Source organism: Mixophyes fleayi, chromosome 1, assembly GCF_038048845.1.
Source record: "Mixophyes fleayi isolate aMixFle1 chromosome 1, aMixFle1.hap1, whole genome shotgun sequence".
In the NCBI taxonomy this organism is placed as follows: domain Eukaryota; kingdom Metazoa; phylum Chordata; class Amphibia; order Anura; family Limnodynastidae; genus Mixophyes; species Mixophyes fleayi.
The window spans coordinates 264,272,146-264,383,590 of NC_134402.1; the positions used below are offsets into that span (position 1 = coordinate 264,272,146).

Consider the following 111,445-nt stretch of genomic DNA (forward strand, 5'->3'; position numbering starts at 1 on the left):
CGCGGCCGCATCTTCTTCCTTGCGCATGCGCACTCCGTGACTTAGTGTTTCCGTTTCAGGAACGTTCTCGCGAGCACAGCGGGATGGAAGTTCCGTTTCTTAGTGCAATAGTTGGTGTCTGTACCACGCGTTTCGCCAACAAACGGCTTCGTCAGTGGTTGATGCACTCAGATTGAAGAGTCATCCTATTTATATGGGTTCCTTTCTTCCTAAATGATCCGTGATAGGTCATTTCCAATAAAGAGGCTGATGTTATGATGGTCATTGGATGTATTTGTGTTCACACATTTAACAGTAGTACCATCATGAAATAAAGACAATTAAAGATGTATACATAAATAAACATTCATATTCATGTTTCTTAGATATTGTATAATGCACAACCTTACTTGGTTTATGTATTAGGATGTTCTCAACGTGCATGTTAGTTTCACCTCTTAATTTGATGCTGGAATTTTTCAAGATAATTTGACCGTGGTTTAGAGAAGGAATTATATCCCTATATCCTATTTTGGATTGGGACCGCTGATCTTAACATGACCAGACTTCTCTTTTCCTTCGGTAAATTATTTTCCACATTTTTATATATTCACAGATGTGTGGATATTTAGTAATAGTTCTAATTAGTGGATCAACCACAAAGGGGTCATTTTTGTTTTATAGACCTCTAATTTATTCATTTCATCTTTCATTTCCTCAGGGATGTTTTCTGATGTTAAGGTGTGATTCAAGGATTACGTAGATGGTGTCCTAAGACGCCCCACAGGTAGAGTTTTGCAGTGTTCTAAAGAAATTTTGACAGTTCAAAATCTATATTGAGACCATGTGGAACTAATGTTTTAACAGTATAGATCCATTTGGTTTCTTCTCTGGAGAGGCGCTCAATATAATCCCCACCTCTCCATGGTGGTTGTACCTTACATATTCCCATGAAATTCAGAAGTGAGGGGTCTTTGTTGGGATATTTGCGAAAGTGGTCCGAGACACTGTGTGCCTCGAACCCTTTTTTGATATTTCTGAGATGTTCTGAGATGCGTGTATGTAAATTCCTGGTGGTCCTTCCAATATATTGTTTCCTACATGGGCACTCTAGCAGGTAGATAACCCCCTTACTGTCACAGGTGAGCTTGCTCATTACCCTATGGGTTTCTCCTGTGGATTTGGATATGAAGGTTTTGATGGATTTCGTATCCCTTTTTGTACTTGTTTTGCAGGCATGACATCTGTTACAATGGAAAAAAACATTCTCGTTCTCTCCCAACCAGGTATTTCCTTTAGTTTGTGTTTTTGGTTGTGTGCCAAACAACCCCTTTTTGGAGGACCTACTAATGTGGCACAGATTCATTGACGACGTCATATGCATCTGGAAGGGCACTAGAGAAAAACTAGAATCCTTTGTTGAATATATCAACACCAATGACCTTAACATCAGATTTACATCTAACATTAGTGCAGAGAATATTGAGTTTCTAGATCTCCACATCTATATAGAAAATGAAGGAATTCAAACCAAAACCTTCCTGAAGGATGTAGATTGTACAATCTACAAGCAATCACCATAAGAACTGGCTAAGAAACATTCCGAAGGGCCAGTTTATACGCATAAGGCGAAATTGCTCAACACTAGAGCAGTATGACGTACAAGCTTCAACTCTAGCGAAAAGATTCCTTGAGAGACAGTATGACCCTAACCTTGTGGAGCAGGCACGCCAGGAAGTGAGGGACATCAACAGACATACCCTGCTGGTAAAGAGAGAGAAACATCCCCAATCAGCAGGCATTAAATTACCATTTATAACAAAATTCAGTGAGGATTCACGAAAAATGGAATGAATCATTAGGAAACACTGGAATGTACTACGAGGGGATGAAGAACTCAGAAAGATACTCCCTGTCTAACCAAATTTTATTTACAAAAAAGCAGATAACCTAAAACAGAGACAAGTGAAAAGTGGCACACAACCAAAAACACAAACTAAAGGAAATACCTGGTTGGGAGAGAACGAGAATGTTTTTTTCCATTGTAACAGATGTCATGCCTGCAAAACTAGCACAAAAAGGGATACGAAATCCATCAAAACCTTCATATCCAAATCCACAGGAGAAACCCATAGGGTAATGAGCAAGCTCACCTGTGACAGTAAGGGGGTTATCTACCTGCTAGAGTGCCCATGTAGGAAACAATATATTGGAAGGACCACCAGGAATTTACATACACGCATCTCAGAACATCTCAGAAATATAAAAAAAGGGTTCGAGGCACACAGTGTCTCGGACCACTTTCGCAAATATCCCAACAAAGACCCCTCACTTCTGAATTTCATGGGAATATGTAAGGTACAACCACCATGGAGAGGTGGGGATTATATTGAGCGCCTCTCCAGAGAAGAAACCAAATGGATCTATACTGTTAAAACATTAGTTCCACATGGTCTCAATATAGATTTTGAACTGTCAAAATTTCTTTAGAACACTGCAAAACTCTACCTGTGGGGCGTCTTAGGACACCATCTACGTAATCCTTGAATCACACCTTAACATCAGAAAACATCCCTGAGGAAATGAAAGATGAAATGAATAAATTAGAGGTCTATAAAACAAAAATGACCCCTTTGTGGTTGATCCACTAATTAGAACCATTACTAAATATCCACACATCTGTGAATATATAAAAATGTGGAAAATAATTTACCGAAGGAAAAGAGAAGTCTGGTCATGTTAAGATCAGCGGTCCCAATCCAAAATAGGATATAGGGATATAATTCCTTTTTCTAAACCACGGTCAAATTATCTTGAAAAATTCCAGCATCAAATTAAGAGGTGAAACTAACATGCACGTTGAGAACATCCTAATACATAAACCAAGTAAGGTTGTGCATTATACAATATCTTAGAAACATGAATACGAATGTTTATTTATGTATACATCTTTAATTGTCTTTATTTCATGATGGTACTACTGTTAAATGTGTGAACACAAATACATCCAATGACCATCATAACATCAGCCTCTTTATTGGAAATGACCTATCACGGATCATTTAGGAAGAAAGGAACCCATATAAATAGGATGACTCTTCAATCTGAGTGCATCTACCCCTGACGAAGCCGTTTGTCGGCGAAACGCGTAGGAAATGGACACCAACTATTGCACTAACAAACAGAACTTCCATCCCGCTGTGCCCGCGAGAACGTTCCTGAAACGGAAACACTAAGTCGCGGAGTGCGCATGCGCAAGGAAGAAGACGCGGCCGCGTCCATCTCCCTGGACCGAAGAGTCACCCAATCGAAGGAGAAAACACTGAGGGTCGGCACCTTAGGAAAATCAACTACAGGGTAAGCGATCCCTCGGATATATTACCGAGTAACCAGTGTGTCTCCATAACGATAGACTGATAGCAGAAACCCTCAGTGCTGGATATAGTGCTGAAATATGAAGTGACCATTTACTAGAGATAATCTCTTAGTCATATCAGCAAGGAAACGGCATTTTGGGACATCTTACACACAGTTTGGCACGGATCAGCAATTGTTTGTAGAAACATGCAAGAGTACAAAAGGCGCTGCTCTAGAGTAGGTTTACAATGCTGCACAGAGTGATAAGGGGTGTCCCACCCCTACATACAGAGATAAAATTACAAATACACTAGCGCAAAGTACAACCTATATATAAAGAAAACAGATATGAAATGTAGAGGTGATAATTTAGGTTTATAGCAAGGTATTATATATAACAAAAAATATAAAAATATATAAAATCTAAAACACACGAAAACCAGTGCACTGGTGTACAATATAGCAGTATAACAAAACAGAGGTAAAAATTATTATATTCAAATAGGTTGACTTACTTAACAGCTGCAACCGTAGTGTAACATACAGTCCGGAATTGCCAGAGTGAATGTCGATAGACAGTATGAAAATATGTATGGCCTTAATATACAAATGCTGATTTAAAATGCACAACTTGTTATTCTTATTTGCGAGAGTCACTAGTTAAATCGTAGTGAGGAGTTCCAGAGAAGTGTCTGTATAACTCTGATGATAACGTATATAGTCCTTTAAAGAGGATCATACGTCAGCACATAATATTCTCAATTACTTATGCTCCACAGATGGGAAGGAGAGAACGTAATCTCACTTACCCGCACAGTTTGCCAGTACTATATATGCATCCGGTAATAATTTCCGTCTGGCTAGAAATTGTCCGATATATGCAGTTCTGTAACTGGACTTCTCAGAGAGATGTTTGCAAACTTTGTTAGTGATACATTAAAAGGTTCTCTTCCCAATACCTTGCTGATGTCCAATAACGAATATCGTTTAGCTGGTAATTGTCATAGGAGTTTTTCTCACTGGTCTTTTCAGCCGGCAGGTGGATATCACGCTCATTAGAGTGTTTGCGCGTGCATAAATGCTGTCTTGTTGTTATAGATGTTATAGATGTTCCAAACGAGCTCGTTGGTATTGATACAATGTAAGTCAAATAAAATAGAATGAAGGCATTGCCTTGAGAAAGCCCGCATGACGGGTGAAACGCGTTGGAAATAAACCTTCATTCTATTTTATTTGACTTACATTGTATCAATACCAACGAGCTCGTTTGGAACATCTATAACATCTCTTTATATATAGTTTGTAGAAACAACTTGCAAGCTATCTGGCTTGGATGCTGTACACGCAAAACCATTGACTGTATCAAGAGTGACCTATATAATAATATACTTACCTGCTCATCGCAGGATTGAATACATATGGATATATGTGTCATAATGCTTTTGGTCTTCTATTTGTGAAACGGGACTTTGTATATCAGGACACCTGTTCAATTATCTTGATATTTGACCAACATATACTTGTGGTATAATTACAAGCAGTTCTGCTTTGAACTTCACACACATATACTACGGACTGCACCAAAAGTCTTGTAAACGGATTATGCTCAATTGCCTGTCCCTGAGGACTTGATGTATATGTATGTATGTGAAATGATTATTTGATTTTATATATCAGTGCACTGATTCATACATGTTGTAATATATACAATGTATTGAAATAATACTCTGTGTTTTATTATACACCATCTTGGCGCCTTTGGATATCCCCGTTGTTTCAATCTTGTATCATGGAGGGATGAAGCCCACCCGTCTTTTTCATAATCCTATAGGCAGCCTACCAATATATTTACACAGGGAGCGCGGAACCCACCATCTTTGTTTTCAATACATCATCGATGTATCTTCTCCATAGCACCAAGTTTGCACCGAGGTCCCTGTTCCCCCATATGTAATCCTCTTCCCATTTGGACATAAAGAGGTTGGCGTAACTCGGCGCAAACTTGGTGCCCATGGCGGTGCCTCTGTGCTGGAGGTAGAAGTTATTGTCAAACCATGTGTAGTTATGTGTAAGGATGAAATTTATACCTTTGAGGATGAAATCGATCTGTTCCTGAGCTAATGATCCTTCATTTTGAAGGAAGTATTTTATACTGTTGATACCTGTCTGGTGTTCTATGATCGTGTAAAGGGAGGTCACGTCAGTGGACGCTAACCACATATCTTGGGACCATATGACATCTTGTAGTGCTTGTATGGCTGCTGTGATGTCTCTGAGAAATGATTTTTGTTTTGTGACGTAATCTTGGAGGAAATGGTCAAGGTACTGGGATAGATTGGATGTTAATGAATCTATCCCAGATATGATGGGTCTGCCAGGTGGGTTGATGGGGTCTTTGTGTAGTTTGGGTATAGTAAAACACGGGAATAATAGGGTAATGTTTATTTAGGAAATCGTATTCTTTGGCGCTCAGAATACCGGTCTCTTTCCCGAGTTTGAGTAGATTTAGGAGTTCTAACTGGAACATGGGTGTGGGGTCTGATTTGAGTTTGTTATACGCGTTGGTGTCGTCCAAAATGGATTGGGCTTGGCGTAAATAGTCCTGTTTGTTGAGTATGACTAGACCTCCACCTTTGTCGGCTGGTTTTATGACAATGTGGGTGTTAGACTTGAGATCATTAAGGGCCAGGGATTCAGGTTTGGTAAGGTTAAATATGTTCCTGGTGGATTTGGTATCCATAGTCTCAAGTTCGTCTGTGACTAGTTTCTCAAATGTGTCTATATGACTGGATTTTGACTGTAGAGTATAAAAAGTGGATTTGGGTCTGAGGGAAGTGTGTGTGAACTTGGAGTCTTGTGGTGGACTCTGTACTTGATTTTGTGCAAAGTATTTTTTAAGGCAGATTTTTCTAGTGAGTTGTTGGATGTCGAGGTATGTCTCAAATTTGTTAAGTTGGCGAGTGGGTGCTTCCTAGCGCCACAAGGTAATTGCATTACCTCCTCATTTATGGTATTAAATCACTCACAGGCGCACCATCACCACAGATTACGTTATCCAGCTGCACTCTACCTACCATTCAGACTCTCATTCTTGAAACCTATTTCTGTTATTGTTTATCTCTCCTGAATTATTGTGTATCCACATATCATTGTATTGTTTATTGTATTGTTTTTTTTCCCATGCTCATTCATATCTTAACAGCACCTTATCACAGTGCTATATACCTCCACTGTCTGCACAAGACATACTTCATTCACTCACCCTCAGGCTCTTATACACCCCATTACTGATATCAGTATTTGAGCACTTAATGGATAATGCAATATCCTCCATTGCATTTCAGTCTATTCAAGGGGATGCAGACAGAGATTGCATAACAAAGGTTTGCCATTCGCAGTCCTATTGAGCTTTCTGTGGCATCTAGTTTCCTGTAGTTTACTGGATGACATGTTTAAGAGCCTGTAAACATAGATTTGACCTTTCCATGAAAACCCTTAACCGTTCTGGTCAAAAATAATGGGGTTCCTTTAATTCATTAAAAGGAAAACACATCACTTTCTTAGAGTTTGGGGATAAACCCTACGTTATCTTGTCAACATAATACTGTCAAGAAAGTAATTTGTGCCACTCAATTCTAACCTGATGACATCAAGTTTGTGACAAGGGGGAGAGGGAAATCAAGTATTGGGACCTTTTTTATTAAAACTACATTCATGTTTCAGCACCAGTGCACACATATGATTATAGACTGTCCAAATTGATCCAGGATTTCTTTCACAAGTCCAAGCATGAAATGAGGCAATGTATCATAAAGTAATAACACTACTATGGCCATCAAAGAGTGCGTTTTTTCGACGAGGAGAGGACATACCGAGTCAGTGAACAGAGCAGCATATGAAGGCTCAGTCAACTACCCTGTGGAATTCCATAGCTCACCTCCCAGGTTTGCATACACTATGACATCAGCATGTGGTGTCACAAAGGTGAGTTAGGTTACCCTGGGACCTTACTTCATTAAGATTACTTACTTGATGCCTTGGCCAGGTCACCTAATGAACTTATTATGGTCTAGTGGAGACACATATTTGTTTCAATGCTTACCCATAACTACTGCTTAGTCAGAAACCAGATTATTGGTTATGCTTTATAGTAGTGTGCATTATCAACAACGAATCTTATTACTGAGATTATATTTCAATTGGTCATTAAAAACAGTAGGAAGAACACCAATTTGCAGTCTTTAGTAACATATCTTACATTTCTTCAGTTGGGGGTAACCCCAGGTAGCGCAGTGATATTTTAAACCAATGATAGCATTCATTCTACAGTTTACTTGTTATTTACAGAGCACTGCCAATATACAGCACATTTAAGAAAGGGCAGTATCCATGAAAGTATTACCACAGGCTGGAAGGGCAATTTACTGATGCAGTTTTAAGAAAGAAAAGAGAGAAAATATGACAGTATCTAATGTGCATTAAAGCATTTTCAACAGCAAATTCATTAAGCCCCTTTACACAATTGTAATAACAAGGACTAAGTAATTTCAGCAAACTATAGAGAAAATGAAGAACAGAATGTACATTTTTAGAGCACATTTCTCCACACTTTGAGTTAAGTTCATATTTACAGATTTTTCCTTATCAAACTGTTAGCACAGTGTTACGAGCCGCGGCGGTGCCCAGCAGCCTTCTTGGAAAACACATCCTGGAATTCACTATACGCAGAGGGCAGTTGATCCGGGCGCGACTGCAGGAGCCGCAGAGACATGGTCAAACAGCTTTGAGAACAGTGAGTACTCCAACGAGTAATTTCTCCTAGATTCCAGTCGATCACAGGATTATGGAGGTGAAGCCATGGATGTCCGAGAATTAGCGGAACAGAAGGGCAATCAATGAGGAGAAGAGATAAGGTTTCAGAGTGAAGAGACCCAACTGTAAGATGTAGGGGCGGAGTCGTGAAGGATATCCTGCCACCCGGTAAAAGACCCCCGTCCAGACCGCAGACAGTAATAGCGGAATCCATTTTGATGAATGGAATTCCAATGGACTTGGCAAAACTTGTATCCAAAAAATTGCCTGCGGCACCGCTATCAATAAAGGCTGAGGTATCAGAAGAGTGTGATCCATAGAAAAGATTAGCGGGAACTATTAATGCGCTTTTGGAAGAAATGAACTGCAGACCTAGATGAATCTCTTCCACCTTCTCTAGGCCTGATCTTTTCCCGACTTGTTGGGGCAAGATCGCAGGAGATGACCTTTAGTTCCACAATATAGGCAGAGGCCTGAGGTGCGTCTCCTAGATCTCTCTTCCTGAGAGAGGCGATAGGCGCCTAACTGCATCGGTTCCGCAGCTTCCATGTTAGGAGGAGGCGCAGAAAGGAACGTACTGGGAATGTATGTTTCCCTCTCGGTTCTTCTTTCCTTGAGGCGTCTGTCAGTCAATTTTGATTGTAAGCTGCATGAGTCCCTCCAGGGAAGTAGGTGACGGATACTGTACCAGGGAATCCTTTATTTGTTCCGATAACCACAAACGGAATTGGCTGCGTAAAGCTGGGTCATTCCACTCGCTATCAGTGGACCAGCGCCGGAATTCAGAAGAGTATTCCTCTGCAGAACATCGGTCTTGTTTTAGGGATCTGAGGTGACCCTCAGCAGACGCTACCCGATTCGGGTTATCATACAGAAGGCCTAGGGCTTCAAAAAAGGATTCCACGGACCTCAGAGAAGAACTGTCAGAAGGCAAGCTGAAGGCCCAGGACTGTGGGTCCCCTTGAAGCAAGGAAATCATGATACCCACTCTTTGCTGTTCAGAGCCGGAGAAACGGGGTCGGAGACGGAAGAACAATTTACAGCTCTCCTTTAAGTTACGGAAGAGATTCCTGTCCCCAGAAAATCAATCCGGCAAATTCAGCTTGGGTTCCATAGCAGGAACTGATGGGTCTAGCTGGGCTTGGGCGGCTCTGGTGGCCTCTTCCTGAGCAGACAGGCGTTGAACTAGGTTCTGGACCACTTGTGAGACGGACTGGATCTGACCTGCCAGAATTTGGGCTGGAGAAAGGTTTGCTCCGTTATCTTCCGTTGAAGCGAATTCTCCAAAGATTTGGGCCGGTTATAATGTCAGGAACCCCTCCAACCAATACAACACCACCCGGAGTCTACTCTGATAGTCAGGTGTTCGCTGGAGCCCCTAGTGGTGGGGACAGACTTGGCTGCAGACTACAGAGGGTCGTGTGGCGTGTATCAGCTGTGGGGAACCCAGGAGCAGAGGATAATGGCAGGCAGCAGTTCCAAAGGAGGGGCCGAGGTCAGGGGTCACTTGCTAGGAAGAATAATCAGGAAACAAGCCAAGGATCGAGGTCACGGGCAAATCAGCAGAAACGGTGGTACAAGCCAGAAGGTCAATGGCACAGGCAAACAGGCAAATCCAGAAAACAGGCATGGGTCATACACGGCAGAATTCAATCCAAAAGTTAACACCAAAGTACAGCAGCAGGCAGCAACACAGGAACTGGAAGCTATAACCGGCAGGGAGGCTAAGCCCTCCCTGCCTTAAATACTGAAACAGACCAATGAGAGCCCAGTACTCTAATTGCCCACAGGCTGTTCCTTGATGGAATTAATCAGCCTGCAGACTTGCCCCGCTGTTGCGCAGGTGCCCGGCTGCCCTGTAATGCCGGGACGCGGCGCTGGATAGAAGAGCGTCTGGCCGTTGCTATGGCAGCGGCCGGCGAGCCCCCGGAAGTGACGTCCCGGTCGTCATAGCGACGGCCGGGACGGAGGTAGGAGAGTCGCAGCGACTGGGCACCGCCGCGGCTCGTAACACACAGTCACCTACATGAAAAGTTCTTTAGAGTCACTAAAGGTCATTTTCCAAAGTGCAAAAATGAGCCCCCATATTACATTACTATATACACAAAGGCATCTATTTATCCTCATCTTACATAAGTGCAAAATCAGTCTGCTCCCACGTATATCCTACAGAGTATAGTGTGTGTCTTGCTGGAGCAGCACAGGGTGGAAGCAGTAAATATGTCACTTCCATGTCTTTAACGGTAGGCTCCCACTGTAGGACCCTTCACTTCACTTTTATTTTTATCTCCTAAATTATTTCTCTTTAAAGCCTCATTGATGTACTAAATGATTCGTGACAGTGAGAGGACATTGGGACTGTCTTTATGACGTGTCACTTTGCATGTTTGAATATTTTTGTTATAGTAATATTGCATTAAATGTGCCTAAATGGTTAAAACGTCATCCTAGTGAAAGTATAATATGATTCACATTTACCGCCACCTCCTGAGTATCTGTGAAAAAAAATAGGCCTTTTTTGGTAAAAAGGAGGCCAGTCACAAACCAGGAACAAACATGTAAGTATACCTCTCCATTCCCTTAATCTCGTTTAGAGATCTAGGGGTACATTTATCAAGCTGCGGGTTTGATAAAGTAGGGATGTTGCCTATAGCAACCAATCCGATTCTAGTGATTTATTTAGTATATTCTATAAAATGACAGGTAGAATCAGATTGGTTGCTATTTTGAACCCACAGCTTCTTAAATTTACCTCCTTGTCCTTCAAAATTAATTCTTGTTTTCCATGTGCCAGAAATACTCAAACCCTCCCTAAAATGCAAAAATATTACACCGATGCCACCACCCTGACCTGCAGATCCTTGAGGTTCATGGGGGCATTTGCACCAAAAATTAGCACATGATTTCACAAACCTGCATTTTTACACATTCAAAAATTACCCCTTATGGCATATGTATACCGTCTGACCATAACCTGACTATCCAACTTAATTACCAACCACTGTTAGGCTTGTTTGATAAACTCACAAAATCCTGGATTAACTTTGAGGTTTCCTGGGTGGGGAGAGTAGCAGCCGTAAAGATGATGCTCCTTCCAAAGATACTATACCTATTCCGTTGTATTCCTTATGTGGTGCCTATGTCTTTGCTTAAAAATTACCCCTTATGATCCATAATCACTGTGTGCCCCTAAAAGAGCACCATTACATCTCAACACAAACATTCATAATACGCAATGCCATATAAAAACATAATCCATTAATAACAGTTTGAGGCACTGATTAAAGTCCATTTATGACATACAACATATACACTAATAACTTTGCACACAATGTACTTTTAAAAACAGTTATTATTCATATGCCATAAAGCAGCCACTATTCTTTCTTTGTACTTTGAAAGCTTTTTAATGACTTTAAGTTCTTGAATGCACAAGTATGTTTGTCCATCAGGCTGAAAACACTATATCCCACAATGCTCCAGCCAGTCAGCTAACACACACACACACACACTTCATTTTATGTTGAGTATTATACACTTTTAAATCTACTTTTGATGGTTCGACACATGTGTTCGAACCAACGTTGAGTAGTTATTTGTGTATCCAATGTGTATGATCAATGCATTTTTAAATGTGGGATCCCACGTCACTTGTCTTCACAAGCAAAAATGTCAACTCTCAATTTTTATCTGGTCCATCTCATAAAAAAAATGTAAGGACCTAAGTTTATTATAACATATAGGGGTAAATGTATCAAGCTGAGAGTTTTCCGGTGGGTTTGAAAAGTGGAGATGTTGCCTATAGCAACCAATCAGATTCTAGCTGTCATTTTGTAGAATGTACTAAATAAATTATAGCTAGAATCTGATTGGTTTTTCAAACCCGCTTAAAAACTTTCAGCTTGATACATTTACCCCATAGTGTTATTTCACCAAGGATAAGATGGTATTGGGGTTTCCTTTTATTTAAAGTGTCAAATATTTTTATTTTTTATTTTGAAACTTGCCTTATTTGCATCTTATTTGTACCTGCATAGGAGGGCAAGAGAATGAATTAAGATTTCATAAATGGTACTATGTTCCTCCACCTCCAGCCTTGAAGTACTGTCTGAGCAATCTCTAACCTTGTCAGCTCACTGAAATATCTCATCCCACAAAACAAAATCTTGTTTTTGTGGCTCTTGCATATAGTAAGGCACACTTTGTGCCTGTGTAATAGTAGTGAGGAAAGCCACTGATCCACTAATCATCTTGTGCAAAATGTACCCGCTCTGCTTCCCGCTGTGCACATCAATAAACAGCTCCATAAAAATGGGAAAAAATATACATCATTTTGTGACATCACAACAGCACCTGCAGGACACATGCATTGCACTTCCAGTTTGTAAATGACCCTTACAGAGTTGTATTTAAAAATCCTCAATGAATCACTTTTCAATATGTTGCTTAAAAGAATCATTGCTAATACAAATGTAATTTCCATATAAAGCAGGAGCCTAAATATAGCTATTATCATGTTATTTCCATAAATCTTTAGTTGACTCTGTATGGTTAAATCCAGCCTTTTTTCTTCATCAGTATCAGTTTTCCTATGTTTAACCAGACTGTTATTGTTTAAGTGCATGTCTTAAATTTTGTTTTAGAGGACTTCTAAGCCATAAATATAGGCTGTATCAATAATAATTATAACGAAACGTAATTATTGAAAATATCAAAAATAATCAACACATATTTATTATGTCTATATTGATGTTGCTACAACAGATTGTTCTTGTATATGTTGTTCTTTTATGTACATAATAGGCTTTCAATGGTTGCCCCAACCACCATACCAACGATGAAGGAAATTACCAGCAGTGTGCCTATAAAACTTTTCGGTCCTGATATTACTGCAGATGTAAACGATAGGTTAGCTGGTGTTAGAAACATGGCTCATGCAATCAGACACTGCCTCACCTGCAGCACTTTCACATGGTGGCCTCCATCTCACCCACACCTCTAGACCTGAAGGCAGACAAGGAGGTGGGGTTGGACTACTTCTCTCCCCACAGTGCACATACACAGTTCTACCAAATGTCCCATCACTCACGTTCACATCTTTTGAAGTACATGCTATTCGCATTTTTAATCCATTCTCCCTACGTGTTGCGGTGATCTATCGTCCCCCTGGAGCACACCAACAATTTATTGAGGATTTCTCTGCATGGCTCCCTCACTTCTTATCTTCAGACATCCCCACCATCATCATGGGTGACTTCAACATCCCCATTGATAACCCACCTTCCAAAGCTGCTTCCAAACTACTCTCTCTAACATCCTCACTTGACCTCTCCCAGTGGATTGAATCATCTACTCATAAGGATGGCCACTGCCTTGATCTTGTTTTCTCTAGAGTATGCTCAGTTTCTAACTTTATTAATACACCCTTCCCCCTCTCGGATCATCACCTTATCAGCTACACTCTCACCCCCACTGCTCTAACCTCTCTACTGTCTAACTCAACCAAGCCTCCTCATACTCGTAGAAATCTGAATTCTATTAATCTTCAACAATTTTCCACCTCTCTCCAACACCTTCTCTCCCCTATCTCTACATTCTCATCCCCTGAGATGGCAGTACCTCATTTTCACCTAACCTTAGCAACGGCCCTTGATCAAGTGGCTCCAGCGACACTTCATACTACACGTCGACTTCGATGTCAACCGTGGCACACCAAAGCAACACGAAATCTTCAAAAACTGTCCCGTAAAGCAGAACGTCACTGGCGTAAATCTCGAAGCTCTAATGACTTCTTCACATATACTTCTGTCTACCACTCCTATCGAAATGCTCTGGACACTGCAAAACAAACATACTTTCAATCTCTTATCTATGCTCAGGCTTCTAACCCCAAACGCCTTTTCAATACATTTAATCATCTTCTCAATCCTCCCACCCCGAACCCTCCATCTACTATCAGTGCTCAGGATCTTGCTACCTACTTCAAGGACAAGATTGATAAGATCAGACTAGAAATGGTATCCTCTTCCTCAACAAGCCATCAGCTCATTTCCTTCCCACTACCCTCTGACACCCTTTCTTCATTTGACCCCACAAATGAAGAGGAAATTTCTACGCTCTTCTTATCTTCCTACTCTACCTCCTGTCCTCTTGATCCTATTCCCTCGCAAATTGGTAGATCCCTGTCTTCTGTGCTCATTTCACCTCTAACTCAAATCTGTAATCTCTCACTCTCTACTGGCATCTTTCCATCACTATACAAGCATGCAGTGATTACTCCTATTCTAAAAAAACAAAACTCCGACCCAAACTCTCTCTCAAATTACCGTCCCATCTCTCAGCTCCCTTGCCCCTCCAAGCTTCTAGAGAGACTTGCCTACACTCGCCTCACACGCTTTCTTTCCGCAAACAACCTGTTGGATCCTCTTCAGTCAGGCTTTCGTTCTCAACACTCCACAGAGACTGCGCTGACCAAGGTTGTTAATGATCTGATCACTGCTAAGACTGAACGCCATTACTCTCTCCTAATTCTCCTTGATCTCTCGGCTGCATTTGACACAGTTGACCACTCTCTTCTCATACAAACGCTGCAATCCCTAGGTCTTCAAGACACAGTTCTATCCTGGTTCTCATCTTACCTCTCTAATCGCTCTTTCACTGTTAATTTCTCTGGAGCCACATCTGCTCCGCTTCCCCTATCAGTTGGGGTACCACAAGGCTCGGTGCTAGGTCCTCTGCTGTTCTCTATCTATACCGCTTCTCTTGGAAATCTAATAAGTTCCTTTGGCTTTCAGTATCATCTCTATGCGGATGATACCCAAATCTATCTATCCTCTCCTGATATCTCGACATCTGTGTTGTCCCGTGTAACTGACTGTCTTTCTGCCATTTCATCTTGGATGTCCTCTCGTCAACTCAAACTTAATCTTTCTAAAACAGAGTTAATAATATTCCCACCCGCCAACAAGAGCATACCTGACATTTCTATCTCTGTTGATAACATGACCATAAATCCCACCCCACAAGCTCGCTGCCTAGGTGTAATCCTTGATTCACGCCTATCCTTTGTTCCCCACATTGACTCTATATCTAAATCATGTTACATACATCTAAAGAACATTTCCAGAATCCGCACATATCTCACACAAGACACTGCTAAAACCTTAATTCATGCACTAATCATCTCCCGCATTGACTATTGCAATTCCCTCCTTACTGGTCTTCCCAAAAACAGACTCAAACCCCTAAAATCTATTTTGCATGCTTCGGCAAGACTGATTTTCCTTGCAAATAGCTATTCCTCTGTTGAATCACTCTGTATGTCTCTACACTGGCTGCCTGTCTTCTACCGAATCCAATATAAAATACTTTTACTAACCTACAAGGCCATCAACAAAGCTGCACCAACATACATCTCCTCTCTTGTCTCAAAATATCTCCCAACTCGGCAACTCCGTTCTGCAAAAGATCTGCGTCTCTCATCCACCCTCATTACATCCTCCCATTCCCGGTTACAGGACTTTTTTCGGGCTGCACCCACTCTATGGAACTCTCTCCCTCGCACAATAAGACTCTCCTCTGTTCTACAAACTTTCAAGCGTTCTCTGAAAACCTACCTATTCAGACAAGCGTATAATATTCCTCAACCACCATCTTAACCTCACTACCTTTAGCCTGTTACACAATTTCACACAAGACAACTACCCCCGGACCAACATTATTGTGTGACAGGATCATTTAGCTTATGAGTCACCCTACCTTTGCAGTCTGGCTGGGCCAAGATGCAAAATGTATACTTAACCTCATGTGTCAATCTCCCATTGTCCCATAGATTGTAAGCTTGCGAGCAGGGCCTTCTCACCTCTTTGTCTGTTTTACCCAGTTTGTTTATTAGTTTATAACGTTTGTCCCCAATTGTAAAGCGCTACGGAATATGTTGGCGCTATATAAATAAATGATGATGATGATGATGAAACTTACTGAAAACCCCTCTCCAAATCCTGTTTTATGTTCAAGATAAAAAAAAGCAGTGAAGGAAGAATGGCTTCTCTATCCTATGTTATCTATCTCTATATAGATAATGTTATCTATCATATATATCTCTGTAGGATTTTCTTTCAGCACCATTTATTGGCTGTGAAGAGGTTCTAAGAAAGTCCCCTGAATGGTGATACACCAATTATGAGAATAACCAGAGAAATCATGTTAGGAGTAGATTATGTCAGCTTGTGTAATTATTACATGGAGAACAGGCAGGAGAAGTAGCACATATGAGGCAAGCACTACCTGTAAACTTGCAATTATAGGTTTAGATAAATGTTTTGGGGCTGAAATATATTTCCGAGTCCTTAGACAAGAGGGCAGAGGTTATGCAATGAGAAACTTACTGTTTCTTCACAGCGGGTTTATCATACTATATATATGTAATAGCCCTGAATAATTAAACACAAACACCTTGACATAATGTGCCAGGTATCCGAAAAAACAAATTGTGTTTTTTTAAACGCCTTTTGCATCCTATGAACATTCTTACACATTTTGCTTACAGATATTCCTCGGGTCCTTTGAAAAACATTTGAAAGCTAGCGCATTTCATCCTAATAAGACTCCAGTGGTTGAGTAGATTATCCTGTCCCTGCTAGCATTGGTCTCCCACTGGAACTTCCATTTCATCTCAGAGGACTGGATGGATGACCAATGGATTATCAGACAATTTATTGGTGCCAAGAAACACTTATACCTCCAAGATGTTTTTGCAAGAAACGTTTTTTCTTGCAAAAAAAAAACGTTTTTTCCCAAGAAACGATAACCTGTGCCCAAGTTGACCACTGCAGCATTATACTCTCGAATAGCAGCCTTAGAACCTGCTACAACTAAAGATCATTCAAATTGTGTTATTTCTGTATCTTGTGCAGCTGAAACTAGTGCAGTGGTTCATACCTTCAGACCTCAAGCCCCCTCCTGACTCCCAGCAGTCCTAGTTTTAGGGATATCCATGCTTGATCACATATGGTTGAATCACTTGGGAGGTTTACTGGCAGCATCCATTTGCATTGAAACAGAAACAAAATTTGTCATCAAAAGTAGATGTAGAGGCATCTTCAACCTCAGCAATTTCAATGGTTGTTGGGAAACACTGAACTAAAGAATTGTGTAATGCATCAGTATGGTTCTCCCTTAATAACTTTGCCATGATTAGATGTGGAATTAGCAGTCTAGTCATCTAAATCTAGTCAATACAAGAAAGATTATACCACTGCTCAGAATGCTTAGGACAAATAAATACAGACAAAAAAAATACTGTAAATAATGACAAATTATGAAGCAAACAGTCAAAAAACTGTGAAACTATAATATAATAAAATAGTAATGTAGTAAAAAAAAAAGAATATATGCCAAGTGTAAAATATTAAACAACCAAAACAGTGAAAAGCAGTAGACAAATAGATGTTAATAACGGAAATAAAAAAAATATCCAGAGACAGCAGAAGTACAGAATATCAGCACTCCAGGGGGTAAATTGATGAAGCTGCAGGTTTGAATAAGTAGAGATGTTGCCTATAGCAACCAATCTGATTCTAATTATCATTTATTTAGTACATTCTACAAAATGACAGCTAGAATCTAATTGGCTGCTATAGGCAACATCTCCACTTTTTCAAACCTGCAGCTTCATAAATTTACCCCCAAGTGTGCTTGTGGTAATAAAATGTCCCAGATGGTAACGAACCAATTATTTTAGAGACCGTATCCTGCGTGAACAATGCCTTTGTGTAACTTTGACGTCTGGCTTTAAGTTTTTAATCACATGCGATCCACCCCCAGTGTCATGAAATAGAGAGCAAGTAAAGTGTTTCCTATTCTGACTGATAATGGTGGGTGTGAGTTTGGTTAATATGCGAGCCCCCACTAACCATCTTTGCTTTCCTGCTAGCAAGTAGTTGTCACTTTTCTGGAGAAAGACTGTGTATTAGGCACTCAATGTTTTTTTGATATTTTTTTCCCTTATCTATGACCCTATATGTTTTTTTCAATAAAACTTCACCCCAATGGGTTTTGCATCAAACAAATGACTGTTCAGTGGGTCTTAAATAGGGAGAGGGAGATGATGGGTAAAGAACTGGAACACACACACTGCAACTGTAAATGTTTTAATTGCCTTTGTTGAAATCTGTTCTCCCAATTCACTTCACTACAGCCTGGTTGGATCGCCTGTGATTAGAGATTTCAAGCCAGGCGGAAAATACAGAGGGATTGTTCACAAAAGACACCTCAAGACAACAACCTCTAAAGCCATGGATTCTTCACCATATGGGACATTTATATTACCATAAGCACACCTGTAGTGTTGTTACTCTGCCCTCTATCATCTATGGAAAATCTCTTTCATTTCTGTTATTTACATCTATTTGCCTAATTCTTTTCAGTTTTATTTTAATCTGAATTGTTTTATATTTTACATTTAATATATACTCTGTTTACTCCATTTCTATTTCATATACTTTATTCTGTTACCATTCATAGTATTTTTACACTTTAATTGCACAAATTTTATTCTTGACCATTCCATTATGATGTCTACGCAATCGCTATTTCTATATTAATATATCTGCCATTTCTTAGTGTTATTTGTATGTATTTATGCAACTAATACCTCTATTCACTGTGTTGTATTACTACTAAGACATATCTCCTGAGTTCCCAAAAATTACAGGAAAAGATAAAATGTCCCTCATACTTTCCATAATTTTCATATCCTGGACTGTAGTCATGCCAATGGGCAGGAATTTACCCACATTTTCTCCAGCTTGAACCAGCTAATGTACTGCTGGGAGGAAGCATTTTGTGGGAATACTGCTGGTGATTTCCTGTCTGTGTACATGGATTACAGGGTTAACCTGCTCCCATGTCTACAGAACATGGAGAAAATGCAATATCATTGGAATAAGTGACAACAAATGCAAATTAGCCTGATGCAAATTGTGAGAAACTATGTACCATAGGACCCCATTTACTGTTTTCATGATAAGGATTTCCACTATCTTTTACTGGATCACAATAATGTTTTTCTGGTACAACCATTTTTACAGGAATGTAAAATGACTTTTATATGTCAAAATAATTACAGTACTTATTTATTTTTTAAATAACCAGCTTATGTGAGGATTGAGAATTTAACAGTTAAGGATGAAAAACTGATTTTAATCATTAGTCAAACCAAGAAGTCCTATTTATACTATCATTTCCTTTTTGCAAATCAGAATTAACAACAAAAGCATAACCACACTGATATATTGCTCTCATCATCTCAGCAGCGTTGACACACTGGATGATCTTAGAACCACTCTGTTCTGAAGGATTACCTGACTCAACAAAACAAATAAAATGCATTGTTTTAATCAGATGAAAGTGGACCTGTTATTCCCATAAAAAAAACACATTGGTGTCTAGGCGTTGGAAAAAGATTTAAAAACAATACATTGTATCAAAGTACATAGAATCAAATTAGAAAATGTTCATTCATGTGGACAGGAGCAGGTTAGTATTCCATTTAGTTGACTTTCAAATAAAAAAAACCTCAACTATTCCTATTCTTAGAGTAGACCCATGGCATATACTTTATTTAGGCTTTCTTACAGGAATTGCACAGAGCACTGCTACATTACACATAAAACTTACTTGGGAGGATATTTATTAATACTGATGGACTGAAGTGTTGTTAGACTAGGCATAAATGTCCCTTTAACATATGAAGATTGTACACAAGTGTCCCTGCTAGCAGCTGGCAGGTTGTGTGTAGTATATATGCTGCTCAGAGAACTGCCAGACCCAGGGCCTGATTAGCCAACAGGCTGACTAGGCTGCAGCCTGGGGCGCTGGGTCTGGGGGGGGCGCAGCGCTGGTAAAAGTAAAAGAAAATTTCCTTTTTTTGTGATCACACTAAGCAGACAGATCGCGCTCGCACTGCTAGAAGGAAGGAGCATCGGAGCGTCGCACGGGACAGAAGAGGACCAGTCCGGCAATCTTCAAGGTAAGTTAAAGTCAAAAGCAGGCTGCAGGGGCATCATTATTATTGTCCATGGGGGGGATTAATGACTCAGGAAGGGGGGACAGGCTGCAGGGCATCATTATTATTGTCTATGTGGGGGGGGAATAGGTTGCAGGGGCTTCATTATTACTGTCTATGTGTGGGGGGAATCATGACTCAGGGAGGGGGAATAGGTTGCAGGGGCATCATTATTATTGTCAATGTGGGGGGGAAATCATGACTCAGGGATGGGGGAATAGGCTGCAGGGGCATAATTATTATTGTCTATGTGAGGGGGGGGAATCATGACTCAGTGAGGGGGAATAGGTTGCGGGGGCATCATTATTATTTTATGTCTATGAGGGGGGGAGATCATAACTCATGTTGGGGTGGAAAATAGACTACAGGGGCAACAATATTATTAATTGTCTAGGAGGTGGGGATCATGACTCGGGTGGGGGGGGGATAGGCTGCAGGGGGCATCAAAATTATTAATTGGCTAAGGGGATTAATTATCTGACTGTCAGGGATTGGTAGATATCAGTAGGGGAGGGCGGCAACAGATGTGTTAGCCTGGGGCGACTGGAACCCTTAATCAGGCCCTGGCCAGACCAGTAAAACAACCACATGTGCTGTACTTCAGACAGTTACCATTAATAATAATGCAAGCAAAATGGTGATCAAAAAGCCATGCATATTAACATCCACATGTCAGGCACAATCTATGCTGACAGGTACGCTTTGGAAAACAAGTGACTAATAATAATAACATATGTATGCATTTTCTATTTTTGGGTAAAAATGTGGGTATTTGCATATCTTTACCTATAAGTCCTTAGGATGGGCTTTAAATCTGTTTTATATAGTTCTATCTGTTCCACATGTGAATGCTTTCTTAACTTAGGACTCATTAACAATGGTGTCAAGGGCGACTGTGAAGAAAATCGGTGTTTCCCATAGCAAACAATCAGATATTTGATTTCAGAAACTGAACTAAAAAAAAATGAGTTAGATTCTGCTGTCATTTGATGTATTCCCTCATTTTATATAATAATAATGGTCAAAGAAACATGCTCCAGAATTAACTGGACCAAAGGATTATCATAACCAAAAGGTAAATAAAAACCACATGCACATTTCTATTCTCCCCAAAAAGTTTTTGCTGGGATGGAACAAAATGCTGTTTATTATGTGGTTTTCAAACACAAACTGCATTATATATTAGCCTGTAGTTAGCAGCCAATGTGTGGTGGTTTTACAAGATGCAAAACTCATGCAGTTTCTCAATCCGCTTGTTTACAAACAATCATGCAAAAACTATTTGCTCCTGATTTAACCCTTAGTGATATGATATCTTTAAGATATGTTTTTTAGGAGATTTATCTTTGTGGGTCCCAAAAACCTGGCGTAAGCTTGCTTGCTGATGAGAACTGTCTGTTTTCTGGATGCTACATTTACAGTTGATATATCACACATTTTATGCGGCCGATCTTGCCATTGATCACCACCTCTGACCGTCGCATCACTGATGGTTTTTCCATGGTTTATCCTGATAGTGCCTCTAGGAGAGGTTCCTCTTTTCTCTGTTGCTCCTGTAGGATCTCCCCAAAAAGTTCTCTACTAAAATGTAGAGTAATGGCAGTTTTGGGACCATGAAAGCTGCTACAGCCACCGCCTGTCCCTTGACCACAATTGGCAGCACGGTGCTGTTTCGTTTTTAGTGGTCCCATGTGTGCAGAGAATACGAACTTTGGGCAGTCGCTTAGTCACAGACTTGGGCAACACAATGCTGGAGGCCAGGGTAAGCTTACTTCCAGAGTTATCTAAAGCATGTACTACTGTCCTACCTACCATCCATTACAGTCACCCAGGACAAATTAGGTTTTTCTGCAGCTGGATTCATAGCACAGTAGCAAGGATAAACTGGGCCAGCCCATGTTGTATATTAGGCCTGTATGTGACACACATTTCATCGTTCAAAGCACACCAGGGCACTTTTTTTTACGTGCTGAATCCATCTCTGTAGAGGCGTTTGAGCAATCTACACCCTCTTTTGAATGTGGTGTGAACTTGGTCAGGAACACTAGTGGCTTGGTCTTGTACTGCATTTCTCAACAACCATGGCCAATTCATCAAACATATGTGGGTCGCTTTGCACAATCCATCTCTGAAGTGCTCCGTCAAACCTTCAGTAAAAACTAGAAGCACAACGATTTGTGGCGGCGAATTATTTTCAGGTTGGAGCCATTTTTTAAGGAGTTTAGTTAAACCACCTAACTGTGGCCTAAATGGTTTCTCTCAAACTGTCAGTCATGAAATTGTTGAGCTCTATCAACTGCTGTAGCTCCAATCCAATCTCTTGCTTTAAAAGTATCCATAGTCCAGTATATCTATTACATCTAAATCCATGTAATCTTGTTGGGATTAAATGCATAAGCATGCTGAATTTCAGCCTTTCTTTTGGCCAGTTTGCAGACTATGAGATACACCTTGACATGTAGGCTATCAGGTACAACATCTGCCAGCGTGGGCTGTACAGCCTTGTCCTGCTGTGCCTGTATTAAAAGATTAAGCTGTGGGTTCGGACCTGTTGACGGGCGGAGAGGCCACAGGACCCTTTGGAAGAGGCAGAGTTGTGTACCAGTCCGGAGGTCCCAAGTTGATACAGCCGCCTGAGGAGGCCAGAAGAAGCAGGTTAGTGTGGGAAGGCCACTACCCGCGTCCAACTCCATCTGCCCACCCAGCCCACCTCCATCAAGAGCTGAGAGGAGACCATTTAGTCAGCAAAATTGCTCCCTGGATTTGAGAGCGATAGACGCAGGGGTTATTCTGGTGCCTTAAAATAGCTCACACGGCCAGGCCTGCTGCCCTCCCCTGCAAGGGTTGCCTTAGGCTGTTGACTCATACGTTCCACCCTCTACCTATTATTGGGCCCTGTACCGGGATTCCTGGGGTGCTCAATGACCCTATAGTCCCCTGAATGCTGACGGGGGGGGGGGGGGGAGGAAGCCTCTTCTACACTATTTTTCAACTCCAGATTCATGTAACCCCTCCTCCCTACGTGGGTCCGCGCATTGTAATTTACTCTACTAATCCGTCTGGACATACCGCTACTTCTGTTTAGTCCTTGGTGCTGCACCGCAATGCCTAAGGGAGGCAAGAAACCTCATCCTAAAGGACTTCCTCAATATTTCTCAAAGCAATCGACTTCAACACCGCATCGGGGAAGGACGGACTCCCCTCACACTTCTGCTGACTCTGAGTCGGACGAGGATGACACATACCTGATAACCAGGCGGGACTTTTTAATGCTAATCAAAGAAATTAAAGAGCTTAAATCTTCCGTCCATTCAGAGGTCCAAACTGCCCTTCACTCACTACGCGCGGAGGTGGCTTCAATTGGTGCTCGTACTGACCAAGTTGAAAAAAGACTGGAAATGGTGGTGACCTCTCAGACAGGAATGGAGGAGGATATTGTACGCCTTCGAAGTGATCTGACATCTGTACAGGAACACCAGGAAGATATGGATAATCGGGCTAGGCGGAATAATCTACGTTTGAAGGGCATCCCAGAAATGGTCGAATCTGCCCACCTGGACCAATACCTGAAGAAGCTCTTCTCCCAGTTAGCCCCCGAGGACCACTTGCTACTGGATAGAGCCCATAGAGCCCTAAAGCCCAGATCGTCCGATCAGAACCAGCCTAGAGATGTTATCCTACGGCTCCATTTCTACACGGCCAAGGAGATGGTCTTGCGAGGGGCCAGGAAGCTAAATACCCTAATATACGAAGGTCACAACATTCAGATTTTCCAGGACTTGTCACCAACCACCCTGGCCAGGCGACGGGAGTTCACCCCGGTAACGCAAGTTCTACGGGATCATAATGTGCGATATCGGTGGGGGTTCCCCTTCCGCCTCTTCCTTTGGCATCAGGAACGTCAGATTTCTGCCCGCACACTTCCGGAGGCTCAGGCTCTTCTCCAACGGCTGGGTCTTGGTCCCGGCCCATCCGCAGGCACTTCTCAATCTCCTACTTCGGGTAGTCAGGATACGACTCCGCGACCTCAAAGAGCACCACGAGGTGAATGGTCCACAGTCCAGAAGTCTTCCACTCCTCGCAAGACTTTGTAAATTAACTCTCTGGCTGTTTCCTAAGGATGGGAAATTTCTCACTCAGGGATGGTGCATCGGGATTTGGGTTTAATGAGAGTCGCATCTGCCTGTTTATTGTCTACCCTAGCAGGTGGCATTCCAAGGAACTGGGCTTACATGGAGACTTGTCCTTTGCTGTGACGTTTATATGCTGCCTAGTTTCTAATGTCATTTTGGCAGGCTCTAGGTCGGCCGGCTCTGTTTGCCCTCTTTGTTTCTGCTCTTTCTGTTTGCAGGTTCGTCCTCACGCCCGACGCCTTTTCAGTTCCACAGTGGACTGCCCGCATGGACCTCCCTCGGAAGGCTGTATATCCTCTTGGATCATTAACAGGCCTGTCTGTGTGTCTTTATGATTCTATGACTTGCATATGTTACTACCCGTCTGCTATCATTGTACCTTTTAACTAGACAACATACCATAGTTATTGTATATGTTTTTGTCTTCTGTTTCCTCTCTCTTTGTTTCTCCTCTTTTGGGACTCCTTTTCATGTTTACAATGGTACTTACTTGCATATGTTACATTCTGCCAGAAAATGTGCCATAGTTATCGTATATGTTTCTGTCTGTTGTATCCCTGTTCCTTGTTTTCCCTCTTTTGGGATCCCTTTCTATGTTTACAAGGGTACTTAATTGCTTATGTTATAATCCATCTGCTATCATTGAACCCTCTAGCTAGACAATGTACCATAGCTGTTGTATATGTTTAAAACAGTTGCCCCTTTGTTTAGGAGGTGCCCTAACCCACCATCCCCTTCCCGCTCCCTTCACATGCGGACCTACTGGGAGGTGTGTCCCCACCTCCCCCCTCCCCCTGTCAGCGATCTACCTGTCGCCCTCTTGGCTGGTAACCCCTAGCTATACCCCCCATAGAGCTTGCTTGCTCTCAGCTGGTCCCCGGGTACCTAGAGTACCGTTCCATTTTTCCCACCAGCACCCTGGACGAGTGTTCCGCACCACACTCGCCTTCCTACCCCTGTCCTCCCCACACTTCTACAATGTACCCCTGTCCTGGTCGTCCCCGGTATCTACTCCTCTAGCAAGTCAGATGTCCTACTTCCTATACATATTTTCTCTTCCTGACTCCTCTCCCCTGACTTTCTCATGACCCTTCGCTTGATATCTTTTAATGTCAAAGGCCTCAATTCCCCTCAAAAAAGGGGCAAACTCCATGCTTCGCTACAGGCCCTTAAAGGTGATCTAGTATTCTTACAGGAGACCCATTTCATTAAACACCTACACCCGGAACTTAAGTCTAAAAGATTCCCCCTCACCTATCATGCTTGTGACACTACTAAGAAGAGATGCGGGGTGGCAATCCTTTTCTCCCGTAGTCTTGCTTTCGATCTTACAGATACGTATAGAGACAAAAAAGGTAGATATCTTATTATAGTGGGTAAACTGAATAATCTCCCCTGCACATTAGTGAATATTTACGCCCCGAACCAAGACCAGCACAAATTTTTTAAACACCTAGGAACTATACTCTCTCAGGTCCGTAGAGGAGAATTGATAGTAGGTGGAGATTTCAATACGGTTCTTACCCCCCATCTGGACAGATCTGCCCCTTCAACGGTTCTTTCCGACAGGAGGGATGGGAGGAACTCCAGGGCTTTGCAGGATTTTATGAAGCTCCATAATCTGTACGATACATGGAGAATCTCTGACCCTCTGGCTCGAGATTATTCCTTTTATTCCCCAGTCCATAATACCTATTCTCGAATCAATATGGTCCTGCTCAGCCACGATCTGACCCTTAAACTCACTAACTCTAATATTCACTCAATTACATGGTCTGACCATGCCCCAGTTTCGGCAGATCTCTCCTCCGCAGCTACTCGCCCCACTACCTTTTCTTGGCGAATCAACGAATCCCTCCTTCATAACCAGAATACGGTAGCTCATCTTAAATCTCTAATATCAGAATATTTTGAAACAAATGAGTCACCAGATATCTCACCCTCTACTCTCTGGAATGCCCATAAGGCGGTCATCAGAGGCCATCTAATAGCCTTGGCCGCAAATGCCAAAAAAGTAAGATTAGCTGAAACTGTGCGCCTCTCCACGTCCCTCCAGCAGTTGGAGGAACAACATAAATCCAACCCTGATCCGGCCGTACTTGAACAGATTCTCTCTGTGAGGGGTGAGCTCAACCTGCTCCTTTCCCACCGAGTGGCCAACAAGCTGAAATGGCTGAATCAACGCTTTTATGAAAAGGGTGATAAGACGGATAAGCTCCTGGCCACTCGGCTGCGGACTAAAATTTCTGCCCACAATCTTATGGCTATTAGAGATTCATCAGGGGTCCTGGTTTATGATCACAAATTAATCCGCTCGGAATTTCAGAAATACTATCTGAAACTGTATAATCTTCCCCAACCACCCAACGTTTTGGCCCAACGGAATCAGGCGGAGCATATAGACAAATTCCTGGAGAACGCCCGACTCCCAAGGCTTACTCCTCAGGCCGCGGATAGTCTTAGTGAACCCGTTACCTTGGAGGAGGTAGGGCAGGTTATTAAGGCTCAGAAAGCGGGTAAGGCTCCTGGCCCGGATGGGTTTTCGGCAGCTTACTATAAAAAGTTTGCGGCTCTTCTGGCCCCTCGCCGCTCTACTCTTTTTAATTCTATCTTGAAGGGCAATTCTTGGCCCAAGGAATCTCTGGAGGCTCTGATAACTCTGATCCACAAGGAGGGTAAAGATGTCCATAATTGTGCTAGCTACCGTCCAATATCTCTGCTTAACAACGACCTGAAACTATATGCCAAGATCCTGGCCAATCGCTTAAACACTGTGCTCCATGGGCTAGTTCACTATGATCAGGTGGGGTTTGTTCCCGGTAGACAGGCCAGGGACAACACGAGGAGAACTATTGACCTTATTCACATACTCAACACCAGGAAAACTCCCTCCATCATTTTATCTTTAGATGCGGAAAAGGTCTTCGACAGGATCTCCTGGCAGTTCATGACTCATACTCTTAAGCACTTTGGCCTCTCCGGGGATTTCCTGTCGGGGGTCCAGGCCTTATAATCCCATCCCTCTGCTAAGGTCATGGTTAATGGCTCTCCTTCCGACCCAGTCCCAATCAGTAACGGTACCCGCCAGGGATGCCCACTCTCCCCTTTAATTTTCGCCTTGGTCATTGAACCTTTGGCGGTTACCATCCGAGCCTCCCCAGACATTAGAGGGGTCGAGACGGGGTCTTTGGAGAGTAAGCTCTCTTTGTTTGCTGACTATATACTCCTCACTCTCCGGCAGCCAAGAACATCTTTGCCCAACCTGTTCTGCCTCCTCTCGAGATACGGCGGCCTGTACGGGTATAAAATTAACATAACAAAATCTGAGGCCCTATTTCTTAATATGCCTTCACAGGATTGCTGTGATCTCACCTCCCATTTTCACTTCAGATGGCAGAAGAAAAAATTTAAATATCTGGGGGTCTATATCACCACCTCATACGAATCTCTGTACCAGGAGAATTATCCAGCTCTTTTCCGAAAACTCAAGTCAGATATTTTCTCCTGGCGGACCCTAATCATTTTGTGGCTGGGCAGGATCATCGCGGTTAAAATGACTATCCTTCCTCAACTTCTTTACCTTTTTCAGACATTGCCGGTGAGAATACCCCTAGCTGAATTATACTCCATGCAACAACACCTTTCTAAATTTGTGTGGCGGGGCAGGTCTCCCAGGCTCCGCCTGGCAGTGCTCAAAAAACCCAGAGGCTGTGGAGGCAGAGGCTTTCCGGATCTCAATGCTTATTATTGGGCAGCCCAGCTTAGCTCAATTGTCTCATTTGCTCCTCCCGCATCTCACTCATGGGCAGATTTGGAGGCTGCCTATCTCTCCATACCTGGTATATCTGGCCATTGGGGAATTCCGCCCGGTATTCGGAAGGCTCTAACTAAACGTTTCCCAACTCTGGAATTTGCTGCCCGGATCTGGGAGACCTGCAAGAGCCATCTCTCTATCTTTCCTAATCCTCTGCATATTATACCCCTTTGGCATAATCCCTCCTTCCCCCCGGGTATGTCCCAATCTTTTTCCCGGTTGTGGACCAGGGCGGGATTTCGATTTGCAGGAAGCCTCCTTGAACGAGGAAGGCTTATACCCTATGATGTTCTTTGCTCTAGAGTTCCTAACTTTCATCCGCCTTTCTACCAATACTTGCAGGTTCGGCATTTCCTCCCGTCACTCCTGTCGGACAGTACGCCCCATCTCTCCTCCCAATTTGAATCTCTTTGCCTCTCTTCCCCCCTGCGAAGAGGTATGATCTCCTCCCTGTATAGTCTTCTACTAGAGAAACTGGTGACGGCCGGGAATATACATGAGAGGGAGTGGGAGAGGGATCTGGGCCCGCCCCCGGGGGAGGACTGCTGGGAAACCATTAGACTGAATGTGGCCTCTAGTTCCATCTCCACACTTATCAAGGAAAACGCATATAAAGTATATTATAGGTGGTATCTTACACCTGATAGGCTGGCAAAGATGTATCAGTCGGCTTCTCCCGACTGCTGGAGAGATTGTGGTCACTGAGGCACTCTCGTACACATTTGGTGGTCCTGCCCTGTCATCTCCTCCTTCTGGGATAGGGTTGCGAGACTTCTCTCCTCCCTTCTTCAATGCCCTATTAGGAAGGACCCGTGGTCATTCTTACTTTGTTATCCTATAAAAGACCTTGATACCCACTCAGCGAAACTAGCTTCACACGTGTTGGCGGCCGCCAAATGCCTGATAGCTAAATCTTGGAAGCAGGTGGAGCCTCCTCGCATCTCTTCTTTAAGATCATATATATGGTTTATAGCCAACATGGAAAGGATCACCTCCTTACTACGGGACAAAGAGGACAAATTCCACCAGGTTTGGGCCCCCTGGCTCTATGCTTAGTCTTGCAGTCTCTATCCCTCTGATTAATCTCCCTCTTGCACAACCCCACATTAATTTGAGCCTATCACTTTTCTAAAAAGGCCACCTCACAGTCCAGGTAGCGCTCTCTCTCGAGAGAGAAAGCACGCTTCTCTTAGTTTACTTCATCCGACGACCTTGTACTTTTCCCCCTTCCCTCTCTAAAGCCCACTGCCTTACCTTCCCCTTCCTTACCCATTACTAACTTGTTATATTGCAATACATATCTCTGTTATGAAGGTGACATTGCTGGATACATGTATCTCGAATGTTTTGCTCAAGCTTCTTGTTTTCTGCTTATGTCACGTATGTTCTTGTTTTTCTTTTTGATTTGCAATAAAATTTTGAGTTAAAAAAAAGATTAAGCTGTGCTTGCAACAGTTGAGTAATTTCCCTCTGAGCAATAGCCACTTGCAACACTTATTCTTGCTGTGTAGCAGCAACTTGCAACAAGCCCTTGTAACATTTGCTCCCGTTTGGCTGGATGGTTTCCCTAAATATTGATTAAACCACTTGTGACACTGGCACCTTCAAGCTGAAGCTCACAAAGTAATTCCAATGTATTAACCACCGGCTTTGTCAGTAAGGGCACACAACTTTCTCAAAAACAAACAATTTTCCCTTGGTGATCCCTAGCACTAATATAATATAGGTCTACTGTCTAGATCGCCCTGCCCACAGGAAACACAAGCCTTTTAAAATCTAAGCTCCTCCCCAGCTCTTGCCTGATTGACAGTGTCAGTGGGTTTAAGACATGGGTTTGACACCTGAGACTTGCCCTAAATAAAGGTGATTAGAATAGGTGCTTTGCTTGGCCTATTCGCAAGGCTTTATTATAGCCACACCCTGGGGCTTGGCAGCTGCAAGAAAAGACTCTGCTACACAAATGTGGTAAGTCACTTACTTTGCCACAATATATATACAGGAGAGTAATGAAAGGTTGGCAACCCACCATCAGTTTGCAAAAATGGTCAAAAGACCATTGGAAGTCTGAATTTATGGGTTATTTTTTATGAAAAATTCTAGTTCCATTTCACCTCTGCCACAAAGTCATAAAGTTACTTACTACACAGAGATAAATAGTGAGATTTAACTTACTGCATACATAGTTAGACTTTATTAATCCATTGGTGTAAATTGTATTGACAGTACTGATGGCCTTTTAAGAAAGAGATCATATATATTTAATTAGCAATGAAGATTGAAAAGTTGCACAAGATTTGTATGCACATAAGTAGGCGTTTGCCTAATCATGCTATCACTTTTGACATAAATTGTAGACCATACCTTAAGAGTATGCTAGATCATTTTTACATAAATCTGTGCAATATCATGTGATGTCAACAACAAGCACATTATTGTATGGACCTTGGAGTAGCTGTATAAAAAACAAACAAACAAAAAAACATGTGCTCAGTACTAGGTCTAAAAAAGTAAGTAGGGAAGACACATCAATATTTCTGGAAATGCACAAGGTGCCACACATCCTTAAATAGCCCTAAAATACAAAGAGGTGTTGCACATGTCTGCAAATGACATTCATATATTACCTACACATAAATAGGCTACCTCCTCCAGGTCTAGCTGATGCAGTGCATAATATAAAAGGGAAAATAAATCATCACTAGAACTACTACATTGGGGTTTATATAACAAAGTAATGAATATTTTGGTACTATATGACAACAACATGTGTCACAGTAATCATTAATACCTCTATTTAAGCCACTAACAATGAGGAGCATTGCAATTATTTATATTGGGTTTAGAATTATTTACACCTATGATGTGGGTCTCACTAGTAAGGTCTGCCATAGCTTAAAGCTTAAAATTTGCTCTCTAAGGCAGAGATACACATGTTGTTGGGAAAAATATACAGTGAGGAAGCCAATCAATATATTTACTAGCTGTGGCTAAATGTATAGAAAATTTTTACCTTGTAAACAGCGTGCAATTCATTAAGCTCATGAGTATCTGCCATTGTTAAGAGCTGTGGCGTTTGTACAAACTAATAACTTATGGCCCTCTCAGCAATTTTTTAGATCATCTGGCAAGACGTGGCTGTACATAGTGATGTGTGTCTGAGAACTGTTGGAAATACTGAGAACCCATGACTGAAATAATTGACTAAAATACTTATTTGAATATTGATTTAGTTAATTTTACATCAAAATGAGTCCATGTACTATCTCCATTAAATTAACACGCAGAGTATCAAAAAGAAGAAATAAGAGATGAAAAGGGAGGGATAAGTACAAAAAATATGTATTATGTACATATTTATGGCCCATGTTTTCTTTAAAATAAGCTTATGGATTAGTTTACTTCATTGCTCCCCTATAAGGAATACCTTGTGAGATCTTCCTTACTGACTGGATCAATGCTCATTCAGGCGATCTGCAGCCAACACTGGACTGCTATCAAGTCAAGGAATAATAGGAATCATGACTTATTAGGGAGAGTGTTCTCAGAATGTGGGAAACCCCTGTTAAAAAGGGGAACCTAATGTATGCCATAAATAGCCAACATACTGTTAATAGTTATAATTAACATGTATGGTACCCTTTGCTTATTACCATATAGATACCACATATATCTCTATGTCTCAGAGTGAAGGCAGCTGGATGCTAGTTTTCTTTGTTTTGCTTTTCTGCTTGGTTAACCTGTCTTGTGTGTATTAAAGACAAACCTTTGAAATCTTTAAAACATTTTTTGTTTTTTTTAAGCACTTTAGACCTAATTACACAATTGCACTAATATAGTTAAATTTCACACTTACTTCAGCACACATTGGTCCTCTGAGGGATTAACCTGTCAAACCATTTCAGCGTGTACTTTACCACTCTTAGTCTATGTTAATTATAGACATTTGCTTCTTTTTATCAGCAAGTACAATATTTCAGGTGAGATGAGCTAAAGACTTGACCCGATGTCATTACCATGAGGTCTTGCAAACAATATATAGCAGAAGCATCAGTCTGTGGTCTGAGCATATTTACAACAAATTAAAAGGGACACAGTCCTTTTGAAAACCACATTTGCTCTACAGAACACTATGTCCCACCCAATAAGTACAGAGGTGGTGGTGTGTATAATTTAAAAATCAAGTCATTTAATATACCTAGGATAAGTTGCACGGGTTGCATCCATGGTTACAAAAACAACCTACAAGTATGGCATATTGTTCGTTTTCTGCTTGCCTAGCCTCTATTTACTCAGTCTCTTGTTAACTCACTTGCAACAGACACTTAACATCAAATCTGAGCAGCATGGTCAGGCACCAAGGACACTGCAAGCTTCAGAGCAGCAGGGGGCGAAAAACCCAAATGATCAGTTTGCTCCTACTTTTGGTGAACAGCACCGTAATGTTACTAAATAAAAAATAACTAGCAATCCTCTCAGACCAGGGCAAACTTTCCATCCTATCATTTCAAAGTGTCATATTATTGGGCAACGCTGGTTAAGCTGCTAGATGAACCGCTCATCCCGTTTTCAGTCTTCTGAAGTGTTTTGACGGCACTTGGAACCTGTAATCCTGTGTGCAACGTGATCCCGCCACACCATACCTGTAAGCAAAAAGTTACATACAAGTAAAGTTTACTTTTATGGTTTTATTTTTACAATAAATGTTCCTGAGTTCTATGTAGCTTTTCTGCCTGTTATAGTAGCATATTACTTTTCAATGTGCTACAAAACAATTGGTAACTGTACTACGAAAAGCCATTTGTTGTGTTATCTGTATCCTAAGCATTCAGAATTTGACTCCTACCTACAGGCATTTAATTACATATATTTCATAGTGTCTTCAATGTTGTACAACACACGTGAATTAATTTGAAACCCACTGTTTCTAATGTTAGCACACCAAACCGGATTTTGGTGTGTTGTATTTTGATTGCAGTTTTAAGAGAACTTTTTTTACTCCACTCAATGACCTCCTGAATGGAAGTTGTTTTATATGCTGTTTCATTTGCTTTTTTTTTTTTTTTTTTTTAAAATACAAATAAAATGCAATTGAGACCTAGCTGACATGCAATGCTCTTAAAGTGATAGCTTTCATTACTACTGGGACAAAATGCAAATCAATAACAACTCAACATGGAGACCAAGACACTGAAATACAATGAATTTAATTTAGTAAACGCTACCCTCTTGCCTATGTTGTGAACGCAGGGGCCAAATGTACCAATATGTGAATCCAAACACATTGACAATCTGATGTACTGATTTATCATCTTCACTATGCCTAATGGAACTGCATCAAGACCATAATATAATCTGTCTTCATAAAGTGAACCAATCACTAGCGCTGGTAAAATAGATTTTGATGTATCGGTAAACCCAACTATTCCAGATAACAGATCCTGTATATGTATTTCTAAATTCCAAACTCATTTAGGTAGACAGAAAGGTAGAATAGATTAGCCATTTTCACTATAGAGAATTACATGCATTAATAAATTATTTAGTTAGTCCTAAATAATCTTTAATAAATCCCTCAATGGAACACAACAAGCAGTAACAAGAACAGAAAAAATAAGTAATATCATTGCTTATATAAGTATTTCAAGGGTGTTAGAACATTAGCATTATTTTCCCTCGTAAACAAAGTGTGTCATGGTGCTTGGTGTGAAAATAATGACAGTCTTTTTACTAACCATAAATCCAGGGACTACTGGCTGTGTAAACTTTGTTTTAAAGCTATAGAGTAACTGCTTTGTGTCCGCATTGTAAAATGAAAGCTGACCTGCAAAAACAAAGCAAAGCATAATTTTAACAGAATAACTGCTACAAACTTTAAAGGACACAAATCTAATTTAATGAAGATAACAGAGGTAAAACTATACAGCTTTATGAATTACATGATAGACAATATAAAAAGACTGCCTATGTTTAGATTTATGGTAGTATTTATTTTATAATAGTATCCTTACACTAGTCCTGCCTCTAAAGTATTCAGTAAAATAATATGAAAAGAATTCCAATAAAGGCACACTCTATATTATCTAATAAAATTAGAAACGACATAATTTATACTGTATCAGCTTTATAATTAATATAAGTAAATTATAATTTATATTATAAGTTTGTTTTGTAAAATGCTATGTTCTACATATCAGCCAGCAAAACAATCATTACAGAAAATTCTCATTTACTATGCAATGATCAATATAAAAAGGAATAAAATAAAATTGCTCAGTAATAAAGTAATAGTCCAGAACTAACTGTTTCTGCTATTAAGAGTTCTATGTATAATATCGTAAGTAACAATTATGGCTGAAGTATGGAGTATATGCTGTACTTTTCGGCTCACGTATCATGTAAACAACCACTTATGATTGTCACATGCACATTAAACAAATAAGAAAGCGTAGTATATAAATACACCATAGTACTAAATAACAGGGTTTACCTTGCAGCCCGATAAGGCAAACAGCTTAAACATAAAAGTCAGCAACTAAAAGTGCTGGTTTGTTATGAGCCGAAAGAGGCTATCGGCCTGCTACTAACCTTACGTATGTCTATACTATGTAAAACAGTGTAAAACAGCTGCAATACACATGAAGGCAAAAAAAAATCAGCAGTTTCTTCATGACCTTTTTATTTGCTTTCTACTAAGTGCACAGTGCTTTATGTATTTAGTATAAAATGAGTTTCTATGTAACCCTGTATGCTGGGTAGACAGCATTTTATACAGCACGTTCTAAATGTGCTAAGCTTTCTTCCAGGCCAGCTTCCTTGATACCTCACATTAAGAGAGCTTTAATGTATTCAGAAATCTGGCCCTGGGAGGGAAAATAATCAATGTTGACAAATCACCTTGAAAGCTGAATTGAGCTAGAACCTAACAGGATCTATCCAGGATGAAAGAGATACAGACAAACTCGCTTTTTTGAAATGGAATCACGAATTGTCACATATAAATAAAATTTAATGTTGTACAATCATAAACATATGTACAAATACCTACTAATGCTAACATATAACATGCTAAGGTGAAAGAAAATAAGCATAAACTACATCACTGTGCACTGTGACATAGTAAAAATATAATAAAACAAAAATATGTTAAAAGACGTGGCTCATGACTGCTAATAAAAAACCACAGCGCTACTAAATGAGATGATATGACAGCTGTCTTCCGTGTAGCCAATACTGTGGTCAAAGTATGGAATTGTAAAAAAACAGCTTAATGAGCAGATTCCCCCCAAAAAATAATTCCGATAATTGCCACAATCGTCAATCCACTAATGATAATGAATCACTTCTCGATGTATAAAAATCATTCAATGTCAATGTGTAGCTCTATATAGGGCATAAATAATCAGGAGCATTGTGCTCAAACTTGCTGGTTAATATCTGTTCCAAATGGATTTAAAGTCCACTCTGTATCCCAATGTGTAAGAAAAAGCCCAAAAACATGAGTAATAGATATTGATTACTCACTATCTGTAGCTGAAGTTGATATACCGCTCTAGCTGAAGCGGTATATCAACTATAGAGCTACACATTGACATTGAATGATTATTTTTTACAATTCCATACTTTGACCACAGTATTGGCTACACGGAAGACAGCTGTCATATCATCTCATTTAGTAGCGCTGTGGTTTTTTATTAGCAGTCATGAGCCACGTCTTTTAACATATTTTTGTTTTATTATATTGTTACTATGTCACAGTGCACGGTGCTGTAGTTTATGCTCATCTTCTTTCCCCTTAGCATGTTATATGTTAGCATTAGTAGGTATTTGTACATATGTTTATGATTGTACAACATTCAATTTTATTTATATGTGACAATTCGTGATTCCATTTCATTTCAAAATGTTATATATTTAGATAGACAGGCCACTAACGCTGCAGACGTTCTCTCTGGTTTATTGTTGTTTGTTGGTGGGTGCAGCCACCTCAGTTTTTGCAGCAGCTTGTTTTGGTCCTATATTACCTATATTTTGATATATTTTTTTCTATTTAGCATCCACAATTATAAGTATTATACTGGTTGATTTATTATATTGTTGCCAGATCAGGGGTAATTTTTTGGTTACATAGCCAAAACATGATTAAACTGATAATAGCACAAAACAGTTACAGATAGAGCTTGTTTGCTTTAGAGAAATGAAAGCTTGTCTATACCAAACAAGCTCCATCTATACGATAAGCAACCAATACCAAGTACGTATTGTACATGATTCAGGCCTGCTCTAACAAACAGTCCAATAAATAAACGTTTACCTCCATCGAAGTCACAGTATATGCCTATTCTATATGGTACTGGTACTTCCAGGGCTTTGGCCTTGTTGTTATGCTTTGCAGCAAATGATGCCTGTAGCCAGTTGTTCACATGTAAGCACCAGCTTGTGTTTGTCTTTCCTAGTTGGTCAAACTTCCCAATTGTTCTATATGAGACGCCCACGCTGTAGGATTTGCAGTCCTTCTGGGCTTTAACCTCCCAGTAATGCTGTCCACTTTCAATTGCTGTCTCACCTGTTTGAATAACAGTTTCATAAACAATAGCAGATAGTTTTATAATTACAGTGCTTATTTTCATACTACAGTGTACAAAAGAAATATATTATTTAAGCTACCTCTGTCCTGCATGATATCTATAATATAACAACCCCTGTTTTTAGGTAGCCCCCACCTCCCTGTATGAGAGTTAAGTGGGAGATCCTTCCCTGCTATGCCAAACATGTCCTGCCAATATCCAGCAGTGCCTGTTGTTTTATACCCAGGAGACAGTGCTGGAGGACTCAAATTGAAAACACCCGAGGACTCCAGCTGTGGTGAAACATTCAAACCTAGTAAGGGAGGAGTGCAGTGACTGTGACTGATTACGTGCCACAACCATTTAGTCATATACCACACTCATTACACACATTATCAGAAAAAGGTTGGAGGTCCCCGTCCAACTGATATACAGGGGCCCCCAACACTCCTCAACTTTGAAACGAACCTCAAGCAGGATAATAAAAAAAAGTGTTATAGAGGAATGAATAGCTTGCTGTACATCAAAACTAAATTTAACTTTACAGAAGGTGAAAAATAAACAACAGGCCTTACCCAACACTGTATAAGATTCCCCTGTGAAACGGTCTCTGCTGCCCCTCCCCATAGATGGCCTAGAAGTGACAGATGTTCTTTTCGGCGATGGGGTTGCACTTCTATAAGACGGATACAAAATGTTAGCATAGTGACTATGTAAAAGATAGAAGTATTTGCAATGAACATGTGATCATGTTAAAGGTAATTACTCATCCACAGAAGAAAAATCTAAGGTTGAGTCTTATTAAACTGTGGTTCAGGATGCAATAAAAATACTAAATAGCTCTACTGAAATGCATGGATCCGCATTTATATTGTATGCATGACTTTGTATTTCTCATGCATTCTCAAAACTAGGATTCGGTCCTTACTTCAGAATTATTTTCTCCTCTTGTCCACTGGCTAAATTGGTGCATTGGTAATGATATAGGAACCATACATAATTCTTGTATATTAGGAAATTAACATTTAAGAGTAATAAAGACAAGATTCTCCCTTCTTCTAGCTTTTTCTATATTTTGTTCCTCAATTAACTCAGTTTGTCCAAACGCAGTGATCAAAGTGGTCACAAAACAACAACATAATCAATAAGAATTAATTAATAAGTTTCCTCAAAAGTGATAAGAACATGTGTTTCAACTAATGTACTACAAGAGAAAAGGATTTAATGAGAAGTATAAAATTCAGATTATTTATTCTGTCATTCAGTGACACAGGGACCAAGGAGAGCTCAATAACGGTCAGAAACTAGAAACTGATGACGTGTGCAAACCAACTCTAACACACTCAAGTTACATGTTTAAATAATTTGGTGTTTTTTATTGTGAATGTTGAACCGTGAATGATGAACTTGGAACACAGTATGATTTAAATAAAAAATGAAAATACTTTTCATTACTTTAATTCAAAATATTATTGAAAGAGTGTTTTAGAACATTTTTAATGCAAACAGCAAAGCTTGAACGCGTACAACAAACCGCAAATACAAGCTAAAATTTTCGAACCCATGGTTCGAATCAGGGTCTATTGACAACTGTATAATATTCAGATAATCACAATCATATTCAGGGCATTCAAACTGGATACATTTTAGTATTTTATTATTACTTATGAGGGAAATGAAAACATTTTAATAAGGGAGGAGTGTGTGCCAAATAAGATAGCAGGCTTTATTTGTGGGGGCATCATGATTTGTGCAAGACATGCGTCTTTGAATTCCAGCTTGAAAAGAGCAATGAATGCACATCAAGGACCTCATTTAGAGTCGGACGCAAAGTCCGTTTTAGGCGCAAAAAAAAAATCATGCATGTGCAGAAAGCACCAAATCCGCCTTCATCTTGGACACTTGCGCCTAAAACAGACTTTGCGTCCGACTCTAAATGAGGTCCTAAGTGTACAGACGAAATGGTAGTTAGCTCTAAATGGCAATTCAGCTGTATATTAGTGAACGCCTAAAATATGCACACAGTTACACAATGGCACAAAAATTGGGGCTCTTTGTGAATGATACAAGTATGGTTCCCACAATAAAGTGTCAATCAATCCCAAAACTAAAGTTAGACATAAATACATATGTAGGCTTAATGTTAACATTAAGCCTACATGTGTTACTTCTGAAGGGGCATAGGGGGAAATAGCTGAGCTCTGAGAAAAAAAGGCAGGAGAAATCTAGCATCTCACTTTCAATTGACAGAAATAGGTCACCTGGACATGAAGGCACATTTCCATTGCCTAAACAGCATAAAACACCTCACTGTGGGTGGGTAAAATAGCTACCATATCTGAATATATTGAAGTAAAAATGCTGCTCTTCTATATAAATGTTATAGTTCCTGACACTCTGCACTACATTGTGAAGATTTTTGGTGCAGAAGTGAAATGCATATGTCAAAATAAATTAAATTAAAATGAACATTTCCTATTTTTCTGTCAAATACTGATTATTCATTATTAATTATGTATTATTTAGCTCACCATGGCAGTAAGGGGACATCGGGCTGTCTTTATTTCAAGTGTCACAATTTTACTGATACTGAGACATATACATACACAAACCCTTCTTAATAATATAAGGCAGTCAGAGTTAATCAGCATTGGATCACAATGATGTATGCAATCACTTCGTAGGGACGTTTTGTGAAAAATGAACACACAATACACATTGTGATTCCAATAGGAACAGTTAAAAAAAAAAAAATACTGCCCCAAATGTTGCCCTTCATGGAAGAATTGTACAGGGCCACGAAGGGTCTAAGAAATCTGCATTGGTTAATATAAAAATATAAAAAAGACTGACTGCTGTTAGTTTTGCATGATTAAATAGTGTTAGTTAGTACCTTTCTGGAGTATACTTAAACAGCTATGATTCTAGCCAGAAACAAATACTGGTATTAGACTATAGCACTCTTGGTCTAAGTACCTTTACCTCATTACTAAACTGAATGTTTTTTTTTTTTCAATTTTATTTAATTTTAGATAGTACTTTTAGTTGTAGTTGTACAGTCAAATTAATAAAAAAAAAAAAAAGGGTCAATACTCTTTACAGCCACTGTAATTATCTTTTTATAAAGGAAGATGACTACTTTATCCTGTAGTAGTGAAATACTTTTGCAGCTACTGCCCAGACTCCGTGACACGTCTGCAAACATCAGGAGCATTCAAATAGCAAGAACAGGCAAGTTGCAAAGAAAGCCATTCAGCAAACAGCAGAAACTCAGGCAACAGCTTTCAAACTCCAAAGGTAGACTAGAACATAAAGATTAGGCAGAATTTACTTACCAAAATAAAGTGTTGCATATGAAAGCATGAAAAAGAAATAAAAATACAAGCCAAACTAAGAACACAAACTTTTTTAAGAAATTCATCTGAATTTTTTTTCAATACAGTCTGAGAGCCCTCTTCGGGGGAGTTCCACCTTCCTATACAAGAAGATGAAGACAAAATCTCTGGGGGCTTCCCTAATGCAGATAAACTGTCATTTATGGACAAGATGTTCCCATCATTTTAGTTACAGTTTACCACTGTAAAAAAAACAAAATTGGATAACTTTACATTTTATATTATAAAGCTTAACCCCTTAATCTTACAATATTTGCCCATAAATGACATATGCATACACAGAAAGAAAAAAATAAATATAAATATATTTCCAACAAACAATATCCAGCAGCCTCTCGGTGATAAAAGAAAGCGTATTTGTGTGTCTTGTTTTTTTAATTAGCAAAGTAAGGAGCATGAATTTGCAAGGCTTATGTACTTATAAAATAAAAGCTACAAGTAAGCTCCATGCATGCTTAAATTGCTATCCTGATGACTAGCTTTAATGAAAGTAAATCATTTTAGACTGTTCGTTTGGTCGCATGACTCTGAGATAACAAGTATTTTTTTTTTAACACATTACATGCAGATAGGGTTTAGGCACATATGCTCATCTCAGACCTTCTTGAATCATTTTTCAGCCAGGTCTTTATAAATGTCTTGGTGCTTTATACTCAATGACAATACCAATAAGGCAACAGGTCTGTGGTCTAAATAGTCTGTTAGACTTTCTTGCAGGCTAATGTAACATAAAGAAAGGACACGGATATTGCTGTTCTGAGACTATAGTGTCCTTCTACTGAAGTCACAATCACTATCTTTTAACGGTAGATACAGGTGAATGCTTTCTGTGATCTAAGGAAAGGCTGGCTAGATTGTTTGCATGAAGTTAGTGTTAGAAGTAGTTGTATGCTAGAGATTCCAGGCAAGTCAGAGGTCCTAGTGCTACTCATAACTACATTATCTTCACCTGGGACTGTTCTTCAATGTAACATGGCCACTGTCAGACAACAGAAATAAGCAAATCGGTGAGTTATTTGGAATGCAGTACACAAGATCATATTTCATGATATTAGGGGATGTCAGTTTGTAACGCAGTTCTCCAAGCAAGTTGAGCTATGATTGCAAACACTGTAAATGTTTTTACTGACTGTTTTATAAAAATTGCCAATTTTTTTCCTAACATGTTATGTATGTATATAGTAAATCATTACCTCGGTGGGTCATCAACTGTTGGCCGATACCTACTAGCAAGCACTGACAATTTCAGGAGCAACATATTTCTCAAGCAAGTAAAACAGCCTACTGACTGCAGGTACTATTGTACATATAGGACCTCATGTAGAGTCGGAAGCAAAGTCCGTTTTAGGCGCATCCAGCAAAAAAACACTACCACGCATGTGCAGATAGCACCAAATCCGCCTGCATCTTGGACGCAATTAACACTTGCGACTCACTACGAGAGAACGGGAGGAACGCGGAATTGTGAAGGAGTGACCATGTAAATACATCCTAGTCGCAGGGAGGCGCAGACGCAACACACGTCAAAACAGGGCTAAAGCTGTGCGGCAGGAATTAGGTGGCACAAGCGTTAGCTAGGTGCAGTGACTGCTGGCAGCTCGATAGGGTATTATGAGTGGGACGCGACAGGGGTTGCCTGCCACTCGTATTACCCTACCAAGCTGCGGCACACTCCCACTCTTACACTTCTAAAACGAACTTTGCGTCCGACTCTAAATGAGGTCCATAGTGTACAAATATAAATTCACCAGGAATATTGTTGCGTAGAGTGAAATGTACTGTTTCACCTTTCCTTCAATGAAATTTTAATCAGAAAATAATTCAAACCTTTCACATCACATCCCAAGTTACCGACATGATCAAAATAAAATATGCTTTTTTTATGTCGTTGTTTGATTCAGTAGCTAGTCTGCTGCACTGCACACTTCATTTACCAGACTTTAATTGGCTTGGACATCCCTAAAAGCTGTATCCTCAAGGCATTAATCGGGTTGGTGCAAAGATCACATAAATTATTTTCACCCCTGATGCTTCACAATAAATAAACTTTGTGAATTAAAATCATAAATCCAGTAATAAGAATAGATCAATCTGCATTTAAATGTTTGCATGTATTGTAAACAAATATTGTGGGCCTCATTTAGAGTTAAAAGTAAAAGAGCTTCTCGAACATAGATGGGAAAATGTGCCTGCAAACTTTCGGTTTATGGGGGGAATTCACTTGGCAGAGTTACTGTAAAAAATAACGTGACCGCTGGTGGTCTCCCTTTTACAATGTGTCCAGCGTGTTCTGGAGCTAGTTGCCTATATTTCAGAAGGACCCCATGCCTGTGACCCCCCTGCTTTATCAATTATTAGCCTAAGCTTTAGTACTGGTGCTGGTTATTCATTTTAGAGGAGCAGGATGGACAGCATTTTTTTTTTTTTTTTTTTTTTAAGTATTTCTTTAATATTTTAAAATCCGTAAAGATATATGCTGATGCTTTAATCATCAGTGTGTATCTTTACAACAACCCTCAGGGCAGGCAAACGATCCTAAGAGGTTTATCTGCAGACGTGTCCAAGTCTAAGTAGGACGTATCTACAGAGGGCGCGCTGCACTATGCCCATCCCTGATCTGCCTCTCTAGGGGCATGGGGCTCCGAGTAACTTTCAATATATATTATTGTGCATGTATAATGCAGCAAAACACTTTCTGCTGTGAAAAAGGACTTACCTCCCAATCTAAATCAGACCCTGTATGTGTAATGTGAAAGCTTTAGCGTAAGTAAGTGCGAGTATAACAAGCCATTTTTAAACAACATTTTTAGGAACCAGAATACTTAAAATTTCATTCTTGTTGGTGACATATTGCCATCAATGGTCTCATTGATTATGGTGGTATATGGACATTGAGAAACAAACTGACATATTCCCATTAATCAGAATGTACAGTAGTAGAATAATGTGAAACACAGCAAATATGTTAACAAATCCACGCTTACCTGCCTTTATTCTCTTTTCCTTTCACCTTACTTTCTTGACTTTTACCAGCCATTGGATCCCATTCTACATAAGAGTCTTCCACTTTCAGGTTAAGATGGGAAGATGTGTTGTCAAGGCCAAAGTTTAGTCCTGCAGCACAACAAAGAACAAGTTGGACGTTTTGTATGAACTTTGTCTCATAAACTTGTGCATCTGACCCCATATTATATTTACATCAGTTTGACAGGCGTCTTGCATCACTACTCTGGTCTGTTGGTGGGCCATGTCCCTTCCACTATCTAAATCTCAGAGTGTGTGTCTTCCTGTATGCCTCTATTCACCTCCTCATATCCTTACACACACGCCATTCTCAGTTACATAATTAAACAATGAACACAGGCACAGACTGGGCCACTTGGGTACAGGGAATATTGCTGGTGAGCCTCACTGCCTGTCAGACCCACACCCTCTACACTGTTGAAGGCAGGGAAGCAGGACAGATGGAGAGGACACCTTGAAAAAAATACTATTTTTATTCTTCTGACCCAGCATCCCAAATCCGCTTCTATCTGTCCTGCATAGCACCAGTTCTCATTGTCCCTGTGGGGGTCCATCCTCGCAGTCGCTGTGGGACCCGGCCATTCGTCAGTGAGGTCAGCCTGAAAGTGAATCAGATTGAATGAGTTTGAAGATGGCCTGATAGGGACTTCATTGCACATGCACAGGATCTGCACATGCTCAGAAGCCCCTGTTCTGCCCTACAGAGTGTGGGGCCAGGAAGGGTGGTGTAGCATCACTGGGCCCTCCTCTAAAGGTTGCTATGGGGCTTGGTGATGCCATGTTCTACCCCTGTATACAAACCAGCTGCGGTAGAACTGCACGTCCCAGCATGCCATCTCAATGGGTATATGGTATGCCGGGACGTGTGAGGCAAAGGTTGTCATGGCAGGAATATTTTTTCAAGATTTTATTTTTTGTACTGATTTCTGTATAATGGATATACAATGATACCTCTTTCATACTGCTGTCAATGAGACCCAGGTCTCACCATTCACACTGAAGGCTACCCGGGTCGGACCCGGGAATAACCCTCCAAAAGACCCAGGTCTAATTCACGGGTTAAACTGGACCCATTCACACTGAGCCTCGACCCGGGTCGTCTGGTCTTGCCCTAGCAATAACCCAGGTTTTTGAAGCAGTGTGAACGGGGTAAAAACATGTGGTGAAAACATGCATCCAGAGTCCACAGTAATTTGGTATCCAGTATTCAGAAATCTGTAAATAAAAATAAATACAAAAAATCATATTCTTTAAACAATTTTTTCTAATTCTAAATGTAACCCCACTCCCTAATCCCAGTTGTTAAGTACTAGTCCTACACTACAGAAATCAATGTTCATCCAGAGCTGTTCATCTAGTGTTGTTGGCTAGATACAGTGCTACTGTATGTACTGAGCATATGGTGGACTGTCATTATGGCCTGGGCCCAATATTTTGTTTGTTATATATTGTGGGCATAGCTCAAACCTCCCAACTATCCCTATTTTGGCGGGACTTTCAGACTTGCGTCCACAAAATGTGAGGGGGGAGGGGCTTAATGGGAAAGTGGGTGGGTTTTGACCATTATGGCTATGTGGGCAGAGTTGGGAGGGGCGGGGTTTATTTTATCCTGCTTCCTGGGATTCTGAATGATGGGAGCTATGACTGCTGGTGTCAAGGAGGAACGCTGGTATATATATGCTATACTTTTTTATACTGGGGGGCAATAAAACCATCATAAACCTATTCCATATCTTATTAATGTAAATTAATCAGTGTGCTTCTCTTTTGTTGCATTATGCATTATCAAGGTCCATCTATTTATTATCATGTATTATTATTTATATAGCACCAATCATATTACGCAGGGCTATACAGATAATATGTAACCATTCACAAGAATCCATTCCTTATTGTAGCTTACAATCTAAATTCCCTACCACACACACATAGACTAGAGTCTGCGTCAGAAGCCAATTAACCTACCAGTATGTTTTTGGACTGTGGGGGTAAACTGAAGGAACCCACGCGCACACACAGGGAGAATATACAAACTCCTCACAGACATTGCCCTGATGGGAATCAAACTCACGACCCCAGCAATGCTAACCACTGCCTCTGTGCTGCCCAACTATGAGTTGTACCCTGGCCCCCTTTTGTCTAAAACCAGTACTAGAAGAACTAGAAGAAAAAGGTGGTCTGAACCTAGTCAGCCACATCTCAAAGTAACATGTTTAAATGTATTGTACATTTTACATGCTGTAAAAAACTGTAAAAAGTAAAGGACCACTAAACCTCACAAAGGGACTACCTGAAGCAGCTGATCACAACTTTATTTCACCTATCTTCAGTTTTGGTTAACTATTTGCGTTTCAGGTTTTGTGATTTAATGGCAAAAATAGAGAGAGGAGAAATAAAAGGTCTCTTCTCTCAGGGCTCACGCAGTTCCCTGGTACTAATGTGATGCGACTATGTGGCGTGAATGCTTGAGAACAAGTTAACGTGTTTTTACACATTACAATTCCCTCAGTATTACAGCATCATTACAGAACTTTAGAAATAATTCCTCAGGGTAAATCAGTTTCTACTGGAAAAGCTCTATAAATTCACCAGGTCACCAAAGGGCTTGTGCACTGCTTTCTACTAATGTTAATAGAATTGAGACTACAAACACAGCCAAATAAACACAAATGGCCAAAATATACATCTTCTGCTATGAATATACTGTAAAACTTATCATATTCTTCTTATTATTAAGTTATATAGGTGCCAATCAAATGGACTGGAAAGAGTATTAATGTACCTCAAGATTGAAAAAGACAACACATTCCTTCTATGTACAGTATGAATCTATAACAATAGGTTTATAATACACGGCCAATGTTATATATATATATATATATATATATACACATATACATACACACATATACACATACACATATATACATGTACACACACACACACACACACACACACACACGTGTATGTATATGTACCACCGCATACTGAGACCACCCCCTCAAGACATAACAATTTGGCCCTTGGCAAAGTCGACCATATACATCCGCTTACACATTTATCTTGCTTCCAACACATCAACTTCAAGGACTGACTGTATACTTGCTGATTAATATATCCACCCCCCACCTTGACAGGTGCTGTAACAAGATAATCAAAGATATATATGTGTGTGTACTATATATATATTATATATACTGTAAATACTATCTGTATAGAAAGTTCAAGTTCTGATGTCATCTTGTCATTGTTTTCTAGGATAACTTGTGTAATACAATGATTATTGCCCCCTACCATAAATAATTTCAGAGATTAGAAATCACGAAGGATTTATATGATCTGTAAAAAAAAAAAAGCCTTGTGCATTTGTATGTTAACTGAACTTCCTGGTGACTTAAAATCCATATAATTAACAGTATTCCTTACATTACACAAGTTATCCTAGTGAACCACGAATTACTGTCAATAGAACTCTGCATTATCTCATATATTAAAAAAGGATTTCATTGGCGTTTGTTAGATTAATAGATATTTAGATCAATGTAGTTTCACACATCATACAAAAAATATATCAAATCAATATAATAATTAGGAGTTAAAATATGTAAGTAGTAATCCATTATTTTGCCAATACATGATGTAAATGTTGCTGAAATGTATATGCAGATTATATGAATAATTAGCCACCCACCGCTATAGTGAGGATTCTTATGTACTAAGCAACCCCCAATTGCCAATAATTTATTATAATCATTTATTTTTTCATTCTATTCATGAAATATCCTTCATTTTGAAAATAAATTAGAGTTAATATAATTGACAAATACTATTTAAAAAATAAAAAAATAGGATCTATACATGGATACATGGTTTACCGTATTGTGCATGAATGGGTACCCGCTCATATTAAGAAATTCATGTTCACTCTACAAAGGTTATTTGTTCAATATTTGCAGATTTGATGCTATGATTCAAATACAAACGTAAAAAAAATAAAATGATCACCTGACTAATATCAGTTTTGGACCTCAGCCTAATTCATTTAAAGTACTCTCATATGACCTTGTTCTTGGCATTAAATTGTTCCAAAAAAGCAAGTGGTCGTTACAATCATTACCACAGCCCATGCTAATATCCCAGGCTTAAAACAAAATCTCACATTCCATGAGAAATGCTCTACTCCTCCCAGATCAAGGCAGGTCTGCACACTTCATAAATACATGTATGCTCATTCAGTAAATCGTGTCATCATGATGCGCATCCTTGTACAAACAGACATAATGCCCGCAATTTCTGATTCATGACATTACATGATCTCACACCTTTTTGAATAGCTAATGTACATCTGTGATAATGGTAATAGCCTCATAATGTGTGTAGCAAATAGAAAACTTTCAAAAACCTGGGACTACCCATTACCACCAAGCAGCCTGCATTTTAATGGTTTTATCAGTGGCCTATATTAAAATGTTAGTAATATCTAAATAAATCTACACTAATACCTGTATGTTGTATTCATTTAGAGCTACTGCTTATCTGAACTGTAATAGGAATGTAATTGTCATAGCAACATGTACATGGCTGGAATAATATAACGCAACCAATGTTGTAAGAGTAATGCTTAATAGTAATGTTTTTTTATACTGCCCAATACAGATTTCAATTTGAATGTTAATACGTTATCTTAATACCACTATATGTCATTTCAGGTCACTGACAACATCATGTGAAAAAAGTTGTTTCACAATTGTATATTTTAAATGATTAGCACGTCTACATCTATTAACACTACCGGGCGATGAAGCTGTAAATGGCTTGCACAGACTGGAGAAGAATGGAATGAGCAACACGATCACAAGGAATGAGGTTAATGTGTTGTGAAACCTGCAAATAGATGTATGTTGCTTAGGTAATGTTTATAAGGGTCTAACACTTTATTTTTCTATTATTGTTCAGTAAAATACATGTATAGTACTTTTTCTGCACAGGAATATATATTTATAAGCATATTTGTATTTCTTAGCATGCGTGACAACTGAATAGGTCAGATCAAAACAAAAAGTTACAAATAATTATAATAATTACAAAAAAGTCTGATATTGTAAAAAGATAAAAGCGTACTAATTTGCCAATGTGAAAGACATAGCAATGTCACTGTAGTGTTTGAATTTGTTTGTTTCATTATAATTTGGTTCTGCTTTAAAAGGTTTAAGTTATAGCCATGAAAAAAAACGAATTGCTTGAATGAGTAAATAGGATAATGTAAGTTAGTTCTATGAAACAGAGAGCCCCAATTAATGAGTAGTTTTAGTATGATGTTGTATTACATTTGCTAAGTTAAGATTGTACAATATATTACCTTTGGTTTCCAATGTGACTGGATCTGAGTATTCCCCTGCCACAGCTTTGTTGCATGCTCGTACTCTAAAGTTCATATACTTGGAGTCGAACTTCAAACCTGCAAGAAAATATAACAGTACTAAGTGAATAATGTTCTGGGATTTGACAGAAGCACTCTCTCGGTCTTGTAGTTCTCAAACACTGGGGGGTATATTTACTAAACTGTGGGTTTGATAAAGTAGAGATGTTGCCTATAGCAACCAATCAGATTATAGCTGTCATTTGTAGAATGCACTAAATAAATGAAAGCTAGAATATGATTGGTTGCTATAGGCAACATCTCCACTTTTTCAAACCCACAGTTTAGTAAATCTAGCCCTGAGAGTCACCACATACATAACTGCACACTGTGACATTATAAGAATAAATTCAGTATCACAAGATTAATTATCTTGCCTATTATTGTTCAAGGATGCCATGTACATATATATATATGTGTGTTGTGTCAAACAACACCTAATAGTTGTGTGTGCGTGTGTGTATATATATATATATATATATATACATACATATACACACACACACACACACACACACACACACACACGTTAACCCGTGCATGATACTCATGCATTCTAGTCAAATCAAGCTACTTAAGGTATTAAAAAGGTTTGCATTTGGGCCATAGCCCAGGCCTCAACCACCAACCACTCCCCACTGTCACCCCCGGCAACCACCAACCACTCCCAACTGTCACTTCTCCTTCAAGAAATATATATATTTTTTTAAAATCTTTTAACAATTAACAAATTAAATTAACAAATTAAAAACATCTTAGTATACCAAATTTCAGCCCTTTCTGAATTTTTTCCCCCACACACACTAAGAATTTAGTAGGTCAGTGTATAACTCCGCCCAGCAGGTGGCGCTGCAGCTTGGTTTTATTTTTTCCACACACACACACAGACAGACTAACACACGCCACTAGCCATTTATATTATAGATATATATACACACACACACACACACACACACACACGTTGACTATTGTCACTCCTTTTGGATTTAACAATCACCTTATTCTGAGTTGCTTCTTACAGATAGATGACTCTACATTTCCTCTCTTTGAAATATGTATGCTTTTTTGCTGTTATGTATACTGTTATTATTTAATTTCTTTTGTTATTTATTTTCAGGTCTATATAACTTTGCTTTTTCTATTATCTTGGCAGAAGCATGATACTGTAGTCTTCAGTTGCCGACATTCCCTGTGTCAGATCATATGATCAAATTACATTCGGACAAGAAGATTCTTGTATAATTATGTTTCTCAGTATACACTTTGTTGAGAAAGGTCTCCGTCTAAAATATCTGTTTCTAGTGTATTATGTACTTTACATGTGCCAGAAGTGTTTGTTGTTCTATTGTATAGAACTGGGAAATCAGCTCACTCCTGTTCCAAGCCATCAGTAAAACATATTATTTCTCTTGGAATATGATATTTCTATTTTAAGTTGCATCTTTTGATTACTTATTTGCTAGCGCAATGTGCAAAAACTTTCTGTTATCAATAGCGACCAGATAGACATTTTTCTTTCATTTTCTAAACTGTACTAGCAATGACAGAGTCTGATGGGTTGATCTGGGTTATAGAACATGTAGTAACACTGCCTCATTTATTAAATAAACCCTGTTTGTTTTGTAAAAGTCTGCCATGCAATGTTACTGAGGTAGGACAGAGGGCAATGGATCAATTTTGTAGCTACAGAGAAGGTCTATAACTTGGAGAAGGCAGGGTCATATTCAAGTGCTATTGTTACTGCACATTCCACAGAACATAGTCACTGTATAGGGTTTCTCTGGACCAACCAAAAGCTATTATTGCATATTAGTAACCTTTGTACCTTTGGATAAATTGCCCTCTGTCCAACGTGACTTATATTCAGTACGTAGCTGTTGACCTCAAAGAATAATTACGTTACAATGTTGACCCCAAAGACTAAATATGTTACACTTACCAGTGAGTGTGTATTCTGTTCCTTTTATTTGATCAACCACTTCCCAGCACCTCTCATCCTTAAGTCTTGGAAGTCCGTCGTAATTTGTTTTCCTATGCTCCAGAACATAATGGTCGATTTTGTTATCATCTTCAGGCATTCGCCAAGCCACTGTCACACAATTATCAGCCACTATACAGTCTGCTGGGTCAATCTCTGGTGCTTTGGGCACTGAAGGAATAAACAAATAAAATAGATATAAAGATCCCACTATGCAAAATGTTCTATTCTATTGTATTTCCTTAGTATATTAGAATGTAAATCATTTTTACCTAAAGACCATGCCTTCTTATACTTCATCATAAATCAGTGCATTACATTTCTTTGTAGCCAATCATAGCCAAACTGTTTTAAACTAAAAGGTTCCTCTCTGTTAATGAATTACATCCAAAATTTAAAATATGGTATTAGGTGAAGTTTACTAAATTAAGATTAAATCTGGTGTTTTACTCTCCAGTTACGTGGTGTTCACACAATTCCCTATTTTACTAAAGCCCACAATGTTCTCCAAACTGCTCTCCTATATACTATTATTGCACTCATGTTTCAAATAGGCAAAGCAGAAGCTGTTCCCGGTACCTGGAGAAAGCATCACTCGGAAGTACACAGGGGAAGTTTATTGACTACAGCTCTGTGTAAATTAATCTGGAGAGTAGTAGTAGAGCAAATGAAAGTAGAGTGGGGACCTTTGGAGGCTCCAACGACTTGGTGGAGCTGGTAAATGATGCACTAATAATTAGATACCAGATTTAATATTAAGATACCGGTAGTAATAATAATAGGTCATTAATTTCGAATGGAGTTCTTCTTTAAGGAATATGCTGAGCTGTGATGGTAAGTCTAGTGCCTTCCAACTTTCATCAAGAACAGAGAAGGACAAAGAGACATAGCCAATATAATGTTGCAGCACTATCATAGACAATCCTGCAGAACATGAACTGTGAGATCATCAAAACAACAACATAATCAATTATTTAGGTTGCTGGTAGTCAAGTGTGCTTTAATCAATGTTTGGAAAATATCTATGCCGGCAAATGTCAGCACAATCAACTTCACAAAATTCAAAATATAAAGGCTTCAAACTCACTGGGTTACTTTGTTATAGATCTATAGGATAACCAACTAGCCGATGACACACCTTAGCAATATGTATCCAAGGCAGTGCACAGTTATCTTTTCACAGATAGACAAGTGACTTTTAAAACAACTTGGGATAGCTTAAGCTAGGTACACACTACAAGAAATTTCTAATGATTAGCGATTTACCAAGGACAGACAAAAAAAAATGTCCCGATCAGCATGCCGATTCATGTGTACGCACTATACACAATTTACCAACAGGGGGTAAATGTATGTACCTCCGGATTCTTCAACTCCGGCGAGTTCAGCGTCTTCAGCGCTTAAATTTAAAGCGGCGCTGCATTGTAAAGGTCGGCGCAGAATGTGCGGAGATGAAGGACGGCGCAGAGTGTGCGGAGATGAAGGACGGCGCAGAGTGTGCGGAGATGAAGGACGGCGCAGAGTGTGCGGAGATGAAGGACGGCGCAGAGTGTGTGGATATGAAGGTGGGCACAGTTGAGTTAGCTGTAAATTATTCTTTGACAATGCCACTTTCTTTACCAGTGAGCCATTTAGAGCAGGTGCATTTACAACCCATTACTCAAATATTTTGTGATACATTTAGCCTGCTGTTGTTAAATACAAATGTGTCCTAACACTAGGGTCGAGCAGTGCAGAAGAACACTTGCCCGATGGACTTTTGAATATTTTGGGCTGGCATCCGGTCAGCCTAGTTGATGAGGTCACGAGCCGCCTACACATGTCCTATGCAGTCACATGATTCACTGACACAGCATTTATCCTACAGAAATCTTGTAGCCTACGGAAGTTCTGTATGATTAATATTGTGACCGATACAGATGCATAGGACGTGACATCTCTATCTGGCTGGCTGGATGCCTACCCAGTGTGCCTAAAGTACACAAAAAATTCACTGAGAGTCAGTGGGAATCTCCCATAAGTACTTGTAAATTTTATGGATGCTAATGTAGCTCATCAGCACCAACCCGCTTCTTCCACTTGAACCACTGCTTTCAAATCTTCTGCTTGAGCAAATCTTGACTTGAGCCAGACATTGTTATAAATCAATAAAAGCACAGTGATTCTAAACCAGTGTGTTAGATGGGGGGGCTGGCTGGCAAATTTTGTCCCGGGGCAATCACACAACACTGGCTCATGAACATTCTCCACCCTCATTATTTAATATCTCAATAGCAAAGAAGATTTTAATCAGTTTCCTATAAACTCTAATTAAAGTTATGCTGTGAGTATAAGAGTTTATAATTTAGTATCTTCTTTCTATTTGAGATATTAAACATTGACAATATTGAAGAAATATTATGCTGCTCTAATGAAGCTGCTATTAGTTATATTAGTTTTATTATATTTATCCTTTAAGCCCTTAGAGACTAAGAGGTATGAGGCTTTTTAGACTTTAACAGACAATAATGAAGTGGTTTGCCCATATAACATTGCACGCTTGTACCATCTCTTTGGAACGAACACAAGGAACAGGAACAACACACTGCTTATTTTTCCTTCTACTTTAATCTATAACTGTGACTCAGAAAGGAATAGTATAGCAGCATAAAACGTGTTATTATATATAAGGATACCTTAAACTCCACAACACTGATAATAACTCTGTGCATCACAAATTGCTGTCCTGAGGCTTCCAATTAGTACTCATTGACCTGGGAGGACTTATATGGGAAAATCTTTGAAACTTGCACTGTAGGATGGAGAGCAGCTGTCTAGAAACTAGAAACCACTGTATATACTGTCTGATTAAAAGCTGTTACAGCAGACATATGCATATATATATATATATCACTGATTTCTGTTACGAACAAAATAAATTGTATCTCACAGCTACAGTAGCTAGCTAGTATGTCTAACTGGGCTATTTTTTGTTTAATAGTACCATTAATTTAACAAAGAATGGAATCACTCTTTGACCACAGCACAGAATACTATAGGAAAGAAACTCTACACAGATATGCAAATAGAATACTGTTGTAAATAATTAACAAGATTCACATTACTTTCTCCTATCTCAAGTACTGCAGATTGAAATCTTGAAATGTCAAATTGTGTTGTTTAATTTTACTGTTTAAACAAACTTTAGAAGCATATATTTGATAACTATACTGTGTGCAAAACATTTTTTCACAAAAAAAAGTTTAAATTTGACAGTTTTATTGTTGGAGCTACAGCATGTCGAAATTTCTTTTCTCACTCAACCTCATTAGCAATCTACTTTTAACTTTTCTACATACATTTGGCACTTTGTGTTATAACTTGTTAGCTTACAGTGTTATTTAAGTGACCATAGTCCCACTATATAACTGAATGAAGCAAAAGATTCTAAATTCCAAATTTATAAAACAGACAGAACACTTTAATTTTATTTTTGTAAAATTGCTAACAAATAATGTTGACATTATTTAAAAGCATAAAACATAAAAGAAATATATATAATGTTGCTTTAAAAAAAATTGGTAAGTATTCAGTTTGGTGTCAATAATTGTCCTTCAAAGTTTAACAGGCTTTACTAAGGATATCATAAGGTTTTTTTAAACATCCAGGTTCTATGGGGTGAGGGGTAAAAAAAAACAAAAACAAAACAGCTGTGCCCCTCTTATTAAAGGCTACATCCATGTGCTGACAAGACTGGTCCTGGTTCACACTATGACAGGCCCAGTCTGTTGATGGTTTAGCAGTGGAACCCTCCTCCACCCATTGATCATTGTCCCCCCATTTTGGCCAGTCTGTCTAGCGCTTGTTATGGATTATAGGATGGGGACAAGGGACCCGGGTGCTCCCTTTTCCTATTCTTCTAAATGGGGTTTAAAATGTACTGCTTCAATAAAAGATCTGGTGGGAGGAATAAAGTTCTGAATGTAAAATAAAATAAAAAAATAATTGATACTGAACATTTTTGAAAGCACACTTGACGCACTAAAATGTGTTTTCTTAAAGCGCCATGGTGCGTTACATGAATGGCAGCATGAAGTGCCACGTGTTCCTTTAACATTTGAAACATCTGTAAGTATAAGGACTAACCACCATGTAGCTATTGTACATGCCTAGACCATTTCATTATGAGCACACACTTTAACCACTGAAGCTGTAACCTGTGTGAAATCTATGATGTGGATCACTGTTCATACTACTTTCTTCTTACAATATGCAATGACTGGCTTTTACATTTCTAAGCTGAATACCCCACATTTACATATGATGAAACCACTAGCATTCACTATGTGATACAGTATATGCAGATGTGCTACATAGAAAGCACTACATGCAAGTGGAACAAGGCTAAGGTAGCGATTAGGGACTGGAAATTGTAATTGTAACAAGGGTAAAACATATAAATCAATTAGCACAGCTATTGTTGTTCCAAAGGAATATAGGTGGGCAACCAACTCAATGTTACATTTCATGCATTCAACATGGCAACATAGTGTTTTTGTTTCATATATTATTATTATCAAGTACATTTATATTGGAAACAAAAAGTAATAATGATGGTACACGCATATGTTAGTTAGTGAAACTAAAGGAATCATCTACACTGTTACACAACACCTTACCTGGTAAGAATTTTAAGGTTTGGATCGTTTGCCTTTCCTGGGAGAAATCCACCATTAAATGTGTCATGTTGTCACTGACCTTTGGTTTCAGTGAGAGACGGAAAGCAGCAGCCATTGTAACCCTAGAAAATAAATGTAGCAATATGAGCAGAAAGAAACAAGCATGACATTTGTTTAGTCTTTGCCAATTGTTATCTGCTGCTGCATCACACAAGCTCTTGTATATGCACATTCTGGGGCTGATGCTGAATTCGACACATGATGCGCGTAATTTCCGTTCAAAAAAGCCAATCGTAAAAATAGTGTATTTACGTCCATGTGCAGCTCTGTACCTGCAGCATATACATCAGATTTACATCAGGCATACATACACCCATCTACACATACACACAACAAGATCATAAGCACAAGAAAAGTTTAACATTTGTTTTGATTGCAAAAAACACATTTTCTATTAGGCTTGATATAATACAGCAAATATAATACTGCTGGCATATGAATGAAAGCAGCAAAAAAATAAAATAAAATTTAAATGCGACCACAAAATCCTATAATATATGCATGATCAAAGAAGAAACCACCTATTAGCTTCAGAGGTGAGTTTGCAATCAGCCTATCAGAAGAGTCTAGTGCTAGAGCTAGTGACTGCCATCATCATCAGTGTGTATTTGCACCTGCCTCCCAGCAGGTGCGGAGGATACAGCTTCTGACAGGCATACATGCATGTCCTTGCTGGTCTGCCTTAGCCGCGTTTGTGCGAACACATCCTTACTGTACTCGGCCTACATTAGACCACACCTTCCCTCCCCGATCATGGATCTCCAGTCCCAAGACGGCACAAGTGTTAGATGCACACCAGACTGCATGTGCGCATATGCGCACACTCTATTTGTGGGCATCCTCCTTGCAAATTTTCATAATCTACACTACGCAAACGGGCGAATGTCCAATGCAGTATCAGACCCTCTATCTTTAACCTTACCATTTGTATCATTTTGCCATTAGTCAGTTGCAAACTGGGTGGGGGAAAATCAGGTAATTTGTTATCTTTGTATGATCAAATTAGTGATAAAGCATTTACAAACTATTTCACAACACTGTTGCGCTGAGGATTGACATCACACGAAAAACAAGGCTGTTTTAGAATCTACTCAACTACCATCTCTATTCATCTGCTGGTCCCATTCTGCTCAACTGCCAATGCTGTTGCCATCTCTGCTGGACCCACTGAGCCCAACTATCAGCATTCTGGACCATGTGTCAAAGCTGCAGAGACTGCCTACTCTATTAATCCTAGCCAGGAAGTGGCAAAGTAATCTCCACCTCCTCCATTGCCTGCACAATTTGTACCAATTATTCCTCCCTACTCTCTCATAACCTACCTACCTTCTTCTCTTACTTTACTCAATTTACCCACACTTCTCTTCAAACTTCTCTTCTCCCTCCATTATTATTATCTTTCCTTAACTACTTTTCTCCTTGCTAGTCTGCACTCATGAACAGTTTCATTTCCTGCACCAACAACACTCGCTGGCCTACATAAGAAGAAACAAACCTCACATCCACAAATCATCCTTGTGACCTGCTCCTCTTCATGGCTGCTGGCGACATCACACCCAACCCTGGGCCCTGTACAATCCCCACTACCTGCCTACGCCCCAAAACTTTCCATCAACCTCGTACATTCAATCTCTCCAACCTTATCTACATATCTCCACTACCCTCCCCTTTTCCTGTGCACGCTGCAATGGCTTAGAGTAGAGGTTGGGACAGCTGTGAGGGTGTATTAGTGTCAATAGTATCATCAGGGATAAGGTAAGCTTTAAAGAAAGAGATATGCTTTCAGGGAATATCTAAAGATTTGAAGGCTGTGGGAATGCCTGATTGGGCGTGGTAGGAAATTCCATAAGTGGGGGAGCAGCACAGGAAAAGTCTAGTAGGCACAAGTGAGAGGTGGTTACCAGAGACCCCATAGTTCCAATCTTTCACATTTGAATATACCCCTACACATACACACTGACTCACACACCATCACACATTTGTCATACACACTGCCTCTCTTTGTGTTAGGACTCTGTCCTTCATTCTGAATTAGGTCTGCAGTACTTTTGTGCTAACAGAGATGCTGCGTTTGTACCTAGACAATTTTCTCTTTGCCTGCAAGAGGTTTAGCCCTCATCACCTTAGCTGGATCATGTTAACCTGTGTATGGCAGTTATTAGACTGCCTTTGCCTACAGACTGGTGCCAGTTTGTTTGTCTTGCTGCTGCTGGCCTCTGTGAAACTCCTCTTTGGATCCTGACTGCTCCCTGTTATTTGACCCCTGCTTTGTTCCTATGTTTTGCACCTCATCTTGTGACCCAGATCCTGGCATTGTTTGACCTTGCTCCTGCTTACTCCTTGGTATATTCGGCTTATGATCCCTGGCTTGCATGACCCTGCTTTTATCCGATTCTCCGGTGGATCATCTAGTGCCTCGTGCCTCCTGGCTAACCTGTGCATCGGTCTCCCTGCTAACCTGAATCTGCACTTCACCATTTGTGCCATCTGTCAAACCTGGTATCTTGCTTCATCTGCTATACCTGGTCATTCTGATATCTGTTATACATGGACACCAGCCTTTCCTGCTCTAGCTTCCCAGGAAAACCTGCTTATCCTGAAAAATCTTTGTTATTTATTCCACTGAAATATGCAATTGCTAGCTATATAACCATTGACTGCACCTAGTTATATCTGTGTGATTCTTGTTCAATAATAAAGATATTCTATTTTCATTACCACAACTCTCAGTTGTATTCATACTGGGAATCCCTAACACTTTCTTACACACATACATAAACACACACAAAAAACACTCAAACTCCCACACACTTACATCTTGTGATGTCACTAAGCCAATTGAGCACAGCATAGGTTGATAATGAGTTCCTGTCTGAGCAGGAAACTCCTCAGTATTACAGAATGGCACATGCCACTTCCCATCTTCCTCAGCTTCAGTGCACTGCACCGATAGTAGTTTGTGGGGGCTCTGGGGCAATCACTCTGGCTGCCCCACCCATAATTCTGTGCGAACATACAGACCTATTAATATGCCTTTAAAAACAACATATCGGTGGACAAACTTCTCAAAATATACTCATATTTCCAAAATATTTCCTAGTCGGTCAATACTTGTCCTCAGTTGAAAACAAAAATTTTCATTAAGCCAACATACTTTTGTAAGATGCAACAAAATAAAGACATTTGTGAGGAAAAACAGATATATGTCAAAACGAAAATTGAAGAGGATATTGGTACTGTACCTATCCTTGATCTGTCTGGCAGCCTTGGTGCAAGAAGAAGAGAGAAAGCAAAGTTAGTGTCTCCATGCAAGTATAAAGAGTGACAAACTCCATGCAGGACTAGGGTATAATAAACACCTCCACACACGTTCCTTACAGCACACATAAATAATTATAATATAAGCCAGGTCTTCAGAAAGACAAGAAATGTGCTGGTGTTAAACAAGTTAAACAAGTTGTTAGCATTGTAGTTAATTATCAGGCAACAACAGAGAAGAAATCAAGTATCCATAGTCTAATATTTATGTCTAAAGACATTAAAATTAGACTTTTGCTTAAAAAATAGCATTGCAGAGTCCACTTTAAAGTGTGTATTCATGATCTATTAGCATAAGAAAGGATTATTGTCTGACTTTCAGCGATGTATTGTTTACACACTGTTAATAGCTTATCTATATTATGAAGGGATAACTTCGCAATCAGCACGTTATGGAACAGTGTATTGTGAGCAGTTCTTCTTACTTGTCCCTGGCTTTTGTGATGTGATTCGTGATGTCACCACTACGCTCCACTGCTTCCCAATGCCACTTACTGATCTATTCACTCTCCACTCTCTGTTGTCCTACTGCTGCATAATAACAACCAGTCACATTTAAAGACTTAGAACACCAAAATATAACTTCCTTCTATATGGAATCCCATTTGTCTATTCCCAGTTTGTTTTTTTCCAAAAATTTTTTAGTGATATTTAATTTTTTTTATTGACAATACTAATTAACCAATGTGACAAGGGCCATATTGTAAGTTCTTCTTAAATCCATGCATACTGTTGTGGGAATATGAAGTGCTTAAGAACATTGTGGGAGAAGGTTAATGCTTGTTGCTTTGAGACATATACCGTTTATGTGTTAGCCATATTTAGCACAGAGACCAGGGGGTAAATGTATCAAGCTGCAATTTTTTTTTTTGCATAGATTGCAAATTGCTCAAGATCACTGGCGATTTTATGTGTAAAGTAGCCACGTGTATTAACCTGCAATTTTAACATTCAAAAATCCAATATCCGGCAATGTGTGTAAATTTTAAAACATCTATCTTGCAGATGGTTTAGTCAAACTCGCCGGAGATTCAACAGAAACTCGCCCGAGACTCAACCGAAAAAAAAAACATGTTGGCCATTCTTAACATAACAGGAGGCACAATACAAGTCTTAATTATGAGGGTAATCATGATTTTTTTTTTTAGAGGGGGAAAAAATTATAACTAATTATCTTATGGGGGGCAAATTATTTTATGACTATATTAGTGGGCTAAATTTCATTAATGATTATTATGTAACGGACATTCTTTTATTTTATTATAGTATATAGTGGCATATTATTTCATTACCAGCGAGGCAATCATTTTTTTTCTGATGTAGCAACACTTAAGCAATATTTCCAGATGTAAAACCATGTCACTTTTTGAATATAACTTCTTTATTTAAAGGACAACAAAATTGATGTGTGAACTATAGGTGTATTGTGTTTTGAGAGATGTCATTTATGTAGTATGGTCACTAACACATTTGATGGGGCTCGGTTTAAGGACTTGGGTCAGTGATGTGACTGTAGCGATAGATACAAGTGTAGACATAGCAGACTTTTTTTTTGCTATTCTTTAAATATAATTTTAGAAACTGAAGTACAAAAAGCAAGTTTCTCTGGTTACGGTTTAATAAATCTGCTCTTGTGCCATATTTGATCTTAAAAAAAAAAATAGCAGCTATTGCTATGTAGCATAAAATAAGTTCAAACTGCATACAGACTTCAAACATGTAAATGTTGTGCACAAAAGTAAAGCTTAGTTTGTAGTGTTCATTAAATATTGGGCAGTAGCACCTATTTGTCAGTTTAGATTTGTAATGAAATACTGTAGAGTGTAGCAAAAATCAGAGGACAGTAATTATGTGAATAGTGATAAATAAGCAGGCTGGTTGTGTAGCTGTCTAGCGGACAACATATAAGCTACACTCTGACAGAGACTGTTCCTTTGAGTAGCACCTTCTATGTGTAGAGAGTGTGGTAAGAGAAGTGTCTTTAAGGTTTCTCTTCAAAGTCACATTTCTGTACCTTGGTGAACTCCTCAGGCTCCTTTATGTCCATACTCCGTGAAGCAAATTCTAATAGCTCCTCTGAGCTCTCCAGGGCATTTGTACACTGGGACAGCTGATTCTAGGATAAAATGGAGATAAGAACGGCAATGTTAAGTGTGAGCTTTGAGCAACATTATGTGATTGAATAGACACGTGACAAAATAATAACACATGATATCTGCTGTGGCACTTATTCAGCATGCCCACAGCTCAGACAAGTGCTGTTATGATTTCTATCTCTAGCATCTTCATAATACAAAAATATATACTGATGTCAATACTGATTTTTGTTTAGTTCTGTGCACTAGTAACTATTTTATTGATTGTAAAATGCCAAACAAGGTAGGTTGCAGTCACAGTACATCTCCATGGATATTTAAATCTAAAATGTCTATACAATCCAGTTCCAAAAGAGCTGCTGTATGCGATTTGGAAAGTATCGAAACATGCAGCGTGTTCTCACCTGTAGCTCTTGGGTTTTGTGAGCCTGCTCTTGCTTTATACTGTTAGTCATTCTCTCTTTCATCTCATCCAGCACAGAGTAAAGACTGTCAAACTCTTCATCCAACTCTGACAGCACTTTGGTGGAGTTTGCCTTTACAAGAAAAGCAAGAAAAACTTGCATTATGATTATTTAATTGTAGCTCTATGACAATAAAACTGGACAAGATTAGAGAGCCTAACCCTAAAAAAAAAAAATTTTGCTAGAAGGAAAAACATTTTTTGACATTTTTCAAAACGCCAAGTAGAGCAGAGAAGTAGTCAAAGATGCAACGACTGTAACTCAAAATGCATAACAGGACAGACATCAGAGGAGGCAGGAAAATGCAAGACACAAAATTAAAACTAAAGGGAACAGAAAGGAAGACAATAGGAAATTGGAAAAATGAAGCAAGGATTAAATTTAAATAAAAGCTGCAGCACCAAAACGATAGGGGAAAAAAGTAAGGATACCAGAAACGGAAGGACAAGGCAACAATTAAGGACTCTGTATGTATTGTCACAAAAGTAAGCTTTCAAAGTTATTTTTGATATGTTTTAGTATAAGCTTATCTATAACATAAATATGCAAATTGCTCATTCAGGGTTAGTACATGAGAAGCGCAAAGAGGTCATTTGCCCAGAGCCCCGACCATAATTGTTGTCTTTTACTCACTAAAGCCCATTCTGCTCTCTCATTCCTAAGAGAAACATCATGAGCTGCCACAGTAACAACTAGTAAAAAACACCCAGCTCTCTGATTACTTAATAGTGCTAGACAGCTAATTGTACAGTGTACTTCAACAGCCCATTAGCGATCCTTGTACAAGCAAGATGTTATTAGCCAATTAGAGCACCGCAAAAGGTCTATAATTATTAATGACAGCTCACAACGCTTTCCCTAAAAATGAATGCAACACATACTGTGTGTGTGTGTTTGTAGACTTTAAAAGAATCAGGATAGGACCCTATACTGGTCACCAGAATGGGAGTCTGCTATATATACTGGTATTCAAAGCAGGGCTCTGCTGTGTATATTGGTTTCCACTATGTATGCCAGAATCAGGCTTTACTGTTTATAATGGTCATCAGAATGGGGCTCTTCTGTGTATGGAGAGATTCCACAGTGTATACTAGCCATCAGAATTGGATCTGCAATGTATAATGGTTGCCATACTGGAGCTCTGCTGTTTATGCTGGTCCCCAGATATGGGACCCTAATTTGTAGAGACATTTTTTCTATAGAATAGGACTCTTCTCTATATAGACTGGAGCACTGATATGTATACTGTTCACCAAAATAGGGTTCTGCTGTGTATGGAATGGTACTTGCCATACTGAGTTTCTGGTATCCATATATAACAGACTTTCTGGTTATTTTTATGGGTTGTGCTGTGTAGACTGGTTACCAGAATGGCACAGCACTAATGTACATGGAATGGGACCCTGCTGTGTGTACTGTATTAGTAACCAGAATGGGATTCCGCTATGCATACTAGTCATCAGAATGTGGCTCTTCTGTATACACCAGACACCACAATGGGCTCTGCTAAACAAAATGAAGGGGCATAGGGCAGCCTTATAAATTACTATGTATATGACAGTATTCAAAGTAGAAGTTAGTTGCCTGTGTCAAGCATGCATCAAGCAGCATATTTTTTGTGGCTGTGTTGTAATGGATTTTAAGACTGAACAACTTCAACATCCATTATTTAATTCAGCCTAGATTATAACTATTGGAAATAACTATAACAGACTATTGTTTTGGCTACAATTTTTTTCACAAATACTATTCTTAACTGAAGCCTTGTAGATAAATATCTTTATTATTATTATTAATTATTATTAATATTTATTTATAAGGCGCCACAAGGCATCCGCAGCGCCGTACAGAGACAAACAAAATCACAATACAATGGGAGACAGCACAGTACAGTAAACACAGCAACTCAGTATGCTCAATGCACAGCTAGAGAGGGCGGGGAAGGGGGAGGGAGGATCCGCAAACGACGGGGCCCAAGAAGGAGGGCGCGGAAGACAGGGAGACCCCCAGGGGGGAGGAGGGAGCGAGAGTGGATGTGGGGTGAAGGACCCTCGAGGAGGAGGGCTAAGTAGCTGGAGAGCAGAGTTAGAAGTGGTGGAAACAGGAGGAGAGATGGCCCTGCTCAGAGGAGCGTACAATCTAAGGGGAGGGGTGGACAGACAGAGAGACGCAGGGGAGAGAGGGAGAGTAGGGGGACAGAGGCAGAAGATAAGGTAGGAAGTTAAGTGGGAGACAGAAAGGCTTTAAGAAAAGGTGGGTTTTTAGGGCCCGTTTGAAGCTGGACAGATTAGGGGAAGTTCTGATGGAGGGAGGGAGCTTGTTCCAGTGGAGGGGGGCAGCGCGGGCGAAGTTTTGGATACGCGCGTGGGAGGAGGTTATAAGGGGGGAAGAGAGGCGACGGTCAGAGGCAGAACGGAGAGGGCGGGATGGAGCATGAATAGAGAGGAGGGTGGAGATGTAGGGCGCAGTGGAGTTGGCGAGGGCCTTGTAGGTGAGTGTGAGGAGCTTAAAAGGGATTCTGAAGGAGAATGGGAGCCAGTGAAGGGCTAGGTAGAGGGGGGAGACAAAAGAGGAGCGGCGAGAGAGGAAAATAAGCCTAGCTGCAGCGTTAAGGACGGATCGAAGGGGGTCGAGATGAGAGTGGGGGAGGCCAGTGAGGAGGAGGTTGCAGTAGTCCAGGCGGGAGATGATCAGAGAGTGGATAAGGCATTTGGTGGCATCTTGGGAGAGGAAGGGCCGGATGCGAGCGATGTTGCGCAGCTGGAAGCGGCAGGATTTAGCAAGAGAGAGGATGTGGGGGCCAAAGGAGAGAGAGGAGTCGAGGATGACACCAAGGCAACGAAGTTGGGGGACAGGGGAGATAGAGGTGTTGTCGACAGTGATGGAGAGGTCAGAAGGGGATGGGGTATGAGAGGGAGGAAAAACTATGAGCTCAGTTTTGGCAAGGTTAAGTTTGAGGAATCGAGAGGACATCCAGGAGAAGATGGCAGAGAGGCAGGCGGACACCCTAGAGAGGAGGGAGGGAGAGAGATCAGGAGAGGAGAGGTATAGTTGAGTGTCGTCAGCGTAAAGGTGGTAGCTGAAGCCGAAGGAGCTGATGAGTTCACCCAGGGAGGAGGTGTATAGAGAGAAGAGTAAGGGTCCCAGAACAGAGCCCTGAGGGACCCCGACTGGAAGGGTGGATGGGGGGGGAGAGAGACCCAGAGGTGGTGACAGAGAAGGAACGGTGAGTAAGGTAAGAGGTGAACCAGGACAGGACTCGGCCGGAGAGGCCGAAAGACTGGAGGGTGTGAAGGAGGAGGGGGTGGTCAACGGTATCAAAGGCTGCAGAGAGGTCAAGGAGGATGAGAAGGGAGAAGTGGCCCCTGGCTTTTGCAGAGAGGAGGTCATTGGTGACTTTAGCCAGGGCAGTTTCAGTGGAGTGGAGGGGGCGGAAACCAGACTGGAGAGGATCAAGGAGGGAGTATTCAGAAAGGTAGGAGGTGAGACGGCTGCAGACGAGCCTCTCGAGAATTTTGGAGGCAAAAGGGAGAAGAGATATGGGGCGATAGTTCGAGAGAGAAGTGGGGTCGAGATTAGGTTTCTTAAGAATGGGGGATACTAGAGCATGTTTGAAGGAGGAGGGGAAGATGCCAGTGGAGAGGGAGAGATTAAAGAGGTGAGCGAGGTGGGAGCAAGGGAGCGAAGAAGGTGGGAGGGGATGGGATCCAGGGGGCAGGTAGTGGGGGAGGGGGGGGGGGAGGATAAAATGAGAGAGTGGACTTCCTCGCCGGTGGTGGGACGGAAGGAGTGGAGGGGAAGGTGGTTGGGGGGGGGAGGACAGAAGAGTGGGAGGGGTGGAAGAGAGAGTGGAGGAGGAGATTTCAAGTCGGATGGCCTCGATTTTGGAGGAGAAGATGGAGGCGAAATCAGAGGCAGTCAGGGAGAAGGGGGTGGGGGGAGGGGAGGGGGCCAAGAGAGTGCTGAAGGTGGCAAAGAGGCGGCGGGGGTTAGAGGACTGGGAAAAGATGAGGGATTTAAAGAAAGATTGTTTAGCGAGTGAGAGGGCAGAGCTGTAGGATGAAAGGATGAATTTAAAGTGGAGGAAGTCAGCCAGGGAGCGGGATTTTCTCCAGTGACGTTCGGCAGAATGGGAGCATTTTTGGAGGAAGCGGGTAAATTTGGAGTGCCAGGGTTGGGGTTTGGAGCAGCGGGGGTGGACGGAGTGGGCAGGGGCGACCGCGTCCAGAGCGGAGGTGAGGGTGTGATTGTAGAGGGAGACCGCCTGGTTGGGGCAGGCCTGGGAGGAAAGGGGAGAAAGGAGGGTATCGAGAGAGGAGGACAGAGAGGCAGGGTCAAGAGCATCGAGGTTGCGTATGGACAGAGTAGGTTTGGGCAGGGGGGGAGGAGCAGGAGAAGAGGAGAGAGAGAAGGAGAGAAGATGGTGGTCGGATAGAGGAAAGGGAGAGATGGAGAAGTCGGAGAGATTACATAGGTAGGAGAAGACAAGATCAAGGGAGTGACCAAGGCAGTGGGTAGAGGAGGAGGTCCATTGGGTGAGACCAAGGGAGGAAGAGAGGGTGAGCAGTTTGCTGGAAGCAGGGTAGGTGGGGTTGTCGATGGGGATATTAAAGTCACCGAGAATGATCGAGGGGAGATCGGAGGAGAGGTAGTGAGGAAGCCAGCTAGCAAAGTTGTCAAGGAAGAGGGAGGTGGGGCCAGGGGGGCGGTAGATGACAGTGACGCGGAGATGGATGGGGTAGAAGAGGCGGATGGAGTGAGCTTCAAAAGAGGAGAAGGAGAGGGAGGGTTCAGGGGGAATGACACGAAAAGTACAGGTGGAGGAGAGGAAGAGGCCAACTCCACCGCCAGGGCGGGCACCAGGCCTGGCGGAGTGGGTGAAGGAGAGGCCACCATAGGAGAGGGCAGCGGGGGAAGTAGTATCAGAATCGGAGAGCCAGGTTTCAGTAACGGCAAGAAGGTTAAAGGAGTTGGATAGAAAGAGGTCGTGGATAGCAGTCAGCTTGTTGCGGACGGATCTGGCATTTCAGAGGGCACAGAAGAAAGGGGGAGAGGAGAGGGGGGAAATGGGGATGAGGTTAGCAAGATGAGCAGCGCGCGGGGGATGGCGGGGAGGAACGGGAGAGGTAGGGCGGGGGGAGAGTATGGGTATGGAGTGAGAGCGGGGAGGCATAGTAGGGAGAGAGAGTAACAGAACAGTGAGATAGTGGGGACAGTGAAAAACAGGTAAGAACAAAGGCAGGAAGACAATGAAAAGGTGGAAGATAATAACGAATTAGGGCGTGGAGGGCATGGAACAACAGTACAGTGAGATAATAAGGACAATGAAGATAGGTAAGAATGATAGCAGAACAGTAAGATAGTAAGGACAGCGGATAACAGGTAAGAATAAGCAGGGAGACAATAGCAAGATGGAGGACAATAACCAATTAAGGCATGGAAGGCAAAGAATAATAGAAGGAGAGGTAATAAGGACAATGGAAATAGGCAAGAATAATAACAGGTAAAACTAGTTGCTGGTAAATATAAAATCAGGAAAAACAAGATAAAGGCATATAAATAGTAGAATAATAACAGGTAAAAAGTAGAAACTTGTAAATGTACAATCAGGAAAAACAAAATAATGGCATATAAAATAATGTTTTATATGCAGTTGATGCAGTTAAGCCAGGGATTCAGCAGGAGAAGGGTTAACTGACAAGTCGGGTCGATACACAGTAGATCAGTTGATGCAGGTAAGCCAGGGATTCAGCAGGAGAAGGGTTAATTGACAAGCCGGGTCGGTACACAATAGATCAGTTGGTGCAGATAAGCCAGGGATTCAGCAGGAGAAGGGTTAATTGACAAGCCGGGTCGGTACACAATAGATCAGTTGGTGCAGATAAGCCAGGGATTCAGCAGGAGAAGGGTTAATTGACAAGCCGGGTCGGTACACAGTAGATCAGTTGATGCAGATAAGCCAGGGATTCAGCAGGAGAAGGGTTAACTGACAAGCCGGGTCGGTACACAGTAGATCAGTTGATGCAGATAAGCCAGGGATTCAGCAGGAGAAGGGTTAACTGACAAGCCTGGTCGGTACACAGTAGGTCAGTTGATGCAGATAAGCCAGGGATTCAGCAGGTGAAGGGCCAACTGACAAGCCGGGTCGGTACACAGTAGGTCAGTTGATGTAGATAAGCTAGGGACTCAGCAGGAGAAGGGTTAATTGACAAGCCGGGTCGGTACACAGTAGATCAGTTGATGTAGATAAGCCAGGGATTTAGCAGGAGAAGGGTTAATTGACAAGCCGGGTCGGTACACAGTAGGTCAGTTGATGCAGATAAGCCAGGGATAGATGGAATGGCCTTGTCTTTGGAGTGATGATGACACTCCTTTGTACCCCCACAATAATTTCCCACTGTCTTCACAAGTTTTTAGATGTTTTATAATTGTGGACAGATAATTGTGTGGGAGGAAAGACACAGAGCTGATCTAACGTGCAGCCTTCTCCAACTGCCGCCCGCATGCATATCTTAGTTGCTTTTCCTTACTGGCAATGTTAATTTATTGCCTGCACGTTTTCCTATAAACTGATGTGAAGCAAACAATTGGTCTAAATTATGGGAAGTATGCCTATCCGGAACAACCTGTATAGTGCCAGATGGGAGAACATGTGCTTATTAAGCCCAGCAGACTGATTATACCAGAGGTGTGTAAACTGTCTGATTTCCATTTCTTATATATAGTACAAAAAAAAAGAAGAAAGAAATGGCTGCTCTGGGTGCACTTCAAATGGTAATATACCAAACTGAATAAAAAGTTATACAGAAGCCAGCATGGTTTTATATAGGAGATTATAAATAAAACTTAAAAATGCTCTCTTATCAATCTCAAAATGCTCTATTCTGATTCAGCGTTATTACCCTTCTCTGATTTGAGGGAAAAATTCCATATTCCTAACCAGGATTTCTACAAGTACCTCCAAGTTAGGCATTGGTTGCATTCCTTGCACACATGGGGCACCTCCTTACAACACCCCCCAGCTCTTTTTTTTTTTCCAGACTCTCAACTGGAATTAAAGTGGTTATCTCCTTCTGGTACACTCACCTCAACACAAGTTATCAGCCTGTAAAAGCCTCCTCCCAATTAGCTTGGGAGAGAGATCTTGGCCGAGAATGTGAGCTGGATCAATGGGACAGTATCTATCAGTATGCCCATCGGATGTCGGGTGTTTGAACCACTCGGAGATGCTCTATAAGCTGCTCCACGGACTCTATATGACCCCTGATAGGTTGCATAAGATATGGCCAGCCCAGTCTAGGGCCTGTTGGTGCCGATGTTGGGAGATAGGGGACATCTTCCATGTTTTCTGGAGTTGCCCCGTGGTCAGAGTTCTCTGGGCTCCGATTCCTAATACTCCGGAAGTTGCACTCCTACACTTTTTTCCTCCACAAGTTTTATTAGGGAATCGGTATGTTATAGGTCACATTTTTATAGCTACCCGTGTGGTGATAGCCCAAGAGTGGAAATTGGTTACGTTACCCTCCATAGTAAAGATAATTTCTAAGGTTCAGTCAAGTTGTGACATGGAAACTATGGGAGTACCATACACCTCTTCTGCCTCCTCTCCCCACATCAAATGGTTTGAATGGAATCAATATGTCTCCAAAACTTTGGTTCCGACAGTTTCCTTGAGGCCCCCGCTCAACCCGTCACAGTAATATCTAGAGGTTGCTACCTAAGCTGCAACACAAATGATTTGTAATTCCTTAAGATGTTGGGATTTCTACTGTTTCATACTATTGATACGTATTGATATGTACTGCCTCCCTTTCTCCCCCCCCCCTCCCTTCCTCCTCCCCTATTCCCCTTGTATTTTATAATGTGTTTTTTCTGGGGGGGTTTTGTGTACCCTGTAATCAAAAATCTTAAATAAAAACTACATTATTATTACACAATAATGCACAGATAAATAGTGGATAATCAATCAATTATATTATCATGTGAATCATTAGAAGAACAAACCAGAAATATAGTGATGCTCAGAGTCTCTGCAGATTTTTAGCTTTAGTATGGTGGACAATTTAAAGATGCAAAAGGATATGCTAATCCAAATGTGTATGTCTCCATTAGAGATTTCGTATTTGTGGGATGTTTATGAGGATCCCAATGAAAGAGCCGGACAGGGAAATGACCTCCAAACTTTACTAGGCATAAACACACTTTCTTACGAGACCTTTAGAATAAGGCACATGGTAGTAGTCTCAATGGTGATGATTAAATACCACTCAAGGATGGTTGTTTTGTGACGGAGAAGACATCCCCGCAGTGAAGCAATAAGTAGGTAACTTTCGTTGTCTGCAGCCTGCATATACAAAAGCCTGATGCAAGCAGTAATATACCGCTCAGGAAGCTCAGATCCCCAGCAAAGAGGAAAACTCTAGCTGTCTGTATCTTGCAAATGCCGCACAGAGTTGGAGCGATGGGAGGTAAATGAGAACAGTCCCAATGCAGGTAATAGTATAACACTCAGGAATCCCTGACCTCCGACAAAGAGGACAACTTTATAACGGAGCAAACAGCAAGCAAAACTGGTAGTTTGTATTGTAGATATGAAAGACGTACTATATGTAATTGGTAGACCGCAATATGTCCAATTTGGCAAGCAGCTCTCTGTACCTCATAGATTTGTATACTGTTAATAAGTGAGAATTGGGCCACATCACATAGCGTTCTGTCTTCCTCTGTCTGGTTCTTATATACACAGCTGCCAACCCAAAGGGTCCATGAGTCGAGGGTTGCAAAGCCCTGTCCCCTGTACTTGTGTGCCCCATACACCCAGAGTGACACAGCCAGGAAGGTAAAGTTGAAATAAGGGGAGGGCACATATTTCCTTCTTACAGCCCCCTGTGCTCACTGTACTCCTCCTCCCCTCCTGTCTGTCTTCCGCTCACCGTCCGGCCTGTAGTGCATGTCTGAATGCGTTACACTGTCACACAGTCATGCCAGACAAACTGGTTATTGCTGGGTGCTGTTAGACCGAAATGAGGCGCTGATCAGGTGGTTGCACCTATACATGAACTCAGCTCCTGATCTCATGTCTTGTGACTGAATTAGGGTATGGAAGCACTGGAAATACAGCTGCAGCTCCAGTCTGCATGCACAGTTACATTAGGCTGAACAGATTATTATCATTTGTTATTAACCTTTATTTGCATAGCACCAACATATTACCAAACACATAAATAGTTTTTTTGGGGATCAGACCATAAATGTCATTGATCACCATGGGAACTGCATTATCAATACCCATTGAGATTTTCTTCATGTACTGGCTTTACCTGAATGCTACTTTATAGTTATTTGTGGTCCAGCCAGCATATGACACAAATGTAACTGGGGACAGAAAATGCAGTTCCCATAGAGCTTTATGATCAGATTCCCTGAAGCTACCGTCACTTATGGTGAATGCATCTGAAAGGCAATACAGGATACAATTAAATTTCAGGTAGCTATGTACTCTTAGGGCTAGATTTACTAAGCTGCGGGTTTGAAAAAGTGGGGATGTTGCCTATAGCAACCAATCAGATTCTAGCTGTCATTATGTAGAAAGTACTAAATAAATGATAGCTAGAATCTGATTGGTTGCTATAGGCAACATCCCCACTTTTTCAAACACGCAGTTTAGTAAATCTAGCCCTTAGTCACTAAGCACTGGACTGTGCTAATGCAGTCGTACAGTGTTACATGACACCTGCCCCAAACCATTAGATGGTTACTGGGGCTGGTGTCATGGGAAAGACAACACCATCATCTTCATCTTTGAGACAAAAGGTTAGAAATTTAGTTTTGGGGGGACAGAAGAGAAGAGATGGGAAATAATCAATAACTCATGAATAAAATGCCCCAGTGTCAACTAACTTATTTGCCAGCAGCTATTTCAGATAAATTGCAATTTATATATTGAGCAGTAACAGGCTTAGATTATTAAACTAGAAATTAGTGAAAGAGAAAAAGCGCTTTTTTTTAAATTAATGAAATGTGTACAAGTTAATAAAATCATTTAAGGCAGCAGCCAAGAACAAATGAGACCAATGTGTATGCGCAAATAAAAGAAAGTTGTTGTCCAGCGCTCACAAGCAAACAATATATAAATCACCATGTGTCAGCATATATATAAAGCAGAATTAAATTATTAAACCCCCTGGCCCTTTTTTTTTTTTTTAACTGAATTAATTTTTTTTGTCTGTACTCTCCATTCTGTCTACTCTATCTATCACTATCGCACAACCAGCATCTGTTTCTTAGTGTACTTTATTTCTATTCCAGCACAGACATTTGTCCTTTTGTCATCTCCCACTTTGATTATTGCAATTTCCATCTCTCTTGCCTACCTGAGAAGCCACTGCCACCCCTGCAGCATGTCCTAAATGCTGTGTCACATCCAATATTTCGCTCCTGATGTTCCTCCTCCGCTGTGTTTCTCTGCAAAACCCTCCATTGGTTCCCATTCAAATCAGAATACAATTCAAGATGCTTACCCTCACCCTATAAAGCCCTCTTTAACCTCTCACCCTCCTAACATCTCTGACCTTGCCAAGTAATACTTCCTTATGCAGAGGCAAAAGTCATCTGCCAATGACCTTCGCCTCTCCTATCACCAACGCACACTCTTGCCTGCAGGGAGCCCACGCTGCTCCCCACCTTTGGAACTCCCTGGCCGTCTGACCAGACTCGTCCCCAACGTCCAATCTTTCAAGTGCTCCCTTAAAACTCACCTCTTTACGCTGCCTACACTGCCACATCCAAAGACAACTTCTATCTCATGATCCACCCACCAATTCCACTCATTTCCCACCATTCCCATTATCTCTTTGTTTCCTCGCCTCTTTTGTATGTTAACTGTCACATCTCTCTCACATTATGTCTTCTGCTATTGTTTGTTCTCTTGCTCCAAAATTAATTTGTATCTGTGGCGCTTTATAAACAATAACAATGATGTACTGCTATTAAGCTGTCAGATGAAGGTGTGTTTTAGCTTTGCTGTCGCTGTCTTTGAAGAGGCTGAGACAACACTATATAATCACTCTTTGTCTTGTAACGTTACTGAAGCTGCAGAACATAAATGCACCATATATTCTATCACCTTGACACCTTACCTGCACGCCTTTAAGTACATGGCTTAACGTGTCAATGAAATTCTGTATTTCATCATTTTTGTTGGCAAGTGTTGTGATGATCCTCTGCAAAGCTTCCTGTCAAGAGAACAGATTACAATTAAGAAATAGAATAGATTTGTTTCTGTTGAAGAATTACAGTGTCTTCTATTCTCAAAATTCCAATCTCCATGCCACGTATATTGCAGAGAAAATGACGCAATGACAACCACAGAACTCAAAATGACGAGGCAACAAACAGTTTGAGATTCTCAGGATAGTGTGAAATCACAGATTACAGAACAAATCTTATTATTCTGCCACATAAGCAATAATCCCTACAGGACGCAGTTTAATCTATAAGCAATGCTTGTGCCAGGAGAGGCCTAACTGTGATGGTTCTGGTAAATATAGGACTACCTATTGTGTAATTTCTTAATAATACTAATAAAGCGTACAGTTTATAAATACAAACTGTTAATCTTACTGTGTTGGCCAATGTTTTATTTTACATACAACTGCCATCTCTGAAAAGTAATGACTATCTAAAAAAATAAACAATATGGCTGATTATAAGCATGTTTTTATTACTATTTACTATTATTATTACTATTTACTATTATTACTCTGATCAACATAGTTGTGTGCCTGAGCATACAGCTCACTAAATACTTTGCAACCTTTCTAGCATTCTAGCTGGACAAATATTCAATATGATGTAGCACATACCCTTGTGTATCAAACCCTTGTCCCATAGATTGTAAGCTTGCAAGCAGGGCCCTCTTACCGCTCTGTCTGTATGTATTACCCAGTATTGTTTTATTACTGTTTGTTCCCAATTGTAAAGCGCTACGGAATCTGCTGGTGCTATATAAATAAATGTTGATGATGATGATGCATATTATACAAAGTGTCAAGTGTTCGCTTCACTTTGCATCAATTTCAAGTTACCTGCAGCTTTTGAGCACAATGGATGACATATCCTTTAGTGCAGCTCAAATGGTATGTGCAACTAGCATTGTTTTAAAATGACCATATGTATTAACCCCAAAGCTTGGCCAAGGTGTAGATTTAGAACCTGGGGTAGGCTTAAGGTCGTGTTAAGGCTATTTCTGTCATGGCATCACTAATGGTTAGTTTCAAACCTTGTGATATAATAATGCTATTTTCTACTTGGTCATATGTCAGATTATTATAACCTATACCAATAATGAAATGTATTTGAAAGTAAAAACCCAAAGTAGACAGCACTGAAACCATTGTTTTAAATAAGACGGACCATAAAACACAGGTGGGTTTTGTTGATGAGTAATAAATGTTCTGCTCTGTTTCTTAGAGGATTACTAGAACTACATGCATGTTTTCCTAAAACCTTAATAATAGTCTTAAATAACAATAAATCTATTGTCTAATCTACCTGTTTTTCATTGTTGAAGTGCTGACCATCAATCCACAGGCATAATGCACATTGTGTGCGAGTGTGCCCTTGACTTTCCTTGCTAATTCTTCACTGTACAACATGTACGCAGATATCCCATAATTAAGCCTCTTGCTCTCTAGGATAAGTAAATGCACAGAAGCACTGCAAACCAGTTTCTGATTTCCCTGCATCACAAATAAAGCACTTAGCTCAGTCTATGTTTCAGAAGTATATCTATAAATAACCAAGCAGATGAGCTGAAGAAAGTGCACAGATTTCATATGCAGCACTGTCAGGCCAGTTATAACCCATAGCTGACACATGTATAGTACAGACAAGTTAACAATCAGACTATTTCAGAACACAGTTGGTAAAGGAAAAACTTCTGAATTACATAATAATGTTACATTTTTGTTTTCAGCACAATGACTCCTCCACTAATTTAGTACTTTGTTCACAGTGCAATACAGAAAACAAAAAAAACTTGCGTGGTAAACATGTTCAATTACATTGATAAAAGAACATATTGAACTGGTTTGTTTGTTTTCCCAATTTGTCACTTAACAGTAAAGCTGGGTACATACTACAAAAAATTCATGCAGTTATCGTGCAGATCACACGATAATGGCAAGATTTTGCATTTGTGTGTACGCTCCCACGATCATGTTTTATCTTACAAAAGCGCATCGTCTGTGTTTATTTTGTTTTATAAACTTCCTAAAAAATCAGGATCAACAATGGAACCATGTTGGGCAAATGTGGAGTTGTGTATGTACTCACAACCAGCAGTGTAGGCAATTCTCTGTAGAGTCCTGATCATTTCAGCAGATGGTTATGACAGATAAAGGGCACAGATCTGAAGGTAAATCGTGTAAGTGTGTACACATAAATATGCATGCTCATCAGGACTTTCAGTCCTTGATAAAATCATTACAGAAATCGCATCTGCAGTAATTTTCTTTAGTGTGTACCCAGCTTAACCCTCCAATGAAATTATAGCCAGTCCATAAGTGTTTCAGCTAATAAACAACAGAATCTCCCAGTTACTTCTAATGACAAATGTATGATTTAGTAACCTCCCCCACTCAGTTTCACCCTGTCTATGTCCACCCATACACTCTAAAATGTAAGTTATTACAAACAGAGCCATTTTCCTGGTGTTTTCCTTATGTAATTATGGTACTTTGTGGGTTTCAATGTAATCATGTAATTTGTGTGTATGTTAGGGAATTTAGACTGTGAGCTCCAATAGGGCAGGGACTGATGTGAGTGATACAATGCTGCGGAATTAGTAGCGCTATATAAATAAATGGTGATGATGATGAATCATGTAAACTTGTTGTTTGTAGTTTGCTTTTTGTACCTGTGTTACTTTGTCATTTTGTTGTATTTCTAACCCCCTATGTATGGCGTTGCAAAACCCTTGCGGTGCCTTATAAATAAAGATAATAATCTCAATATCACAATAACAATTCCTAAAACATTACATTCAATACATAAATTCAACATAAATTAGTTTTTATATTTTTATTTTACAGATACACCATAAGGTGATTAAGATCTATAAAACGGATATACCAAGTGATTCACCACAGTGCACCCACTGTGATACAACTCCTCAAAACAAAATAAACATAGTGCTCCGTGCCAATCATGTCATGGCATCACAACTCATGATACTCATACAGGGGGATTTTGCACAAGTGGAGATAAATTATTTTAAAATGTGGGAAATTAATGGCATTTTCTTTAAAAAAAAAATATTTCTACTTTTAGATCGTTTATAAACAAATTATGGTAGTAAATATGAGTGTTGTTTAACAGAATATGAAGTCAATGTAACTCCATTTCAAGGAACGTTATCTCCACTTTCTGCGTCCTTCATTTCTATAGGATTCTTGTGGCAAGACTACCAATGACTTTTAACAGAGGGGTAATAACTACAACTGTTCAGGGGTGTCCTAGTGTATTGCAAATATCTGGGCGATGAGCACTTAAAAAATGCCCAAAATATAGAAAACAAGGTCCAATTTTGGGGAGAGACGTAAAGTCCACTGGCAGGTCAGCTACGATAGTCAGCCTAGTCCTACTCTTCACATTTAGCGGAATCCTTTGCCTCATCACATGATGTGTTCACCGGCAATTTGTTTTCCCCAAGTGCTGTACACACATCTCTAGCAGCAACTAATATGGTTCAGCTAGTAAGCTACATAGGGGAGAGAGTGGTCAGGCAAATCACTAGAATATCATAATGCAGGTTAATAAACAGTCAAACAGTCAATGCATATAGCAAGATGTAATGCTCAGGAACAAAGCAAAGGTGAACAACAATATATCCAGGTGACCAATAGCTTTTAGCAGACTTTAAGAACGTGCAGTGAATGCCTAATTTTAACGGTCATGTTACAAGTCTTTATAAAATACTGAGATTCGGGAAGGTGTGCAGTTTTTTACTTGTCAAATTCAGCCATGAAAGACCATATCATCATCAGATTCTATGGAATAACGGCAAGTGAAACGCTGCATATTAATTTGTAGCAACTGCTGTTAGGTGCACGCTAAAAACCAAATGTGGGGTAGTGCATATATACAGCAATTAGTGTGTACAGTTTTATTAATCCCATAGATTGTAAACTTGCGAGCAGGGTCTTCACACATTTGTCTCTTTTACACAGTTTGTTTATTAGTTTCCGTCCCTTTCTCTCTCAGGATGCCACCAAGACCATCATACACGCACTCATCATCTCCCGTCTGGATTACTGCAACCTCCTCCTCACCGGCCTCCCCCACTCCCATCTCTCCCCCCTCCGCTCTGTACTCAATGCGGCCGCCAGACTCATCTTCCTCTCACGCCGCTCCTCATCTGCCTCCCCTCTCTGCCTCGCCTTACACTGGCTTCCCTTCCCCTACAGAATCCTTTTCAAGCTCCTCACCACCACCTACAAGGCTCTCTCCCACTCTACTGCCCCTTACATCTCTAACCTCCTCTCCACTCACACTCCCGCCCGCTCTCTGCGCTCAGCCAATGATCGCCGCCTCTCCTCCACTCTGATCACCTCTTCCCACACCAGAATCCAAGACTTTTCCCGTGCAGCCCCCCTTCACTGGAATGACCTCCCTCGTTCCATCCGCCTCTCTCCTACTCTGTGCTCATTCAAACGTGCACTGAAAACCCACCTCTTCCTTAAAGCCTACCAACCATCCGCACAACCCCTTCTCCTCCACCCACGCTCTCCCTCGCCTCATCTGACTCCCCTTGTGCCTGTTCTGTTTTCCCTCCCTTAGGATGTAAGCTCACATGAGCAGGGCCCTCTTCCCTCCTGTCTCCTCACCTGTTCTTCTGCTCCGTGTTTATTGCTTTACCTGCCTGGAGTTTCTGAAGTACTGGTATTTTGTTTATTGTTTTGTACTGTTTCACCCTGTATAGTCTTCTGTTTGTATGGTGTACAGCGCTGCGGAAATCTTGTGGCGCCTAACAAATAAAGGACAATAATAATAATAATACTGTGTTTGTCCCCAATTGTAAAGCGCTACGGAATATGTTGGCGCTATATAAATAAATGATGATGATGATGATGTTGCACCAGGCCAGTGATGGGCTACAGGCAGCCCAGCAAACAATGCCTGGACGGAACAGCAATTTCAGATGGTCACACAGTGCATTTGCATTAAGACATTGAAGTAATTGGGAATTAACCTATACTGCACAAGAAACAGAAATAGGACGCCTTCTGTGCAGACCTAAATGCACTGCATGTATGCTTATTAGGTGGTTAGTAATTTACGCTTATTACAGTTTTAACAAGGCTGTTGGCTTACTAGAAGATGTATTGCTGAAGGGAAGCACATTGCATTAAAACACCCACTGGTTCCAAGAAAGTGTTTATTGTACTCTGAGATTCATTGTTTTGTCTGCTTCCCACTATGTACCCATCCCCTTTACCCCCTTTTTTCTGTACCCCATACCTTTAAACTTTGAATAAAAACTATTAATGGTAAAAAAACGAAAAAACAAAAACACTCCCTGGTTTATTATTCTTTGAAGGGGCCCATAAGTTCTATTCCATCCAGGGGGCACTAGGAGTGTGGAGTTTGTATGTTTGTCTGTGTGGGTTTCTTCCTGTTTTTATTTTCAACATTAATTCAGTGCCATATAAAATGGCAGTAATAGTTCACCATTACCTGCACTAATCCTTTTACAGCTAGGACACACAGAGGTTCTCATCCTTTGAAGTTGTTGTTTTGGGGAATTATTATTAATATTATTATTGTTGATTTGTAAGGTGCCACAATGGGGAAAACAGGACATACATATATCAGGGTATGTCTGTCCAGTCTTTAGACCTATCGCATGGTAATGCACAGACTAGTGACACAGGTCAATCACTGTAACTGACTAATATATAGCTCTCTTAAGAAACCCCCTAATGAATGCCAGATTAAAGTGGCTTTGTTCCCTCACAGCAGATGAGCATGTTAATTGAATTACGCCAAGCTTTCTTACATCTCCAGTCACAATGACTAATCTGGTCAAGTTGGCAGGTCTGAGCTATTTGTTAAATGGCTGTACTGATAGCATTATGCAAAATTGGCAATGACATGTTAAAAAAAAAAAAAATCAGTAAAGTTATTTCAATAAATGTGGGAATAGACATAGCCTAGTCCCTGACAAGACTGCACCTTAAAAATGTACACACTTCAGATACATAGTGGTCCAGATGACTTAAATCATATCATACATATAAGGCTTGGTACATATGGGCGTTATGATAAAGCACTGTGCATACTGCCTCAAAGCCTATTAAAAGTGATATTATGCTGAAAGTCTGAAATGTAATGTAAGCTATATGTACTTGTACTCACACACAACATTTGCTTCACTGTGGGTCAATTTCAACATCTGCAGAATTCATAACTGTTAAATCAAAGTAAAATACTGATGGAGTTTCAGGGGGGACAATTATGATAACTGGAAAACAGGAAAAAGTTTCTGTAAGCCATAGCAACCAGTCAGATTCTAAGGGGAAAATTCAATTCCCCCAGAATTAGTGCGGTGTTAAAGGTATTACCGGTATTACGGTAATTTTAACCCGGCTTTCTGCTTGCAGCTCCGACGTTGAAACTACCGTAATAACGGTAATTAAGCGGAAGATGCAGAAGATGAAACTAACAGCAAGATAAAAATAGTGAAACAACATTACACATAATGGAAATAGGTAAAGCAAGAGACTCAACTGACAAAATATGGGGTAAATTAATAAAAAAAAATATAAAGTTTATGATAAGAAGCATAGAGGGAATGCATTCAGGGCCTCGTGTAGGGTTGGACGAAATTTCCGTCTAGAACACAGTTGGAAATTGCATCCCAAAGGAAGACATTAGACGTATATAAACTAATGGTCATCACTATCAGTTCCTAACTTATAACCAGTGATTGAACACCTGCAAGTTCCCCGTCTCCCGAGATGGACATATACACCTGAGGCTCAATCTACATAAGTCGCATTAGCTCCAACTCGCACTTACACTTCACCTCTTTTCCCCGTTCCACTTCTTCAATCGTAATGGGCCACTAGCAGGCGTAAGTGCAAGATATGACTGCAAACGTAATTAGTGCTTTGTGGGTATGCGCAGAAGTAAAAAATCATATTATACATCCAAAACGCAATTTGTGATCAACTCTACATTAGCCCCTCAATGTTCAGTCTTTTCATAGATGTATATACTATGATATGACAATTCCACAAACTTTAAAGGATATTTTTTAAGCCAATTATGCAGAAGTATAAGTTTAAAAAGTTAAAACAAATGAACCCTTTGGGCACTCAGCCTAATTGGTCAGATACTAACAGCAGTTGTTTTAGGAGACTGCAAACTCCTGCAGTATATAGACACAAAATAAGAAAAACACAGCGCTAATGTAGTATCTATCTTACATGCCGCTTTTTAGAGCTTATTTTTTCACATAAGCGTCAACTCAACATATGCCCCATTGAGGTCTGAATAGATATGAAGAATACTGTTATTTCAGGTATATTAATTTGCTTGGATATATTCAGGATTGTCATTAATTCCAGTTAATGGGTTTACATACTATTTATTTCTGTTTCCTATGATACGTTAGTGTGAGGCAATAGTTGTTCATCCCAGCATGAAGGCATATACCCCATTCATACTGCACCAAAATCCCGGGTTTTTGCCGGGGCGAGCTCAAACTACCCGGGTCTTGGTGCAGTATGAATGGTACAAGTCAAAAATCCCGGGTCTAAAAACCCGGGTCTTCTATCGAGGGGTAATTCCCGGGTCGGACCCAGGTTGCCTGCACTATGAATGGTGCAACCCGGGTTTTTCAACCCTGGTTGCACAGAAAACAAGCCGATTGGCTGTCTGACCTGTAATGCTCACAATATTTACATTAACTGCATACATAAAACCAGGGGAAAAAAAAACTCGAGAGGAAAACAACAGTATAGACTGAAACAACTACTTCTATCATCCACACTATAAGAAACAAACGAAAGAGAAAGGTTGCACATACTTTACATAGGTGACTAAAGTAAAGTACGGAGCGGTGAGCAGTACAGAACGGCATTGGTGGAAACACTGAAGAAATGTCTGATTGTTTACAAATGATACAATGGAACAATAAAAATTAAAATATCTTATAAGATACACTCACACATCTTTATGGACAAAACAGCAGAAAAGCAGACTATTACAAAAAAAAAAAAATGTTTTCAGCCAATGAAAACTGCTCTGGTGATGACTCCCACAAATTGCCAGGGCACAGACTTGTGCAGTATGAATGGGGTCAACCCGGGAAATTCCCGGGTCCGAGGTGCAGTATGAATGGTGTTTCTGAGCTGGGACGCTCCGAGCCCCGGCAAAAACCCGGCTTGAAAAACCCAGGATATTGCCGGGGCGGCAGTATGAAAGCGGTAATAGATAGAATAGCTTCACTGACAATAGGTGAGTGACACAGTAGGCAGTGGGTCTCTGGCTATGTAGGAGAGGAGCTAGTTGTACATAATAACAGGCTGCAAAAAGATATTACAATGCCTAGTCTGTTACACGTACCAAGAGGTAAAGGCTACAGTAAGTGAGAGCATCCTATTATGAAAAATGTTATACAATGAGGACCACACTAGTAAAAGTATATTAACTTGACAAAACATAATTTACATTACATTTACAAGCTTTGATTCCTAGTATAGAAATAGCACAGTTCCATCATCAAGCTTTCCCTTGCTTGGTTATAATACATGTTCTTTACTCCTAGCTCATTTTATTTATATGCAATAAATTATTTGCTGGACTGGTGTTCTTAAAAAAATTTTTAAAAAAACTTGCATATTCAGGAATTAACAGTTCACAATCAGCTCAGTTTAGCAGCTATTCTTGATTTCCAAGTATGAAATACTCTGCAGTCAGTGGCTAGCTGGAACAGAACAAAGCTCTGCTTCATAGACTTTAGTAAACTTCTGATCAGCAAATTATTTAGAAAAACACATAAATTAATAAGCAATGTTTTTATGTCAATATATTTTAAAGGTCTACTACAAGACCCCCATTTTATACAATCACAACTAAATATGAGTCAGTTGTAATAACATAAAACATAATTACTTAGAGTAACTCTAGCAAGAGAGGCCACTAAGTGTTCATTGCTCTGGTCCCAACAGTCTTTATCAGTCTGTGCACTGACCACACATGTCAGGTCAAATGTCACAGTCTCAAGGAAGTAAAGATAGGAGCACATATATTACTTCCCACATAGGTTGTACCACTTGGTTAGCAGGGTAAGCGGGTGGGGGAGAAGAGGAGACACTGTAAGCTGTGTCAGCTGGGATCTATGAACCTGTTCTGCCCATGGTGACAGAGCTGGTAAAATGAACTCATTTGGATTATGAAAGATAAGCAAAATGAACAAGACTTTACTGAGTGTGAATTCTACAAGCAAACTAAAGCTCGTCACACTCTATGATCCTGCAGCTTGGTCTGCGGGCAGAGGGGTTTGATCACTGGATCACATGTTGGAAGATGACTGCACACAAGCGCCAATGTTGCTTACCAGCATGCCTGATAATTATCTATTTTGATCAGACTGATATGTTTCGCTACATTATTGGTTCAACTGCTGATATCGCTGGCCAGCTTTAGTAACATCTTCACTGAAAATAGGTAGTCCTATAATAAAACAATTAACAAATCAAACACAATTAACACATCACTAATTAAGGAACATACAGTCTAAAAGTAATTTCAGCTCATAAAGTTTAATAATCTGTAATAATTTACCCTTTCATGTCTGGCGTGTAGGTAATACAGAACATTGAATTTAGTCAGATAAGAACCACACAACAAATGTGTCCAATTTTATTTCTAAAAACTGAAGATCATATTTGATTCTCAGTTTTTTTCCAGATTAAGAATAGCCTTATCCCAAGCATGTTTAAAATCCCCAACATTATTAGCCTCTACCAATTATGTTGGACGACTATTCTACCTATCTATTAGTAATTATTCTTCAACTTTCCCCTATACCTGCTACATTCCAACTTTACTGAATGTCCTTTTGTTCTAATACTTAACTTCTTCTGTAGTATACATTTATCTTGAACTTTGTGAAACGTTGAACGCTTCTACAGCTATACATATTGTGGTTTTGTAGTTGTTCCTGGTAAGTTTTATATTGTACCATTTTATCTGTTTTTTAGTTTAGTTTAGTTTGTCGTCACACATTTCTAATATATTTATGTTCTTCTGGAGAGTCAGCCTCTAGAACTGAACACAGACTTCTAGGTGGCTTAGTGGTTATCACTTCTGCCTCACAGCACTGGGGTCATGAGTTCGATTCCAAACCATGACCTTATCTGTGTGGAGTTTGTATGTTCTCCCCGTGATTGCGTGGGTTTCCTCCGGGTGCTCCGGTTTCCTCCTACACTCCAAAAACATACTGGTAGGTTAACTGGCTGCTATTAAATTGCCCTTAGTCTTTCTCGGTCTGTATGTGTGCATGTTAGGGAATTTAGTTTGTAAGCTCCATGGGCAGGGACTGGTGTGAATGAGTTCTCTGTACAGCACTGCGGAATTAGTGGCGCTATATAAATAAATAGATGATGATGATGATGATGAGGTGTGATCTCACCTTTCCCATTAACACTTTATTCAGCCTTTGAACTTTTGATTCTGAAGTACACTTTTTGGCATTGAACTGTAGTTAACGCACTCTTTAATGCCTTTAATCTAACTAGATCATAAATTATTTTGGTCCCACCCCCAGTGTGTCAACCAAGTTACATATCTTTGTGTCACATACAAAAGTACAGATCTTCCCTTTAATACCAGTACTAATGTCACCAATTTAGATATTAAATAGGACTAGTAACAGGTCTACTTTAGTCATTTATTTAAACACACATGAAACATATACTTGTTTACAAATGTTGTATTCAATCTTCTTAAATAAAAGTCATTGTTTACACTTATGTGAGAAATTGTATTGTGCCCAACCAAGACTGTCCTGCAGATGTATGGAGAGGTGTGCACAAAACGAGTATCATGTGCAATATACTACTAAATGGATATATATAGCTAAGCACATGAAACTGGAATCTGCATTGGCTATTAGCAGCATGTGTAAAACAGTAAGAACTTTCTGCCAAGGACACTGCCAGATATAATGTACCCATTTGTTTCAAGTGTTATAATAACCTATAGGTATATTTCCCTATATAAAACAACTGCTCTATGTCTAACTTTGTAAACATTTATGTAACACTTTCTGTATTAACCTAAATGATAAGTACATTTTTGTTAACTTAATTTGTATAGTAGACCCAAAGTGTATATTGTTTACAGAATCACAAGCTTATTTTTAATCATTCATTGATAACATTCACTCTATATCAGAGATAACTTACCCAGTATCTCTTAGTAATGGTTATTCCTTTTCAGTGGTTTGTAATCACCAAAGCAAGTTGATAGTAATTTCAAACCAGCTGACATATGGCAGAGAGGCCTAGGCATAGTATCTATTAATATACAATGAAGGTGATAAATGGTGATTTTATTCTGATCTGCTCAAGTCTTGCACTATAATGTGTTTTGCAATAGTGAATATGAGAAGCGGGACACCTGTACTGAAATGCAGATCTATAGACCAGCCAGATCTGTTATCATGCAGGCTTTTAAACAAGCGATTGAGTTGCACATACTGCTCAGTCAGGGACTTCTTAATCATCATGGGGGGGCTTATATTCGTTGGGGCAAGGTAAATGATTTACAGCACGTTAAATATTTCTGCAATCTATAATAACAACGCAAAATTAAATCCACATAAAATACTGTATGCTCAAAGATGAGGGTAAACTAAATTGCTTTGCCTTTCCATCAGAATTCTTCTTCTTATTATTATTATTTATTTTGGTTAATCAGAACATGCTTTATAACTTACTCACTTTGGGGCACATTTATCAACACTCGCAAAATATGAAAAATAGTTTTCAATCCTTATCGCATTGATAAGGATTGAACTATTTCTCATATTTACTAAAAAAGCAACACAGGAACAGCAGTTCCGAACAACTGCTGTTCCTGTGAAGTGGAAAACATACTTACCACTGAAGCAGTATGCGGTCAATGGGGCTCCTCTTCTTACTCCAGTGCGCATGCGCCGAGTGAAACCCTCGGGCATGCGCACAAACATCTCTGCTCTCGCTCTGCAATTATAGTTGTGGAGAGAGAGAGAGAGAGTGAGTGACAGGGAGGGATCATGTGATCCCTCCACACATGCGCTGTCCAGCTCTGCTCTTCAGAGCAGAGCTGACAGCACTGAAACTTTTAATTTATGATAATGTACGCCAGCTTGAGCTGGTGTACATTAACATGTTTGAAAAGTTAATTTAATTTATTGTTAAATAGCGTTACTGAGCACTCCCCATACACTGTTATGGGGAGTGCTCAGTAAAATGATAGGAGATGCAAAGCAGCAGATATCTATGATATCTGCTGCGATGCTACAATCATAAATAGCAATTTAGTGTTTAACAGTTTTCGGGAATTTTACAGGGGGAAAACCTTTGATAAATAGGCCCCTATATGAGAGTCCTGCAATCTGTTGGGTACCTTTGGTGATTTTTGAGCACTTGCCATATATTGGTAATGTTGTTCAGCCACTCATTAATTTCAGTTCAAAGAAGAACAGACTTCTGAACTATATCAAAAGCATGTCCCTCCTAGTTAAGAGAAGAACTACACACAGAGCTAGTGACAGCCTCACCAGGTACAAGAATTCCCCTGTCACTTACCAACTATTGTAATAGTAATAGGCTGCCTGTTATACCAACACTCTAACCCATTATATCATTGTAGCTCCCTTTAAACAGTCAGTCACCAAGCTCTTTGGTGGTCATATTATGGCAGAAGAAGGATGGGGCTGGGTGTTTTGCTATGCACTTTCAAAGCCTCACTGCTAACTATATTATATGTCATGTCACTGTGATTGCCAAAGTAATTGCATGACATTTTGTGAACTTTAAGCAGCTTAACACACCTACACCTACGGAAAAATAAACAACTACATGAGCTATTTATGGTAAAGAAACACACCTCATTTTTACAAGCGACCATACCTTTCTCAAGTGCTTTTCACAAATTTTTACTTTTGTACAGGAAATTGAAAACCACAGTTCCATTTTTTAAAAATATGGCAATTATACAGTGTCTCCTTAATGGCATACAGTTTTTCAATGTCAGTAAACCACTCCATAATGGACAGTGAACATGGCTAAATGCACACAACCGGCAGCCATCTCCTTTTAAAAATAATGAACTATGTATCTGCATCAAAGTTGAGTTTTCTGTACTCTTGCTCTGTGTATCCTGATTACATATAAATGTGTTGCATCTTATGGTTTATTGTAAGCTTGGTACTGTACAAACACATTTAGGACCATGGTTTGCTCAATTCAAAAGACTCCAGTCACAAAACTGCCCTGCCAGCATTTGAAAGGAATCATATTAATGTGAAATGCATCTTAATAACATTATATAACTAGACAAAAAAAGAAAAGGAAAGGTTCAGCATGAAATTAATACTGACACTGCAGCTTGCAATGTCAATTAAAAGACTACATTTATATAAAATAATAAATATTTTAAGTAAGAAAATATAGGCTTAAAAAGTAAATTATAAAAAGTGGTGCATTTAAATTTCAAAGCATTAAGTACTAATAAATATACAATGTAAAAATCCACTGCACAGATGTCAACAGCATCAATTGGCTCAAGAGGTAATAGTTGAACAAGTGTTCCTGGCTATAGTATCCTCACCCTAGCTGCCAAATGTTACTTCATCCTTCTTTTTTCAGCTGACTAAAGGTTACATATTATGCAACTGAGCATGTTGAACATAAAGCTTCTGGGTCCTCTTGTTAAATAATTGAAGCGGTTTACAAAACTCCACCTGCTCCACTTTGCACAATGACACCAGGATAATATGGGAACAAGGCCACAGATGCATAGCCACAACTGATGGGGGAGATTGCTGCTATGCCAGTCATATTTGAAAATTCCTTCCACACCCAACTTAGACAATGACCCATTCGGTGCCACCATAATAACATAAAAACAAATAATTCCACAACTGTTACTCTTTAAGGGTTGAGCTGTTAAGAGATTTTGCAGAATACTTTACTTATCCTTGAAGAATTGTATTTTAAATACAGAAACACCTGCCAGGGAGGATCAGTAAGATAGCTCACTCTCCACAGTTCTTTCTATACAGTGAAAAGTGTAGATCTTAAGGTGAAATGTATGATACAAAGCAATCAGCACAATATTTGGGAGGAAACAAGAGATAAAATCAGACATGATGCTAGAACATCACAGACACGTCCGATCCACGCCCATGATGTTCCAGCATCCATCTCGAATGCATAGTATCACAATCTGCACTCTCACACACCCATTCCTATCCACATTCACATGTATATCTTATTCAAACGTGCATCACATTATGCCATTTGCAGAACAGAGGATTAGTCTATTGTCCTTCCATGCCAGCATCGCCCGATCTCCATCACCCAGCATTTCCTAAACACCCTTGGCAGTAATGAATGAAAAGGCTGCAGCTATTTATATGCACATACTTCCACTGGCCGTTATAGAGCGCCTTGTGGGCGGAGGTGTATGCTGTGACAAGTTCCTATTTATATATAATATTTAGCATTGAAAAGTATCTTACTTTTTGTGTATCCATAGCCAGGCCCAGGGCACTCTTCTTGTGGAAGAGGATGCGTGAAGTGGATAAAGAAGAAATGACTAGTCTGGATGAGCGAGCAGCCTCAGCTCCACCTCCTCCTCAGTTCAGCTGCTGCAGGTCTCACAACGCAGGACCAGAGAGAAAGCAGGACAACCACCGAGACTAGCTGGAGGACGATAACGGAGTGTCTTCCTTCTGCACCATCGAGTAGAGAGAGAGAGTCAGTGACGTAAAACCATGCCCTTTTGTGAAGCAATTGTAAGCCATTTTGTTTGAGGGAAATGTTTCTATTGTATTGTCATGCAGTCTTTTGTTTCGAATACCTGCTAAGATAAAAAAAAAAACACAGACAGCTAACTCGTATTCCTTGTCGTTCTATATGCATATCTAGTCTAAAACAATATTACTGTCAAAAGGACGTGGACAATACCTGCCAACATGACTTCTTTTAGGAGGCTGAAGTTAGCTTCTTAGTCGGCCAGCTTCTTATTCACTTCCTATTCATGCTCCAGCTTCTTATTCAGAAAAGCTTATTTTTAAAGGATTAAATCAAGTTGGATCACTGATTTAACATCAGATTAACACTAAAGGGTGTCCCTTATACAAACTGTAATAGTATTTAGCCTGGCCCAACAAGGTTTTAGGCATAAAATCAGGAGACAAAGTCACCATATTTTATCATTTTAAATAAGTAGCTGCAGTTTTGCAAGGGTTGATGTTTTTATTGAAAATTGCAACAAAAATAAATCCAATATCGCTTTGTCCAAGATAAAATAGACTATGTACATTATCAAAGGGTAAAAAGGACCAATATGAACAATACTTCAGAAAACAACCAATACATCACTTCACAAATATAAAAAAGACAAAAAAAAACAAAACTAAACAAAAACTTACACAAGAGAAACATGCCAACTCCTAGCACAATACTCTGCATTACCATAACCCTGTCACCAATTTATAATACCACCCACGCATCCTTTACTGTCAGGTAATGAAAGCAAACCTTAGATGTATGTAAACCTTACTATAAAAAAAGGGGTTTCCACAAAATCTAATAGTGATAAAACAGGATAGATAGCCAAGAATGGAGAGACTGAAAAATTTTAGCTACCACTTAGGGAGGTTTCAACCCCAGCCAGAGTCTACACCAGCTCACAGCATCCATCGGGCCCCTCTCCATTTTCCTTAATTTCCAAACCTTGTGCAGAATACTATCCACCACCTCACTACGGGGAAGGATATTGCCCCTAATGGACACTAAACACCTTGCACTCCACATGTAAAACCCAACAACAACGCTAACTAAAAAACGAGTGCTTAAATCAAAAACCCCCACACCTTTTGAGCGCTCCATACACCCACTCAGAGTAACTTAGCCCCGAAAGACACGGAAGGCCTAAGGCGTGGGACACTCCCTTGCAGCGTCGGTAAGGCCCGGCTACCTTATGGCCACACCCCCTTTTACATGTGGGCGGAGCTTACCTGGAGGCCCGTTGTCCTCACCAGGGTCCTCTCTGGCATCCCCGCTGCTCAATTGCGATCGCAGCTGCGATCATGTGACCCGCCCCCTCCCCCTGTCAGCTGATGTTCCCGCTGCCGCTGAAGGGAGAAGGAGCAGAGAGGCTGCAGCAATCAACATATGGGTAAGTAGACTCTTTAACCATTTGTTTATATTGTTTGTGCTATCACTATATATATATATATATATATATATATATCAGTCCCAGACAGGATGAGGTCACGACCTGGAAGTGCTCTCCCTGCTGCATCCATATTGCCAGATCCAGTTTTCATGCTACCAAAATCTTCCACAGCTACCCCTGACTGCACAGGCGTTTGTATACTGTTTTCCAATAAATGAATTTGTTCTAAAGTCACATTGTCTGTATTTTGTACATAGTCTGAGTGAACAGGCAAATTAGGTGGAATTTGTGATCTCTGTGTACTCAGAGTTTTGCATGCTGGTCACTGATTCTTCCTCTGCACTTGTAGATTCAGCTTCCTCAGTATTTATCCAGGCACTTAGTAAACGCACTGTTGCTTCTTTATCTTTTTGCACACTCTCCAGTTATTTTATTTCTTGGGAAAAAACTGCTCTATTTGAGCTAAATGCTTTGTTTCTTTTCTTTTTAAGCAACAGTATCTGCTCCTTTAACTTCTCCAACTCACTTTTGGCTGCTTCTAGTTTACCTTTCACTTCTTCCAATTCCATGGTATCACCCCAGTCACCAGAAGCATCATTCTCCTCCTTATTATTTTCACAGTCAGTGGCCATTACAGAGGCATGCTCTGCTGAAATTGTGGACTCTGTCGTGATGTTATTCTTCTCTTTACACTGACCGTCTCCCCCAGTATTGCACCAGTACCTTTAGCCACCACAAAATCTTCTAGGGCCTTAACCTCCTTTTTCTTTGCTTGCACAGGTGTTTCTGTGAGTAAGCCTGGACTAGGCCCAACAGCCAGAGGACTCTCCCAGGGAGGATCCACAGGAGGTTCCATGAAATCTGGGTAGACAGCAAACAACAGTATGGAAGTCAGGAGCTCACAAACACACCTCAATGCTGTTGGGCCACCAATTTGACAGTGGGAATCAACACAGGGTGGTTAGTAACATATAAAACATCTGTCTTTTGCCTGGCCCAACACTGTTTTGGGCATGAAATCGGGTGGCAAAATGGGCACAGATAGCATTTTGAATAAGTAGCTGCAGTTTTGCAAGGGTTAAATGCAGTTTTGCCACTAATTTGATAGTGGGAGTCAACACAGGGTGGTCAGTTACATATTAAACACCTGTCTTTTGCCTGGCCCAAAAAAGTTTTGGGCATGAAATCAGGTGGCAAAATGGGCAAGCTGTAGTTTTGCAAGGGTTGATTTTTTTTTTTTTAATTAAAAATTGCAACAAAAATAAATCCCATATCACTTTGTCCAAAATAAAATAGATTATATACAACATCAAGGGGTAAAATGGACCAAAAGGAAGGAAACTTCATATCATAAAACCCAATTCTCCTACAATCCCTCAACAAAAACTATTGCATCACTTCACAAATGAGAATAATTATATACATCAAAGAAACATGACATCCTGTAACACAATTCTCTGCATTACAACAACCCCATCACAAAATCTATAATACCACTCACACACCCTTCACAGTCAGGAATTGAAAACAAACTTTAAATGTATGTAAACCTTTCTAAAAAATAAGGGACTTCCTCAAAATCTAATAGTGAAAGAACAGGATATATAGTGAAGAGAGACTGACAGATGTTAGCTACCACCTAGGGATGTCTCAACCTCCACCAGAGTCTACCCCAGCTTGCAGTATCCATCCGGCCTCTCTCCATTTCCCTTATCTTTCAAACTTTGTGCAGAATACTATTGACCACCTCACTACAAGAAAGGGTTTTGCCCCTAAGGGACACTAAACACAGTACATTCCATGTATAAAATCTAACAACTGTGCTAACTAAAAATGAGTGCTCAACTCAAAATCCTTTTGAGTGCTTCATACACCCAGTCAGGGTAACTAAGCCCCAATAGACAGGGAAGGCCTAAGGTGTGGGACACTCCCTTGTAAAGCTCTATATTAAAAGGACACTGAAGCAAGAAGTCGTCCACTGTCTCCACCTCCCCATAACATTCCCCCCGGACAACCACGATCATCGACACCTCTATGCTTCAGGTTCCCCTTAACGTAGAACCTCCAGTGAAACGCAAGCAAAGTGAGATCTCTAAACTCTGGAGGAATCCACTTGGAATCTCCAAAGACAGACCCTTCAAACACATATCACATGGCCAATCCTTTAGTAACGGGTACATCAAAGTGAGTATAAAAACTCCTCCTCTCTAACACCCTCCTAAAGGAGTTTTTGCCCCACCCACTTTGATCTGCCATTTCCTTGTCACCTTCAAACCCTGAACCACATAGGCCAGGAGGTATCCATGCTTTACTCGAAGATTTTTTACGGGACCATCATCCAACCATGTTTCGAGAAAGGGGTGCACCCAAACTCGAAAGCCAGCTACACATCGAGGGGGAGACTTCAAAAAGTGACTCCCGAGACGAGGTCAGTTCCATCATCTTTCAGTTGTTATGGATGAACAAGTTGAACTTTATCAAGAGGAGTGTGACATACAAACTGGAGGATGAACATGTTCTGGAAATGGGAAACCCAGTGCTGTTCTTTAGTACTGCCCTCTTGAAGCTTCATCTCGGGAGTCTCTTTTTGGAGTTTTTTTTTGTTTTGTTTTTTAAGAACTTTATTTATAAAACACCAACACATATTTTCCACAAACAAAGTAAGGACCGAAATAGGCCATAGAAAATGACAATGTATAAATCCAGCAAGGACTGTGCCCCGGGCCGAGACAATACACAGAAAAACATAAAAAGAACTAGCAAGTTACACATACATTTAGTTGGACTGAAATGTGCAGAAAATTCTAGTACCTTACCTCTAACAGTTGTATAAGAGTGTGGGGTTTTGTTTTTTGTTCCAAAATATTAGGAGGAGGGGTGGTGGTGGTAGAAAGGGGAGTGGGAGGCTATTGAAAAGCACTCGTTTTTTTAGTTAGCGCAGTTGTTAGATTTTACACATGGAGTGCACAGTGTCAAACAAAAAAGAAATGGGAAACTGATCAGTGCCAGAAAATAATTGGAGGCGGAGAGATTCCACCGTATCTCTTGCTAAATGCGAGATGAACTGGATATATAGGTTAGGCACATTAGCTCCAGAGGGATTGAATCAAGATTTTGAACTTAAGTGGTTTTTAACTGATGATGAAAGTGTGCTATCCTTCTACTCCTCACATGCCATATCTTAACTAGTAAGTTAGTGATTCTGGTTTGGTTTCCTATTTTAATTCTGAAACTTATTTGTGCAACTTATTCTGTATGTCTTGTTATTAATTGTTTTGTAATGAAGCCTTGGAAACATTTTTCGGACTAAACAAATTTAATCTAGCATATTCTCCATGATTCTTTGTGAATGTACGAAGCCAAGTAAGGATCATGCTACATGTGTATCTGATTTAAGTGTGAAACATTAATAAGTGGGTTTGGTTAGCGCAAGCACACCATAGAAAATCCTTTGTGTGGCAGAAAAGATGTATTCATTGGTAAGTGACTAAGGTGACGCCAGTTACGGCCAGGGCCGGATTAACCTGAGGTCTAACTGGGCTACAGCCCAGGGGCCTCGGGCATCCAGGGGGCCCTTGACAGAGCTCAGCAGAATTACTGATCGGGATGGGGGCGGGGGCGCCCCCGGCCCGATCAATGCTGAGCTCTGCCACTGCATTCCTCCTTCTCCGGCGCTCAGTAATCTCCTTACTGAGGAAATCTCGCGAGAGTGTCACGAGATCTCCTCAGTAAACAGCTTACAGCGCGCCGCGGAAGGAGGAATGCAGTGACAGGAGAAGGTAAGCGCTTGGGGGGGGGGCGGTCAGCTAACGGAGGGGGGCCAGTCTGCTAACGGGGGGGCCTCACGGGGAATGGGGGCCCCCTTAGCCCAGGGGCCTCCATTCCGTTAATTCGGCCCTGGGTACGGCCAGCTGTTCAGAATGCTGTATCTGAGACAGGCTGGACGTTCGTGGCAGGCCGGATGGTTCCTGCGAGCTGGTAGACTCTGGCGGAGGTTGAGACATCCCTAGGTGGTAGCCAGGGCCGTCTCTTCCATTGGGCACTATGGGCAGGTGCCCGGGGGCCCTGCAGGCAAGGGGGGCCCGTCACATTAGCAGTGATCCGGCTCCCTCCCTGGTCCCCTCTTCCGTGCTGTGCTCGCAGTGAATGCTGGGCGTGATGTCATGCCCAGCATTCACTGCAACCACAGCACGGAAGAGGGCAGAAGAGACTCAGCGGCGCAGAAAAAAGAAGAGGATCGGACTTAAGGTAAGTTAAGGGGTCCCCTATATATATATATATATATATATATATATATATATATATATGTATATGTAAAAAAAAAAGTGATTTTATATATATATATATATATATATATATATATATATATATATATATATAATCACGTTTTTTTTTACATACATATATTTTTTTTTTACACACACACACACACTATATCCTCTATAATATAAATGTCTAGTGGCGTGTGTTAGTCTGTCTGTGTGTGGAAAAAATAAAACCAAGCTGCAGCGCCACCTGCTGGGCGGAGTTATACACTGACCTACTAAATTCTTAGTGTGTGTGGAAAAAAAAATTCAGAAAGGGCTGAAATTTGGTATACTAAGATGTTTTTAATTTGTTAATTTTATTTGTTAATTGTTAAAAGTGTTTATAAAGATTTTAAAAAAATATATATATATTTCTTGAAGGAGAAGTGACAGTTGGGAGTGGTTGGTGGTTGCCGGGGGTGACAGTGGGGAGTGGTTGGTGGTTGAGGCCTGGGCTATGGCCCAAATATATGACAAGAACCTTTTTAACACCTTAAGTAGCTTGATTTGACTAGAATGCATGAGTATCATGCACGGGTTAACTTGTGTGTGTGTGTGTATATATATATATATATATATATATATATATATATATATATATATATATATATATATATATATATATTTATTTATTTTTTATTGTTTTTTAGGGGCCCGGTACACTGCATTGCCCGGGGGCCCATAAAGTAGTTAAGGTGGCCCTGGTGGTAGCTAACATCTGGCAAGCTGTCGATTCTTTGCTATCTATCCTGTTCTTTCACTATTAGATTTTGAGAAAATCCCTTTTTTTTAGTAAAATTTACATACATTTAAAGTTAGTTTTCATTTCCTGACTGTAAATGGTGTGTGGGTGGTATTATAGATTGGTGACAGGGTTGTTGTAAAGCAGAGTATTGTAGAGGATGTTTCTTTGATGTATATATTTATTCTCATTTGTTATGTGCTGCTGTAGTTTTTGTGGAGGGAGTATAGGAGAATTGTGTTTTATGATAATGTGAAGTTTCCTTTCTATTGGTCCATTTTACCCCTTGATGTTGTATAAAATCTATTTTATTTTGGACAAAGTGATATGGGATTTATTTTTGTTGCAATTTTCAATTAAAAAATCAACCTTTGCAAAAGTGCAGCTACTTATTCAAAATAATGAAAATGCTGTCTGTGCCCACTTTGCCACCTGATTTCACCCCCAAAACAGCGTTGGGCCAGGCAAAAGCCAGATGTTTTACATGTTACCGACCACCCTGTGTTGATTCCCACTGTCCAATTGGTGGTTCAACGGCATTTAACCCTTGCAAAACTGAAGCTACTTACTCAAAATGATAAAATATGGTGACTTTATCCACTTTGTCCCCTGATTTCATGCCCAAAACCTTGTTGGGTCAGGCTAAATACTATTGCAGTTTGTATAAGGGACATCCTTTAGTGTTAATCTGATGTGAAATCAGTGATCCAACTTGATTTAATCCTTTAAAAATAAGCTTTTCTGAATAAGAAGCTGGGGTATGAATAAGAAGTGAATAAGAAGCTGACCGAATAGAAAGCCAGCTTCAGCCTTGTGCTTCTTTTCACAATGATGTAATACTCTGCTTTTGTTTTTACACAAAAAGTCACCTGCAAAATTATGTCAGGATTCACAAAAACATGTCATCCATATGTATCAACTTGGAAAAGGGTAGCAGTTTCAAAAATCTTGCTTCTTTTTGTTAGAATACAAAGGCTTAATTAAGCAGTGTCCACTTTATTATATTCTACATATCAAATCAATATCTTTATTAGGTGTTAGAGTTTGGTCATAGCACCTATTTTATTAATTCCTCCAAACAGGGTACACATGGACAAGCTGAAGATGAAATGGGTGGGAGTGGAAGAACTAGTATCCAGTCAAAGGTTTAGGGGTATATTCAATAAAGCACGAAGTGCCTCTGTAAATGGATCCCAAGGCACTCTGCATTACCGCAACATCTCGTATTTCCGTTAGCACCCCATAGAGTTCAGAAGGGACATCCGTGATGTTGCGGTACCGTATGAACAAAAAAAATGTGTAGCCGCGATGTTCAGGCTTAATTGAATATGCCCCTTAGAATGTTAACAACAGCAGAGAGTATCTCAGTTTATACCTTCTGTTAAGATTGCTTTCAATTTAAAAATGCAGAAATATATCACCCAATATGGGTACTCTCATTGTCACGTTTGCCCCGGATCACGAACGAAGAATCCTTTCGGTCTGCCGGGTTTGGTGCTACTCTTCCCAGAGACACAGAGTCTAACAATGCAGGGACCCCCACAAGGAGGTTTGAACTTAGTGGCCTCTGCACTGCAGGTCGCGGCCCTCTAGTAAAGTACCTGCGAGACCAGTAGGGGGTGTGAGAGTGGTTAGTAGTGATGCAGCCTCTGAGGTGTAATTTCCTAGTAGCTATAGTCTGCACGCACAAACCTCTAAGAAAGTAAAGGCAGTGTAAGAGATGCCACCAACTGCTGACCTATACCACCGAGAGGGTGGAGAAGATACGTGGACTGCGTTAGTCAGCAGAGCAGTACCACAAATAGTGGATGGAGTAAACTGGGAGCAGAAGGTCTGTACATCAGGACCACTGTTATGAATGTACGCTTAGATTGTACGCTCCTTTGAGCAGGGTCATCTCTCCTCCTGTCTCCACCACTTTTAACTCTACTCTCCAGCTATCAGCCCTCCTCCTCGAGGACCCTCCTCCCCCCATCCCCTCTCGCTCCCTCCTCTCCCTCTGGGAGTTTCCCTGTCACCCGTACCCTCCCTTCTGGGCTCCATCGTTTGCGGACTCTCCCCTCCCCCTACCCTAGCGTTGAGCTCATTGAGTTACTGTGATTATTGTTTACTGTACTGTGCTGTCTCACCTTGTAATGTAATTTTGTTTGTCCCTGTACGGCGCCACGGACACCTAGTGGCGCCCTATAAATGAAAAATAATAATAATAATGATAGAGATGGAATCTGCGCCTCTGGAGTGACAGTCTGCAGAGAGACAATGCAGGATAATGGAGATGGTAACTGTGCCTCTGGAGTGATAGTCTGCTGAGAAACAATGCAGGCCATTGGAGATGGTAACTTTGCCTCTGGAGTAATAGTCTGCGGAGTGACAATACAGGGCAATGGAGTACAAGGGAGCCGCGTCTTACACCAAGCAGGTAGCTGACTTGAAGAACAGGCACATAGGTGAGGAAGTAGGTGCTTAATATAGTGCTGCCTGAGATCAGCTGACCAATGGACTGAACAGGAGAGGAGATAAGAAGATCAGGTCTGCGAATGCGCTGGCCCGAGAGGAACATGCCAGAGCCGTACCGAGCGGATCATCAGCGGGCAGATAGACGCACTGGACCTCGGACAGGGAACTCGAGAGTCCGATGTGTAACACTCATCCTATTAGTAGAAGTGCTGTAAACTAGTCAGGGCTGGTGGAACACAATAAGCGAGGTGTGGGAGCACCATGCTTCAGTGGTGTTTTGCCGTCTTGTTCACCAGACATGCAATTGAATTGAAAGAGAACTTGAGCAGCGCTTGCATAGTGTAGCACAGGAGGTTGCTCCTTCCGAACAGCCCACCAGCCTGCCCTCCAGCTTTGATTATGCTGTTGAGCTGTCATGGGGTGAGGAACACTCATAACAGAGTGTCTCTCCCACCTGCCACCAGCACTTCCTTAACTCTTGCATTAAGATGCCTGTCTCTCTGTCACACATTGCACCAGCTAAACCTGCATTATGGTCAATGTTCTCACCTGTTTCCCTCTTTCTGCATTCACTTGCTCCGCTGAACTGAGCAGCCACACACCTGGTCTGCTCAATACTTCCTGCATTCTCTTGATTGGCTAATTGCTGTCAGCTCTGTCTATTTAAAGCACCTGCTTCTCTACCAAGTTGCCAGATCTTCAGGTCTACTCTCTGGTTCAGATGTCTTGTTCCTTGGCTTCTGTTTGCTGCCTGTTCTCTGAAGTCTCGAGCATATCTATCCGCAGATCATCACAGCCTCTGTGTATACTCCACTCTGCTCGTGGTAAACACTCTGCCAGTTATTGCTACCATCGCTACCAGCCTCCTGTGTTAATCAGCACACTGCTCTATGTCTCCTAATCTCTCAGCCATCCTGGTACTCCTCATCCGTAGCATCTTCAGTTATAGTCCTGGTTCTCTTTACAGTTTCTTCATCACCTCCTAGGGGAACCGCAACATGCGGTCAGGGAGCTGTGAAGACCAAGCGCCCTTGCGGGAGCCTCTGGAGAAAACCTCCCACTCCGTTAGACTGTGCGCCTTCTAAGAGGTAGTGCCAACGTAAGCAAACTACGGGTATTCCTCTGACCCTACTGGTTGTGACAGTGAGACCTGCCACAAAATGGATCCCGATCGCGAACCATCCACAAGGACATGCTGCAGCATTTGGTGGGAAGAGTTGAGCAGCAAGATGCCGCTCAGGTTCAACTACTTCAATGTTAATTGCCCGTGTGGAAAACTACTTCCAAGTTGCTCCTCCCACTCCTCCTCAAGCTGCGGCTCTCAATCCTGAGGCCCAGCCGCCAGCTCCACCCACTTCTTCTCTGAGACTTCCCAACTCCTCAAAAGTTTGATGGCGATCCGAACTGTTGTCGAGGGTTCCTCAACCAGTGCTCATTTCACTTTAAGTTACTTCCACAGAACTTTCCCCCGGATCGCACTAAAGTAGCCTATATCATTTTCCTGTTGTCTGGACAGGGTCTGGCGTGGGCGTCTCCTCTTTGGAAAAAGAGATGGCTCCATTCTCCGGGACAGCAAAACCTTTATTTCGGCCTTCCGTAAAATCTTTGATGAGCCGGGTCGGGTTTCATCTGCAGCTTCAAGTATCCTCCGCCTTCGCCAGGGTTCTCAGTCTGTTTCTCAGTACGTAATACAATTCTATACTCTTTCTTCTGAACTCCAATGGATCCACGAAGCCCTGGCCGTGGCTTTCTGGCAGGAACTCTCCGACTGTATAAAGGATGTCCTTGCCTCCCAGGAATTACCGACCTCTCTTGATACTCTGATTTCTTTCTGCCATCGAGTGGACACCCGCTTCCGGGAAAGATCCTCAGAAAAAGACACTGCCCGACGGTCTTTGATCAAACTGGCTCCCTGGTTCCAGCCGCCCAGCCCTCCCGGGGAACCTATGCAATTAGGCCGCTCAAGACTTTCTCCTGGGGAAAGGCAGAGAAGAATTACCAACAATCTCTGCATTTATTGTGGCGAGTCCGGCCATCTCATAGTCTCTTGTCCAAAACGTCTGGGAAACGCCAGGCCCTAACCTGCTCTGGAGAGGTCAGGCTGGGGGCATCAAAATCCTATCCAGATTTTAAAAAAACTTCTGTATGTTCCATTCTTGTCACCATTTGTGGACCCTCGGTCTCGTTCAACTCCTGTGCCCTTTTGGATTCTGGTGCCACAGGGAATTTCATTTCTTCCACTATAGTAAACATCCTATCGTTACCTACTGAACTTTTGTCTTAGCCCTTTACCATTACCGCTATTAATGGAAATCATATTGCTAATGGCATCATTCACCGTGAGACCAAGCCAATCACTCTTCAAGTTGGTGCCTTACATTTTGAGACCATCTCATTCCTTATTCTCTCACAGGTCACTAGTCGAATTATTCTGGGCATTCCCTGGCCCCAACGGCACTCTCCTCACATTGACTGGTCTTCCTTTCAGATCTTAGCTTGGGGCCCTTCCTGCCAATCCCGCTGCCCGGTCCAGGTCAAACCCTTACTGGCTATGTCAACTCAGTCTGCCGATTCTGGGACACTCCTGCCTCCTCATCTCAAGTTCTTTTACGATGTCTTTGATAAAGTTCGTTCAGAGGTTCTGTCTCCTCATTGTACTTGGGATTGTTCGATTGACCTCCAACCGAGTTAAACACCGCCCAAAGGGCGGATATACCCATTATCCTTACCTGAGACCCAAGCCATGGCCGAATATTTGAAGGAAAATCTTCAGCGTGGTTTCATTTGACCCTCTACTTCTCCAGCAGGTGCATGCTTTTTCTTTGTGAAAAAGAAGGACGGGACTTTACGACCTTGCATTGTTTATAGGGATTTAAATTCTATCACAGTTAAGAACCGGTATCCTACTCCACTTGTGACCAAACTGTTCGATCGTATAAAAGGAGCACGGATTTTCACCAGGCTAGACCCCAGAGGAGCCTACAATTTAATCCGCATTCGTAAGGGGGACGAATGGAAGACTGCTTTTAATACGAGGGATGGCTATTATGAATACCTAGTAATGCCCTTTGGGTTGTGTAACGTCCCAGCGGTATTTCAGAGCTTCGTGAACGAGATCTTTAGGGATTTACTTTACTCTTGTGTAGTAGTGTACTTAGATGATATTTTGATCTTTTCCAGTGATCTATCTACTCATCGTCTCCAGGTAGCTGAGGTACTTACCCATCTGTGAAGAAATCACCTATTCTGGAAACTCGAGAAATGCTATTTTGAGACTTTCTAGACGACCTTCTTGGGATACATCATATCGGGCTATGGCTTACAGATGGACCCAAAGTCCGGGCTGTTCAGGATTGGCCCCTTCCAGTTGGGCTTAAAGCTATTCAGCATTTTCTAGGATTCGCCAACTATTATCGTCAATTCATATGAGGATATTCCACTCTTGTAGCCTCAATCATGGCACTCACCCCGGAAGGGAGCTGAAATTAAAACTTGGCCTCCTGAAGCTATTGAAACATTCAACATCCTTAAAAATGCTTTCTCTACAGCTCCAATTTTCAGACAGCCTAACCTCTCTCTACCCTTCTTTGTTGAGGTTGATGATGCCTTTATGGTCGGAGTTGGTGCTGTGCTCTTGCAGTGTTTCCCACCAGAGAAAAAGTCCTATTCCTGTGCCTTCTTTTCTCAGGAATTTTTATCAGCAGAGAAGAACTATACTATTGGAGATAAATAGCTCCTAGCTATGAAACTAGCTCTATCCAAATGGATATACCTCCTGGAAGGATCACAGTTTCCGATCAATATTATTACTGATCACAGGAATCTGCTTTATCTCCGAACAGCCCAGTGCTTAAACCCTCACCAGGCACACTGGTCCCTCTTTTTTTCTCTCTTCAACCTGCACATCACTTTTAAACTGGCTCTCAAAATAAGAAGGCTGATGCCCTCTCTCGAACCATTTACCATGAACCCGAACCAGCAGAACTCTTGTCGAGACCTATCCTAGATCCTAACTGTCTGTTGGCCACATCAGTATCCTCTTCGCCTATGCCGCCACCTGGGAAAACTTTTGTTCCTTAGACTCTCCTGAAGAAATTACTACAATGGTATCATGCCTCATGTTTCGCTGGTCATGCTGGAATCTGGAGAACAACTGAGCTTGTTTCCAGAAATTACTGGTGGTCTACCCTTTGTTCCAATACAAAACAGTTCGTAACTGCCTGTAATCTCTGTGCGCAGCATAAGAATCCTTGTGTAAGTCCGGTGGGACCTCTAGTTCCTTTTCCTCTATCTACCAGGCCTTGGGTATACATCTCCATGGATTTTATTACAGATCTCCCTACAAGTAAAGGGATCAACACTGTCTGGGTAGTCATAGACCACTTTTCTAAAATGGCCTACCCTCAGCTGCACAGCTGGCCTGCATATTTGTGAAAGAGATTTTTCGGCTACATGAATGTCCCTTGGAGATTGTATCGAATCAAGGAGCTCAATTTACGGGCAGATTCTGGAGGTCCTTGTGTAAACTTCTTAGTATCTAACTCAATTTCTCTTCATCCTACCACCCATAGTCTAATAGACAAACTGAGAGTGTCAACCAGGAACTGGAGACGTTTATTTGGAACTATTCTTCAGCCTCACAAGACAACTGACAGGAATATATACCGCACCAGGTGGTTCCAAAAATCCCTTGAGAAGGTGATTCAACTCTATAATAAAGGAATTATAGTCTTATCCTACTTAATGTCACCCTCCTTTAAAAATTGTCGATAAGGTGTGGCTGTCCACTAAGAACATCCGACTTAGGGTGCCATGCACGAAGTTTGCGCCACAATTTATCAGTCCATTCAAGATATTCCAGGTCAGCAACCCTGCTTTGGTGAAATTGATGTTGCCCGCTGCTCTATGGATTTTCAACACCTTTCATGTGTCCTTACTCAAACCTCTCATCATTAATCGATTTTTCCCCATCGGGACATCTCCAGCACCTCTTCCTGCTACACATGATGAGGAATTTGAGATAAGTCAAATCCTGGATAGTAAGATTTCTCGTGGTAAACCTAAGTATCTTGAGGATTGGAAGGGCTTCAGTCCTGAAGAACATGGATTTACTCTTCTGACGTCCATGCTCTATCTATCCGCAGATCATCACAGCCTCTGTGACTACCCCACTACCCTGTGGTAATGCTCTGGAGATTATTGCTACCAGTTCTCTGAAGTCTCCAGCACATCAATCCACAGATCATCACAGCCTCTGTGTGTACTCCAATATCCTTGTGGTAAACGCTCTGCCAGTTATTGCTATTATCGCTACCAGCCTCCTATATTAATCATCACACTGCTCTACTGTCTCTCTCAGCATCTGACAGCCTCTCTCCTGTCTCCCCTCTGTATATGACAGCTGCTCTCTCTGTTTTCCCCTCAATGTGGGATAATCTCTACCACCGTCTCCTTCTTTCTCCCCTCTATGTGTGACAGTCCCCCTCCCTGTCTTCGACTCAATGTGTGACAGTTTCTCCCTCTTTCTCCCCAACCCTCTCGTCTCCATTTGATTATCTTTCCCTCTGGCTTCTCCTGACATGCACGCAACATTCCATGTGTTCAGACAACAATGGAGTCAGACAGAAGAGTTTGCTTCTTACAGCATACAGCTCAGAAGTCCAGGGGGAAGAAAATAAATGTGGGGGGGTTCTTAGTGTTATGAGGTTGATAGTGGGTGGCTGAGATGGCTCTTAATGATGTGTGGAGAGCGGGGCTATTTAATAGGGCTATTGATTTATTAGTTGGGGGAAGACTTTTGTCATGATTCAGGGACAGTTAGGAGGTGGATCCTTCTAAGTGATGGGATGCTTTTAGGGGAGGGGCTGAGAGAGGTCCAGGGTTTCCAAAGAGCTGGACAGGCCCCCAGGTAATGTGTCATGCCCCCATTGTAAAAGTGTTACACCCCTGTGCGGTAAAACCAAGCCCCCTTCAAAATGGCTTACTTCATAGCAGCGCATCCATTTTGTTTCAAAAATTTTTGGGAGGTATCGATATGGGTGGGAGGTGCTTGGATATGTAATTTTGGCTACATGGCTACAAGTTGTGTTTACTTCTATGCCCCAAAGAAGTTTAACCTGTTTCTGTAGTGGGTTGAGCAGAGCTGGTCAAGCTCAGTGTCCTCCAGGTTGTAGTTGTGAACAAACGTTAATTTATAGAAGAGGAGGGCCCTAATTTATAGATTACAGTGAGGCGACAAATATCCCAGCATTGGCCCTGGATGTACTCTTTGGCTTACCATATATTTGCAGATGTGTTTAACTAAGACTTCTGTGCTCAGTGCTCTACAGCTCTAGACAATGGGGAAAGCAGGACATACAAGGTAGACAAAATAATTGCAGACATGAAAACAAAGGGTAGGGCGGTCATGAGAGAGCTTACATTGTAATTGGAAGAGGGTGCAGCTGAAACAAGAGGAACAAGTGTGGCTCAGAGTGGAGATTGAGACAGTTGTGAGGGTGCATTAGTGTGGGAGAATGTAAGCTCAAATAAATAGATGGGTCTTTATGGAGTGTTTAAAGATTTGATGGTAGTGGCATATGAGACATCTTGTAGGTGGGAGTGAGAGCTACAAAGCAGAGGCGAGGCACAGGACAGAGGTAGATCTAAGAGGACAAAAGGGGGAGTATTTTGAGATGAGATTTGAGACGTAAGAAGGGGTGGTGTAGTTGAGGGCTTTGTAGGTGGGTGAGTATGTTAGGATTGGGTCCTGTATTTCTTTTGCGCATTCACTTCCTCTGTTCCACCAGTGTTGCTACTGTTGTGGACTTTGTCGACTTTTTACTTGTGAGGGGCTAACCTCCTCTTTCTTCTGATTACCTGTACCTGCCTCCCTGCTTTAGATTCCTGCCCCTTGCTCTGCTCATTGCTGGTCATTCTTTGTTTGCTCTTATGTACAGAATGTTGCTCTGATCTCCAGCCTTTTGTTCTAGATGGGTGAGGGGAATGCCAGATAGGAGGAGGTTGCTGTAATAAGGTGGGAGATGATGAGAGAGCGGATAAGAGTTTTTGTAGCATCTTGGATAAGAAAAGGGCACATTCTGGCAATATTTCTAAGGTGGAAGTGACATGACTGGGAGAGAGATTGGATGTGAGGAATAAAGCAGGGGGCAGAGTCAAGTATTGATGAGAGAGGTTTGACAGCAGATGGTGACTCTGGGTGGAGGGAAGATAAGCTCTGTTTTGGAAATGTTGAGCTTTAGGTATCATTGGGACATCCATGTGGAAATAGCAAAGAGACAGTTAGTTACTCAAGATAGTACAGAAACGAAGAGGTTAGGGATGGAGAGGTAGAGTTGTGTGTCTTCATCGTAGAGGTGGTAGTGGAGGCTGAACGTGCAACTTAGTTTCCAAAGATAAGAGGTGTATTGTGAAAGAAAGCAGGGGGCTGAGAAGAGAGCCTTGTGGGACCCCAACAGATAGTGGAAGGGGAAGTAAAGATGTACCAGAGGTATAGACACTTAACGGAATGGTTTGACAGGAAAGAACTGCGTCATGAAGGCCAATAGAGTGATGCATGTGCAGGAGGTCCAAGAGGATCGGTATAGTGAAGTGACCATTGGACTTTGCTATAAGTACATCATTGATCACTTTTGTGAGTGCAGTGGAATGTTGAGCCCGATTGCAGGCAATGGAATGAGATCGGTGGTAGCTCAAATAGTTTGGAGGCAAAGGGGAGGAGATCAATAGGGCAGTAAATGGAGAGAGATGAGAGATGCTCGGTTGAAAGATGGGTTCTTTAGGGTTGGTGAGATGAGTGTTTAAAGGTAGAAATGTGCCAGTGGAGAGAGACAGGTTTATAAGGTGAGCTACAGGTAGCCATGCAGTGGGGGGATGGTAGCTGAAAAGGTGAAAGAGAATAGGGTTGAGTGGGCATGTTGTCTTGTGAGTTAATCTAATTATTGCAATAAAACAGAGTGCGCTTCAGTAATACTTATGTAATGAAATATATACTAAATTCCTATAACTGCAGATGAAAAATGTATATTACACACCATTAAAAACAAATGTATTGTTTATAGCACTTTTGCAGATTTGCGTAGTACCCAACAGGAGAATGACAGAGTCTGTGCGGACGTGGTTCTTACCCTACATGGCGTCCCAAGCACTGCTCCTTTTGGTCTCCTGTAGCTATTTCCACCTTCGGTATATCTGAAGCGATGTAGAACTTCCCCAAATGAGATATTGCAGAGACTTTGTATTGGTTACTGGAGAAAATTAATTGAAAATAGATTTGGGAGTGTACGAGAATGTGGGTGGGGTGTGCCGACTTTGGCACGAGGAAATATATTGTCGAATTATGTCTATTTTGTCTTTGAAGGAGGTGCAGGTGGGCAGAGAAGGCATTTGAAGATAGCAATGTGGGGACAGGAGTGAGAAGACTTGGTGGATATAAGAGAAGTGAAGTATGTATGTTTTTCAAGTGAAAGGGCAATGTTGTAAGATGAAAGGATGAATTTATAATGGGGGAAGTTGGCAAAGGATTGAGATTTCCTCCAGTTGCTTTTAGCAATTTGGGAATATTTATGTAGCTAGTAGGTCTGTTTGTTGTGCTATAGTTGAGGCTGTATAGCCTAGGGCTAAAGTTTGTGTTTTGTTGTAGAAAGAGGCATTCTGACAAGGGCAGGTGAGAGTAGTGACAAGGGGTGATAACAGACAGCAACACAAAGGTGCAAAGGAGAGAATAGACATATAGAGTGGACTTCAAAGGAAGAAACAATAAAGCGAGGGTTCCTGAGGTATGAGTTGGAAGATGCAATATGGAAAAAATACAATACCTACTCCACCACCTTACCTGTTTCCTGGTCTGGATGTGTGGCTGAGAGAGTCCCCCTTAAAGGAAAAACTTTAGGAGATGTATTGTCAAAGAAGGTAAGCCAGGTTTCTGTAATGACATGGAGGATGAAGGATTTTAAAATGAATAGATCACTGATGGGTGCATTCTAACTGCATGGGGAGGGAGGGTAATGGAGAAATGTGGATAAGGTTGGAGTGATTGGAAAAAAGAGATGATGAATGGAAAGATTTGGGGTTCAATGAGAAGTGCATGTAAATACTGGGTATTGCACGGGCCCAGAATTGGGTAAGATGTCGCCAAAAACTATGAGAAGGAACATGGTGAGAATGAGGACATGCAAAGATGATTTGTGGGTGTGTGATTTGTTTCTGCTTATGTAGGCCGGTGAGTGTGTTTGGTGCAGGATTTAAAACAGTTCATGAGTGCAGATTAACCAGGAGGAAAGTAGTGAAGTGGGAATAATAGAAATAGGATGATGGAGAGAGTTGTTTGAGGAGAAGTGTGGTGAAAATGAGCAGGAGAAAAGGTAAATTTAGTAAGTTTTTTTTAACAAAACTCAGGTGAGTTGGAAGTGGTAGGCATTTGTATCTACTAAAGTTTTAAAATTGCATGTACATCTTTATTTTACACTTTTGGGGGGGAATTCATGATGTGCGTCTGCGAGCGCTTATGTGTATTATGATAAGTAAAACTTGGCCCTATGAGGTGTGATAAAAAATCAGCGATGTGTTAGGACTGTAATATCCCACGAGCCTCATCACACGAGGCTACAATGAGATTTTGCACACGATTGAATTAATCCAATTATGTATAATGGTCAGGAAACCTATGGACATCATGGCATTCATTAATAAACCTCATTCGTTATCTAAGCCACACCATCCAGAGGATCGCAAAGAGTATCTGCACTCTTCAGTGTGGGGCCTGTTGTTACTTTTTTTGGCCTCGCCCCCCTCCCCCCCTAAAATACAGGCATGCAATTTTACACCCTTTTAGAAGCCACAATCCTGGCCCACTAATCAATTTGTGTACCCATAAGTTAAACACGTGCATTTGACCAAAAGTACGGCTACTGCGTTTTTGTACTTTCATAAATTAGCTACTGTCTTCAGATTTCTAGCACTCCTATAATTTGGGTAAAGCAGTCTATTGCTCTAACTTTTGCAACTAGCATCATTTAATGTATTCTTTGTAACATCATTTGCAAACTGTAAAGCTGTTAGCAATGAAAATAACATATGTTGTGTTTCATTCTTTTGATGATATTTGACATTTTCCAAAAAGTGGCTTAAGCAGCAGCTTCCTGAAGCTGGGTACACACTATAGGTTTTTCACCCAATTATCTTGCCAATCACATGATAAATGACCATTAGGTCCAATATTGCATTAGTGTGTACGCTTCCACTATCATGTTTTATCATACCAAAGCACATTGTATCATTTAATTTGATTCCATAACCGGACTAAAAATCTCTAAAAAAAACGACGGGACGATGTCGGACAAATTGTGCAGTATGTATGTACTCACGACCAGCAGTGTAGGCAGATCTCCATAGAGTTTACAGAGTCACAATCTTTTCAGTAGATGGTTATGACAGATGAAGAGCACAGATATGAAGGTAAAACATGTATAGTGTGTTCACATAAATCGGCATGCTGATAGAGACTTTGTCGTTGGTGAAATCGATATTCTGTAGTGTGTACTTAGCTTTACTGTCTGAATAATACCATGTTGTCATGTATGGGAGCCTTATTGTATACTGGGGGCATTCATAAGAGATGTACTGTTTGCTGTGGTCATAACAGGGAGCTGGGAAACATATTGGTCCTGATTCATTAAGGAAAATAAGGCAAACAAATTGAGGAAGTTTGAACCTTGGCAAAGCCATGTTGTGTTGGATGGGGAGGTAATTTTAAAATGTGAGGGCAAATTTATAATTGGGGTAGGACATATCCTAGATCAACCTTTAATGTCAGTGTAAAAATAAAGCTATCAAGTATTTGTGTCCTACGTGAAAAAACAGCCAGTATTTTCCTTATGTGCAAAATAATAAACTAATTTGCATCCCTTGTATTGTAACCTGGTTTTGCCAAGGTTCAAAGTTACTGATTTTTTTCGCTTTCCTTTCCTTAATGAATCAGGCCTATTGTGTATTAAGGGAATGCCTAGTCACTCTAGTGGCATGCAGGGGAGCTATGCTCTAAACCTGGGGCATGCATATGGGAAGCATACATGTGCTTTCTGAATAATGGGTTATACAACTGTCCTGTATAGTGGAGTTGCATTGTATACTTGCTGACTGCTGTATTTAGGGAGTGGGCTAATTATAGTGAGGGGTTGTCTGAAAGTGAAGAACCACTGAACAGTTATTTTTGTTCATAAAGTGGGACTGTATTCTGTAGTGCTGTACATTTGGTTACACACTTGGCTACTGTGCTAAATAAGTTACCAACCACACACATTTTTAACCATTTATAAATGGCCACACTAAGAGAACCCCTTGAGCACTCTCTAAGATTATCAACGAGTTACATAGCAACAGCAATGTCACAATATCATGTGCTAACGTATCAAGTAGCCTGTGGCTTTCCTCCAAGAGCATTACAGTTGACCGTTCTATGTTTAGCCTACATTAAGTATTTGTTTAGAGTACAATGTGGAGTGTTAACAGGGACATAAAAGACAATGTAAATATAGTTGTTTGAATACATTTTCCACAGGATGCACTTTTTATTTTTATCATATATAATTATTTCATAATAAAACAAAAACCCTTCCAAAGACCCATACTGGCTACAGAGAGAAAAAAAACCAAAACATTTTCTTTTACTCCTGAAAACTTCAGATCCTGCATATTTTCAGATTTCAGATTGTCCTTTATGATCTATAATGTCACTTTATTTTTTACAGCAATTGAGTATTTAAGTTCAGAATACCATTTGCACTTCCAAAATTTAAGTGGGTTAACTATTTGTTTTGGTGGGGTGTTTAATGTGTTATCTGAAAGTATCCTTTCTCTCTCAAATACATAACATCATGCATGTATTTGAGCTTGATTGATTGTACTTGAATAAGTACATTGTTAGTGTGTCAGATGGCGCTGACTAGAGTGGTGGAAACTTTTTTTCTCTTGCTGATAGGAGGAGCTGGATGGATCAGGCATTCCTTGCTGAATGCAGCCTGGTCACAGTAATATAACGGCCAAGTGCAAAAAGGGGATTTTGTGTTGTGCAACATGTTATTTAAATTGGCATTAAGGGATGGCTATCATGCATTCAGGATGGTGTCCCCAGTTTAGTGGGTGGTCACAGAGCTAACAACTTGATTTTATAGGTTTTTAGCGTTGGTGGAGATTGGATGAAGTACACTACTTTCAGTGGGATGGCTTTTGGACCATACAAAGTACATTATATAAAAAGTACATATTTTATACAGGAAGTAAAGGCAGTCCCTATGTACTTACTCCCATGACATAATTAGGACATAAATGAGCCAAGAATGAGCAGTATTTTAGCAGGCAAAATATTACGGCAGAGTTTAACATAAATTTATAAATACGGTCTTAGTTCTTAAAAAGTGCAATTGCATTTTGGATTGTATATTTATTTATTACTCCATTATATAACAATGTATGGTCTAGCTGTTGGGCCCTGATATGACACATGCGGAAATAGGAGATGTAATATATATATATATATATATATATATATATATATATATAATATATTTGCAGAAATGTTGCAGTGAGGCTTCCACTGTACCGACACATACTTGTATAGTAGCACTGCATACCTTTCTAAGAGAGTGTGTTGTCGACAAATCCAGGACATAAGTGACATCATTGGGGTAGTGCCACATTTATGTCTAAAAAGCATTGCCTTCTGAGAATTTAAACATGTGCAGTTTATGTCCGTTTTTTCCACCATGATTTTCTGTTTGAAAACATCAGTGATTTTATAGTTTTTAGAACTAAAAAGCTATTAATTAATTAATTATACAACTTTATTAGAATTACATATTTGCAAATGTGGGTAATCATGTATACAATATAATAATTCTAACATCCAGATGTATGTATTCTGTAGCATTTTCAGTCTTATTGCATGGCCTTTTGTAACTTACTATCCTGCAGTGTACACTAGAGAGCGCCATAGATTGCAGAGTTTGAGTCACCAGTTATTTTACTATACAACTGTGAGAGATGTCAAAAATAAGTAAACCATTCTTTTACATAGAAAATCATTACCCACCTGTGTCACAAACTGGCCTGAGGTTTATAAAACAGACAGATAAAATTACTGTATACCGCACCCCCACTTTTTTAATGTCACCTTTGCTTCTCGCCAGGTAGATTGTGCTTTGAAATGTATTAATATGTCATCCTGTTTATAATGCCATCATTGCTGTAACACGTTTTGGCTTGTGTTTTAAGGTTTTTATGCTTCCAAATTAACCTTCCAAATGTGGCATTAGCCACTACAAATCTAGAACAGACAATCAGGATTTACATTTTTATTATAAAAGAATCACTAACATGTTATTGGAATACTTTGAAAGCTAAAATGTAGAACAGTGTTGCATAGATAGAGCACAATGGTCTCATTTATTCTCACTATATACATCACTTGTTATATTTCATAGGTTTCTAATAAATTCTTAATGTTTTAGATTATAAACTAATCAAATCTAACATTTGATTAAATACCTGATGAGTACTATACCACACACATAAATGATTCCATTACTGCTATACCTGGATAAGAATTATTTCACTTACCTTGTTTGATTGTGCTGAATCTTTGACAGTAAATCATACTTGCCAACTGTCCCTGAATGTCAGGGAGACTCCCTGAAATAGGGGTGATCTCCCTCACTACCTGAAGAGTCTGACATTCTCCCTGATGCTGAGCCAGTACAAGACGTGGTTGGCTTCGCCATTTGTGGCATGATGACACAGTTCAGAAAATGTCCATGTATTGATGTCTATGGAGGTGGGCATTTTCATGGAGACCAAGATTTAATCAAAGACTGACAGGTAAGACAACATGACTTCAGTAATGGAGACAGAAATGTAAAAGACACTTTAGTCTCTAGAGATTCATTAGCTGCCTTTCTTTAACGCATAGTTGCATACTCTCCCGGAATGTCCGGGAGACTCCCGCATTTCTGGGAGACCTCCCGGGAGAGCAGGGCAAGCTCCCGATTCTCGCCCTCGCAATAGATAAGTTGCAGGGTGGGGCTTAATAACGCAAATATCACGTCATCTTTGCCCCGTCCTCTGCTGTAATTGGCCAAAATTGTGACAATCGTTTAGGGGGTGGGGCCAAAATGATGTGATTCATCAAGCCCCGTCCCCGCACAACCACCTCCCCCAGGATCTCCCTGAAGCCAACGAGCAGCACTTATATTTGTTCTTGTCATTGAGCCACTGGCCGCTAGAATTCGAAACAATAACGAGATATCGGGCATACAGGTGGGCCCCTCTACTCATAAGATTGCTCTGTATGCGGACGACATCCTACTGTCTATTACTAACTCCAAAATGTCGGTGCCCCCCCTCTTAGATGAGCTAGACCTATATGGCTATTTCTCGGGCTATAAAATCAATCCAGACAAGACAGAGGTTCTGGATTTTAACGTATCGGCTACAGACAATCTGTTACTGGAGCGTTCCTTTCCTTACCAATGGGGTCGCCACAAAATCAAATATCTGGGTGTTTCTATCACAAAGCACTATCGACATCTTTTTCAAGCTAATTTTCCTCACGTACCTGACCAAGTAAAAACAGACCTTACATCGTGGTCTCAGCTTTACATCTCCTGGATTGGTCGCATTAATGCCGTCAAAATGAATATCCTTCCAAGGCTGCTCTACTTCTTTCAGACTCTTCCCATTCGCATCCCACCATATGTTTTTAATTCCTGCAATTCCACGTCTCGATTTGTCTGGTCGGATAGACGGCCCCAAGTCCGACTTAAGGTTCTTCAGAGATCCCCGCAGGGGGGGGGGGGGGGGGGGGGGGGGGGGGGGGGGGCTTGGGAATTCCTGATTTCCGAAGATATTACCTCTCCGCCCAGCTTGCTCAGTGTATCTTGTGGTCCGGTCCGACGGAAGCAAGAGGTTGGTCTAAAATTGAGGCCGAGGGTCTGGAATTGCTCTCTTTATCCTCTCTCCTATGGCTCCCAAGATCTCATCTCCCTAAACATTTGTTATTTCATCCAGTAGTTTCACATTCTCTATCCATTTGGGACTTATCATCCCAGAAATTTGCCTTGTCTCCCCATCCCTCCCCGGCTATTCCGCTATTCAATTCTCCGGAATTTCCTCCAGGACTTCATCATAACTTATTCCAGCCGTGGTACTCGGGGGGAGTCATTTACCTTAATCATCTATCCACCTTTGCAACTTTTCCTCAGTTTTCTGAAATTCAATCACATATCCACATCTCCTCAAAGCACTTTTACCAGGCTTTGCAACTTCGCCATTTTCATAGTGTTG

At 40.6% G+C, this 111,445-nt stretch overlaps 1 protein-coding gene across 5 annotated transcripts; it reads right to left on the reverse strand.

Annotated features, from left to right (window-relative positions):
* Positions 1 to 32,326: 32,326 nt before the first annotated feature.
* Positions 32,327 to 108,871, reverse strand: FSD1L (fibronectin type III and SPRY domain containing 1 like). 5 transcript variants are annotated; one of them, XM_075210421.1, is made up of 16 exons: positions 108,739 to 108,871; positions 104,943 to 105,032; positions 86,940 to 87,280; positions 72,277 to 72,372; positions 61,079 to 61,210; positions 60,593 to 60,694; positions 58,503 to 58,525; positions 55,201 to 55,322; positions 50,504 to 50,713; positions 48,505 to 48,603; positions 43,106 to 43,235; positions 41,071 to 41,100; positions 37,302 to 37,402; positions 36,474 to 36,725; positions 33,895 to 33,983; positions 32,327 to 32,802 (listed from the first exon to the last, which is right to left on the reverse strand). In XM_075210421.1, exons 3-16 carry the CDS (start codon positions 86,952 to 86,954, stop codon positions 32,680 to 32,682), a joined length of 1,524 nt encoding a protein of 507 aa, XP_075066522.1. In that variant the 5' UTR covers positions 86,955 to 87,280; positions 104,943 to 105,032; positions 108,739 to 108,871; the 3' UTR covers positions 32,327 to 32,679. The 5 variants fall into 5 exon arrangements, with proteins under 5 accessions (XP_075066522.1, XP_075066503.1, XP_075066539.1 ...); XM_075210402.1 differs by having other exon boundaries at positions 86,940 to 87,283; XM_075210438.1 differs by lacking the exon at positions 41,071 to 41,100 and having other exon boundaries at positions 37,302 to 37,399; positions 86,940 to 87,283; positions 108,739 to 108,870.
* Positions 108,872 to 111,445: the final 2,574 nt, after the last annotated feature.

Excerpts from the sequence above, each read along its gene's own strand:
- FSD1L (XM_075210421.1), bottom strand. Across the intron at positions 55,323-58,502 it reads GCCAGACAGATCAAGGATAG|GGTTACAATGGCTGCTGCTT; the intron begins GTACAGTACCAA and ends TTTATTTTCTAG. Across the intron at positions 43,236-48,504 it reads AGTCACATTGGAAACCAAAG|GACTAAACTTTGGCCTTGAC; the intron begins GTAATATATTGT and ends GTTGTGCTGCAG.